This window comes from Notechis scutatus, chromosome 1 (genome assembly GCF_049901735.1).
Source record: "Notechis scutatus isolate UNSWTSFEM ecotype Mainland chromosome 1, rNotScu1.2, whole genome shotgun sequence".
Classification (NCBI taxonomy): Eukaryota; Metazoa; Chordata; class Lepidosauria; order Squamata; family Elapidae; genus Notechis; species Notechis scutatus.
This window is the reverse complement of record NC_142009.1, coordinates 323346708-323475044: the sequence shown is the minus strand read 5'-3', so window position 1 is coordinate 323475044 and position 128337 is coordinate 323346708. Positions and strand designations below refer to the sequence as shown.

Here is a 128337-nt window from a genome sequence, read left to right as displayed (position 1 = left end):
CACCCATTTCCTTGTCTTTGCGTTTCTTTAAAGATGGCTTTAGACAAAGGTGAGGCTAGTTATATTTGATTTTTTTTAAAAAAAAATCTTTTTGGGGGTCTTATTACCACATGATTTTGGGTTCTTTGTGGTTTTCTTGGCTAGAGATGGGAATGTTGCTACTTTGGTTTGTTTAGTTAAAAAGGATCCCTTGGCAATTGTTTTGCTCCTGAAATCTGATCCAGGGAGTATGGATTTTTAGACCAATAAAACACCCTGTTTTTCATTTCAATGTCATGCCAGTTTTTTTTGTTGTTAATTTATTTCCTTGCCCTTAAGATGAGTATCGCATAAGATAAAGGTGACTAAAAATGTCATGCTTACACTAATGTTCAGTGGTGGGATTCAAAAAAATTTACTACCGGTTTGGTGGGTGTGGTTTGGTGGGCGTGGCAGGGGAAGGATACTTCAAAATCTCCATTCCCACCCCACCCCAGGGGAAGGGTACTGAAAGATCCCCATTCCCTCCCCACCCAACTAACCTGCTTTCCAGCTCCGCTCTCCTGCGCAGGACAACAAAAGGAGACCCAGCCGATCCGCAGAGAATAGATGTGGGCGGGGCCAGTCAGAGGTGGTATTTGCAGGTTCTCTGAACTACTCAAAATTTCCACTACCGGATCTCCAGAACTGGTCAGAACCTGCTGAATACCACCTCTGCTCATGTTGGTGTCCAAACTCACAATAGCATCCAACCACAAAATTAGTGCGAAAAGTGACTTGTGAGAAGTGAATGAATCAATCTTGGGAGGAGAGTTAAGACGGCAGATGTTGCCCAAGAAAAAGGAAGTGTTGTGTTTAAAGCTGTTCTGCAGTGAGTGTGTGGACTGGCTTTTGCCACCAAGTTTATTTTGAATGCCCGAGGAGAAATAAGTAGCACAGGGAGATTTTCAAAGAGGAGAAGCCATGGGGCAGATATTCTGGGTAAGTGCCACATAAATGTGGTTTTGAATTTGATTTCATAACTAACTTGTTAGAAAACAATCATTGAAATCCAGAACTGTTCTTAAAGGAAGATTAAGCAAAAAAAAAGGAAGTGAGAGACAAAAACATGTTTTGGGCCATAGATGAGATGGTGGTATTTTATGGCTAGTGCAAAACAACAACAGTGTGGTGCTTTTGAACAGAACTTGAATCTAGGGCTTTTCTGCAATTGCATCCTTCAAATATTTGGTTTTTCTTTTTTTCTTAAATAATTCTGGAAATTTGGAAGCTTCTTCACTTCACTGTGCCTTCTAACAAAGGCGTTATATTACTGGCAGTTCTGGTTACATTTCTAATGAACTGGTACTACTATCTGCATGCTTAAAATGTAAATTACATTAGTTGTATAGCCTGGCTAATGAGCTGCTTCAAAGGTATGCTTCCAGGAAGAGGAGATCCTGAGGCCTTTTCATCTTGCTTGTTCTTTGCTTTATTTGTGTGTAAATAGTTTTAATGTGAGCTGCTAACCAAACATGTTGCATTTGAAGTTGCAAAGGTTGCATAACAGGCGGAAGATAAAAAAAAAAGTCTGCTCAAAATTACTTAATTGCTCTCCCTATGGAAGTTAATTAACTTGGTCTGTTGCAGCAAAGACCTGTTAAATAGGCCAATGTGATATAACAAAGTATTGGCCCAGGACCAAAGAGGCCCAAATTCAAATCCACCCCATCAACTTTGCCATTTTCTACCTTAGCCCAACCTATTTTACAAGGTGGTTGTTGTAGAGAAAAACTGGAGGATGTACACCTCTTTGATCTCCTGGAGAAAAGGCACAATATAAATCTAATACCAGTAGTCCTCAAGTTACAACCGGCCATTTAGTGACCATACAAAATTACAATGGATTATTATCCAAAAGCTACTTATGACCGAGTTTCAAAGTTCTGATGTCTCACACACACCCCTCGTAGTTACATGACCAGAATTTGGACACTTTGCATTTATGGCCATTTGTACTGCCCAGCAGTCATGTGAACGTGAATTGTGACGGCTTTGCTGTAAACTGGCATTTACCTCCAGTTTCTGCCAAAATCAACCCCTAGCGAACAAGGGGTTGACTTAATGATTATGGTGTTCACTTAATAAAGTATAAAAGTACCACCTTATAAAGCCTTAGTGAGGCCATACCTGGAATACTGCATCCAGTTTTCGTCACCGCATTACAAAAAAGATGTTGAGACTTTAGAAAAAGTGCAAAGAAGAGCAACTAAGATGATTAAAGGCCTGGAGACTGAAACATCATGAAGAACGATTGCAGGATTTGTGTTTGGCTAGTCCAGAAAAAAGAAGCACTGGGGGAGAAAGGATAGCAGTATTCCAGTATTTGATAGGCTGCCACAAAGGGAGTTGATTGATTTTCCAAAATACCAGAAGGCAGGACAAGAAACGATGGAAATTAATCACGGAGAATTAAGGAGAAACTTCCTAACAGTGAGAGCAATGAAGCAGTGGAACAGCTTGCCTTCAGATGTTGTAGGGGCTTCATCCCTAGAGGCTTTTAAGAAAAGACTGGACAACCTCTTGTCTGGAATGGTATAGGGCAGTGGTGGCTAACCTTTTTGGGCCCCTGTGCCAAAAATTGTGCGCACGCTTGCACGCTCATGCTCGTGTGCCAGCACCCAGAAGGCAATGCGCGCTTCCCCATACCCCTTACACATGCGCACGCAATCCCAATCCCCACCGCCCCCTTACCTGCACTGCGCCTCACAGCTGATTTTCGGCTGGTTTGAGGTCTTTTTCGGCCTCCCAAAATCTTGAGGAAGGCTTCTGCAGGCTTTGCAGGCCGAAAACTAGCCCTTTTTTCATCACTTCCGGTATTTTCGGAAAAACAGGAAGTGATGAAACGGGGCTAGTTTTCGGCCTGCAGAAGCGTTCCTTTCAGGCCGAAAAAGGCCTCAAAGCAGCTGAAAATCAGCTGTGAGGCACGTGCATGCTGCAGATAATTTTGCCTGCAGCTCGCGTGCCGGCACAAATGGCTCTGCGTGCCACCTGTGGCATGCGTGCCATAGGTTCACCATCACGGGTATAGGGTCTCCTGCTTAAGCAGGGGGTTGGACTAGAAGACCTCAAAGGTCCCTTCCAGTTCTATTCTAATTAATGACCATGACATTTGCTTTACAATTGCCATATCTGCTTAATATCTGCAGTGAAAAAAGTTGTAAAATCGCGTCTGATCACATGGTGACTCACTTGACAAGCATCACAACTTACAGCTGCCAGGCTCAATTACATTCGTAACCTTTAAATGCATATTACCAACCTGCTAATACCGTATGTAAGATCCAGAGGTGGTATTCAGCAGGTTCTGGCCAGTTCTGGAGAACCAGTAGCGGAAATGTTGAGTAGTTTGGAGAACCAGCAAATACCACCTCTGACTGGCCCTGCCTCCATCTGCCTCCCGAGCATCTCTGCCTGCATCTCTGCCTCCCGAGTCCCAGCTGACTGGCTGGGTCTTCTTTTGTTGCCCTGTACAAGAGAACGGAGCTGGAAAGCAGGTTAGTGGGGTAGGGAGGGAATGGGATTTTGCAATATCCTTCCCCCAGGAGTGGGGAGGGAATGGGTATTTTGCAGTATCCTTCCCCTGCCATGCCCACCAAGCCATACCATGCCCACCAAGCCACGCCCACAGAACCAGTAGTAAAAAATGTTGAATCCCACCACTGGTAAGATCCCACAACTTGCTTTGCTATTGTTTTAATTTGAACACAATCCTGTCTGTGACTTTTTTATGTGAAAAAAAGACATTTGTAGCACCTTTTCAACTAATGCATGTTATTAAAAGGCATCAGCTTTTATGAGTTGCAACTGCAATTCATGAAACCTGGTGAATTTTAATAAAACATATTAGTCAAAAAAGTGCTGCCAGGTTCCTGATTTTTCCCCCCACAGTAGACTAAGACAGCCCTCCTCATTTAAAAAAATGATTGCAGAACTTCAGTGGCAGCTGAAAACTGAAGGCAGAGATTGGAGATCTGCTTCCTTCAAGGAAAGGGAACCCTTCTGATAAGCATTGTAAATTTATTTTTAAAATACGGCATTTGTGTATATGTGTGGGCTAAGGATAGTTGAGAGAAACAGAAACTATCCATTGGGTGGCAGTATAACATCCAAAATCAAACAGAATTAAACGGTATAGTGCATCTTGGGCCCTTATTTATTAGCCATTTTTCAGGAACAAGTAAACCAAAAATGCTAGTTTGGAAACTGGAGAATCTGTACCATATCCTACATTGTGAGCTTCCTAGAGTTGTTCAGAATCGAGCAGTGCCAAAATCAAAATTAAAGTACAGTACCATGATATGGTTGCAGATTTAAATAATGCCACCTCTGTGCCTCAGAATTATTGATGGGATGATAATGGATGGTTGTGAGGAGGCACTGGTCATTTTCTTGATTCTGCCTTCCAGGCCAAATGATAAGTCCAAATCAAAACTGCCTTTATTATAGTCCTAGATCAGCCTTCAATGGTAAGCTTTTTTTAAAATGGAAAAATGATTTTCTATGATTTGCTATTATATTCCTGTTACTGCATCCTAAGATGGCATCTAAGATAGCAACAAGTCTGAGGAATTCTGGGAGTTGAAGTCCACACACCTTAAGTGGCCAAGGTTGAGAAACACTGCTCTAGCATGATAACTTTCTGGTAAATCTAACTTCTATTAATGATAGCCTGCTTATTCATAAACATGCTCATAAGCATGTTTGATCTGTCTAGATCTCAAACTGACTGACCCGTAGTTTCCCCAAGTTCTCCTTCTTCCCTCTCTGAAAATGGGGAAGACATTTGGCTGCCCCGTCTCCAGTTATCTGAGATCTCACCAGTTCACCAGTTCTCAGAGGTGATCAAGGATGGTTTTGAAATCACCCCTGCTACTTCCTTTACTACCCTGTGATGTAATCCATCTGGCTCCAGAAGCTGAATTTGTTTATCTTAGCTAAATTATCTCTAACCCTCTCCTAATTTATTCTGAGTAGTCCCACCTCCCACCACTAATATAATCATAACCAGCTCCAGCTCCCTTTCACCTCAGAGAGGAAATAGGTGCAAAATAAGTAGTTCAGCCTTCCCACCATCCTTCTTTACATGTTCACTTCACCCCTTTCTGAACCTAACCCTTTTTTGTTTTCCTTTTATTTCTAGCATACCCAGAAAACCCCTTCTGATAGTTTTTGGTATCTCTTGCAAGCTTCACTTCTTTCTGAACTTCTGCTTTTTCTGAAGTTTCAGTGAAAATAATGGAGTTTAGAGAGTCAGTTTGTCAATATTAAAGTAAAAACAAAAACAAAAATTAAACTGGAGGAAAACCCACAGTTTAAATTAAAGTATAAAAGAAGATAGGGATGAAAACAAGAGTCTGTAGTTGGTTTAAGAGATTTAAACATTAAAAAGGAATTTTGAAATGAGCTGCACCATATAATGGTGTTGGACAATGAAGGCTAAAGTTCTCAGCCTTGGTAGCTGACTGAGATCATTATCATGATCTCCAGGAGTCGTGAATGCTCCAACACTGGAAGTTTTAAAGAAGAGATCAGACAACTATTTGTCTGAAATGGTATAGGTTTCCTGCTTGAGCAGGGGGCTGGACTAGAAGACCTCCAAGGCCCCTTCTAACTCTGCTATTCTGTTCTGTTTATTTGCGAAAATATTCCCATGCAGCTTTAATTCTAAAAAAACAATTCCAAAGTTGGGCTGAGCATGTGCTTAGAGAGGCGCATTGCACCATCATTTCTGAGGTACTGTTTTAATGTGGCTACATTTACACGTAAGTAATGACCACAATTAGGACCGTCACTTCTGTCACTAATTGAAGCAGTCATTAAGTGAGTGGCATCCAATTTTATGACTTGTTAAGCAAATCTGGCTTCCCCCATTGACTGCTTGCCAGAAGCTCCCTGGAAAGGCCATAAACGGCAGTTGTATGATTTCAGGACACAGCAACTGTTGTAAACACAGGCCAGTTGCCAAGTGCCTATATTTTGATCATGTGACTGTGGGGACACTGTGAAGTATGAGAACCGGTTGTCACTTTCTTCAGCAGCATCATAACCTTGAATGGTCATCAATGAGGGGTTGTAAATCGAGGATTACCTGCTGTGCCTTGAAAGTTCGGTGAGAAATGTAGTAAATCCAGAAAACTTGTCATCTCTCTTCTCTGGTCTTCATTAATACAACTTTTTTCTTGATTTTAGAAGAGGCAGAGTCCGTTCTGTGGCATGTTATTTGTGGCAATGAAGAGACTTTATCTTTTTTCCCCCTTATTCAGGAAATAACCATCGCCAGCTACTTATCTCTGAAATGTTGCACTTCCATTCCCCATAACTGTTAAGGATTGTAATGTATTTGATTTACACTCATTAGTCACCCGATTCCAATTTCAGAAATATTGAATATATTTTCCATTTTTGTGTCTGGAAATGGCAGAGATTGACCCTGAGGTTTTGGACTTGAAAATCAGATATTCTGTGGCTGATTTACATCTCTTCCTCCTGAAGTTCACATTGTCATCATTTGGGTTTTGTTTTAGGAATTCTACTTTGAAAGACAAGGTCAACACAGAATGACACTCATGTAGGCAGACACAGAAACATCTCCTGAGTCATTTGATTAACCACGAAACTCTCATCTTTTGGTCCACATGACACCCTAAACCATATGTTAACCACAGAGATTGGATTTGAATGACACACTAAGTTAAAATGTGGTTGTTGAGCTTATGATATCAAGTGTGCTGTGAACAGAACAGAACTATACATTAGAGCAGTGTTCCAATATCTCAGCGGTTGCCACAAAGAAGAGGGAGTCAAGCTATGTGCCACAGTGGCGCAGTGGTTAGAGTACACTACAGCTACTTCTGCTGCCTGCCAGCTGCTTGCAATCTGGCAGTTCAAATCTCACCAGGCTCAAAGTTGACTCAGCTTTCCATCCTTCCAAGATGGGTAAAATGAGGACCCAGATTGTTGGGGGTAATATGCTGACTCTGTAAACCGCTTAGTTTAGCTTAGAGAGGGCTGTAAAGCACTGTAAATTGGTATATAAGTCTAAGTGCTATTGCCATTCTCCAAAGCACCTGAGGGCAGGGCAAGAAGCAATGCATGGAAACTAATCAAGGAGAGAAGCAACCTAAAACTAAGGAGAAATTTCCTGACAGTTCGAACAATTAATCAGTGGAACGACTTGCCTCCAGAAGTTGTGAATGCTCCAACACTGGAAGTTTAAAAAAAGATGTTGGATAACCATTTGTCTGAAGTGGTATAGGGTTTCCTGGCTAAGCAGGGGGTTGGACTAGAAGACCTCCAAGGTCTCTTCCAACTGTGTTATTCTATTCTGTATGAGCCACTGTCTCACAAAAGATAACCACTTCTTATGTCTGATACATTCTAAAATACCTGATTAAATAAAATGGTTATCTTTTAAATACAGCAACAACAATCATCTGCAAGGAAAGTAGATCTCCTTTATGTCAGTCCCCCTCGTCAAAGGCACTGCTTGGCTTGGACAGAAAGCAGGCAGCTGTTGCTGCTGTCAATTGGCCTTGTGCTGGAGCAGATCTGGCTAATTCTCTCCCTGGCTCCCCGCTGCCTTCTCTCAGCTGATGACTTTGACAAAGCCCTTGCTCGCTGCTTCCTCCACTCGCTCTGGGTCGGAGCTCCAGACGAGTTGCCTTTGTCTGTCCTCCACTTTTCCCGGGCAATCCAGACGGAGACGGGTTTCTCCATGGCCGACTCTCTCCTCAATCATTCTTGGCCGTCCTTCTCCAGGAGGTGGATGAAGAGATGGTCCTTCAAGAGAGGTAATGTGGCAAGGGCCCATGTTTGGGGACGGCTGTCACCTAAGGGACAGTGAGGCAGAACGGGCTGACTTGCCTATGGATTCCACAACCCCTGAGAAGCGGTTACCCTGAGGGGAAAGTGGGCCCAATGTAAATATTTGGCTGCGCTCTTCTTCCCAAGTGATTTACACCTGGAGTATATTTGGTTCAGCCATGGCTCTTTGGACATTTGCCTTTTTATGTGTGTGTGTCTACTGTATATGTATAAAGGGGAAGCTCTGCTCTTCGGGGTTGATTTATCCATAGAGGGAGATTGTGGCCTTCCAACAGAGCCTGGCTTAATAAACAGAACAAAAGTCTATTACTTACAGAACCAAACTTTTATAGAGCCTGTGAAATTTTCCGAAAAGTAACAGCTGCTGTTGAGGGTGACTGGGAGGCAGATATTCTCCTTCAGGTATTTACCTATGATTCCATCTACTTGTTTTTACTTTATTTTTCTCTAGGACAGGCATGCCTGTGTATCTCTGACATTTAAACCTCAGATTGGCCACATATATGGGTTTCAAACATAGGATATATTTTTTCCCAGAGCTGTGGTGCTGTTTTATAATTGCTTCCGCCCGCATACACATACATTGGAGCTTCTCCAGACTGTCATTTTGTTTAGTACAAGAGTCACAACCTTTTATGGTTCCTACCAGGGTGTGTGATAGGCAATTGCAGAATATGTTTAACGTCTCTTAGAGCAAACGGTATTCTTTGGGGACAGTCTGCTTTTTGCAATCTTTAGGACTGTGTTCTTCCTGTGTCAAACTGTACATAGATCAATGAGCAAGAGGTGCACCGAGTCTTATATTATTTGGCATGATATATGGTGGGTGTCAAGGAATAATATTCCTGCCTGAGTTCCCATGATAGATGTTCTCTGTGAAGGAAGGTTACCCTTTGAGGTTTTAGCTGACTGGCCGATTCTGATTGGTGTCATTCAAACCCAGATGAAAATTAGAGATTAAGTATCTCTTTCATTCTCTAAACAGAGATGGAAGGCTAGGATGTCCTCATAATAGGTCAGTCACATCTCTCATGTTCTTCTTACTTCTACACCTCCCCAGACATGGATGTGGGGATAAACTGGGTTTAAAGTGTTGTCAAATCACAATTAATGAAATTTTTAAAGTGTTGTCATTGAAAAGATGCCTTTGATATTGGTCAAAATGGCTGTCAACTAGAGTTAGTTGGCTGAGTCATTCGATGTTGGAGTGAAGGCTAAGGTATCTATGATTAGTCGAAGATGGGGTGTAGCATGGTATGAGATTGAGAACTCATTTGACTTTTAAGATATTGTGAATTTTCTTCTAATTCCCCTCTGCCTGCAACCTTGTTCAGTTGAAAAAAAAAAAGACTGTCCTATTTTTTTCCAGTGAGATTGATGACTGAGGGAGGCTTTGAATGTGGACAGTTTAATCCTAGTTTGTTCTGGCAGACTGAAATGAATCTGCACGGCAGACCTCTTGGAAGCTCCACTGTATTGAATAAATGCAGCTATTTGCTTAGGTTCAGTGAATTCTGGTTAAACAGAAAATTGGTCAGTTTAACAAGCAAGTGAAGCGTGTTGTGTTAATGTAGCGTGTATAGATAGCCCTCAAGTTACGACTGGTTGCTTAGCTTGCTTACTGCCAAAAATGGTATTTATGAGGTTTTGAGGTTCCTATGCCCCCCACCCCCGCAGTCATGTGACATTTCAGGTGTTTGGCAACTGGTCCATGATTACAACTGTCTGAAGCTCACGTGTCTGCAATTTAGGACTTTTTGCTGAAATCTGGTGTTTACTTCCAGTTTTCAGCAAAAACCACCCATAGTGAATAATGGGATTTGCTTAATGAGTGCGGTGTTCATTAAATAGCTGCCACAAAAAGACTCCAAAATTGGGTTGTTCACATAGGTGACCTGCTTAACAACCATCATGACTTATGACCATAATAGACAGGCTCTGCTATGGTTGTAAGTTGAGGACTGCCTGTATTTAGAGAAAACCAAAAACAACTATTCAACATCACCGACAATGCTACCGTCCTTCAAAATGATCTTGATTATGTGTCTGAATGGTCAAACAGTTGGCAACTCCAAATCTCGACCAACAAATGCTCTGTCCTACACATTGGTTAAAAAAAAATATCAATACACCAAATACAAGCTAGGCGGATATGACCTAATTGACGACCCTCACTCTTTCAAAGACCTTGTACTTCTCATATCGAACGACCTAAGCGTCAGAGCTCACTGCAACAGCATTGCCAAAAAGGCATTAAGAATTGTAAATCTAATCTTATGAAGCTTCTCCTCTGGTAATAATGATTTGCAAACTAGGACATACATAATCTTTGCTAGACCAATACTTGAATATAGCTCCGCTGTCAGGAATCCGCACTGTGTTTCAGACATTAATACAGTTGAGCAAGTCCAGAAGTACTTTACAAGAAGAGTACTACACTCCTCTGTTCGCAACAGAATACCCTACACCACCAGACTTGAGATTCTAGGCTTAGATAACCTTGAACTATGCCGGCTAAGATTGGACTTAAGCATAGTACCTAAAATCATATGTTACAATGTCTTACCAGTTAATGAATATTTCAGCTTTAACCACAACAACACAAGAGCACACAACAGATATAAACTTAATGTAAGCTACTCCAAACTTGATTGCAGGAACTACGATTTCAGCAACAGAGTAGTCAATGTCTGGAACTCACTACCTGATTCTGTTGTCACATGCTCAAACCCCCACTCCTTTACCCTTAAACTAACCTCTATTGACCTCACCCCATTCCTAAGAGGTCTGTAAGGGGTGTGCATAAGCGTACAATTGTGCCTACTGTCCCTGTTCTATTGTCCCCAATTATTAGTTCCTATTTCATGTATTTTAAACTTACGTTTATTCTTATTTCTATTATATTCTAAGTGTTTGACAAAATAAATATAAATAAATATATATATATTGTCCTACTTTCATCAATGAACCTGCAAGCTTGTGCAGGTATTTAAACAAATGTTTAAGACTGGCACATGAAGATCCCGGGATAGACTAAACATGTATGAGATAAAAGTCTATGGAGATTCTCAGTCATCCAGGTCATGGTTGTCCCAAAGGTGCTTTTTTTTCAAGAGGCAACTGGACTTTCTGGTTGTTTTTTTTGAAGACCTTTCGCTTCTCATCCAAGAAGCTTCTTTAGCTCTAACCCCACCATCCAGTCAGAGCTGAAGAAGCTTCTTGGACGAGAAACAAAACATCTTCAAATAAAAAAATCAGAAAATCCAGTTGCTTCTTGAAAAAAAGCACCTTTGGGACATGTATGAGATAATCTGATTAATCAGGGATTAAACAGCCATCAACGTGTCAGTTGCCTTGGGAAAGAATCTGACTAGGCTGTGTGTTTTTTTAAATCGTCTTCACTTCTTTTAAAAGAAATCTTTAATTAGACAACTGTCTTTTTTTCCTGCATGTACAATGGCTCTGTGTAGCACACAGATGCCAGTATTTTCAAAGCACGGTGAAATGCTCCATTCTACCCTCTTGCCTTTGAGTGTGCTCTCCTATCTTCTCATCACCATAAATAAAGGAGGAGGATGTCTGGCCTCTCCTTCCCCCTCCCCACCCATTCAGTGTTTTGGCAGAGTTTGTCTCTCTCCATGGTACCACCTGGAAATCACTCAGCCACTCTGAAGTAGGGCCAGACAGCCAAAGGGGAACATGCTGGGAGAAAGCGCTTGGCATCCCCATTGCTAGAGGCCTGCATATTGCCTAAAATGGTCTCCCTACGGCCCTCAGTGCTCTCCCCTCACAGAGCCACCTCTTCTGTGCACAACATGTTCCAGAGTTTACAGGGACTGATTTATTGTATTGAGGCTGGATTGTTTGAGGGAAGGTTAGATTTGAGGATAACCGTTAAGAACTCTGGGTGGGCCTAGGACACTCTGGGCAACAATGCTACTGGATCTGTTCCCAGATTGGAGTGTCACTTCAAACATGACCAGTGATGACAAGAAACTGTTATCTGGGTTTGTCTTTTGCAAGCAAGGGAGGAAACCTGGAGCAGCAGCAGCAGCCCTGATCTGAATCTAATTTAAGCTGTTCCCGTCTGACTTCTAGAATGTGTGTGTGGGCAGGCTTCACTCATTTGTCCAGATTTAAGAGCAAGTGCAAAGTTGGAACAAAGCATGAAAACTGTGCACTGCATTTTAGACAACAGCTGTTTGAAGTAAATGCACTGGCAGAGCAGTGAAGCTTTCCAAGACTAAAGCAAGGGTTTTCAAACTTGGCAAGTTTAAGACTTGTGGACTTATATAACTGGAAGATGATTTTATGTTTTTATGTTTTGTCTGTATATGTTAGTCTTAAAAAATAAAAATCTTTTATAAAAAAAAAAAGACTTTTGGACTTCAACTCCCAGAATTCCTGAACTAACAGGGCTGGAGGGGGAATTCTGGGAGTTGAAGTCCACAAGCCTTAAAGCTGTCAAGTTTGAAGACCCCTGACCTAAAGCGTCAAAGTGACTCTTTTAAGTTACCGGTACTTGGAAGGTTAATTTTAAAAAAGTAGAATGTGCCTAGGGTTGAACCTTCTAAAATTGCAAAGATTTGAATATATAAAATAAAGAATACTATAAATCTTTTAGCATACATTCTAGATTTTCACCAGGATGAATGCTTGATTTTAAAAATGTGTTTGGAAGTGCGTGCCCTGGTTTTTAGTAGGAGTTTATCAATAAGTATCAAATTAGTTGTTCAAGGTTCCCAATGTACATGGTAGCAAAACAATGCAACAGACTTGGAATAAGATTTGCTATGGGAAGAAAGTTAATTCCAAAAGAAAATGTAGAAACTACATTTCTACTACATGTCTAGATGAGGAATTGGCACTTCAGAAACAGTATGTAGTTTTTAGTACAGTATGCTAAACAAAAGATCTCATACTGATAAAATCAACATTATCTCAATATTAGAACATTAACTAAGAGCTAATACTAATAATAGCAGATTCTACATTTCATTTCAACAATGAAATGTGGTATCAGAAGGATACTATAGGAAGAGTGAAGGCAAATGCTGTGTTTTTCCTACACCATTGCAGCTATTTCTGTATCCTTCAGCTGGTGGAGAGATAAGTGGCTGCTGCTTCCTCTGGCCCACAGCCTTTTTGTCTTGTAACTGGGTCCTTCTGCTCCTTTCACTCAGGGTCAGACTGCAAGCAAAGCGCAAGAGATTTCCCCAGCAATCACACTGTTCCCACCTCAGGGTATAACAGCCCAAACACTTTGTCTCCATCCTTGATTGCCGAGGATGAGGTCTTCTTTGGCAGCATGGCAGAGGAGAGGGTGAGTACATTATTAACTACTTACTTACTACTAACTAACAGGACAAAATTGAGAGGAAGAAAATAACCCAGGTCTGTGCCATTCTCTGATCAGACTATAAACTACCATAGGTACTTAGGAAGGCGACCTAAGGATCCTTCCACTTATATGTATTTATGGAACCATTTTCTTTTGCAACTACATGGCATTAGAGGAACAACCCTTTCAAGATGGTAATTCCAAAAAGTCCTTAAATTCTCACTTCAGTCAGAACTAGGTTTCTTCCATGAGCTGTACGGATATATATTTTTCTCCTTCTTGATTGGTGAGTGATTTCTCACGCGGTGGAACAATTTTATGGTGCACCTGTTCTTACCGTTTACTGTATGTATCTAAAGCTGCAAAGTATTATTTTCAGCAGTGGAAATTTTGTTTGTGAACTTCTTGATTTGAAACTGTCTCCAGACATTGGGCATATCATTCTAAGAAAAGCTCCAGAATTCAGTGACACATTTCATAGCTAGTGTGCAGAAGGTCACTAATTCATTCAACTGCAGGTTAGAATAAAAATCACTTGAAGAGTTAGTACCACTTTATAATGCCTTGCTGAGACCATACCTGGAATATTGCATCCAGTTTTGGTCACTACAATATAAAAAAAAGATGTTGAGACTCTAAAAAGAGTGCAGAGAAGAGCAGCAAAGATGAATAGGGGACTGGAATGTGAAGAACAGGTGAAGAACAGTTTCGGGAATTGGGTATGTCTAGTTTATTGAAAAAAAGGACTTGGGTTGACATGACATAGCAATGTTCCAACATCTAAGGGGCTGTCACAAAGAAGAAGGGCTCAACCAATTCTCCAAGGCACCTGAAGGCAGGACAAGAAGCAATGGGTGGAAACTAACCAAGGAGAGATCCAATCTAGAACTAAGGAGGAATTTCCTGACAGTTAGAACAATTAATGAGTAGAATGAAGTTGGGAATGCTCCAACAGTGAAGATTTTAAAGAAGAGATTGGACAACCATTTGTCTGAAATGATATGGTTTCCTGCCTGAACAGGGGGCTGGGCTAGAAGATCTCCAAAGTCCCTTCCAAATATTTTATTCTGTTGCCAGCATCTCTAGTAAGAAAGGGAGTTGGATGAAACAATGTGAAAAGACCTGTTCTACATATGCTGATCTGGAGAATCAGAGAAGATAATGCCCAGACAACAAATGGACTGTAGATAAGTCACAACAAAAGTCAGTTTAAAAAGAAGTCTCTAATGAACACCAAGACATTTTTAATATGCAGAAGATTCAAGCATTAAGCCTAAATAACAGGGCTGTGATTTTAGATCAAAAACTTGCCAGAGGTTATATATGTGTGCTTTCTTTAAAGAAATTGACACAACCATCCTCGTATCTTTTTGTATCTTAGGTAATTTTATCTCAATTACTCAGTTTTCAGTCTGTTCAAATACCTTCCTAAATAAGTTTGGAAAAGCTCCATTTAGAAACATTTTCTAAAGCGAGACAAGAATATTATATAAAATCCTCCAGGTTCAAAGAAGAAAAAGCCACATTTGCAGGGGGTGGGATTTGTTTTAAAACTTACCTACTGCTTTCTGGTTGCATGCAATATATTGGTCTGAGCCATGGTTTGCTAATCATGATTTATCAATTAAAGCACAAATAGGTGGATTCACCCATGCTGAATATTAACCACAGCTTGTGAATCAAAACTATAGAGTCTGGTTTTACTAAGCCAAATGTGTACAAATACTTTAGGGTTAGCATGATGAATGAATTCAATCTATGATAACACTAAACTATATTCAAATAGGATCCAGAAAGGCAGAAGCACAACCTATATTGTGCTAGGTATTACACAACTGAAAAATAAATACTATCAGAAGAAAGAATTACCTTTTCTTTTATACAGCTATTGCTTATTATTAAATCTTCTTTGTACAACTCAAGGTAATGTTTCTGTCCCTTATTTCCCCCACCACAGCCAAGGAAGTGGGTTGAGCTGAGAGAGAATGAGCGCCCCAAAGTCACCCACCCAGCTCTCGTGGCTAAGGTGGGACTAGAACTCACAGCCTGCTGGTGATTGGCCCAAAATCACCCAGCCAGCTTTTATGCCTAAGGGAGAACTAGAACTCACCTTCTCCCAGTTTCTAACCCAACAACTTAACTACTAAACTCTCTCTCTGTCTTTCTATGTATCCATCCATGCCTGACCTCCCTTGACATATTTAATTATTTGTTTCTCTCCCTCCCATTGGCAGGAAGATGCTTCTTCTCCAGAACAGGACACACTTCCATGTATTGTTGACAGCAGCACAGAAGATCTGCTCTCTATAGATTCTGCTCTCCAGGGATCAGAGTATTATAAGGACCTGGAATTTGCTGCGCCTACAGAGTCAAATAGTAACATGGGCTTTCAGCTTGATTGGACATCACAGGAAACTCCTGGTTTTTGCTCATCAGCAAAAAAGTCCACAGGTTGTGAGGAGATGCTTGCCAATACTCAGAGTTTGGATACACCGGCCAGTTTTGAAATGGCACATCACTACTTGGAGGAGGTCCATGCTTGTCCATGCAGTTCTGGGGATCAGGGGAGCTTTGTCAAAAGTGAGCAGGAACAGACACTGCATGGTGAGGAAGGCTTTCCAGTTTTGACCAGGTCTATGTCTACCTCACGGCGGCACAGCTGGGAAAGTCTTCAGTCTCCAACAGATGCCCAGCGTAGGTGAGTCTATCCTAGGAATGGGAAAGTTGAAAAAATTAATATTGGAATTGCTTGAGTAAAACTAAACGTTCCACTTCCACCATTCTTTCTTTGGACTTCTCTTTGCTTTTCCACATGCAATAATGAGACGATATGCCTAATTTAAGCAAAAGAATGTGAACGAACTACTTTAAAAAGGTAACAGCCACAAATGTATTCATTTATATTCCTCCTTCAATTTTATAAACAGTTCAAGATCGCAACTACCTATTACTCCTTCCTCCTCCTATTTTTCCCACAACAACCACCCTGTGGAGGTGACTTGTACTGAGAGAGAATGAGTGGCCCAAAGTCATCCAGCTGGCTTTCATGCTTAAGGCGAGACGAGAACTCACAGACTCCTAGTTTACAGTTTGGTGTCTTTAACCATTCAACCAGACTGCCTACTACTGCAAATTTTTAGGCAATTATTCAGGTATGAGGACTATGCTTTATACAGGTTCATAAAATTTTCATACTGTTGCCTCAGCTCTGCTCTGAGTGAGCAAGATTTTCTGGAGTTGCTTTGATCAAGGGAAGCTTATTTTAATTCTGAGCTGCTCTTAAGATGCTATTGCTTTTCAGGTAAAATAGAGTTTCAAATAGCCAATTTAGGATCTATGGATTATAGGAAAATACTTTCAATAAAGTATGTATGCATGTATGCATGCATATATGTATCAGTGGTGGGATTCAAAATTTTTTACTACCAGTTCTGTGGGCGTGGCTTGGTGGGCATGGCAGGGGAAGGATGCTGTAAAATCTCCAGTCAGAGGTGGGGATTTGCCGGTTCTCCGAACTACTCAAAATTTCCGCTACCGGTTCTCCAGAATTGGTCAGAACCTGCTGAATCCCACCTCTGGTATGTATGTATTGTATGAATCCCAGCCAGCTGTATTTCCAAACTCTTTTCAGACTGGAATAAAGGCTTTCATATTCAAAATATTATTTTGAGGGCATAATGATAAAGCAAGATATTTTCTGAAATTATTCTGTGAAATCCTTGATGCTCTCTGAGCTTGGCTGTCTGAAGACTTTTCATTACCCAACTAGGTAACATCATCTGTGCTAGTAAGTGTGGCTTTTGCTCCCCATTTATACACTGTGTGGGTGTCTTTGTGTGAGTGTCATTTTCTCCGTTGTAGTTCTTTGATTACGATATTGTTTTCTGCTTGATTTTTTTTGTCTGGTGTTAATCCCTGCATATCTGGGTGTTGGCTGATGGAGAAGCTGTTTTCTGTCTGTTTCCTTCTTAGCTTTTATACTGCCCCTTTTGAATGGTGTTTAAATGTGGTGTATCTCTATTGATGGTTAATTTGCCTGAATGCCAAGCTTCCAGGAATTCCCTAGCATTTTTGGATTTGGCTTGATGTAGCATGCTAATACTTTCCTAATGGTTGAGTTTTTCCATATGTTATGACATTAAGGGGTTTTAATTGTGTCTTTTGACTTTTAATTGGTGTTCATGGATGTGCTCTGTCACTCTTCTACCTATCTAGCCAACATAATGGCTGTTACATTCTTACACTGGATGTTGTACATGACGTCTGGTTTTTTTTGTGTGTGTGCTATGGTTGTAATACTGTTGGTTCTGATATATTGTTGATATATGGCAGTATTATTCTTTTCATAGCCTAAGTTGGATGTGCTTTACTGGGTTGAATGCTTAGTACTAGACTCAGTTTACATCTATTGGAATAAATCCCCAAGAAGATCTTGTGGAACCCATAATCTGCTTGTTCTTAAATCACCACAAGATCTTGTTCATTTTAATGAGTGGCAAGTGTCTGCAACCTGGTGCTTTCCAAATGTACTTTCATGATCATGTTCCTGCTGGGAGCTGCTGGATTATGTTAAGGGTGATATATATTATATTGCTTGAATGATATGGTCTAACATCACTTATACTTCATTGCTGAACAGAGATCTGAATTTAGTTGCCTGTCTGGAGCGAATAACTTGCAAATATTGGTTTTGAATACAAGAAACATGGAGTTTCAAACTCCCTTAGTCATGTAGCTCAGTGATCCCCAACCTTTTTTATGCCGCGGCCCGGTACCGGCATCAGCTGGGTGCCGCGGCCCGGTACCGGCATCAGCTGGGCGCCGCCATCTTTTTGATGAAAAAGTGCTTCCGGTGAGCTTTCTACCCGGAAAAGCTCACCGGAAGCACTTTTCATCAAAAAGATGGCGGCGCCAGCAACCAGCGGCCCGGTAGGACTTGTTCCGCGGACGGTGCAGTCCCCGGACCGGTGGTTGGGGACCCCTGATGTAGCTCATTGGGTGATAATTATATCAGTCACTCTACCCCTTCTGTTAATTAGACCTAGAATATGAAAAGAATAAAATGTAATAAAAGATACATTTTTTTCTTCCTAGTGTTTTCTCCCAAGTGTGCAGAGTTCACTTTTTTTTCCTGGATTGACCAAGTATTGATGCAAGAAACAGTGTTGTATGCAAACAAAGGACACAAATGTGTTCTGTGGTCATAAACTAACTTAATTTCTGCATAAGGGATTTAGAATATCTCCTAAAGTTATCCAACTATTTTTGTGCCGAAATAACAGTACGGCGGACAAGCTTTATATCACTTCAGTAACAGCTACATGAGGCTATGAAGTTGTTAGTAAGTTGTTAGTGAGGAAATGAACACTGTGGTTTTGCAGAGCTTACTTTACTAAACACACAGATTTTCCAGAAGATTTTCCTTTTAATCTAAGAACTCGTATCTCAAAAGACTTATATTTTGATTTACCTAGCCTACAAAGTTCGTTTGTAAAGCATTTCATTTTATTTGGACCACTTCAGCTTTTGCAAAACTTAATTCTGATTTTCTGAATACCCAAATTCTGGCTAGTATCAGCTACTAAAGTGCCTCTAACAGATATTTGCAGCATGCCTTTCAAAAGGAAAAGGGGCTGTCTAAAAAAATCAAAATTGCTACCACAGCTATAAGAGAAAAAGCTCTCAGGTGATGAATTAGAATATTTTGTTTAATTTGGGGGTGTGCAATTAACACTGGGCATTCCTTTTCAATGACTCAGCTGTAGTGATGTTGTGAGTAGATGTCTCCCTATTTCACTGCCAACTCTGAACAAGCAATATTGATTTTATAGCACAGCCAGAAGAGGGGTTATTTCAAACTCTCTCCTCCTTATAAGGTGCCTGAGGAATTATCTGATCTTGGGCTCTTGGCAAAGCTTTCTGTCATGGGCACTGGACTTCTCCTGTGGCTAGGCAGACTTTATGCCAGGTCTAAAAGTTGGGGGTGGGAGATGGGGGGGAGGCCAATCAAGTTTCGGAGTTGTGCCTCTTGAGCTCCTCCATCAACTCTTAAAAGATGTTCTTTAAGAAAAAAAATAGAAATAACAACATGATCTTATATTACTTGTTAGAAGAACATGCCAAAAACATCAATTCTCAATTGGTGTCCCAACAGCCTGTGTTATTTTTGTGAATATGCTATAAAAGCACTGTAAATAAGTTTGACAGGGAACTTGGCATCTTTACTCAGTTTAAGCAGTCCAAAAGAAGTTTATATACTTATTCTGCATGCAATAATTTTGCTTGAAACTTTAAAGAGTTTTATTTGCAAGCAAGAAGGGTCAGCTAAGGAAGAATATCCCAAAAGTGCATATCAAAAGGCAGCTGGACTTTCTTGGTTTCTTCTTCAAAATATTTTGCTTCTCTTCCATGAAGCTCCTTCAATTCTTCAGTTGCCTTTTAAAATGCACCTTTGGGACAACCATGACCTGGATGATTGAGAATTTCCATAGACATTAAGTATGAATACTTTAATAGGTATGTTAAGCCTTATTGGGTGAGGCAAATGCATTAAATATCAAGGTAATAAACAAAAATATAATCAATTAAAATTAGTTTTCTGTAACCTAATTCACAGCATGCTTGCTTAACTTAACTTACTCCACCAGAACTCTCAGACAGGAGTAAAAGTTTTTTTTTCTTTTCTTTTTATAGCTAATGAATTTTCAAAGTTGTTCAGGATATTACTATAAGGATAATATTACTATAATAATTGAAGAAATACAGCAGGAACCCCCCCCCCAAATAAATTACACTTAATCAAAACATAGCAACATAGAATCTATTTTCCACACTTATTGTAAAAGGGGTTCCTGGAATGCTCAATTGTGCATTTTAAGGCATCAGTACAAAAAAAAAAGAGAAAACCCCTTAAAAATGTCTTAGGTCTGGTAGAGAGTTAAGACTGTTGTGTCCTTGAAATGTTTCTTCTGTTGTGATCCAATTTTATTCCCCATCAGGCTCAGTCTGGATGCATCAGAGCTAGGGAGTGACACAGAAAGGGAGGAAGAAAAGGAGAAGAGTCTCCCTGATTTCTCCCCACCTCTGTCTTGGTCAGGACTAGAAACTTGGAGTGCTAGCAGTGTGATCAAAGTGGAAGATGAGGATTTGTGCCAAAACCTGGGCCTTGTGGAAAAGCCTGGGAATGTGGTAAGTCTTGGTGGTTTCGTTAGCTGCTCTGCATTATGGAGTGGCTATAGCACCCACCTAAGTTGGTGATAAAAGCACGGCCAGATTAGCTGTTTGCTTCAATCAGCTGCTTCAAATGCCTCCCGCCAAAAGCTAATTAACATCATGGCTTGAGGCTTTACCAAAATATATTTATGTGTGTGAGGTAACTCAGACCTGGTAACATAACTATTCAAAGAAGATACTAAAACTTAATGCAGAAAAGGCCCAGGTGTAACCTTCTGCATCTCCAGGTAAGGATTAGTTAGCAAGTAACAAAGGTCCTTGTCTAATATGTCTAATATGCCTGTCTAATATGTAAAAGTGCTGTCGGTGGAAAAGACAATCCAGGCTAAGTAGACTGATGAGCTGATCTGTGAAACAGACAGCAATTTATTTTTGAATTGAGACCTCATTTTCTCCCAGCGTTGGAAAGTTGCAAGGTGGTACAAAATAAAACAGAACAACTAAACCAAACAGAACTAAACCGCCCCAACAACACAATCCAATTAGACCTCAGTATTTTTAACATGAAAGCAAACAATCAACACTGATCCATTTAAAACAATACCCTGAAACAGAACCAAGTGTATATAATTTAAAACTGTGGTTAATCTGGAAGTGTCTGCTGAATATAAATAGGGTGGGACAATCAAACTCCTCTATTAAGTAAAAAGACACGTAAACGTCTTCAAATTTTCACAATTATGAAAAGAGATGATTTCAGAGTTGTGGGTTCGGGTCTCTCAAGGTGTAGAACTTGCAAATGAAAACCGAAGGCAGGATGCCCTGGAGGCTGTGTAGGTCTGGATGGGAAAAACAGGCTTCAATTGAATTTAGCAAGACTGAATGGGCTTTGGGTGTTGAGGATCTTCTGGGTCTGGGTTTCACCCTATTTAGTACTGGAGGGGCCCCAAACAGATCCTGTATGTAATCTGGACGTCCTTCTGGATTTACAATTCAAGGAACAGGTAGCAATCAGGGCCAGGAGGATTTTTGCACAATTTTGCATTGTGCATCACAGTTGTGCCTGTTCCTGGATTGTGAGGCTCTGCTCACAGTTATCATGCCAGCTCCTCCTTCAGAGTCCCTAATAAATATACATCAAGCAAATATTTACATCCCTGAGCATAGAATCAATAAATGGGTGCAAGGTCAGCTGGTCTTCAAAGGCGGCAGGTGAAGTTAACTGGAGAAATCTGGAAGCCCAGAAGACAATTTGGGAGAAAGAATGGGGGGATTTAAAGTGTAAAATAGGTATGTTAAACTTTACAAAGGTTTAACACATCTATTTTTCACTTTTTTAGGCGACAAACTGTGCTGCCAAAAATGATGGTTTGCTGTTAAATCTGAGGTGTGTTCTAATAGGTGCCAAATGGGGGGCTGCCTACTCTTGTACTAAAAGGACAAAGTGAACAGGGTGTCCCAGGGTTCAACGAACACATTAGCATTACATCATCTTAAACAAAGAAGGGGCCAAGGGCTGACTGTTGTGGAGATCATGAGTTAGTCATGTTCACATTCCAAGTTAAGCTCGAGTGAAAGAAGAAAGCCAGTCACTTTTCACAATATGAGCCTGACCATATCTTGACCCACCATTTTCAAGGAGAACATCACAAATCACTTTGAAATTCAGAAACTCATTAATAAAGAAACAGCGGGATTAGATTAAGAAAGTTATTATGAGAAGAGACTGCCAAAGACCAAAAAGAAGAAGAAAACAAACTGGGTATTAGAACAGAGGGTAAAAATTACTAAGTGAACAGCAAAGAAAGACAGTTTTCAAGAAGGTATTTGACCAAAAACATTGAGAAAGCTGTTGGAAGAGGCAAAAAAGTGGTACAGGTAGTCCTCAAGTTACAACCACAATTGAGGCCAAAATTTATGTTGTTAAGTGAAAAATTTGTTAAGTAAGTTTTGCCCCATTTTACAACTTAAATAGGTTTAGCCACACTGTTACTATGTTCTTAATGAAAATATGTTCAGGGTTAAAGAGAGAAGTGCTAATGGGTTGCTCTCTCTCTTTTAGGATAGTGGCAACAGTGGGAAGCGGCTGAGGTCTACTTCTGTCTCATGTTCCTGTGGCAATGTCGCCTCTCAACATGTATCCCAAGGCCTGGAAGTTTCACTTCCAATCTCAGTTGGTTAGTAGCCTTCTTCGATTGCTTAGTTAACAGGTTTTCTGGAAAAGAGAGATGCTATCAGATGCAAAGATATGATGGGAATATTGCTCTTGATGTAACACTTTCCTACAGAGGGACATCTCTTAACCCACAGCTGTCAATTTTAGGAACAGGATCTATGGACTTCTAGAAATGGTTAAGCTAGAGAAATAATTGGAGGGAAGAAGCAAATTTAAAATTGAACACTTTCCATGCATTGTGCAAGATGTAAATTCTTCAGCTAGAAAGTTAGACATGTTTTAAAGTCTTTTATTCTCTCTCTAAAAAAAAGAACAATCAATATGTTCCTAAGATATTACGTATAGTTTTATGTTTGTCTACTGGTAATGCACAAAAATATTAGAAAAATATATTTTAAAGAATGAACTTAGAATATAAATGTTCCTACAAATAGGTCAGGTAGCAGTCACTTGCATTTCATTTCTAATTTATTCAAAAATATTTTACACTACATTTGAGGGCTGCAACCAAGAGAGGAAATGTTTTTATCTGCTTTTGTCTTTGACAATGGGACTATTTTGCTTCCAGCTTTTTTTGGGGAGAGTAGTTAATATGCAGCTATAGTGTGGTTTGACTTTACTTAGTGTGATATTTGAACCTACACATAATAGTTTAATGTTATGTATGAACCAGACAGAGCCCTGTGGTTTATTCAGAGAATAATATTTTAAAAATCCTGGTGCAAACTATGTGGGAAGCTAGAGAACTGAAGAATGATTATAAGGTTCTTTTATATCCCAATCTTTTCAAAATTTCATTTTAGGGATTGTGCCACCTATGTTGGATATGATTCAAAAGGACCATGTAGCCCCAGAACAAGTGTAAGTGGCTGAATGGAAAAAGGATCCTTCTTCCCCTTGAAAATCTACCTCTTCTATCTGTAATCTAAAGAAACCATGTTCATTGTCCTAGCATTTTATCCTCTCCGGGGATATTGAGTTTAAATGATAATTTTCTACTTGAGTTGAATCCTGGGCATTTTTACATGTTTGTTGGACTGACACCTTTTTGTGGGGGGTTAAAGCATTTTGGTAGAAATTAAAAATAGATGAAACATATTCATAGTTGTTTGTTGTAGTTTTGGAGCTCTAGGGGGAAGATAGCATTTGGGAAATGGCAACATTTTAGCAGCATTCCTGCTTGAAGTAGCTCTTTAGCAGAGAGGTAGGGAATTGCTCCTAAAAGTGTATCTGATTTAATTACATTTTCTAACAGGTTAATGGTTCAGGAGGTGCTGAAGGAGCTAGCACAGTATCATAGGTAAGTGTTCAAAATCATCATCCCCAAATGGCACCTAATATTCCCTTACATAATTATTGCCTGGTAGGTCCAGAGTGACTCCTGCAAGTGATAGAATCCCCCTGGAAAAATATAGAAAACATTCAAATTATCTTAATAGAGAGGTAAAGAAAAATAGATTATTCTGGATTTTTTAAAATAACACCATATTTGACTGGGTATCTTTATTTCCAGGCAGTATACTGGAAGACTGGTATTTAAAAGTTTTAGACTCAAGGCAGTTATAGTACAGCATTTTACCAATTCTTCCTTTTAAAAATGCTGTTTGATTAATTAATTATATTTAGGAACTACCATCGCCCTCACAGAGGGACTGGGGTGGTGGTATACAAATAAAACATTAAAAGCATAAAAACAGTATATAAAAAGAGGCAAGGAATAATAAAAATTAATTAAAAAGTGGGGGGAGAGCTTAAAGGGAGTCAAAATTAATGTCACTGTATCATGACAGGAAGTGACATAAGAATAGAAAAATGATGGCAGTTCCTATTATTGGATATCCTCACTGTAATTTAGATCAGCAGTTTGCTGCATCAGTATATTAACTTTTTAGGTTGCTTTTATTGTAATGCCTTTGTTTTTACTGTGTTTCCTTGCCAGTGCTAAACAGGTGTACTCACCTGAAGGTAAAAATGAAACCCAGCAAAACTTGACCTGGTTTGAATTCCTGTCTAATGAGTAAGTTACCTCATCTATGTGCATAATATTACATTTTTGTCTCTAATTCTGCTGTGATACAACAGAAATAAGGTGTAGTGTTGACTATACGGGTAGTCCTTGACTTACAACTGTAATTGAGCCTGGAATTATGATCATAAGGCATTGTGGTCATAAATCAAGGCATATCACGTGATCAGACCCATTTTTTGACAGTTTTTGTGGCGATTATTATGCCAACAATGCAGTCATCAAGTGAATCCATTTTCTTTAATGGGTGTTTTCTGAAAATCGGAAGTAAATGTCAGAAACCAACAAAATGTTGTAAATCAGGGTCACATGACCACAGGGCATTGCAAATAGTCATAAAGGTGAGCTGGCTGCCAAGTTCCCCAAATGCAATTACATGACCATATGGGAGAGGTTGCAGCCATCATAACTTCAAAAACAGGTTGTACGTAGCTCTAGGGAGGTCTGTTGCAATTTCAAATTTAAACAACCAATCATAAATTGAGGATTATTTGTACAATGATAGTGCTTATGGAAATATGGCATCAGTTCTGTATCTTTGCATTTCTTTGGTGTAGGATTAAGAAGATTGTATTGTGGTTAAAGTGCTGAAATAGAAATCAGGAGACTATGAATTCTAGTCCCACCTTAGCCATGAAAGCCAGTTGGATAACTTTGGGCCAGCTACTCTCTCTCGACCCAATCCACTTCATAGGTTTGTTGTGAGGCAGGAGGAAGCAGTATCTCATATGCTCACCACCTTGGGTTATTTATAAACACAATAAAGGTGGGATATGTCAAGCTCAGGATAGAGTTCTGCAGCTCTGCTGGTTGCCTACTTTATACAGGTAGCCCTCAACTTACAACATTTTATTTAGTGACCGTTCAAAGTTACAACAGCACTGAAAAATGTGTCTTATGACCCTTTTTCACAGTTACGACATTTGAAGCATCCCCATGATCACATGATCAAAATTCAGCTGCTTGGCAAACTGGTTCATATTTATGACTGTTGCTATTGTATGTCCCAAGGTCAGTGATCACCTTTTGTGACTTTCTGACAAGCAAAGTCAGTGGGGAAGGCAGAGTCACTTAACAACTGGGTTGCTAACTTATCAACTGCAGTGATTCACTTAACAATTGTGGCAAGAAAGATTGTAAAGTACAGCAAAATTCATTTAACAAATGTCTCACTTAACAACAGAAAGTTTGGGCTCAATTGTGGCCGTCAGTCGAGGACTACCTGTAGTTTTTGGCACCAAGTAAAGACTTATTTTATAAGGCCTTTTTTAAACATGTGTTAGTTTTATACTGGATGAGATATTTAGCACTCCTTATTTATTAATTTGGTTTTCCCTGCTTGTCATTTCTATTGGTTAAAATATAGCATATTTATATTCTGTTAACTATTTTGGAAGCTTTTTGAATGGAAGGCATAGAAATTAAATCATCTAAAACAGATTCCCCGTAGTTAAATTTCTTTATTTCCTTCTTTTCATCCTTCCCTACTTACCTTCAACAGGTGTCAAGAGAGTCCAAGGAATGACAAAAGTGAAAAGGGCACCAAGGTGAAGCGCCGGCTGAGCAATTTGCGCAACCGTGTTACTGGCTCATGGCAGAAGGAGAAGGTGAGAGGGCTGTATATAAACCACTCGACACAATGAAACATACAGTTTTATATCAGAAGTTTATAATGAAGATGTAATGAGAAAGAAGAATTAAACAGGAATTATGTCTCAAAGATAAGAGCACATATTTTCTTTACAGAATGTCTCGGATTCAATCCCCTAACTTGCGTTAGAACGATCAAATAAAAAGCATAGAAAAATCTCCCTGCTGTGGCCCTAGAGAGATCAAAGGAAAAAATACAAATATTCTAAAGGAACCAAAATGGTATTCCAAGAACTGAATTTGAAAGGAATATGTTGTGAATGGACTTTTGATGGTATTTAGTTGTACAAAATCTTGACATTATGGTACTTTCTGTTCTCTTAGGGTAAGAATAAAGATCGGGAGAAGGAGGCTGTGGAGGCAAAGGAACGAACCCAGGCACTGCAGGGGCATGAACTAGCGCTAGGTGCCTTCTCTAGTGGTACCTGTTGCTCTCTCTGTGGCAAAATCCTGCTGAACAAAACAGGGCTACAATGCCTGAGTGAGTAATTCCCTCCTGGTTCACAGTGTGAGACTCTTATCTCCTGGGTAGCTTGGCTTTACATTCTCTACTAAAAGAGTTTATGAGTTCTGCTTTCTTCCTCCCCCACTGACTATCTCAGGTGTCATCCAATCTCTGTACAGGTAGTCCTTGACATATGACAACCATTTATGTTGTTAAGTGAGGCATTTGTTAAGTGAGTTTTGCCCCATTTTATGACCTGGCTTGCCACCACTGTTAAATGAATCACTGCAGTTGATAAGTTAGTTACCTGGATGTGAAGTGAATCTGGTTTCCCGGTTGACTTTGCTTATCAGGTTGCAAAAGGGGATCACATGACCCTGGGACTCTGCAACAGTCATGAGTATGAACCAGTTGCCAAGCATCTAAATTTTGATCACATGATCATGGGGATGCTTCAAAGGTTGTAACTGTGAAAAACAGTCATAAATCATTTTTTTCAGTGCCATTGTAACTTTGAACGGTCACTAAATGAATTGTTGTAAGTCAAGGACTATTTGTACTTAAAGTGGCCTCTTCCTAGTCTGACATTGCTCTGTACTGAAAGCATTTTTAATATTTAGTACACTTTTTTGGTTATGTGCATGCATATGTTTTATTCACTTGCAGGAAAAATTGTACTATATTCACTAACTTTTTAGCCTGTTGACTAAATTTTGATATACTATGCTAAATGCCTTTTCTATTTATAAACTATGCTTCAATTTTAACTGTGGGGTACCATTGAACATTTCCTGAATGATTGGTTATCATTGACAAATAATCACTGGCCCTTTAAATACAATTCTACTGCAGACAAAACATAATAGAATAGAATAGAATAGCTTTATTGACCAAGTGTCATTGGACACACAAGGAATTTGTCTTGGTGTAAATACTCTCAGTATACATAAAGAAAAGGTACATTCGTTAAGAATCAAGAATCATAACGTACAACACTTAATGATAGTCATAGGGTACAATCAACAATCAAATCATACTAGGAAACAGTCAATATAAATTGTAAGGATACAAGCAACAAAGTTACAGTCCTACAATCACAAGTGGGAGGGATGGGTGATAAGGAGTGATGAGAAGATTAATAGTAATAGTAGTGTACACTTTGTAAATAGCTGGACAGTGTTGAGGGAATTATTTGTTTAGCAGAGTGATGGCTTTCGGGGAAAAACTGTCCTTGTGTCTAGTTGTTCTGGTGTGCAGTGCTCTATAGCGTCGTTTTGAGGGAAGGAGTTGAAACAGTTTATGTCCGGGATGTGAGGGGTCTGTAAATATTTTCACAGCCCTCTTTTTGACTCGTGCAGTATACAGGTCCTCGATGGAAGGCAGGTGGGTTGTAATTGTTTTTTCTGCAGTCCTAATTATCCTCTGAAGCAGGGTTGGGTTTCTACCGGTTCTGTCCTCCTCTGTAGAACCAGTAGCTCTGAAGAGCAGCAGACATAGAACCGGTTCTATGTCTGCTGATGTTTTTGCCCACCTGCCCACTCGGGCTCTTACCTGATCTTTATTTCCTGATTTTTCAACTTCAGCTGCCGAACGAGGCACAGCTGCAGTTAAAAAAACAAGAAAAGAGGGCTGTTTCAAAGGCTGCTTCTCGGGGGCTGAAGCGTGCTAATGACGTGCTAATGATGATTTACAGGCACACAGTGGCCAGGGAAGCTCCTAAATCAGTAGTTAGCCTGTAGTATCCCACCCCTGCTCTGAAGTCTGTGTCTGTCCTGTTGGGTTGCAGAACCAAACCAGACAGTTATAGAGGTGCAGATGATAGACTCAATAATTCCTCTGTAGAACTGGATCAGCAGCTCCTTGGGCAATTTGAGCTTTCTGAGTTGGCGCAGAAAGAACATTCTTTGTTGTGCTTTTTTGATGATGTTTTTGATGTTAGGTGCCCATTTTAGGTCATGTGATATAGTAGAACCTAGAAATTTGAAGGTCTCTACTGTTGATACTGTGTTGTCTAGCATTGTAAGAAGTGGTAGTATGGGAGGGTTTCTTCTAAAGTCTACCACCATTTCTACGGTTTTGAGTGTGTTCAGTTCCATATTGTTCCGGTTACACCACGAGGCAAGTTGTATAACCTCCTGTCTGTATGCAGATTCATCGTTGTCTTGAATGAGACCAATCACTGTTGTATCATCAGCAAACTTCAGTATTTTAACAGATGGATCGTTTGAGATGCAGTCATTGGTATATAGGGAGAAGAGAAGTGGAGATAGCACACAGCCTTGGGGGCCCCCTGTGCTGATTGTACAGGTATTGGATGTGATTCTGCCTAGCTTCACCTGCTGCTTCCTGTCTATTAGGAAGCTTATGATCCACTTACAAGTGTGTTCAGGTACTGCTAGTTGGTTCAATTTAATTAGAAGAGTGTATACATACACTATATATATATACATAACAATTATATAATTATAATTATAAAATTATATTATATAAAATGTATATGTATGTATGTATATATATATATATATTTGTTTTCTGAGGTTCTCGCGGGTATTTGTATGCGGATCTTTGGTTATTCGGGTTTTCTCTCGCGTAAGATTGGAAGTATCTAGCAGCGTTTCGATGAAGTCTCATTCATCATCTTCAGGCTTCTGTCTTCAACTCTGTGCTTCAGCACAGAGTTGAAGACAAGCCTGAGGTGATGAATGAGACTTCATCGTCTAACCTACTCTAGATATCTATTCAATCTTAATGGAGAAAACCCAATACACCAAAGATCGATCGATCTATCTATCTATCTATCTATCTATCTATCTATCTATCTATATATATATCTATATATATATATATACACACACACACACACACACACACACACACACACATACACACACACACACACACACACACACACACACACACATATATATATATATATATATATATATATATATATATATATATATATATATATATATATATATATATATATATATATGGATCTTTGGTTATTCGGGTTCTCTCCCGCGTAAGATTCAAAGTATCTAGGCAGCGTTTCGGCGAGGTCCCACTCGCCATCTTCAGGCTGGTGCTTTCGGCTTAGTGCCAGTGCAAGCAGTGTGTGACCGGAGCTGCCATCTCTCTATATATACAAGTGGTGGGGGATGGTGTGCTGGGCTGGTTGGCTGTGCTGCAGCCTCTTGATTGGTTGATGGAGTTGATGTTGGTATAATGGGCTGTGTAATGGCCTTTTGTTGTAGAGATATCCTGGATCTTGTGCTGTCATCTCCTGGGTCGTTAGCCTCTTGTGTTTTAACGGCTTGGGTAATGGGTTGTGTGATGGGCTTGTGAGTTCTTTTGTTGTGGTATCCTGGGTCTTGCGTTGTAATCTCCTGGGTCGTTTGTGTTTTGATCTCTTTTCGATTAGCCTCCTGTGTAGTAACAGCTTGGGTAATGGGTTGTGTGATGACCTTGTGAGATTTATTGCTGTGGTATCCTTGGTCTTGTGCTGTGATATCCTGGGTCATTTGCTGTGTTGTGACTTCTTGAGTTCTTGAGGTGTAATTTCTTGAGTTTTCTGATGTGATGTCCTGAGCGGGTGGCTGTGATGTAGCATTTTGGGTTTTTAATATGGCTTTGAGTTTGGGGTCTGGGTCTGTGTTCGTTTGGCTTGAGTTCGTGGTGGTGCCACATCTTCATGGTGGGGGTCAGTTCGCTTCATGTATGGTTCAGAGGAGTTTGAAGTGGGTAGTGATGCAGCTGCAGTGCGGCTTCTGGTCTGTGGTCGTGTCTCATCTTCTGTGTGGGTGTGAGTCACAAGCCCATCACACAACCCATTACCCAAGCCGTTAAAACACAAGAGGCTAACGACCCAGGAGATGACAGCACAAGATCCAGGATATCTCTACAACAAAAGGCCATTACACAGCCCATTATACCAACATCAACTCCATCAACCAATCAAGAGGCTGCAGCACAGCCAACCAGCCCAGCACACCATCCCCCACCACTTGTATATATAGAGAGATGGCAGCTCCGGTCACACACTGCTTGCACTGGCACTAAGCCGAAAGCACCAGCCTGAAGATGGCGAGTGGGACCTCGCCGAAACGTTGCCTAGATACTTTGAATCTTACGCGGGAGAGAACCCGAATAACCAAAGATCCACATACAAATACCGCGAGAACCTCAGAAAACATATATATATATATATATATATATATATATATATATATATATATATATATATATATATTTGTTTTCTTAAGTTTTCGCGGTACTTCATGTATGGCCTTCGGCTTTGTTCGGGTATTTTCCCACGTCATTGTAGTTGTTCTTTTTAAAGTTGTAGCAACGTTTCAGCAGAATCTCATCTGCCATCATCAGGCTTCTGTATTGTGTCCGTCTGTGAGTTAGACTTTTACAGTGGTTTCAGATTTAAATTAGGGGCAGCCTATTGCTGTGCCAGAATGGTTTTTTCTTCATCCTGATTGGTTGAGAGTCTTGGTCTGTGTTTATTGGTCTTGGAGTTTGCTGTGTTCTGCTTCTAATATCTTCTGTCTGTTTTTTTGGCTCTTTTTGTATCTTGATTGGCTGGCAACATTGTGTTACTTTATTGGAGGCCTTTAGTGCAGCTTGGCTTCGGGTAAATGGACGGCTATCATTAGTTAGGAAGCTGGGTTTCATCTGGGTGCCTGGTTGGGGTGTGTTTGAGCTGGAGGTATCAGGGGGGATCTGTTTGTGCCCAGGTGTTTGCCTGGCTTGGGGTGTGGAGATTTTTTTGTTTGTGAGTGCAGGCTTCCAAATGATTGACAGCCTGGTGGAATCATCTCTTCTGTTCATGCTTTCTGGTCTTTTTTCAATCTCTATGGCTTCTCTGATGATTCTGTGGCTGGGATTTTGGTGCCATCGAAGTTGATTCTATGACCTGTGGCTTCCATGTGTTGGACTAGTGAGGAAGTGTGTTCCAGCTTTTTGACTGCATTTTTGTGTTCATCCAGGCGGGTGCTTATTCTTCTATTGGTCTGTCCAATGTATGTGGCCGGGCATGATGCACAGGGGACTTCGTATATGCCTTGGTTTTCCAGGTCAATTTTGTCTTTGGGCTTTCTGAGGATGGCTGCTATTTTTCTGTCTGTTTTGAAGGCAGTCTTGATGTGGTGTCTGTATAGTATCTTACTAATTTTGTCTGTAGTGCCTCTTATGTAGGGCAGGACAGCTGTTCTATGGGTCTGTTCATCTTCTGGGTCTCTATTATGTCTCAGTGTGTTTTTGTGGATCAAGTTGGTGATTTTGCTTTTGTGGAAGCCGTTGGCTGTCAATATTTTAGTCAGGGTGCATAGTTCAGTCTTAATGTGTGTCTTGTCTGCCAGGCGTTTGGTTCTAGTAATTAGTGTTTTAGCCACGGAGTTTATCTGTGCTGGGTGGTGGTGGGATTGGGCGTTGAGGTAGCGGTTGGTGTGTGTTTTCTTCTGGTATATGGTGTGTCCTAGTGTGCCATCTGTTTTTTTTGTAGATTAGTACATCTAGGAATGGTAGTTGTTTGTTTGTTTCTGTTTCCATGGTGAACTTGATTTTGGGGTGTGCGCTGTTTAGGTGTGTTAGGAAATTGTTTAGGTTTTCTTGTCCATGGGGCCAAATCACGAATGTGTCATCGATGTATCTTAACCATAGTTTGGGTTTGAGGATGGCATTGGCCAGGGCTCTGGATTCGAATTCTTCCATGAACAGGTTTGCAATGACAGGTGACAGTGGTGATCCCATGGGGGCTCCTTCTATTTGTTTGTATCTTTGTCCTTTGTATATGAAATATGTGTTGGTTAAGCAGTGTTCTGTTAGTTCCATGAGGTGTTTAGCTGGTTGGTATTTATTTTTGATGATTTCAAGGGTCTCTTTTATCGGGACTTGAGTGAATAGTGAAACCACGTCAAAACTTACAAGCAGATCTTCTTGCTCCACGTGTAGATCTTTGATCATTTCCAAGAAGTGGTATGAGTTTTGTACACGAGAAGCTGCTGTTTCAGCATGGGGCTGTAGCTCTTTTGCTAGGTGTTTAGCTAGGTTTTGTAGTGGTGCTCCTCTGGAGCTGACTATGGGTCTGAGAGGTATGCCTTCTTTGTGTATTTTTGGGAGGCCGTATAGTTTGGGGCATCTGGAAGATTTCTCTCTGGGTATGATCGTGTGTTGGATCTCTTTGCTTATGTGGCTGGTTATAATTTTCTTCTTGGTTAATTTTTCCAGATATGTGGTTGGGTCTGTGTTTATGGGTTTGTATGTGGAGTCTTGGAGTAGGTCTGTCAATTTTGTTTCATAGTCTTTTCTGTCCATTACTACAGTGGCATTCCCTTTATCTGCTGGGAGGATGATTATGCTGCTGTCTCTTTTCAGGGTTTGTAGCGCTTTAATTTCATTTTGCTGCAAGTTGCTTTTGGGTGGTTTGCTTGTGCATAGGATGTTGGTAACTTGGTGTCTTATTTTATCAGCTTCATCTGTATTTAATTTAGTTAGGCTGGATTCTACTGCACATATGATGGATTCTGTGGGGATTTTTGGGGGTGCTATAGCATAGTTGAATCCTTTGGTTAGGACTTCTGTTTCTGTTTTGGTGAATTCTCTGTTGGAAACATTGTACACTAATTGTTTCAGGTGTTGTTGTGAGTTGTTGGGGGTTTTCTTGTCATGTTCTAATTTATTTAATTTTTTCAAGAGCTTTTCCTGTTTGTAAGTGCTTGCAGATTCAGCTCTCCAAGTTGTGAGTTGTTTTATCTTGTCCCAAAGTAGAGGGTGGATTTTGCTGCTCAATTCCAGGTGTAGTGCTAGCAAATCTTTGTTTAACTGATCTAATTGGAATCTCTTACTGTGGAGCTAGTTCCTTAGTAGAGCCATTTCAGTTCTTTTCAGGATACGTTTAGTGGCTGCTGTGCTTTGATGAAATGTTAATTTGAAGCAGGTTGGTGTAGTATTGTTGTCTCTGCAGCTGCGTAGGAATTGGAGGTCACATAGTATTCCTGCTCTTTTAATTTCCAGTTTCTCGTAGGTTTTGATCTGGCCGCGAGAACCTCAGAAAACAAAAGCAAAATCACCAACTTGATCCACAAAAACACACTGAGACATAATAGAGACCCAGAAGATGAACAGACCCATAGAACAGCTGTCCTGCCCTACATAAGAGGCACTACAGACAAAATTAGTAAGATACTATACAGACACCACATCAAGACTGCCTTCAAAACAGACAGAAAAATAGCAGCCATCCTCAGAAAGCCCAAAGACAAAATTGACCTGGAAAACCAAGGCATATACGAAGTCCCCTGTGCATCATGCCCGGCCACATACATTGGACAGACCAATAGAAGAATAAGCACCCGCCTGGATGAACACAAAAATGCAGTCAAAAAGCTGGAACACACTTCCTCACTAGTCCAACACATGGAAGCCACAGGTCATAGAATCAACTTCAATGGCACCAAAACCCTAGCCACTATAGAAAATCCCAGCCACAGAATCATCAGAGAAGCCATAGAGATTGAAAAAAGACCAGAAAGCATGAACAGAAGAGATGATTCCACCAGGCTGTCAATCATTTGGAAGCCTGCACTCACAAACAAAAAAATCTCCACACCCCAAGCCAGGCAAACACCTGGGCACAAACAGATCCCCCCTGATACCTCCAGCTCAAACACACCCCAACCAGGCACCCAGATGAAACCCAGCTTCCTAACTAATGATAGCCGTCCATTTACCAGAAACCAAGTTGCACTAAAGGCCTCCAATAAAGTAACACAATGTTGCCAGCCAATCAAAATACAAAAAGAGCCAAAAAAACAGACAGAAGATATTAGAAGCAGAACACAGCAAACTCCAAGACCAATAAACACAGACCAAGACTCTCAACCAATCAGGATGAAGAAAAAACCATTCTGGCACAGCAATAGGCTGCCCCTAATTTAAATCTGAAACCACTGTAAAAGTCTAACTCACAGACTAACACTATACAAAAGCCTGATGATGGCAGATGAGATTCTGCCGAAACGTCGCTACAACTTTAAAAGCACAACTACTATGACGTGGGAAAATACCCGAACAAAGCTGAATGCTACATATATATATATACACACACACACACACACACACACACAACAACAACAACTAGTAAAACTTTTTGAATTTATTTTAAATAATGTTCTAGTCAGCTACAATAATGTACCATAGTATTTCCTTTTAATTTTGCTTTGTTTTCTGTTTAGGCTACAAATAATGTAGGCAAGAAAGTTAAACGATAATAATTACATGTAAAATTGCATTCAAATCCGATCTTGAGAAATACTTTTTTCATGAAAATCAGGCAGCAATATCATTAACTATGATTAATAAAAATAATAGATGATTAATATGGTAACAAGGCAGTAGTCTCTTAGTGAATTAGACTAGCATACTGCAATTGCAATAGTATAATTGCCTCAATTACATGAAGCAACAGAATCAACTAAGTCATTTTAAAGATGATCAAGTTTTGATAGAAATTGTGTTCTATTATAGACATGTATATTATCATCTTCAGTTAGGCAAAGTAAATAAATAATGGTTAGTTATGCAGCCCAAAACCAGCAATTTTACATCTATACTTTTACGCATAACTTGTTTTATATTTTATAGTACTACTCCTTGTATTACTTTAAATTTCCTTAAAGGTTCTCATCAGATCCCCACAAAGCCTTTAAGCTCTTTCCCTGTCCCTCTTGGAGAAGTTGCATATCATGCTTTGCTCCCCGAAAATCTCATGTGATGGAAACTGGAGGGCTAAAAAAAAAGATCTGAAAGGAGAAATTAAACCATATGTATATTTTATTTCGTTGTCTCCGCTACCAAAAAAAAAAGCCATGGAAAAATAACTTTCTTCTTCCAAAGGTGCCCGACATAAAAAAAAAACCTAATGACTGGTGGATACTTAAAATCCTTAAAATAAATGTTTAGCCTTTAATGATAAATTACACCGATAAAAAATGTATTATCTTAACCACAAGAAAGACAACCCCCTCCAAGATTAGAGAGACGCGGTTACCAAGGCAACCAGTTTTTGGGCGAGAAGCGTAGGGAATCGCTATCTCGCGAGACCTTGCAGTTGACCTCTTTGGTTTTAGAGTTCGCCTGAAGGGGCGGGGCTGGGAGTTCAGCCAGAAGGCGGGGAGTTTAAAAAGCCTAGTTTTAGAAAGCCTCGCTCGAGATCTCGCGAGATCTTTTAGGCGGAGGCGGAGCCAGCAGGTAACTTTCTACCTTTTTTTATATCGCGGGATTTGGTTTTCTCACGCCGCCCGAGATGTCCTGTAAGGCTCCTCTTCTTGTTTCATCCCAGCAACAACCTCACCGCCTTCACTCTCCCCTTCAAGGCCTGGGACGAAGGGTATGACTGGAGTTGTGTGGAGAATTGGAATCTCGCGGGCTTTAAACAGGTCTCGCGATATGTCTAGCTGATTCTCTGGGGGGGCGGGGCCAAAGAGGAAGCGCCTCAGTGAGGAGGCGAAGCCGAGCCGGGCCTCTTGGGGGAAATAGGAGAAGGACTTTCAACATCTGCTGCCGAGGACAACAATCCTACAGGGTAGGCTGGCCCCAGAGAGGAGGCGAGGTGTCGTTTGATGATGTCAGAGGTCAGTATGAGCCACCCTTAACCCCACTCAACTCTTTGTACTGGGTGAAGGGAGGCTTCTCGCGGAGACCTTGGGAACCTGACACTGCTTCATGTATGTGTATATATATATATGATTTTTGGGTTCCTTCCCACGCTCAGGGACTTCGCCTTCGTGTTTCTCCGTTTTGACTTGAGAGAAAAGGTTGCGTGCACGTATGATGTGGTAGAGGAATATAAAGCAGGTTGTCATTCGGAAGACTTTGTGCAATTGGTTGCTGGACCTCTTTAAAAACAATTGCCTTGAGCCACAACAAATAGACTATAAACCAAGAGCCCATGGTTTTTGCAAGTAAATTAACATTTCCGTTTTAAAAGAGAATATCTGGTGTGAAAATTATTAAAGGAATCGGGAGAATCCCTTCCTGTTGCAGCATCAGAGACAAATTGGCCCAATGGATGGGCAATCTTGATTTGATATAAAATGCCTTTACCAAACTTAACTTTTAAGACTTGTGGACTTTAAATCCCAGAATTATCCAGCAAGCATAGCATAGCTGGCTGGAGAATTCTGGGAGTTGAAGTTTACTAGTTTTAAAGTGGCCAAGTTTGGGGACCTCTGCTTTATATATGTTAAGTGATGGAGTACTTTTTCCAATATAGGACAGCAGCATACTTGAAAAGGTCTTGGGGTTTAAAAAAATGAAATGTTCTTCTCTGAGTGTCACTGTGAGAAGATACTGATCCAATCCTAACAATTTAAGGCTATTCAATTCATTATCTGACTTGTGTAACTAGGTAGGATGGCTCTAACTTCCCAGAGAGTCAGTATAGTTGGAATGACAGTGGGATTCAATAGTCTGATTCAGCTTAGGGAAGTTTTATGTACTATATTTTAAGAGAATTGTCACATTCAGTCATCTTGCATCTCCAGTTAAACAACAAATGGGATTGTGCAGTAGTGTTTTAAAATAGATGTAAATTACCGGTTGTTGTATGAGCCTTGTACAAGAAAATCCCAAAGCACCAGCAGAGTATTTCCCCCCTTATCAATGAAAAGGTCATAGCATGAGCTATTTTTAAAGTCTATTGAAAAATTCCTTCATTCTATGACTGAATAGAATGGAAAAGAAATCACTATAGATTTGGGATCTTAGAAAAAGGGAACTGTACCAATAGAATGGAATATATATTGAATATATATATACACACACACACACACATACAGTGTTGAAGTGTGGTGCTCTTCAGTGCAAGAAAGGAATGGGGCTTGCGCTATAGGAGCTTGCCTTCTCGGTGTTGATGGCAGTGTTGTTTCTGGTAGCTATTTCTGGCCAACACTAAATAATCCCCCTTTCAAGATTTTATTGACTACCATTTTTAATGGCTTCTTATATTTAGTGGCTTTCTAAATGTTTTATTACAATTATTTAAATATTCAGTTTGGATTGCTCATATATTGCCATGAAGGTTTTGGCAGAAGGGAAGTATTAAAATTGTCACAGTAATAATAAACTGAAAAGGAAAGGTGGTGCTGCTATTGGTAGATTGGCCCAAACAACCCACTGAGAAAATATTCAAAAGGTACACAAATACCCATAGCCAGAACATCCATGGTTGTGTTGCCAAAGACCTTTAGTCTGCAGCTGTACTATTACTGTATGTGTATACAAAGCCAACGGCAATTGGTTTCATACTTTTTTGCAGTAAGCATATTCACTAACACCTGAATACCTAAAGATATTTCCCCGTCATCATATCTTTGAAAACAGGCTTTCTGATTTCCTTATGGTAATCATATCTGAAAACTATGTAGAAAGGAAAAGCAGGAATAAGCACTACAAACTCTTATCCTTTGAGCAGATAGCTTGCTTGTAGTTCTCTTGGGTTCTATTAAGGGAGGGAAATATGTCTACGGAGATTCTCAATCATCCAAGTCATGGTTGCCCAAAAGTTGTTTTTCCAAGAGACAACTGGACTTGCTTGATTTTTCCCCCTTGAAAACGTTTTGTTTCTCAGCCAAAAAGCTTCTTGGATGAGAAGCAAAATGTTTCCAAGGGAAAATACCAAGAAAATCCAGTTGCCTTTTTGGAAAAGCACCTTTGGTACAAGAGAGGGAAAGGCTTTCCTGTTGCGAGTTCCACTGGTAGATGTGCAAAAATGTGTTTGCCTAGCCTCTCCCTTTTCCCTACTCATTCAGTAGAAGCTCTTGGAACTTAAACATATACAGCAAGTTTAACAGCTGCTTCCTGTTAGACTCTGCCATAAGAACAAGATGGCACGTGTATATCTTTTGGAAGTCTTGATATCAGTTGATGTACATCAAGGTCTTAAAGATACAAATCCCTTAGTTGAAGTGAGGGTAGAAAAATGGCAGGAAGGGGAAGAGCGTATAGCAGTACAGTAGTCCTTCATTAGCGGCAACAGCACTGAAAAAACTGACTTATGACAATTTTTCACGCAACCATTGCAGCATCCCCATGATCATGTGATCAAAATTCAGGTGCTTGGCAGCTGGCATGTATTTATGACAGTTGCACTGTCCCCGGCCCATGCGATCATTTTGAGACCTTCTGACAAGCAAAGTCAGTGGTAGATTCAGATTCACTTAACAACCATGTTACTAACTTAACAACTGCAATGGTTCACTTAACAACTGTGGCAAGAAAGGTAAAATGGAACAAAGCTTGCTTAACAAATGTCAGCAACAGAAATTTTGGGCTCAATTGTCATAGCTTAGGACCACCTGTATATGAAGACCCAGTTGCAACTGCAGCTGCTAAAATTACTGTGGAAAAACGTGTTATTTTAATTCTGGGATAAAAGTTAAGTGTATTACAAGTAAATAAATCTTGCTGCCATGTTTTTCCTTTTATTCTTCAATCTATTTCTCTCACAATGGGGAAGTCATCTAATCTGCCCTCTGATATTCTGCAGCAATGGTGGAAAGATTCAAACTCCATTCAGGTTTTCTGAGAAAAGACTAAGCCAGATCTTCAGTGATTCCTTTTTGTAACTTGAGAAGCCAGAGAAATGAATCCCTATTTCTGTTTCCCCTCCAAAAAAGGCAACCCCTCTCATATGGCAAAATCAAGGCCAATATTAAACAGAAATATTTAAGATTGCTAAAATGAAAGACCTATGGGATTCCTTTGATACAGCAGATAGCCAGGTACAATGTCTCATAGCAGCAGTTCTCTAGTAACACCTTTCCCTTTTGGGTGATTGACTTGTCTGGTTGCCAATTTCATGAAGTAATAAGTAAGATTGATTGATCTTTTGGTTATAGGGATAGATCTTTGGAACTTGAATTATATGCAGATATGGAATAGCAATAGTCCGAAAGCTGCAGGAAGTCAGCCTGTAAGGAACAGAAGAGAGAGAAATGTGAGGTCATAAGTAATGATAGTTTATGATTCCTTGACTTAGTTTATGAGAGTAAGAAAGGAAATAGAATGGAATTTTTTTAAAAAAATCCTGCAACCAGAATGCTACATTCCTGAAGGTTTTCTTCAGGCTTTGGCACCTTAAAGAAATTTAATCATGACATTTCTTCCACTGGAATTCCATTGTGCAGTAGTTGCACTGAGTAACTGCTCAGTATATCTGAATTATTATTCTGCTAAATATTATCTGGATACAGGGGCAGTGTATATGACCTACCTTTTACTAATACTAGAGAGCATGTCTGTGTATGAATGAATGCTCCTTCTGACCTGTTGGGGAAAGGAATAGTGCATCATTCAGACAGGCATGATATTTTCACAAGATTTAGGAAAACATGGAATCTATCTCAGCAACATTTTACAACAAACATTTCTCTCTTCCCTTGCTTAGGATCCCGCTTCCTGTTTTCTTCAATTCTCTGGGTGAAATTAACAACTTGGGTGAAGAAGCAAGCTGTCTGTTTTCAGTTTTCAGTTCAGGGCAGCAGCACATTAGTACAGTGTAGGTTGTGGAAAATATTTGGTTTTTCATAAAATGGTCCTATTTTGTGAATGGTGTACCCTTTTCTATATATAAGTTCTAAATGTGGATGAAATGGGCTTCAGGAGTCAACAAAAGGAGAATTTATGCATCTTAAGTAGTTTTGATGTCAAACTGCATTCTTGTGGACAGTGTTCTTCCAGAGATGGAGAGAAACTCATGCTAAGTACTTTAAACTATGATCTTCTTGCACAAGGCTTAAGTTATAGTGGTGATTGCATGCTATGTTTGGATCCTGAGCTGTGTTACAGAGTACTGCATGCTATCTCTTGATTATAACTGTCTCTAATTTGTCCTTCCTTCAGTTGAGTTTAATGGAAGGCATTATTTGAATCAGGATTACTGTTGATGGCTGTGAGCTTCCATTGCCTGTCAGCTGCTGGAACTAAACTGTGGTATTGTATCTAATTAAATAAGGTCCTAACCTAGTTAAGGTGTTTAGTACAAGTCAAATTGCTGAAAGGTTCCCCCAAAGAGAAATAGTGAAACGATTACCTGCATTACCATGTAATTGCCTTGAGCAAGAATCAATTAGAGAAGGGGGGAGAGAGACAGACAGAGGACTAATTTAGCATTGGGCATAAGATTTATCGTTTTGTGACACTGTAATTTGTTGTGGGTTTATTTGCAAGGTGAGTCTTATGGGGCAGCTTAAGGATAACTTTTCTAAGATAGCTGGGAAGCTTTTCATATGTAGGCAATGATAAGGTGTTAAAACAGGAATATTGAGTTGGTATGGAGGGAGATATTTTGAAAATTGTCCCTGGGCCTTATTTGTTAAGATAGGTTTAGAGTTTGTTATGGAGGGGTGCCCAGCAGCAGGCTGATTTTCCAAGCCAATGTGATATGGTGATCAAAAATGCTGGGTTAGGATTTGGAGAAGTGTGGGTTCACATCCAACTTCAGCTGTTGTCACTTTTGGTGACTTGGGTCATTCTTTCAGAATGTTATAATAGGTTTGCTGAGGTATGAAAAGAGATCCTAATGTAAGCTGTCTGGAGCTCTCAGATATAAATATATTGAAAAATAATAATAAAGTTTTCCCCTTCTGCTCTCAGGCATCCTGTAAGATTAGATGAGCTGTTATGCACTGGGGTCAGAACATTGAAATCCAGTTACCTGTGACTCATTCAGCCACAAACTTTGCATAGGAAGCTGTGCCACAACTAGACCAGTATTTGAGCTTTAACTTTTGGTTCACCTGGAAATGGAGACATTAGCCCTGGCACACCCTGTTTTTCCCCCAGCATGCCTTTCAGGCAGCGAAGCTTTCATGCCTGTTAATCTCACTTTATAAACATGCCCTCCCAGTGTTTATACAACAGGAATGAGATAGATACCAGGGAAAGCCTGTGTAGAAAATCTCTCTCTCAAAAACAAACAAACACCAAAACATGCTTGTGTAAAGAGCCCGAGGCTGCTCTTTAAGGAGGTTGAGAAAGAAAGGCTATGCAAACACGCAAACAGTCAAATTAGGAGGATCCATGTCTCACTTCACCATCCCACTCAAATAACCAGGATTACTGCATGTCAGGTGAAATAGGAAAGAGATATCTAAAAGTCTTTCTGTTTGATGAGTCTGGTGCTTGATATTTCTCAGATTGAAAGCTTTTTAAGGATTTTTTCTCCTGCATTGTCTTCTCTCTACAAAATAATTTGGCTGAAAAAAAGAGACTGCACCTAATAGCCAGGTTGAACTTTGAGATCTGGTTCTATTTATCATTTATTTACCATCTAAATTTCTAGAGCTGCCCATTTGTCAATAATGCTGGGCAGGTTACAAGGATTAAAAAGAAAAAGAAAAAAATACACTACAGGGAGTCCTTAACTTATGGCCACAATTTAGACCAGAATTTCCATTGCTAAGCAAGGCTGTGATTAAGTGAATGGGAAACTCCCCCCCCCCCCCACAATTTTATGATCTCTTTTGCCATGGTTGTTAAGTGGAATCACAAAGTTATTAAGTGAATCTGGCTTCCACCCTTGACTTTGCTTGTCAGAAGCTAACTGGAAAGATTGCAAGTGGTGATTACACGGCCCTGGACACTGCAACCATAGTAAGAACATGGTGGTTTGCCAGCATCCAAATTTTGATTGTGTGACTGTTGGGATGCTGCAATAATTGGTTATAAGTCCCCCTCCTCCTTTTTTTTAACACCACCAGAAGTTGAATATATTGTTTTTAACCTTCATTTAAAAGAGATTGTGATATGTTGCAATGCTGTTACGTTTCTAACAGAGTGATTTTGTGTTAGTGTATGGGTCCAGCTCATACATAAAGGTAAGATAAGATAAGCAGTTGTTAAAGTTTGAGGAAGTAGGCTAGGGTTTGCTGCAGGTTCAGTTCTGTGGCTTGTTGCTTTGGAGATTGCTTCTGGATTTTGTGCTTGGGATGAAAAAAATATGAAACTTTGATTTTGGTTTTGCTGATGAGATGTTTGTTGTTGTAGAAATGGCTAGTATATATCACTGTGTAAAAGTAAAAAGTTGAAGGTAATGTTATTATCTTCTACTGTTCTAAAGAGTCAGAAGTCAATGCTTTTTTCTTGTTTTTTCCCCCCTCTACTCGACATTTTTTCTTCTTTCCTTTTTCTCTCCCTCAGTTTTCCACTATTTTTTATTTTCCTTTGTATTTTATTTTCTGATAAATCATAAAAATTTTCAAAGACAGCTTTGACTTGCTGTTAGCAGGAGCGGCTAAAGAAACCAAGAATTTTCTGTCCTTTAAAAAATTTAACAGATAATCAGAGTTGGAAGGGACCTTGTAGTCCAAACCCCCCCCCCCCGCCGCCGCCCAAGCGGGAGACCCTACACCATTTCTGACAAATGGCAGTCCAATCTCCTCTTGAAAGTCTCAAGTGATGGCGCTCCCACAACTTCCGAGGGCAAGCTGTTCCATTGGTTGATTGTTCTCACTTTCAGAAAGTTTCTCCTTATTTCCTCCTTGTTCAGTTTCCATCTATTGTTCCTTGTCTGGCCTACAGGTGCTTTAGAAAATAGATTGACCCCTTCCTCTCTGTGGCAGCCCCTCAAAAAAAAAAGTGTTACATCTGAATTTGTTTCTTCATGAGCCCAAAACAAATCCTCAGTTATAATTCTGTTATATTACAAGAACAATTATCCTTTGAACATAAGGCTAAACAAACATAATGCTAAACAAAGTGAATGTGTACATGCTTATTTCCTTAATCCTTGATTAAGGAAGGTTGGGTGGATGTAGTATGACAAGTATTTTTTAAATGCTGCAGAGTTATGGGGGTACTCTTTATGAGATATAAATATGTGTCCCTTTAGAGATCTTAATTTGGTTTTTTTCTAGCTTCTGCTGACAAAAAGAGAGATCCTTAAATATATTTTGGTCCCAATAACCTGTTTTTTAAAAACAGTTGTTAAGTGAATCACTGGAGCTGTTAAGTTAGTAACACAATTGTTAGGTGATTCTGACTTCCCCATTAATTTTGCTTGTCAGAAGATTGCAAAATGATCACCTGACACCCCCCCCACACACACACACACTGCAGTTGTCGTAAATATGAAACAGTTGCCAAGTGATCGAATTTTGAACACGTGACCATGCAGATGCTGCAATGGTTGTAAATGTGAAAAACGGTCACAAGTCACTTTTTTCAGTGCCGTTGTAGCTTTGAACAGTCGCTAAATGAATGGTTATAAGTCAAGGATTACCTGCATTCATTTCAATACACCACGTCTGAAATTATAAACCCTAGCAATAGGCTTTCAGAGGCTTTTCTTGTGGACTGGAATAAACCCAAGGGACAAATTTCAGGTGTGAGTTTGTTTGGGGTTTGGTTTTTTTTTGGTCAAGCTGTTTTGACATGTATGATAAAGTCTCTGCCTTCAAGCGCTGCAGGAGCTGGAAAATTATCAAAAATGTTGGGACTTTGGTTTCAGAATCCCCGTGGCTGCCGTGCAAATTTGCCTTTGAAACAATTCAGAAGGCAGGCAGAACAGAGCTTTGAGACAAGACCGGTTGGTTTCTGCTTTTCAGCATTTCCACTTCCTAGATACTTCAAATACCTTTCAGGGGAGGTCACTCTAGTTATTTTTGTTCCTGGTGTCTCGTTCTGTACTTCTTTCAAGTCATTTTCCTGGCTGGGTCAGAAGTAGAAGCTGAAGGAGAAGTTGTTGGGAAGAGAAGTTGAAGGACCTCTACTCTGGGAGACATTTGAAGACTTAGGTTGCCTGGCAGGCCTTGAGAGGTTGGGCTTCAGCTGCCATTTGGTCTTTCTGTTGCCGCTTCAGCTCTTTACAGGATCTCACCTGTGTGCTCAGCGCTGTAGCACAGTAGAAGTGAACGGTCAGATACGGATCTCAAAGGGTTTCGATGAGGGGCAGAGGACAAGGAAGAATACAGGCAGTCCCCAATGTGTGGCCACAATTGAGCCCAACTTTTCTGTTGTCAAGTGAGAGATTTGTTAAGTCAATTTTGTCCCATTTTACGATCTATCTTATCGTAACTGTGACAAATGGTCATAAGTCACTTTTTTCAGGGCTGTTGCAATTCTGAACAGTCACTAAACAAACTGTGGTAAGTCGAGGACTACCTGTTTAAGTGATATGTGATAAAGTTGGATTTCAGCCCAAAGAGAAGGCAACATAAAATGACTATTTTTGTGAAAAGATTTAAAGGAAGTGTAAGAAAGGTGGTGTCCACAGAGTCCATTCCGGGCAAACCCTGGTATTTCCTTCGGCAGGTGGTGCAGTGTCACCTAATAAGTGCTGTCATTATTGAACTAAAGGGTGGAACAGCAGCGTTACATATTGATAGTTCATGGTGGGGAGGAATGAAGACTTTTTCCATGTCTGTAACCAGGTGCTTTTGCTTACATTGATTCCAGGTGTGTAAATGTCTCGTTGCTTAACGTCTTCGGGGCAAGGAAAATTTTCCTCCAAGCAGAAATCACTAAGAAGCAGCTTTTGATTTTCTCTTATGCTTACACAAAAATGATGATCTCAGCCAGATAAGTTTTTTTTTTTTTAATCAGGTGCTGTACATTTTCCCTCTATTCAAATAGCTCCGGAGTAGAGGAGGCTCTTGAGTTTAGCAGAAATCTTTGCTTCCTGGTGCTGCGGCCCAAACAATTCTTCTAACAAAGCTGAGTCTTAAGTTGTTCACTTCTTAGCCAGTTCAGCCTGTTCGTTGCAAGGACGCGGTGTGCGGTTTCTGGAGTGTGAAAGGGCTGCCGTTTACGGGGCTATATCGTGTGTGAATTATGTAATCTGGTTCGATTTGTCTTGGAAACTGTAGCCTCCGAACTTGACGTCTATTGCAGGAGAGGGCGGGATTCAGCCAGCGTTTGGCAACTGAGCCAAATCCAGAGAAGCAAAAACCAACTTTAACTGTGTTAAAGGCAGTGGTTCCTAACAGGATATGTGTGTATCTGGATCATTCTAGTTCTATATGGATTGGTCTTGAACATCGAGGTTAGGAACTTTGCTTCAAAATTTGTCAATCTGTGGTCCGGAAAAGTCCTTTTATCTGCCCTGCAGACTGGGTATTCAATTGCCGGTTACAGCAGAGTTAGTATTGGGGTGTAATATTGTTCAGACAATGCATAAACTATTTCAGGTGGCCTTTTTCAGTCTTGCCAACCCCACTCCCGCAGCTTCTGCTGCTGCTCCTTGCTGCTCCTTGATCAGCATGTGAAAACTAGGGGAGAGAGCTCACTTGACATCATGCTACAACAGCCAATAGAATTTTGTGATAATTCCAGCCCCTTATAGAGGTTTGAAAAGACACGGTTTGAGTACTGGTGAAGCACCAATTTTACACGGAGGAGATCCTAGTTTTAAACTCTGGTATTTCCAAATAAATTGCTTGACTTAGATTAGGGGCGAACTACAATTAGTGAGAATAAGTTGGAAGGACCCATGGTCTGAATCCAGTCTAGAACAGTTTCATGTGTTTAGAAGAATACTTCAATAGGTAAAATGTGTATTAAAAGAATTCTGCTGACCGCCTTACAGTGTAGTATAGCAATAGAATTTAAGACTTATATACTGCTTTATATAAGTCTTTTATAGCCCTCTCTAAGCGGTGTATATATATTGAAGGAGGGTTTGGGCTAATTGGTTGGAGGGAGATGAGCTTTCCTGACTAGTTACTCTTTAATGATGGGGATGATGTTATCCATTTAGTCGTGCCTGACTCTTGGCAATTCTATGGGCCTGGTCTCTCCACCTCTTCCGATCTTGCACTACTACTTTGAGTTTTTCTACACTCTGGCTGGTGTCAACTTTGATGGTGTACTCTTTAATAGGGCTGTGCAAAGGAACAAAGGTCATTTGGGCACACAGAGTGTTCCTGTGACAGGTGTAACTCTTTAAAGCAAGCTATATCTTCACTTGGGATTGCATGGTTACTTGATCCTAAAAAATGACTATGGGAAAAGATGTCTGAGGATTTGCAACACATTTTAACATGCATATCTGTAAGTGCAGCCCATGGAATCCTCAGCATCCTATTGGTTTGCATGTGCCATATTGGTGTTTTTTTCTGTAGGACCATCATTCTATAATCTTTTAAAGATACTGTTGACCTTAGGGTAATCACATATGAGTGTCAGTGAACATATATGAAAAATGATCTCAATTTTCTTTTTCTTTCCTCTTCAGATTGTGCAGTAAATGTTCACAAAAACTGCAAGAATCTCCTGCCTGAATGTGGCAACAGCAGATTCAAGGTAAATTGTGCCATCTGACTCATACACACACATTTATTTACTTCTGTAGCATTTTTATTTCTTATAGCTCAAAGTGGTTCACAATACAGATAAAAATTAGACAAGCAGCCTAGGTCTATAATTTATATCGAAGTGTTTCATAATGTATAGGCTGCTTTTTTGGATTCTGATACAAACAAGTTCTGATACAGCTGTTATTAACAGAATAACAGAATTCTAGTCCAACCCCTGCTCAGCAGGAGACTCTATACCATTTTAGACAAGTGGTTGTCCAGTCTCTTCTTAAAAACCTCCAGTGATGGAGGACCCACAACTTCTGAAGGCAAGCTGCTGGTTATTCCAATTTGTGTTAAAAGACATAATTGTTTATTTTTAAAGTTAGAGTACAGCATTATCTATCCGAATGTTGTTGTTGTTGAATGTTTGCGAACAGGAGTAAATGACTTGAAATGAGCCAATCAATTAATTTTAGGTAAAGATAAATAATAATTATATTCCATTAATAGCCGAGGGTGGAAGCAGAATTTTTAAAAATGAGTTAATTGTATGACTCCTTCCTGAATCATTCTAAAAAAGAAGTTCTGATTAACAGGATCAAAACAGGCTAATAGTTTATCTTGCTCAGTATTGGTAGATGACCACGAGCATCTTTTAAATTGCTGAGGCAGAGAGGTTCCTTTTCTATCACTTGCTACCAGATTGTTAGTTTTATTTCTCAAAGATATACTGCTAGTGTCCCTGAAGGAAAAAAAAATGGAGAATATTATTGTTCGACCAATTGATGCACAAAACAAAAGAAGAATATTTGATTAAATCTTTTAAAACTTGACTGTACCAGTAGTCCTTGACTTACAACCATTCACTTAGTGACTGTTCAAAATTACAACGGTACTAAAAAAAAGTGACTTATGACCACTTTTCACAATTATGACCATTGTAGCATCCCCTTGGTCACATGATTAAGGTTCTGTCACTTAGCAACTGGTATGTATTTATGACAGTGGCACTGTCCTGGAGTCATGTGATGACCTTCCTCACTGGCTTCTGACAAGCAAAATCATTGGAGAAAACCAAATTTAATGTCTATATGATTCACTTAATTGCAGTGATTTGCTTACGGCAAAAAGTCATAAAATGGGGTGAAACTCAACACCTGCCTTTCTTAGCAGCAAAAATTTTGTGCTCAATTGTGGTCATAAGTCGAAGACCACCTGTACTGGGGAATATTTATTTTCCATTTAGTTAAAACTGGGGAGGGTGAGAGGGTTAGTTGTTTTGTTAAAGAGCGTTTTAAACCTTGAAGCAGGATAGAGAAACTTATGTCCTTCCAGATAATTCTTTTCCTGAACATTGATTCTGCTAGATAAAGTTTATGGCATTAGATTAATATGGCAATTTCATAATTGTACATAATTGTTGAATTATTGGAACTTAGTAGAAGATCTCACAATGTGCAGGTATTTAGAGGGATTTAACAGAGTTTAAATGGATCTGTGAAGAACACAATTTCCAGAAAAGTAGTGCTTTATTTGCAAATTAAAAAATATATATCAAAGACACACCAAACACTTACTTAAAGACCAGTATTCCTTTTATAATTGTCAACCCTTCTAGGTAGACCAGATTAGGAAATCAACCGCCCCCAGTCCCTTCCCCAAAAAACCCAATTTATTGAGATTGGCTGTAATAACAGAATTTTGCAAGATTGATCATCCCCAGATTAAGACGGTCTGATTTACAGACAGTGGGTACTTATGAATGGGCTGCCTATTACTAAACATGGCAGAAGGCCTTCTCCTTCCTTGAGCCGGTGAACTGCTGAAGTCACGCCAGGATTTCACACTGGAGCCCTACGATTGGAATATATGGCCTATTTTCGTGTTTCACAAAAACATTATGCGGCTTCAACATTTCGTTGGCTCGAGGAAGGTGGATGTCACCTGCCTTTTGTAGTATAGGTAGCCCTTGGCTTACAACCATTAATTATTGTTTGAAGTTACAATGGCACTGAAAAAAGTGACTTATGACCATTTTTCACACTTACGACTGTTGCAGCCTTTCCCACAGTCACACAGTCATTCAGACACTTGGCAACAGGCACATATTTATGATGGTTACAATGTTCCAGGTTCATATGATAACTTTTTGCGACCTTCTGACAAGCAAAGTCAATGGGGAAGCCAGATTCGCTTAATAACCTTGTTACTAACTCAATAACCGCAGTGACAAGAAAGGTTGCAAAATGGAGCAAAACTCACTTAACAGATGTCTCGCTTAGCAACAGAAATATTGGGCTCAATTACAGCCATAAGTCAAGGACTATTTGTAATAGTCAATCTGTTTGTAAGTACATGTTCTTACTTACCTACAAATTCAAAGATAAAGGCATATTTAGGAATGGAACTTGTTCTTAATCTGGGGACTGCCTCCTCTATTTTTATACAGGTAGTCCTCCTTTAACCACCATAATTGGGACTGGCAACTCCATAGCTAAGCAATTCGGTCATTAAGCAGAACATCATTTGACCGCAGTGGGCTGGGCTTACAACCTCACTTCCACCATGGTTATTAAGCCAATCACCTGTGGTCAAGAAGTGAGATACCATGTAACCATGATTTACAATTTTACTGCTAGCTTCTCCATTAACTCTGCTTGTTGGAAGCTAGCTGTGGAGTGTTCATATTTCCCTTGCATGACTATGGAGCATGTTGCAATAGGCATAAGTGCAAGGATTGGTTGTAAAGTTACATTTTCAGTGCTGTTGTAACATTGAATAGTGCTGAGCAAAGTAATCATTAAAAGTCCACTCGCATCAGTAAATCACACAAGCCTTTTCCAAATGTTGCTCTGGACTTTAAAACGTTTCTGTCCCTTTCCCCCAGGTAACGATTCTTGCATATTTCCAATCAGGTCACCTTCCTTATTCTTTACAATAATAAGTTTCCATTGGGTAATTGAGAATCTAAGATATAAACATCAAAGTTCCTGTGGATATTTGAAACTCTCATTCAGTCTTCACTGTTCTTTGTTTAAGAGTATTAAGAGTACAGTTAGGTTTTTATTTATATGGCTGTCCTGCTAAATCAGAGTGTTTTAAGTTCAGATGAGGGAGCTGAAAGCTTTGAATTCAGGGAATTGGGGCTTGCTTCAGAGTTGTTGCTCTGTGGAAACTAAACAGTTTTGGCCTGGAGCTGAAGTATATGTGATTCTTCGTGTCTCGTCTCTTTTTCTTATAGCAAAGGGATTCGCAACTCCGGCCCTCAGGCTCCCCCCCTAGTTTACTCCAGAGTGCCAACCCAGGTTTGTATAAAAATTTTTTTTTCTTGTTCTGGTTTTGAATATGGAAGGCTTAGTACTGTGTCTTTGAAAAATACATTATTAAAACCCATAGAGTTTAAGCATTGCGGGGTACAGTTTGTAGAATGCTGCCCAAAAGAGTGGAGCAGCTACTCTGTCCTGCTTGGCAAAAAGTCTAGAATGTTCTTTAGCCAATCTACTGTCCTTGTGCATCTTGATGTTTTTTATTGTGCTGTGAAACTTTTTTAAAACAAAAAGCGGGGTAGGAAGGGAGCAACAACCGCAGAGCAGTGAGAAAATCAATAAGCTGCTGGTTTTTCATTGATTGGTTATTCTGTAACTGTGAAATTGAAGAATATACCTGGATCGTCTGCTTTTATTAAATTGTGCCTGTGGACAGAGCTTATTATATACAGTATTTAGGCCACTATCTTAAATATTCTCCAAAATTAAACTGGCAAAAGAAGCTACGAGAAAAGCAAAGAAGCATCTCCTGAAGATGTGGTGCAAATTGGAAATATGATTTACTTAGGGTCTTAGATTTTATTTCTGTATTACTTTTTAATAAATGCATCCTGCTGAAACCAGTCTTTGCTGTCAGTGCCATCTCTGAGGAGCTTTTGAGAATGTGTGAGAGTCAGGTGGCTTATATACATTTAATAAACTATTATATACAACAACATGAAATCACAGCTGCCATTTCTTTAATTGGTAGTGGCCTTCATTTACACCAGGGGTTTCCAACCTTAGCAACTCTAAGAGTTGTGGACTTCAACTTCCAGAATTCCTCATCTTGGCTAGGGAATTATATGAGTTGAAGCCCACAAGTCTTAAAGTTCCTAAGTCGGTTTGACATCCTGGATTTACATCTGGTTCTTCCCAAGAACCTAGCAAAAAGGAGCCTCGGTGGCGCAGTGGTTAGAGTGCAGTACTGTAAACTACTCTTACTGCAATTTGGCAGATCAAATCCCACCAGGCTCAAGGTTGACTCAGCCTTCTATCCTTCCGAGGTGGGTAAAATAAGGACCCAAATTGTTGGGAGCAATAGGCTGACTCTAAACTGCTTTTTTTGTAAAAAAAAAAAAAACTATCACTATAAAGTGATATATAAGTCTAAGTGCTATTGCTATGTTGTAATTTGTCAACATAATATATATGCTGATTACAGCAGTGTGGCCTCTTGTTATAAACCAGTGGTGGCTAACCTTTTTTGGGCTCCTGTGCCAAAAATTGTGCACGTGCCAGCATGCACAAACTCGCATGCCAGCACTCAGAATGCAATGTGCCCCCCCTCCCCATGCCCCCTGCACATGCAGGGGTATTACAGGAAGTGATGAAACAGGCCTATAATTTGGCCTGAAAAGCCTTGTAGAGGCTTTTTCCAAGCCTCTGGGAGGCTGAAAAAAAGCCTCAAACCAACTGAAAAAAAATAGCTGTGAGGTGCACGCATGCCCAGGGAGGTAAGTGTGGCACACGTGCCATAGGTTCGCCATCACAGTTATAGACAGATGGAAATTTTGTCAATGTGCAGATTTTCTAAGTGCCATCCAAGATTTTGATGTGGAGCCCAGTGTGTTGATAATCACTGGGATCACCACTACCAGTTTATGCCATAATCTTTCAACTTCAATTTGCAGATCTTAATATTTTGTGATCCTCCAGTTCTTTATCTTCTATTTTGCTGTCCTCTGGTATTACCACATCAATTATCCACACTTTCTTATTTTCAACCACAGTTAAATTTGATGCATTGTACACCAAGATTATCAGTTTGTATTGGAAATACAGGTAGACCTCAATGTACAATCATAATTGAGCCCAAAATTTCATTTGTTAAGTGAGTTTTACCACACTATTTGACTTTTCTTGTCACAGTTGTTAAGTGAATCACTGCAGTTGATAAGTTAGTAACCCGTCACAGTTGTTAAGTGCATCTGGCTTCCCCATTGACTTTGCTTGCAACTGTCATAAATATGAACCAGTTGCCAATTGTCTGAATTTTGATCGCATGATCATGGGGATGCTGGAAATATCGTAACTGAAAAATGATCATAAGTTGCATTTTTCAGTGTTGTAACTTTGAACAGTCACTAAATGAACTGTTGTAAGTTGAGGACCAACTGAACCACAATATTTTACCCTGCTCATTTTCGACTACTTTTTCAACTATATGTTCCCATCAATTTTTCGTTACTGGCAAATGGTAATTTTTATAGAAGTTCCAGTGAATCATTTTCGTGACTGGGTTATGTCATTATTTATAGCTGTGCAGTTTTTTTGCAGAAGCTTGTATGGTCTACTCTTTAACCATTTTTCCCTTAATTTTTTTGTAGTAACTGACCATGTCAGCATTCTGTTTGTGTTTTTATTACATTATTTCCACATTTATTTTTTGTTTCCTGTACATTCAATTAGTTCCAATTTTTAACTTGCATCAGTTAAAATACTACAGTTCTTGACTTGACTGTGCATGCTTTTCTTCCTTGACTGTTTGATAATATAATTAATTAAATTTGATATTATTCATTTATATTATGCTTGTTTATAATATATATTTACATATTTATTGAGGATATGTATTCTCACCCGAGAAGTGGGGTGATTAGTATATCAGCAGCAATCCCTTCCTCTCCTTAAGGCCCAATATAATGCACATGGATTTTGACCCAGCTATCCACAAGGCAGTACTTTGTCTCATAGACAATGATTGCTACATTTCCTCCATGTATTGAGTAGGAGACCATACTGGGAGTAGATATATTTGTGCATCTTTCCTGTATGAAGTTACGAAGGGTTGTAGTTTATTGCAGTTAGATATTCTACAAACTCTGGGAGCATTGCTAATATTTTTCTGTTAATATCATATTTTAAATATTTTAGATAAAGCACTTTGGATACCTTCTAATTATGCTATAGTACATACTATTAATATTTCCATATATAAACTGGTATATATGTATGTATGTATGTATTTTCTAACTATTAAATAATAATGTAATAATAATAATGTCTTCCTTTCCAACTCTCTGATGATTTTGATATTTCTTTTTCCTGATTTTCTACCTAGAATCTCCTGTGGTCTTCCTTCCTGAAGGAAGACCACAGGAGATTCTAGGTAGAAAATCAGGAAAAAGAAATATTAGCATGGAGGTGCCTTTCATTTTGCATTAATAATACTTTATATTTTAAGTTTAGGGTACACACTAATTCGTCTGAGCTGCTGTCCTATGTCAACCCATTAGGGCATGACCTAATAATATATAACCTTGAGCAGGGGTGTCAAACTCAATTTCATTGAAGGCCGCATCAGGGTTGTGTTTCACCTCGGGGCTGGGGTGGGCGTGGCCAGCTTGACATCACTTGTGTTGGGAGTGTCTGTGGTGGCCCGAGCGCTCTGCCAGCGAAAACGGGCTCCCAACCTCTATTTCCAGCTGCAATGGCTTCCTACAACCTCTGGCAGCAAAAACAGAACTTGGGAGGGGCGCCTGCGCCCTTTGGGGGGGCTGGGGTAGGCGTGGCCAGCTCAACATCACTTGTGTTGGGGGAGCCTGTGGTGGCCCGAGCGCTCTGCCAGTGAAAATGGGCTCCCAAGCTCCGTTTCCAGCTACGATTGCCTCCTGCAACCCTCTGCCAGTGAAAATGGAGCTTTCGCTGCTTTCACTGGCAGGGCCGGTCCTGTGGGCCAGATCTAAGCACTCAGCGGGCCTTGAGTTTGACACCCCTGATCTTGAGGATGTATAATCTGACCCAAGAAAGTTGGTGTCCAACTTGAGAGCTTTTGGCAAGTATATTTGTTATAATGGGATGGGTGGGTGTTGCCATACTTGTACAGATTAAAAATGGGCTTTTTTTTTTTTAAAGAAATAGTGTTCTTGTGAGAACTTAGGAGGGATGATTGAGGGTTATGTCAGAAGAAGCTTCTTTATCTTACAGATCAGATACAATTTTGGGGTTGGATATTTTTGATGCTTCAGACATTTCTCCCACTGAGGCAAAAACAAAGTGGCTGCCCTTTTACAGCCCCCAGTCTGGGTCTGGTTGAGTTTTGGAAGTTTAAAAAGAGGAGCAAGGGGTGTGTGTGTATGTGGCGTGAATATTTGCTTCAGCCTTTTGGTTGAATATCACAGTGATCTATTATGTGGGAAGAGGGGAGCAGTGATCAATAGTAGTTCTCAGCAGTGTGCAGGTTGTGCTAATTGAATGCAGAGCACAGTTTCTCATATTCCTCAGTCCATTTCGAGGACATTCAAAGGGGGAGAGGAGAGGAGAGGGGAGGAGAGGAGAGGGGGGCTGGAAGCTGGAGAAAGGGAAAAATGTCTCTGCTCCTTGGAAGATCTGAAATAAAGCAGCGTGCCTTTGGGGAATTATTCAGAATTGAAGTATGTCTCCGAGACATAAATCTGGTTCGCGAAGGAGCTCCCAATTCAATCCAGTGATCCAGAAAGGGGGTACTGTACTTTAAGCTGAGGAAGGATGGGAATGAAGGATAGGTTGCAAGAGCGAGTGCTTATGGGCAGCTGATTTCAGCCACTCCTAATGCCCTTTTTGGACCAATGTAGAAGTTTCATTAGGCAATGACTGAATTTGGCTTCTCGCAAAAGCATCTGAACTGCGTGTGAACCCTTAGCTAGCCCCATATATCAAGCTGTATTACCTGGATGTGGCTTCTTAGTGCAAGAGGCAAAGAGGCAATCGGATGTCTTTTGAGACTTGAGCTGCAATCATTCCAATAAACTACATAGTTCCATATTTTTATACGTTCTGAGATACTTTCTGGGAGAATTTTAGCTGTATTTCATCTTCTCTGGCAATTCTTCCTGATATATCCTTCAAATTTTTCACCGTCTATAATCTTTTTCTCTAGTAGTTTGGAAACTACCAGTTTAGTCTAGTTTAGTTCACTTAAGAGGAAAATGACCAAGGGACTGAAAAAGAGAAGAATTTGGAAGAGAGGAGGCAGATGAGGGAGGAATAAAACTTCCTACAGTATGTGCAGGTGTGCGTGCATCTTGTTTGTTTGATTATTTGCTGTGAAACAAGATGGGCAGCTTACAGCATAAAGAAACATTAAAACCATCAAATATGAATATACACACAATCCCCCTGTCTAGTTTTTATTATACTGATGGATGCGTGTTAGGCGTCATAATTTTAGTGAGCTTTGTTAGTGCTAGTTGTGCTGTCTATGGAGATTCTCAGTCATGCAGGACATGGTTATTCTAAAGCAGGGGTGGGCAAACTTTTTGGCTCGGGGGCCTCATTGACTTTTAAAATTTGACAGACGGGCCACCACCTGGTGTCAAAATGCCTGTCATTACAAGTCAAAATCAAATGAATGCAATCATTCACATCAAACCTTAATTCTGTACCAATCTTGGCGGGCGGATTAAAAGACCAACGGGCCGGATGTGGCCCGCGGGCCGTAGTTTGCCCACCCCTGTTCTAAAGCCACTTTCTTTCAAAAGGCAATTGGACTTTCTTCTTTTGCTAGAAGACGTTTTGCTTCTCATCCAAGAAGCTTCTTCAGTTCCGATTGGATGATGGAGAACGGAAGGATTTATATTCTTCACTGCATGACTTGAACTTCATGACTGCAAGGAATATAAACCCTTCCATTCTCCACCATTCGGTCACAACTGAAGAAGCTTCTTGGATGAGAAGCGAAACATGTTCTAGCAAAACAAGAACGTCCAGTTGCCTTTTGAAAGAAAGCACCTTTGAGACTGCTAGTTGTGTTCTGTTTTCGTTCCCTTGTCTATTTTTTGGGGATACAAAAGTAGGGTATAAAATGAACAACTGGTTTTGCAGAGCAGGCAGGGGAAAGTCATCAGCTTGATTATTCCAGCCAAAACTTGCCACGGAATATTTCTGTTGATATTTTGGTGAGCGCCTTGTCAGTCTTCAAGGCACGTTGGTATCAGTGAGGGTATCAGATGGGAGGATAGTAAGATGAGCATATTTTCCTGCCACTAATTCCTGGAAGCCAATAGACCTCCTCCCCATCTTTTAGCCCTTCTGCTTCTGTCTTGGTTTTGCAACCACAACAACAGAAACATCTTGACACAAAGCATGTATTTCTGTGGAAGGCCAAATGGCTACTTTGGTTCTACAGCTTTGCTGGCTGAGGAATTCTGGGACTTGAAGTCCACAAGTCTTAAAGTTGCCAAGGTTGGACACCCCTGTTCTACAGGGTTTGGTGTCTGAGTGTCTTATATATAGATTAAAAATAGTTTGGTGTCTTGTGTCGTTATGTATAGATAAAACAAGGGTTACAGCACACTTTCTGAATGTACAGTAGTGGGAATAATAATGACAAATACTGAGAATTGGCTCATACAAGTTATAATACTAATAAATAATCTTTACATTTCTTTTTTAAAAAAAAATTGGTTCTACAGCAGGGGTGTCCAACCTTGGCAACTTTAAGACTTGTGGACTTCAACTTCAATTCTGGGAGTTGAAGTCCACAAGTCTTAAAGTTGCTAAGGTTGGACACCCCTGTTCTACAGGGTTTGGTGTCTGAGTGTCTTATATATAGATTAAAAATAGTTTGGTGTCTTGTGTCGTATGTATAGATAAAACAAGGGTTACAGCACACTTTCTGAATGTACAGTAGTGGGAATAATAATGACAAATACTGAGAATTGGCTCATACAAGTTATAATACTAATAAATAATCTTTACATTTCTTTTTTTTTTTAAAAGAAATTCTCCAAAATGAATCTGCTTAGAGAATGCATGCCTTGGTCATTAGATCTGATTAATTTATTAGTTTAGGACCCCATGTGCATAGTGTTATATATTGTGGTACTTGAACCAACAAGCAGGTAGGAGAGAAGCAACAACAACTGTGAGCGTGTTTCTGCCGCTTTTTCTGACTCAGATAAATCTTGCTTCTATGCCAATCATTTTCTCTCTTCCGTTGAAAAGTGAGAACAGTTATGTTTCTGTAAATTTTTGATTGGTACGCTTTCTCTCTGTTTGCTAAAAAAGATACTTTGCAATTTCCATGTTCGATTGAGGACACAGTAGGGACTGATTTTCTCCCTTTCTGATCTGCTTGCTGATTGACCAATAACAGTGTTGTGGAGTGACAGCTTTTACATCTCTAGACACGGTGATAATATATATAAAGTGAAGCAGGCACAGGCAATTTTGCAGCCACTTTGTAAACATGGGAAATGTTAACTCCAAGGGCAATGACAGCAGCAAGTCAGTCATGCCAGCTCCCTCAGAGCTGCTGTTCTGTGGCTCATTTTCCAACAAGTGGAATGAAACAGTCTTTCTGGAAAATGTGCGACTGACCTCCAAGATCTTGTCGGCTCTCCAAACTCGCTCAGAGAGCCGAGGGTTGCAAGAAAGCAACCCACAGTTTACTCCCCGATTCCTGAGTACCAACTCTGTCTTTCCTTCCATAGCTACCTCTCTCAAAGAGCACTCCTGCAGGGCCCTCTTGGGCCCGGATGGCAGAACCCCTGGCTTGCCCCAGAACCTCGGCATGACAATTGGGCAGAGGGGAAGTTTGCCGTCTCAGCTAAGCACCACTTCTGCTGGGGCTGTTGGTAAGCTCGGGTGAGTAGGCACTTTGCTGGATACAAATGGCTGCTTTTGGGCATTTTTATCTGGAACCTGGGCTTATCCTGCCTGGGAAGAAATAACTGCTCATCTTTAACGTCTTTCACAGTGCTCCACTTTCTATTTTTCTTCTGGGAAAAAAAGAGAGCTTGGGTCTTACTGCTGGACTCTTTTCTATCAAAACACAAACTCAGGCTTGATGTGTTTACCATGATTTTAATGGAAACTCTGGGTTTATGGAGTGTGGGGGGGAGTATTAGCTTAACGGTAGTGCAATTTCATATTGTAACTTTGCAGCACATGTGCAAATCCATGCCTGAGTGGGCATCCACAGGGGCAGATATACAGGGTTTTTTGTTTTGTTTTTTACATTTTGGCCAAGTGTACAAAATATGAATTTTGTCTGTTCAGTTTGCTGAAGGGAATATGCTATTTTGGATTGAGTATACAGAGTTTTGTTCTAACCAAGTCAGGAAATAACAATGGTTCCCAGTCTTTGGGGGATTCAGTGGAAGAAGTTGGATTATCAAATAATCAGCTTTATAGGCATAGCTACTAGGTCAGAACAGCAACCTGATGAATAGAGAATCAAGAAGGAATTCTAAATTTACCACCAAACAGTAGCCATAAAATTAATTCTTAGTATATTTACATCTCGTCTTTGTTAGATGAGTTTTGAATGGATTTATTTTCCCATAGACATTCTGCATGATAGTTTTATAAATCCTTAATATGCTTTGGGTTTTTAACACCATCAATGTGGAGAGCTTCAATTGCATAAAGTTTTCTGCATGAGGAAGGAAACTGTTTTTAGCCATCAGCACTAGAAAATGATCCATGGCTTTGCTGCTCCTTTTCTAGTTCTTCTGTAATTATCAGACATTTATTGGCAGCTTCCTAAGTGTAGCCCTTCCATGGATTTTTGACTTTTTGAGTTCATTCTTTAATACCTGTGAGTGCTGTCACTATTTTCTCATGCGACTGCAGCAGCACTCTACATTGGCAGTATCCCTATTCTTCCTCGACAATCTCAAGATGCCTTTCCAAACTAAGCACAAGGGTACTTCAGGACTGCTTCTCTTCTTCAGTTGTTCACTGGAAGCATTCATCAGAATAAGAAACATCCTAATAAGAAAATAGCTTGTGCAGTGACTCAGTCATGGGGCAAGAGCTGATCTGGTTCAATGTTTTCCTTTGACTATTCAGACTCACTGGGGGAGAGATGGATGAAGGGGATGGTGGCTTCATGAAACTTAAACCAGCCTCTGAAGATGTTGTCTCACTGGCACCATCAGCCACGGAATCAGTTTTTGTGGAAGGTAAGCAGCTTCTCATGTTAAATCGTATAAAATCAGTCACATCACCTGAAGCTAAAATCACAAGACTGCATCTGATTTACTTTGGCCGTATCATGCGTGTAAATTCATTCACATCAATAAAGAAGATGGGAGTCACACCTGGCAGTCTTGCCCTTAATAACAAAGCCTTTGTATGGCCATACTTGAAATACTGCATCCGGTTTTGGTCACTATAATATAAAAAACAGAGTTGAGACTCTGAAAAGAATGCAGAAAAGTGCAACAAAGATTGGGGAACTGGAGGCTAAAACATAAAAACAGTTGCTGGAATTGGGTGTGTTTGTTTAATGAAAAGAAGGACTAGGGGTCACATGATAGCAGTATTCCAGTATTTGAGGGGCTGTCACAAAGATTTGGGGGTGGGGGGAGAACAGAGCACCAAAAGGCAAGACAAGAAGCAATAGATGGAAACTAATTAAGGAGAGAAGCAACCTAGAATTTCCTGGCAGTTAGAACAATCAATCAATGGAACATCTTGCCTTCAAAAGTCATGAGTGTTCCATCACTGCAGGCTTTCAAGAAGAGACTGGGCAGCCACCTGTCTGAAATGGTGTAGATTCTGCTGCTCCTGCAGGGAATTGGACTAAATGACCTCCAAGGTCCCTTCCAACTCTGTTATTCTGTGTTTGTTGGAGAATGCAGTGATGCTAGGAATGGTTAGTGGAACATTAACAAGGGGCAAGCAAAGAACATGCTGGCTTGATAACATCAAATCTGATGAAAAGTTGAACATACAACAAATGAAAGAAGCTATGCTTGACAGCGTAGCATGGGGAGCACTTGCCTATAAGGTCACCAAGAATCCGATACATCTGAGAGATGAGTCTGGCTCATCTCTCAGACCAGTTTACTACTGGAATGAACAAAGAACTGGTTTGTACAACAGATTGGGTTGCTCTGGTTCTTCCAGAAGTCACCTGATCTCAGAAAAAGCCTGTTGCAAAGTTAGAATAGCAATAGCACTTATACTTACATACCACTTCACAGTGCTTTATAGCCCTCTCTAAGCAGTTCACAGAGTCAGCCTATTGTCCCCAACAATCTCGGTCCTCGTTTTACTGACCTCAGAAGGATGGAAAGCTGAGTGAACTTTAATTTAATGAGCCGTGGTGGTGCAGTGATTAGAATGCAGTACTGCAAGCTACTTCTGCTGACTGCCAGGAGTTCAGCAGTTCAATCGTCACCACCTCAAGGTTGACTCGGCCTTCCATCCTTCCAAGGTGGATAAAAATGAGGACCCACATTGTTGGGGGCAATAGGCTGACTCTGTAAGCTGCTTAGAGAGGGTGGTAAAGCACTGTGAAGCTGTATATAAGTAACTGCTATTGCTAATAACTGGTGAGACCTGAACTCCTGGAATGAGCAGTGAGTTAGTCTGCAATACTGCCTCCTAACCACCATGGCTCTTATCCAGAATACTTCTGGAGTATTTGAAATGCCCGGTTTCTAGGTTAGAACCCTTCATTTTCCACATCTGTAGCAGGGAGTTGAAACTGCAAGATCTGCAAGACAAGTCAAACTAGAAATCCCGTTTTCCAGGGTCATACCCTTGGGTCCATTGCCTATGCCATTCCTTCATTTTCCTTCTTGTCCCAGAGTTCTTAGTGTGAAGAGCATGGCTAATGAACCATACCAATAGTTAGATGTCTATCCAACCCAACGTTTTTGTTTCATGTGGTGGCCACACAGATGCCTTGGCAAAGCACCCCAAAAGCAACTTGAAGACAGCAGAACCACCTTGTTGTTTTTTTTTCCTGCTGGAATCTTGCAGGTGGACCACTGCTGAAGTCAGGCGCTCCAAGTTAACCATGCCAAATCCTTAGCCTTTGAGTTTGAGTTCTTTTTCTCTTCCCTTCTATACAGCTCCTGTGTGCACTTGTGGCTGCCCTCCCTCCAGTGTGTAATGATAAATTCAAAGGTGCATTTTGCAATGTGTGAATATTTTCTAATAGTTAGGGGACTACTACAATTGTAAGTTTTTATAGCAACAAGGTGGTTGTTTTCTCTGAGCTCAAAAGGTTCCTTTTGGTTCTTTTGCTGCATCTTCTCTTCACTTCTCACTATCTACATCTATGAGGGCTATAATGATCATTTATCCATAATACGTCCTGGGCATTGCATTGCGCAGTATACATTTTATAAAATCTTTTTGAGCGTTTGACCCTTCACAAATTAAAAATGATTATGCAGTCCTTTAGATTTCCACTCTGGTTTTATTTTATTTTATAATATGGGAACTTTTCTACAAATGATTAGTAGATAGATACAGAGGTTAGATGAGTGGATTTATGTGAAAATATGGACTACATGGGAAAGAAAAACTTGACTAGTAAATATTTTGATGATTATATAACTGATGTCAATATGGAAGATAGTATTCTTTCTAATAATGATTGATATTATCTTATATATGTTTGTATGAATATGATTATAATGATTGTGATGTTTATAACACTTTGGACACCTAGAAAACACACTATTCAATATAGAAACAGAATTTGTGATACAAAACCATAAAAAAAATCCATTCTGGTGATAATAACTCTGATCTCTTTTTGTTTTTCCTAATAACGGTATTTTGAACGCTTCTCTGAATATATATACCTGCATTCTCATCTGAGCTGTGACTCTTCCCATTCCAGATGTTCAGTTTGCCTCCCTGAGGAATGAACTGGAGACAGACGCTCGGGAGTTTGCTGCCCAGTCTTGGAGTCTGGCAGTAGAGCAGTCATATGTGAAGCAGCAGGAGCGGGATGTTATTAAAAGGCAGGATGTCATATATGGTGAGCTTTTCTGCCTCTTCTCCACCAGACTTAATTGAAAGTATTTACTCTGCTGCTTTCGTTCACATGTATGCAAAATTTTGACCTGAAGGTAGTGCTTGTCTTGAAATTGGGCATAGACTACTGATTGTGGGCCTGGTGTGCTCTCCTTTTTTTGGAAGTCAGCGAGATGGTAAAGAAATGTGTGTTGAGTGGCTGGCTTTCTAGGTGGGTTTGTCTCTGGCCAGTCAGAGAGGCTTGATGTTGATGTCTTCTCCCTTTAGAGTTGATGAGGACAGAGATGCGCCATGTCCGGACTCTGAAGATCATGTTGAAAGTCTACTCCCAAGCCATGCGAGAGGAGCTGCAGTTCAGCAATTCTGATATCCACCGTCTTTTCCCATGCGTGGACGATTTACTGGAGCTTCATAGAGCTTTCCTCTTCCAGCTGAAGGAACGTCGGAAAGAGTCTTTGGAAGAAGGTAGCGAATGCAACTATATCATCCAGAACATTGGGGACATCCTGGTGCAACAGGTGAGTGTTTAGGTGTAGTTTTTGCTTATGGAATTGGAATTGGATAGGCAGGGGTGTGTGTGTCATCCTAAGATGTATAACACTTAGCTAGTTCAGAGGGGGAATTTTGTCTTTTTCAGCAGGCTTCCATCTGGAAAATAGGCAGTGGGCTGTCATGATATTTATGAGGGAAAAAAGCTACAAATCTTAAGTGCATATTAGAGCCACTAGCTTTGCATGTGAACTGTAGTTAGATGTATTCCAAGTGGCATGTCTAGGAAAAAGGCTATTTTTTATCTTTGATTCTTGTCAGCAGAGATAATACTGAGTTAGATGTACTCTCTCTATGCCTCCTAAAATATGATCTCCCTGTTGTGAGAAATTGGCTGTTTTATTACTTGGTTCATCTGCATTTTCTCTCTCAGGACTGTGTCATGCGCTAGCTTAGAAATTACTCAATTCTCAATACCCCATTCTCACCTTTTTTTTTTTTGCCTTTTTAGTTGAGATACATGATATACTGTATGCTGAGCTGTGATGTCTGTTTTTCAGATACCCCAGAGTGTGCTGGGTGCAGCTTGCTTTTCTCCCAAATGTTAGTTGTTCCTGACTGTGCTTTCCTTATTTAGTTTTCAGGAAAAACAGGAAATAAATTGAAGGAGAAATATGGCATTTACTGCAGCAGCCACAGTGATGCTGTGAGCTACTATAAAGAGCTGATGCAGCAAAGCAAGAAGTTCCAAAACTTGATTAAGGTAAAAGACGAGGGATGGTTACAGATGGGAACTGATCTCATTCTGTCATTCTTTTGGTTCTGTTGAAATTTGATATAGCAGTAGCACAATACCTAACTCTGTTCTTAGTGATTTTGGTAGTTTTCAGAAATGTTGCACGCAATGCACAGAGATAGAGGGAAAGAGGCCTTTAGACAGTTCATTGTTTCTTCCTATACAGAGAAAGACCTGATACCATGTGCTTCTGATGTTTTTTGAGGCAAAGTGTTCAAAGGGAACATTTTTAAAAAAGCCGGTCTAGAATAAGGTCATGATAAAACCCCTCCTTTACAGGAAATCCTTTACTTACAGCCATTTCTTTAGCAACCATTCCAAGTTACAATGGTGCTGGAGAAAAAAAAGGTGACTTACAAATGGTACCTTGCACTTAATGACCACGGTCACATCACTAAAATCCGGCTGCTTGGCAACTGGCATGTAGTTACAATGGTTGCAAGTGCTGGGATCACATGAATCCCGATTTGTGACCTTCCCAGCCTGTTTTCAACAAGCAAAATCAATGGGGAAACCAGATTTGCTTAATGACCATATGATTTACTTAACATCCACAGTGATTTGCTTAACAACTGTAGCCAAAAAAAAAGGTTGTAAAATTGGGACGACTCACTTAACAGCCACCTTGCTTCGCCATGGAAACTCTGGTCCCAACTGTGGTTGTACATCAAGGACTACCAATATTATGACCAAGAGAAGTATGTAGGTGCCACATTAGGGATCAAGCTTGACTAAAGGTACTCTACTGTTAATAATAGATGTTTCAACAAAAGTGTAGTTCATGAAAGAGTTGAATGCTGTGCTTATTTCCTCAGTGATTTACTAAGCTTATTGCCATATACACTAGTAAGGGTGCTGGGTTAGAAAGATTTTTGAAATGTGATGCAGCCAGACTTTCTCTCGGAACCAAGAAGACAGGATGTGGAACAAAGAGAAAGAATTATAATGTATCTTTAGAATTCCTTGCACAGAAAACTCTGCAGATTCATTTACTGAAGTGATAGAATGATTTTTCCAGGTTGTGCTAACTGAAAAATGATTGGTTACAGAAAAGGGAGAAAGTTAAGACAAATCGTGAATGCATGATTTCACATACCAAAGAAGAATAAGGAGAGGACAGGTCATTTTGCTTCATTTCTTCTACTTTTTGACGAAAGAAATGAAAGGCGTGGTATTAAATTCACCTGTTAGTAAGTATATTTGGTGGATGTGATATATTTCAGAAAATCAGCAATTCTTCCATTGTGAGACGGCTTGGTGTCCAAGAGTGCAATCTTTTAGTCACCCAGCGCATCATGAAGTATCCTGTCTTGGTGGAGCGCATCATTCAGAACACTGAAGGTAAAAAAACTTGACATATTAAAGGCACTTATTTAGCCACTTTTGACTCCTACCTTTTATCACAGGGGTCAAACTCGATTTCATTGAGGGACACATCAGGGTTGTATTTGACCTCCGGGGTGGGTGTGGCCAGCTTGACATCACTCCTGTCAGGGTCGCCCAAGTGCTCTATCAGCGAAAACAGGTTCCCAAGCTCCGTTTTCAGCTGTGATAGCCTCCTGCAACCCTCTCCCAAGCTCCATTTTCACTAGCAGAGGGTTGCAGGAGGCCATGGCAGCCAAAAATGGAGCTTGGGAACCCGTTTTTGCTGGCAGAAGCACTGGGATCCGGCCCCTGGGCCTTGAGTTTGACACCCCTGCTTTATCAGAAGGGCTCACTAGGCAGCACAATTCACCCCAAGCAACATAGGGAACATGGCAAAACTGTTGTTTAGATGCAGAATTTGACTTTTCAGTATATTTTTTTTTTATTCCTGGGCCCTGGATAGTATTCCTTCCCAAATGCTTTCAGACAGACCCTTCTCATTGGTCAGGTTGCATATCCAGTTATTAAGTGAAACATTTCCCCCCCCCGCTCCTCTTTCGGTAGCATCAAACATCTTCTAGGTGGCTAATATATATAAAAAAACCAAATCCTTAAGCAGGGCCAAACCTAGTAATAAACAAATTCACTAACTTGTATGTAGGCTGATTCTCAACAACTCCAATTGAATCAGGAAAAAGATAATGGGAAAGGTCTTTAGTATTGCTACCAAGAAAACTACAAGGTTCTGGCCATATTTGCTGGACCCCTCCCCAGAACTACTTGTGACCTGTCCTGACAGTTACCCCACCCTTTGTCGCAGGATTGGATTTTGACTCACCAGCCTGCATTTATGGCCATTTATAACATCTTGTGGTCACATGACCACAATTTATGACTTTTTTTCCCCTGGAAACCATTGTTTATTTCTGGATTCCAGCAAAAAAATTCCCACTGGGTACAATGGGTTCACTTAACAACTGTGCTGTTCACTTAATGACCACCACGAAATGGTAATAAAATTGATGGTCTCCCAATTAACAGCTGCCATGACTTTCAACTGTAATTCTAATCTCAGTTATAGTCATGAGGATTAATTCTGTGTTGTTTATTAATACTGTCTGAATGTATGTATGTATGTATACAAATATGTGCAAAACGTAAGTATAATCTAAAACCTATGCTGTTAGTCACTGAAAAGGATCAGCGAAAGGTCATAATTAACAGATTTAGAATGATTTAGGTTGATGGTATTTTATCTCTGGTCTCTAAATGTTTTCTCCTGCAATCAGTTTGGTAATTCTGAGAATGCTACAAAATGCTGGCGCCATTTTTTGTTCTATGGACTAATCCAGATGGCAAAGAGTTAATACGCACTGTAGCTGTCTCACTTCATCTTTGCAGTCACCACAAAGGAGTATGAAGACCTGACCAAAGCATTGTCGCTTATCAAGGATGCCATCACAGCTGTTGACACCAAGGTGAATGAGTCTGAGAAACAGCAGCGCCTTCGGGAAATTGTAACCAAGATGGAACTCAAGTCTTCTGGAAAGTTTAAGAATGGCCTTATCTTCCGGAAGGAGGATATGCTTCAACGGCGCCTCCTACTGGCTGGGATGCTGTACTGGAAAGCTGCTTCAGGGCGTCTAAAAGGTGAATTCTGTGGGGTGTCTGTTCTCCTTTTCAGGTGCTTGCTGCATTACTCAGTAATCAGACACACAGGAGTGTCTATTCCAGGGCTCTCCAAACTTGGCAACTTTAAGACTTGTGGACTTCAACTCCCAGAATTCTGGGAGTTGAAGTCCACAAGTCTTAAAGTTGCCAAGTTTGGAGACCTCTGGTCTATTCTGTATATTGGAAGAAAGAGACTTGTCTCATGCTTGGCTTGCCCAATTAAACTTTTGCAAAATAGCATTTAGTAATTGGCTTCTGTCCCCAAAGATCCTGCCCAGTTGAGAGGGAGGCATTGACTGAAATGATGACTTATTTATTGAATCAGTGTCTTTCTCAGGCACCCAAGGGAAGGACAAAACATTTTCTTCATTTGTGACAAAAATTGACTTCCAACCGTTTCACACTTCAAAGCTGTGTCATGTTAACCCCGTGATATAGGTGCACTTTCTTCTCTTTGGAGTATTAAATTTGGCCTGCTGATCTTAAGCAAGGAACTTCTTGCTCATGTTGTTCTTATCTGCCTTCTGCTCTGATGTGAGTCATCCTGTGAAGCTCAGTCGCTTTTTAAAGTTCTCATTGAGCTTCTTCTCCTTCCCTCCTCCAGAAATGTTTCTCTCTCTCTCTCTTTTTCCTTTCCTTTTTCCTTTTGATTTTCTGCATATCTTTGAGCCCATCTCCACCTGACTGGTTAATCCTGTATCTGAGTAATGTTTCTTTGGCATCATGAAAATCGACAACTCTGAAAATGGGTTTTCTGTTGATATAAGAGATTCAGTTTCCTTGTTAAAAATTCCCCCCCCCCCTTTTATATTTAGGGATGCGTTTAAATTATCTTAGGTATCGTTTTCAACATGACGTTTGAGCGGCAAATAGTGAAATGAATATTTGCTCAGAAAAGCTGATGCAAAGTCAGGTGGACAGATATTCTAATCTAGGAAAACTAGTGTTACGGCTGTAGATGATAGTGGAAATTTGGATTGGTATTTTGGGATGGCCAAACATTGGAGCATCCATAGTCAGTCAATGAAATGATCAGAGTATAAAACTGTACCCCAGAAAGTTTCTTATAGTGTTGTAGGTAAATGTACTAGCGCTGGACTAAAATGACACTATTCTGACTAATCCCCCAAAAGGAAAAATTCAACAGCAAATGACCTTGAATTAGTGCCTAGCTAGCTGTTAGAATGTTTAAAAAATTACTTGTTCTGCTTGAAAGGATTATTTTGTTTTCAACTTCCCTTTTTCCAATAATTTTGGCAGATATTTTGGCTGTTCTGCTGACAGATGTGCTTTTGCTGTTGCAAGAGAAAGACCAGAAATACATGTTTGCATCTTTGGTATGTATTTATCTCTGCTAAGGATAGGCAGCGTGGTATGGAAAACCTGGAACTTTCTGTAGTTTCTGTAATAACAGATAAATCTGAGCTACAGTGAAAAACTCTGGTTTGATTGGGTCTCGGCCAAGAAAATTCTAGGAACCCAGCATGTCTTTGCCTCAGTCCACTAACTACTGGCTTCAGCTTTTGTAACTTCCTGCAGGTTTTTTTAGATATGTTCATTACTACACAAAAGCGCAACTGTTTGAGAGCCGATCAGCAAAATGGCATGCTCTTTATTATCATACAGTTGGAATGAATATTTTAATGTTTTTAAACATGACAGTTGAATTTATTTACTAATACTGAGTTTTATTGGAAAATTTATATTGTCTCTGGTTTCCATTGCATTGCAGTCCTATTTATTTAGTATTTTTTTCATTTATTTAGTATACTTATTTAGTGTATTTTCATTTAATTACTAGTATACATATTTGTTTAGTATATTTTCATTTATTTACTAGCTATTACAATTATAATTAACAAATGTGCAATAAATACCCTTTCATCTGTTAAATCAAAATACTGATTTTAATGCATTTATATGCATTTATAATTTAAGCAAATTAGCAAGTTGGATTCTTCGGTGTGTGTCTGTATGTGTGTGTGTATGCTTGTGTGCCCCTGTGCGCATCTTTCAAACTGATTATACCAAACAAAGGCTTTCCGTGCGGAGGAACTATCAAGAATAACAAAATAATAGAGTTGGGAGGGACCTTGGAGGTCTTCTAGTCCAGCGGTCTCTAACCGCAGAAATTTTGGTGGTCCGCAGAGAAATTATTTGCATTTTTTATATTGCACTAAATACTATTTATCTTTTTAAAAAAATCATATTAGTGGTCCATGGAATTTAAAATTATGAATTTAGTAGTCCCTGAGGTTCGAAAGTTGGCAACCCCTTCAGTCCAATTCCCTGCTCAAGCAGGAGACTTTATACCATTTCAGACACATGGTTGACCAATTTCTTCTTAAAAACCTCCCGTGGTGGAGCACCCACGACTTCTGAAGGCAAGCCATTCCATTGAAGAGACACCCAGCTCTGTCTTCAATGCAATAGTCCTTCAGGATTTCAACAGTAAACACAACCAGCTATTTGACCTGACTTAGTCTCCCTTGCCCAGTATAACCTAGCCAGCAGCAATTATCTGGGCTTTCAGACAGAAAAGGATCTTTCCCAGCTAGGCAGAGATAATCAGAGACAAGCAGGGATCTTTGGGATACTTTTCCTACTTCCTTTCACTCTTTCCAGATTAATCAGATTTACAAGTATAAAGTACTGTGTAAAGAAGAAATACTACAGCTTTTTAGGATTGTCATAGATGGACATGATGATGATGATGATGTATCTTGCATCACAGGACTCAAAGCCACCGGTGATTTCCTTGCAAAAACTGATAGTCCGAGAAGTAGCCAATGAGGAACGAGCCATGTTCTTAATCATTGCTTCCAAGAAAGGACCAGAGATGTATGAGATTCACACCAACTCCAAGGAGGAAAGGAATATCTGGATGACGCAAATTCGCAGGGCAGTGGAAAAGTGAGCATATAAAATATTTTGTTCTGTTTTTCTCTCCTGTATTGAGTTGAGATCAGACTAAGTGGCTTTTCCATACCTGTTATTTTGTCATCATAAGGAAATACAAGTAGTCCTTGGTTGATGATAGTAATTGGGACCAAGAATTTCTGTTGATAAGCAAGGTGGTCGTAAGGCACAACATCCGGTGACAGCATTGCTCAGCAACAACAATCCCAATGCTCCCCATTCCCATCATTAAGTGAGGATCTCTGGTTGTTAATTAAGACCCAGGTGGAAAGCTCTGCAACAGGCATGAAAGCAATAGCAATAGCATTTAGACTTATATATCGCTTTACAGTGCTTTACAGCTCTCTCTAAGCGGTTTACAGAGTCAGCATATTGCCCCCAACAATCTGGGTCCTCATTTTACCTAACCTTGGAAGGATGGAAGGCTGAGTCAACCTTGAGGTGGTGATGATCCAACTGCTGAAATGCTGGCAGTCAGCAGTCAGCAGAAGTAGCCTGCAGTACTACATTCTAACCACTGCACCACCACAGCTCGAAAAGTGCACGGCATAAGCACGGTGGTTGATAGCATGAGTGGCTGTTGCCAGGTGGAGAGGTTGTGCAAATGGCCCACAAGGCATAGTGTGAGGTCAGAGAGGGCTGCTGCTAACCAAGGAAGGGGCAAGGGATTTACTGGAGTGTCTTGTGACCTTCCCTGCCAGCCTTCACATTGACTTTTCTTGTGGGAAGCTGGCAGGGAAGGTTGAGAATAGGATCACATCACCATAGGATGCTGCAGCCATTGTACGTGTGAGTTGATTGCCCAACGCCTAAGTTGCGATCATGGTAATGTAATAAACAGCCAGAACTTTGAGGATTGGTTTTAAGTCTCCTTTTTCAGCACCATCATAACTTCAAATGGTTGCTGAACGAATGGTTTATGAAAAGAGCCTTCTTTCCAGCTAAATATGACATTAGGACTCCTTTCTGACCAGGACTTCAATGGCTTATATTTCTTTGCAGTTCTGATGAAGAGGACAGTGTCCTTGCTGATCCAGAAGAGGAAAAAAAGCAGGCTGAAAGGAGAACTGCAAAACTGAAAGAATTTCAAGGTAAAGGCTCTTGTCTTGCAAAATTGTATATTATAAGAGGGTTGGGTTTGCCTGATTCTGGCGACTTATTCTTTCCTTCCTTGCAAAATGTGCAATCTCACATTTTGCAAGGAAGGAAGAGGAAGACAAGGGAAGTTACTATCAGACCCTTTGGTTGTGAATTGATCTGTAAAAGCATTACAGGTAGTCCTTGACTTACAACTATTCATTTAATGACCGAAGTTCCAACAGGACTGAAGTGATATGACTGGTCCTCACACTTATGATCATCACAGTCCTCCCCCGCCCCCCAGTCACTGGTAAAAATGTGGGCACTTAGCAACCAGCGTATATTTACAATGGATGCCGTGTCAAAGTCACACGATCGGCATTTCTAATCTTCCCAGTTGGCATCCGAGAAGCAATGGGGGAAGCTGCATTCACGTAACTGTGATTTATTTTGATTATTTATTAAATTATGTACCAGCCACCTCACTGTCTGAGGTGACTCTGGGCAGCTTATAATATAATAAATACAGTGATTCTCTTAACGATGGCAAAAAAAAGTCATAAAATCGGACACAACATCTGTTGGTCACAGTTGTGGTTGTAAATCAAGAACTCTCTTTCTCTTTGTCATCTTGCAAACAATGCCTGAAGAATGGGTTGCTGGGCTTGCTGTTGTTGCAGCAGCAGCCATCCAAGCACCATGACGTTGAGTTGTCTCTTCCCTTCTCCCTTCCCCTTCTCCACTCTCTAGAGCGTTTGAACATGAAAGATGATCTGATCGTGCAAAGTCTAAACGAGAAGCAACAGATCTACCAGGAGATGGCAGATATGATTGGTTTTGAGGACCTGGCAGCTGGCTCCCGCTTCCGGTTTATCAACAGAGTGGATTCTCCAGAGACCTTACAGGGGGAGTCCATCCTCAAGCAGGCAGTGATAGAAGGTGGGTGCCCTGGAGGTGAAAGAACAGGGAAGATACTATATGATAGGACCATGTAATATGGGGTAGCCCTTAATGGATGACCATAACGGAGTCCAAAATTTCCGTTGCTAAGCAAAGCAGTTGCAAAATTAATTTCGCCCCACTTTACAATCTTTCTTGCCACAATTGTTAAGTGAATCACTGCAGTTAAGTTAATAACATGGTTGTTAAGTGAATCTGGCTTCCCCATTGATATGCTTGTGATAAGATTGTGAAAGGGGATCACATGCCCGGTATTCAGCATGTACATTGGAGAGCATAATTGTTCACAGCAATAAACGTCTCCTCCTCTTTTCCTACTCAACTGCCTTCTTGGCTGCTGTCTCCTAGTGGAGAGCCTTCAGAACCTGATCTTCACCCAGCTGGCCAGTGCAAGCTCTCATCCTGAAGATTCCAGTGGGTCTGGGTTGCTGAGGCGAGCTGAGACTTTTGGAGGATACGACAGTGCCATGACAGGTCTGTCAAAAGAGGAATGGAGGAAGGAGCCTGAGGAATGAGTGACTTGTGATTACTGCTCCTCCTGCAGACGGAATGTCGTTGTATAGAGATGTTTTAAATCCTGCCTACTTGGCTGAGCCCAGTTTGTACTATTTTAGTCTCTGCAAGAACTCCATCAGTGTTGAATGATCTTGCGGTGGTCTTCCCCCCCCCCCCCCACCCCACCCCAAAAAAATTAACGTTATATGCTGCCCATCTCATTATCCAAAGCAGCACTGCATGGCTTACAATACAATAAAAGCACAAACATAAAACATATACAAAGTGTAGAAACAAATAGAGGGTTTAATTCCTATGGGTCTTGGATTTATTTATGTAATTCAGGGCAAATAAATTAAAAATAGAGGAAAAAAAGAAGAGAGTTTTGGGAATTCTGAATTGTCCTTTATTTTTCAGCTGGCAGCTTCAAGAAGAAAGTCTGTGGTGGAGAGCAGCGGGCGCCAGATCAGCGAGGCACCCCAGGCAATTCACAGCAAGTGCAGCAAGAGCTCGCATCTGCTGGAGAGGAAGGGCTGTGTTTGGTAGGTGGAATTTGCTCTCCAAAATCTCTGTATTTATTTCCTAATCATGTTGGAAATAGTGATGGCTATGGGCTTCTTTTTCCCAGGAGGTTTTTAGCTCAGTTTGAAAAACATCGGGCTATTCCTTCCTCCCCTTTAGCAATTGAAAATCTGGACGGCATATAAGTTGGAATGAAATGAACATATTTATATAACTCTTGTGCACATTGCAGATTTTTATCTTGTGAAAAAGCATCCTTGGTGCTCTCTGAGTTTAGTTGTTTGCTTGCAGATGTTGTATTATCTGACTAGGTAACATCATCAGTGCTAGGGAGTGTGGGATTTGCTTCCTGTTTATATACAGTAAGTTGTACCTACCTACCACGGTTGGTGGGGCTATGTTTTTTTTCTTCTCCTTGGTAGTTCCTTGATCATGGTATTATTTTCTGCTTGATTGTTTGTATGGTGTTAATCTCCTTATTTCATTGTTGGAAAGGATACATTTCACTCTTTGTTTTGTTCTTAGCGTTTTTATTCTCTTTTGAATGGTATGTAAATGTGGTTTATCTCTATGTGCCTGTTGATGGCAGATTTATCTAAATGCCAAGTTTCCAGAAATTCCCTAGCATTTTGGGATTTAGCTTGATCTAAAATGCTTAGTTTTTCAGTTGAAACCACGATTGAGTCTGTCCATGTGTTGTGAGATTAAGGACTTTTCATTGTGTCTTCTGACTGCTATCAATATTCATGAATGCACTCTGCTCGTCTTTTGCTTCTCTGTCTTACATTGTGACTGTTACAGACCTTACATTTGTTGTAGACTCGTTTTTTCTTCTTTGGCTACTGAGTCTTTTGATTTACTTAAAAGATGTTTTTGAGGGCTTTGTCATAAGAAAAAAGGAACAAATGACATTTTGGCCCTGCCCTTTCTGGTGTTACCACCTTATGTCCACCTGTGATCCTCAGAAGAAGGTATTATGTTGCTCCACCTTTCAGAGAATATATATCCCTGATTTAAGGTCTGGAAAGTCTTCCTTCACATCCCCAGTAAGTGTTGTAGTAAGTGAAATTTACTACAATGATTTGGGACAGTCAATACCTTAAAGTATTTCCTGTTTTACAGAATTGTGAAAGAGTAAATATGGTGGGAAGACTTAAGAGCCTTTGGGAGTCTGCTAGTAGGGAATGATATAAGCCCTCCCTTGTAAACCTTTTTTGTCTTAAGTGTTTGGTTGAACGGTGCATTGAATACAAACCCAGTTCCTGTGTTCACATAATGTGCCTGAATAATTAAGTACTGTATATTATGACTTAATGCCCTGATTCTTCTCCTATAGCATACTAAGATAATGGTTGGGTTTCGGTAGGCTGAACCACAGACATGTCAACCCCATTTTAGCTTAGCTTGGTATGTCATGTCAACCCAGCTTCTCAATTTTTTTATCCCGTCAGGTCAATAACACAAGACTGGAACATCATAGCAGCTTGCAACCACTGCTGTGGACTGAATCAGAGGTATTGGTCAATTATTTTCTCCATGATGGTGGAGAGCAGGAGAGCAATGCCCCCCCCTCCCCCACTTCTCCCCAGTTTGAGGGCCGCTTTATTCCAGAGATTGGGCAAAGCCAGGTCAAAAACTAAATTTGATGTCATTTAGTTGCATTATTATTGGGCTGCCCAAAATAATCTAAAAGCATTAAATACCATTAAATTAAATTAAACACAGGTCAATTTCAATTTATTTCATAATTATTCCTTTCAGTACATTAGAAATTACATTAGAAATTATGATTCATGTTCAAGTTCTGGAAGAGTTGTGGGATTCGGAGTATATTTCTGATGTAGATTTTAAAATCATATGCTCAACAAAAGGAGGTATACATTTTTTTTTCTCAGCCATTGATTTGACAGCACATTGGCAGAGCAGTTATGTTTTGCCCAAAGTAGATTTTGAGAAGATGGACAGGGTGGGTGGGAAGAGAGGCTGGGGTTCTGACGGAAAAACCCCTAACCTGATTGGGCCCATTTATGGCCCGCTGGTATATAGAAATAAGTTCTTGGTTCCTGATATTTGGGTGTGCAAACAATTAATCAGTGTCTCTCATGAAGACAGATATTAGGTAACACCTTCCTCTTTGTGTTTTCCCTCAGCTTGTTCAAAGGATACAGACACTCTTGCAGTTGCTGCTTAGTCTCCAGGTAAAGTGCCACTGTCTTTTCCTATCGTCACCCCTCACTTTTTTTTTTTTTTTTTTTTTTTTTTTTTTATGATTTGTGTTGGTGGAGCAAGAAGGACTAGCAAAATAACAAGATGGACAGTGACCTGAATGGAGAAGTCTTGGAGGAGGAAGGGGAAAAAAAGTACCTTTTCCAGTCTAGCATTCATTAGAAAGTCTTAAGATCTACTTAGTGTCCTGTTATGACATGACCATTTAATAAAAAATTCTTTCCATCAGTCTGAAAGGCAAGGGAGAGGCTTAAGATTTTGGTTTATTCCTGGGCTCTTTATTCCTTTACCTTCTTTCTAGGGTTGTCTCCATTAGCTGCCGTTTTGTTTGAAAAAAAGAGTAATGATTACGTTTTTACTTACAAATGTCTGTTACTTGTAAGTCATTTTGAGAGGATTGTTCTGGAGGGAGAATTATAAATAAGTGGGGATAGGAAAAACTTTCTGCTAGAGCAGGGGTGTCAAACTTGATTTCATTGAGGGCCGCATCAGGCTTGTGTTTGACCTCACGGGGCTGGGCGTGGCTGGGGGGGGCGTGGCCAGCTCGACATCACTCATTGAGACTCAGTTCTTGGCCACGACAGCCTCCTGCAGCCCTCTGCCAGCGAAAAGGGAGCTTGGGGAGGCCGCATGCAGCCCTCCTGGACTCCGTTTTCGCTTGCAGAGGCACTGCGGCCCAGTCCTTCGCTGTTCCAGGGTGGGCCCTTAGGCCAGATCTAAGCCTCCCATGGTCCAGATCTGGCCTGTGGGCCTTGGGCTTGATACCCCTGTGCTAGAGCATTAGGGGGACACAATTATGAACATCTTTCTGGGAGCGTTTCCACAGAACCAACCTGCGGGGTTTCCCTTCTCCCAGTTTTTTGATGGGGAAAACTCAGCAGTGCATCTTCCCCTCCACCCCTTCTCAGGCGGTGACAGCCCAGCAGGACAGCTACATTGAGTTTCAGAAGCAGTTCCGGCTGCAATCCACGCGAGGGAATTTGCTGCTGGATCAGGAGAGACAACGCAATTTTGAGAAGCAGCGGGAAGAACTGGCCAATGTGCAGAAATTGCAGAGCCAGTTGAAGACTGAGCAGCAGCGCTGGGAACGAGACTGTGACCGCCAGCGGCGCCAGATGGAGGTGGAGAAGAACCAGTTACAGGAGCGAGAGGAGGAGGCACGGCAGCTGATGGAGCGTCTGAACCAAGAACGGGAGGAGCTGGAACAGCAGCGAGAGGCCTATCAGCATGACTTGGAGAGGCTGCGGGAATCCCAGCGAGCCGTGGAGAAGGAGCGTGAACGTCTGGAACAGCTGCGCAAGCAGAAGAAGCAGCATCTAGTCTCGGGTGCCTTCTCGCCTGAGCCAGGCCAAGTAAGTGCTGGAAGGCCTATTGGAAAGATACAAGTAGTCCTTGACTTACAACCATTCATTTAGAGACCCTTTGAAGTTAAAATAGCAGTGCAAAAAGCGACTTTCACTTACAACCGTTGCAGCATCACTATAGTCACATGATCAAAATTTGGGCAAACGTGGCATATATTTATGAAGGTTACATCCTTGGTTCATATTCAAGAGCCGTGGTGGCGTAGTAATTAGAGTGCAATACCGCAGGCTACTTCTGCTACTGCAGCTGCCAGCAGTTCGGCAATTCAATCCTCACCAGCTCAAGGTTGACTCAGCTTTCCCTCCTTCCAAGGTGGGTAAAATGAGGACCTAGATTGTTGGGGGCGATAGGCTGATTCTGTAAACTGCTTAGAGACGTCTGTAAAGCCCGGCGGTATATAAGACTAAGTGAGCCATATGAGCACCATTTGCAACCTTCAATTGCCATTTGAGCTGACTTAGAAACTGGACTTAGGATAAGAACGGTTGCAGGAATTGGGTATGTCTAATCTAGTGAAAAGAAGGAGTAGGGGTGACATGATGGCAGTGTTCTAACAGCAAAGCCACAAAGAAGAGAGAGGGTCAACCTATTCTCTAAAGCAGGGGTCGCCAACCTTTTCAACCTCAGGGACCACCAAACTCATAATTTTAAATCCCAGGGACCACTAACCGGCTCTGTGGGCATGGCCTAATTTGTGGGTGTGGCTTGGTGGTCATGTGACTGGCTGGGCATGGCCTGTATGTATATAAATATTATAAATATTTATATAAATATTGAATTTTTTATAAAAAGCAACTTTTACCCAAAATCAGGCAAAGCAGGCAGGCAGATTGAGTTGCTCACAGAATCATTCAGTGATCTATCTATCTGCCATCGGCTAGCTCAGTCTGTCACATAAAATTTGCTTGCCGTGAGTCTGCACTGAATAATAGAACCTTCAGTCCTAAGGGAGGTTCAGCTGTGCTTAAAAGCAGAGCCGGAGATCTAAAGACTAGCTAGAAAGTAAGAAACCCAACCATTTCCTGCTTTCTAGCTAATCTAAATCTCCCAGCAGAGTAGAACAGCTGATGGTCAGAAAAAGGAAGCAGGCAAGTTTGCTGGGTAAGGAGTGAGTGGGCGGGGAGGGTTCCGTGGGCCATGTGGAGTGAGTGGGCGAGGAGGGTTCCGTGGGCCATGTGGAGTGGAGTGGGTGGGGAGGGTTTCCATGGGCCATGTGGAGTGAGTGGGCGGGGAGGGTTTCCATGGGCCATGTGGAGTGAGTGGGCGGGGAGGGTTCCCGTGGGCCATGTGGAGTGAGTGGGCGGGAGGGTTCCGTGGGCCATGTGGAGGAGTGGGCGGGAGGGTTCCGTGGGATGGGGGAGTGGGCGGGGAGGGCCATGGGCCATGTGGGTGAGTGGGCGGGAGGGTTTCCATGGGCCATGTGGGTGAGTGGGCGGGAGGGTTCCGTGGGCCATGTGGAGTGAGTGGGCGAGAGGGTTCCGTGGGCCATGTGGAGTGAGGGGCGAGAGGTTCCGTGGGCCATGTGGAGGAGTGGGCGGGGGTTTCCATGGGCCATTGTGTTTCTGCACAGGCTGGATTAATTGCTTTGGGTGGGGGGTGCACTGAGGGTGAGATTCCTCTACGGCCCACCAAAATTTTCTTGGGGCCCACCAGTGGGCCGCAGCCCACCAGTTGGCGACCACTGCTCTAAAGCACCTGAAGGCAAGACAGGAAGCAATGGTTGGAAACAAATCGGAAAGATACTACCTGGTATTAAGGAGAAACTTCCTGACAGTGAGAACAATTAATCAGTGGAACGACTTGCCTCCAGAAATTGTGAGTGCTCTAGATTTAGAATAGAATAACAGAGTTGGAAGGGATCTTGGAGGTCTTCTAGTCCAACCCCCTACTTAGGCAGGAAACCCTGAAATGGGATACAGCCATGGTGGCGAACCTATGTCAGGTGTGCCAGAAGTGGCACGCAGAGCCATTACTGCCGGCACACGAGCACTCACACAGAAAAGGCATATTGCGCATGCGCGTGCACTGCCTGCCCGACAGCTGATTGTTGGGTATCTGGCGCGCATGTGCGGGGGCGTGGCAGGCGCAGGAGACACGCATGCGCAGAAGCATGTGGTGCATGGGGGGGTTCATGCATGCATGTGCAGAAGCACGCAGCGCAAGTCGTGTGAGTTGCGCGTGCATGCGCAGGAGGCATAGGGCCCCCCCCGCACACATTGCCTTCTGGGTGATGGCACACGAGCAGGAGCAGGCAAGCACACATGCAATTATTGGCACGGGAGCCCCAAAAGGTTAGCCACCACGGGTATAGAGTTTCCTGCTTGACCAAGGGGTTAGACTAGAAGCCCCCAGGGTCTGATATTCCGTTCCGTAAAACCTTCCCAGCCGGCTTCTGACAAGAAAAGCTAATGGGGGAAGCTGGATTTGCTTAATGACTGAATGAACACCTGCAGTGATTTGTTTAACAACCATGGCAAAAAAGATTGTAAAATCAGGCCCAATTCACTTAACAGCCAGTTTGTTTAGCAGTAGAAATTCTGGTCCCAATTGTGGTCGGAAGTCGAGGACTACCTGTATAAGGAAGCTGCCTTTATGAAAAGTAAGCCTGAGAATTGGCAAGCTGCTCCCACTCCCACTTCTTTCCTCTTTTGCTTTCAAGAACCTGTCCTTAGAAGTTTGATTCCTCTAGAGGTGAATGACCAATATCTTCCACTTTCCCCAGGCGCACGCCCTGAGCCACTCCGTCAGCTTCAATGGCGAAAGTATGGAAGGAACCATGCTGCCTACCAAGCCAGGTGGGCGAGGCAGCATCTCTGGGACAGAATACCTGGAGCGAGGAGAATTGGTGCGAAAGGACAGTGCAGCATTGGAGGGAGGCCGCCCCATTCTGGTCCTGAAGAATGAGGTGCCCATCCACTTGCTGAGTACCACCAACCAGAGCCAGAAACAGGCAGCTGTGCAGCAGCAGATCCCCACCAAGCTGGCCATTTTGACTAAGGGCAGCAAGGAAAAAGCTGGAAAGGCTGTCAAGGTGACCTCCCACAGGACTGAAAGTTCAAGTAAGTTGCTGAGAACCCTCAGACCAGGGATAGGCTAGGAGCCAGGACAGAAACTGATGGTACTGAAACTGATGGTACTGAACAGTGGGTGGGATTAAAAAAAAATACTACCAGATCTGTGGGCGTGGCTTGGTGGGCATGGCAGGGGAAGGTTACTGCAAAATCTCCATTCCCTCCCCACCCCACTTTACCTGCTTTCCAGCTCCATTCTCCTGTGCAGGGCAACAAATATTACACTAATAACTAGAGCATACAAAACATTTGCTAGACCAATACTCGAATACAGCTCATCAGTCTGGAACCCACATTACGTATCTGATATTAGCACAGTTGAGAAAGTCCAGAAATATTTCACAAGAAGAGTTCTCCACTCCTCTACTCGTTGCAGAATACCTTATGCCACCAGACTCGAAATTCTAGACCTAGAAAACCTTGAATTACGCCGCCTTCGGTCCGATCTAAGTATAGTATATAAAATCATACATTGCAATGTCCTACCTGTCAATTAATACTTCAGCTTCAACCATAACAACACAAGAGCAAACAATAGATACAAACTCAAAGTAAACCGCACCAAACTTGATTACAGAAAATACAACTTCAGCAACAGAGTGGTCAATGTCTGGAACACTCTACCTGACTCTGTGGTTTCTTCCCCAAACCCCAAAAACTTTAACCTTAGACTGTCTACTATTGACCTCACCCCTTTCCTAAGAGGTCTGTAGGGGGCGTGCATAAGCGCACCAATCGTGCCTACCGTCCCTGTCCTATTGTTTCTTTTATTTTTCTTATATGTATCCATGTATTCATAACTATGTTTTTACTTGTACCTATTATCTTGTAAGCAATTGAGGAAAAAAAAAAGACCCAGCCAATCAGCTGGGACTCAATGGGAGGCAGAGAATAGATATGGGTGGAGCCAGTCAGAGGTGGTATTTGCCGGTTCTCCGAACTACTCAAAATTTCCGCTACCGGTTCTCCAGAACTGGTCAGAACCTGCTGAATACCACCTCTGGTACTGAAATCTAGATGGGAGTTCTGAATGGTAGTGTTTCATTTGTGGAATTTCCTCAACATCTTCTATAGCCTTCCTCAGCCATTTACCCTCCTCTTGTGCTAGAACTTCAATCCCCAACTTTATATGCATGGAGGGGAATTCTAGGAATTGTCAAATGAGGAAAATGTACTTTACTAGCTCATTTAAAATGTTTCTGCCTTTGTTATACTGAGAACTGTAGCAGAATGTATGTTATGGGTGGATAGACAGTTTCTTGTGGCAAAAATGTGTTCCTCTTTTGAATCTTGTGTTTTGTGCCAATTTTGTGGGCGAGTCTGAGGTGACTGGGAACGGCCCAGATTTCTTCCACACAAACTAGAGATTATGCCACCATGTTCCTTGAGACTGCTGAAAGTTTAAAATATTATGGTCCGTAGTTGCAAAACTGATGTCTGCAATAAACCATGGTTTCATCCTGACCAGTTTGTTGAATGTTACAGTTACAGAGCTCTTAATATCATCATCAAAAGTAGGACATACAAATAATAATGGCCAAGTTCAGATCATGATCCACTAACCCAAACCAAAGTAATCAGACTCTGCCTTAATACCTTTTATGGATCTCTCTCAACGTATTTATTAAAATTAGTTGTTGCTGACAAAGAAGCCTTATTTAGTTAACCGGGCTATGATTTAATGCCTGGTGATTCCTTTACTATCATAGATCAGCTGAGTTTTTCCTCTTTTCATTTCTATTTCAAACATTAGGTGATATGAGGCCATTCCCAATTTCCAAGATAGTTACCAAGGAAGAATCTCAGTCTCGAAACAGACGTTCTGCAAGCCCCGTCTTTCTGCATAGCCAGAATGTTGCCTTCCTTCCAGGTAAAATACACTTGACAGGCATAGCTGGGGTAGCTGATCTAGTACTATGCTGCGTAGTGACCTTTTCCTCTTCCCTTTTTTCCCCCTGACAGAACTGGCTGGTGCTGCTGAGAGCAGCCACCTGGAAGCGCCATCTACCTCTGTTGGTCCCATGAAGCCCAACAGCATTCACGTCCTTCCACCTGCTCTGGATGACGCTAGCAAAGATGATGTTATTTTTTTCTGATCAACACCAAGGTCTGCTTTCTTTGCCCAAATGGGTGTTGGATGGTCTGCCTTGCCCCAGCTGCATAATCTGAAGGCAGAGCTGCAAGATTTTCCCTGGAAAAGGATTCAAAATGAAGATTTCATTTGGGGGCTTCATGTTACAATCTTGGCTTTGCTTACATCGTTCCTTGGGCTAGAACATTGTTCTGGCTTTCTTTGAGTTCCAAGGCAAGCTTTTACAATAAAAGCTTCACATTCAACCATAAGGTGGCCCTTGGACTCTGTGTAGGACCAAACAAAGATGTTGATGGTCTTAGGGACTCTATGGAGGGAATCTGAGGGAACTAGATTAGGCCCTGCCTGGTTGCAAAGCACCTCATCTCCCCTGAAGACTCATTTTTCTTCCTCCTCTCCTCCCAATTGTGGGGAAATCCTCCAGTGCAAATTGAGTCCTGGATTTTTGTTCCTGCTGAAGACCCTTGCTGCAGTACCTAGCCCCACACAACAGCAGGCTCAATTTTCCAGACCCTTTCCAGATAGTTTGGATGGAGTGTGAGGGGGAAAGTGGGTGGGAAATGCAGGTCAGAATTACATCGAATGCCAAGTTGTTTCTGGTTGATTGTTCAAATGAAGGAAATGAAGAAATTCTTAACTTAATAACTGATCAAGATGTTTTGAGTGGAGCTTCATTCTCGCCAAAAGATGTCATTCCCTGTGGGAACGTCCATTGTCTCTCTTCTGTGTCTGTTCCTCAGGTCACAAAACTACTGGAGTTGCAAGCTGCTGAAGTTTTAACTTTCCCCAAATTTACACTCTGCACGTTGTATTTGTGTCCTGGCATCACAAGTGCTTGTTTGAAAGTGAGTTATGGAAAAGTCTGATTTCTTCCACCTTGTTGCACGTGAATAGTGTCTCGAGGTGAAACTCTTGTACTCTGGGTCTTGTTTTATTGTGAGGCCTGTACGTGTTCTTTTGACTGTATGGAGACCTTGGTTTCCTTTTAGAGCCATTAGGAAGTTTGGAGGTCAGAAGAGAGACTGGCTTTGAAAGCAGAGCCTATGAACAGTCCATGCATGGCAGAAACCATGGTGCCGTTCACTTTAATATGAACCCCGCTTCCTATCTTAGGAAACCATCATCCAGACTCTGATGATGAGGTCATGAAGATTACAGTAGGCAGCCATGAAAGAAAATGGGTTTTTTAAAATTAGCTTTTAAGCTCTTTGTGTAAGATCTACCAGCTGCATCACAAAAAAATCGTTTAAGTAATTTTATTGTACTTAACAATGTTTGTGAATTGCATTCTGACTGACCATTTGTGCCATGCTTATCAGTGTTTTCTGATATATATGGATGGTGTGAGACGAATCCAAGCACTTTAGAACATGGATGGCATTTTTATTTCCTTTTCTGTCTTACTGATGAACAAAAAAGTTTCTCTGTAGTAAGAAGTGGCTATATAACTTTATTGAGAAGTCCTCTGCCTCTAGTGGCTTAAGTCTGAAAAGCTCATTTTGCGCTTTACTTCTCTGTGTGAATACATCAGCCTGAAGCTTCTTCAACAGATTTTTAACTTTCTCTTTAGACAAAATCCTAGTAACTTTGTACATAGATCCTCTCTTAGTGGTTATTACATAGCAATCATTCTATGTAACTCTCCTTTTTAATTATTTGTAAAGTTGATGGTTTTCAGTGTTTAATATTTTTTTTGTCAAATTTGTGCACTACTGTAATGATCAAATGGGATCCTGTCACAACAAATTATGGCTATTTTTTAAGCAATGATTGCAACTGTTGCTCTACTATAGGATAATTGTGGAATCTCAGATACAACTGAAACCTGAACCTGTTTGAGTCAATCCATGAAACCATAAATCGAACCTTAAAATATTTCTTTTGAAGTATTATCTTTGTTTGAAATTGCATTTGATGTGATTACTTGTGTTGGTGGTTGCCAAAACAAAGCAAACTATGGTCTCCCTCAAATCAGATACTTAGTGAATTATAATTCTGATAGATAACACAGATCTTTGTTGAATCCTTTCTGTAGGGCTCTTGTCTGAGAGAGGGTTTCAAGACTTAGCAAGCAAGCTAAGCTCCCATGTTGGAGATCAGATGTGGATGAAAGCCAAATAAACTGGTGCAAAAGGAGCGAATCATGAAAGATGTTCTATGGTGTGAAAACATAATTATGTCCAAAAGTGGCAATGTCTCCACTGCATTGTGAATTGGGCAGCTACTCTTTAATGCCCTGAGATTTCTCTGCAGTGGAATTTGAGTTTATTTGCTTGCTTTTTTGGTGTCTTCTAGCCAGTGTTGATTCCTGCCAACTGCCTGTCTTAGTCCCTGCAGTTTTCTTGGCAAGGTTTTTCAGCAGTGGTTTGCCACTGCCTCCAACCTAGATCTGACAGTGTGACTGGCCCAGCTGGCTTTGGGCCTAGTGTAGGACTAGAACTCATGGTTTAGTTTCTAGCCTGATGCCTGAACCACTACGCCAAACTGGCTCTCTGAAATTGAATGTAGCTATGAGTGAACAGGATTTCATACTCCAAGTAAACATTTGATGAAAAGACAAGTGTTCAGAGCTATATCAAAAGAGCCAATCAGCTAAGGAAAAATGTGAGATTGTATCTTTTATTATCAGTCCTAATTGTTTTACATTAAAATACTGTACATAGAGCAAGACTGTATTCTTCACATAAAAAACATAGCCAAATTATTTAATTGGCAGGGCAGCCATTTGTCCCTTAAGGTAGCTAACAACAGGTTGAAATTACAACATACTGTTAAAAAGCTACATATAACGGGTCCTTGAGGATATGACTACCTCCCCCTTCCCACGGTCACATGATTACATTTTGGGCGCAAGGCAGTTGGCTTGCATTTATGACTGACTGTAGCATCCTGTGACCATGTGACCACAATTTGTGATGTTTTCACCAGTTTCTGGGTTTTCTTTTCTTGCCAATTTCCAGCAAAAAATGCCCATTTAGAAGAACAGATTTGCTTAGCCACCATGTAATTCATTTAGCAATCAGTGACTCACTCTACAATCATTGTAAAAACAATTGTAAAATCAAGTCTGGTCATGTGGTGCTTTGACTTATGATAACAGTGACATGACTGAAATTCCAGGCTCCAATGTGGTTGTAACTCAAGGACTACCTATACAGAGAGTGAAGTAGGCAAACTAAACACTATAAGCTCTCGCAAATAGATCCTCCAGGAAAGTGCCTATGAGTTATATAAAAGCAGCACCATGTTTTAATAGTAGAACCTAATCCCAATCTAGCCTCCACCATAATAGGAATTACTGTCCCCCATTTCAACAGAGATTATGCAACCCTTCATGAATTGCTGTGATGGCCCCTTTTCTCCACTCAATTCAGCACTGTGAAGCTGCTGTTCAAACTGTTCCACAACTGGCCCCTGCATAGTTTTGATAGATCCCAATGAAGGAAGAAATACTTCCCATGAGGCCCACAAACCATGGAGAAAACTTTCCAGCCCAGAGAATTCCTGGAGGCAACCAGTGGATGGCATTGGCAAGGTCAGCCAGGTTGCTGATGATGGTCAAGGCTTGTATGTGCATTTCAGCCCTTGTTTTCTGATAGAAGTCTCTGCAAACCAGACATGGAGGAGAAAAATAACATTTGCTGAGATTTGTTGCTATCAGACCTGGAGGGAGAAAACTAATGGTTTATCTTTGTCCTGAAATAAGTTTTTACTCTTGGCAACAACTGAAGCATTCAAGAAGAAATCCTCACGTGGAAATAGAATGCCCCAAGGAGCTAAAGTTCTACTTTTGTTCCAAACAGAATAATAAATGTGTGCTAACTGGACTATTGATTTGTTACCATAAAAGATCAGCACAATCCAACAACATAGCTTGGTTTATTAACTAAGTTTTGGAGAGCAGATACTAAGGAAGGATAGATCAATGGGTGGATGGATGAGAGGGAAGAAAGAAAGGAAAGGAAAGAGGAAAAGAACAAGGACAATTTAATACAAATTCCCTTAACCTTCTGGATTGACTCTTAACTTTTCTGGAAAGTGTTCAGATGTGTGCCTATATGCCAAATAGAATTTATCCCTGTTAATTGGCGAGAAAAAAAAATTGCTTACGAGGCAAGGAGTCGTACCTGGATTCTGTATGCTGCTTTCTTCTTAGGAGTAATAAAATTCGGAGAGATCTGGAATGAGAATGTAAAGACAAAAGTTTAGCTGCAGCCCATATATCTGGAGCAGAAAGAGTTCCCTGTCCTTAATAATACTTGAATTCTGTGATACTAGACAGCCTTCTTGATACTCCAGATATATGGAAAGAGGAAAGCGTGAGGACTTGCTCAATCGGAATCTGAGTCCCAATTATTCAAGCACTTTGGGGATCTAGATTCCAGGCAGTCTCTCTCTTCTCCCACCCCCTCCTCTACTTCTTACCGTGCAATCCCCAGCAGCAGAGAAAAGCCCCAGAGAGTCGTACTGAGTGTCCACCACCTACTTGAGTTGGCATGGATAATTTCAGCATCGGCAGCCCAGGCCACATGCTCACAGGGGTAATAAAGCTGGTCAGCTACGTTGTTGAAGATGGAAAGCCAGCGCATTGCTGTATCCTTCTCCTGCAATAGGATAGTAAGCAAGTGTAAGTGTTGATTTCTCCATTCCATCTTCTCCTTTCTTCTTCTGGACCAAAGACCAGTCACCAAACCAGAAATGTGCATTACACTTTGGCATTCAGATGAAATATTACTAGTATACAAGCATCCTAAACTAGATCTGAGATTTGATCAGTATTACCTTAAGTAGTACTGACTTGCAAAACATTGTAAAATGGAGCTTCTTGGCGTTGTGAGTTTGAGAATGCCTATATATTTTAATAGTAATTTTATTACAATTAAAAAGATGAAAAACTAATGCAAACTAAAAAGAAAAAATAATACAATAAAGAAAATATATATAGTAAAGAAAAGGCATATAAAGAAATGACTTCCCCCTTCATCATAACTATAAACAATGTTTGTAACTTATCACCCCTTGAAAAAAAGACAAATGTGATCTTCTGATATTTCTTGTCTCTTATCTACAAACAAATTCTTAAAATCTCTTTATTCAGTCCTGATCAGTAAAGGTCCATTAAGGGTTACCAGAAATGATAATGTATCTATTTTAATCTTGATCAAATTAACCAAGTTTATTTTCCTTCCCTTTAAACAATCTTGATCTTCAATCCCTTCAAATAATATTTCATTTTTCTTTTGTCCCTTTTCACAAAATTCTTCAAAGCTTTAACAATTCTCATTGTAAACCCATTATAGAAAAGTTATTCAGGCCACTCTTTCGGTTTATTTATACACCCCCTTTAATTTTTAAGATATTAGCTGGTTTCATTGGTATATCCAGTGTCACATCTTTTTCCATATCATTCTTGCAGCCTATCTATTAAAAAATAGACTAATTCTTGTCAGAAAACTTCCACTCCTTGAAGGCAGAAATTGCCTGTTGTCCACCAGATTATAAGGGATTAAATAAAGTGCTGTTTTTTATAACGTTGTCCGAACATCTAAATGGAACCACTTACTTCAAGCTGCACTTCTTTTTCTATCTAAAAATTCCTCCCTTCATCTCCAGTATTTTCAATCATCTCAAATAGCCTTTTTCATTCAGTATTTCATACAAAGCCTGGAACATACATAGAAGAAACTCTGTAGCCTAAACTGTAAAACAGTAGAACTCTTGTTAAATTTGTTACTAAATTGAGAGATGGTTGGATTCAGTTCGATTAAGTTATATTGCTCTCCAATGTTCCTTACAACTTGTAGCAAGGTCTTTGTAACTGAAATGCTTTGCAAGTCTCACATACAGTATTCCTGTATTTCCATGAAGATCCTTGTAACTGAAATGCTTTGCAAGTCTCACATACAGTATTCCTGTATTTCCATGAAGTGATGATGAGAACCAACAGCTGCAGATAACAGGAAAGTCAGCAGGGAAAGGCCATACAGTAGTATGCATCCTTTGCTCTAAATGACAACTTAGTGACATGTGATTTCATGTAAACAACACAGCCCTATTTTAGTAAACTACAAGCTTAATCTGATATAGATAGATGGAGAAAGAGGGAGGGAGGGAGAGAGCTGTAAGCTGTCATATTCTATATTTTGAATAACAGACAGAAAATGCTGCAAAAATATGAGTATTGTGATAAGGAACATCTAGATTTTTGTTTTCCATTGTTCACCAACAGTATATTCAGAGGCATATTTTTTCAAAAAATGTTAACCATACCGTATATCTGGGAATGGGTTTTGCTTATTGTTGCTTGCATTCTTATCTTTCTTGTGTTAGGAGACCCTGGACCAGGATAAGATTTGACTTTTGTGTGTGTGTGTGTGTGTGCAAATGCCCCTATTAACATTCAAAGCTTTCCACTTTGTGGACAGCATCCACTTTCTGGGATGTCTTACCTTGTTCCCCAGTCCATACTGGCAGCTATAGGAAAGCATGGCTAGGTCATCAAAAAGCCGTAGAACTGTTCGACAGTGACTCAGTTGTGCTGAGACAGCCAGGAGGCCTTGGCCAAGGGATGGTTCTCCAGGTTGTCTTCTGGCCACCAAAATCCCTCCAGCCAGTTGACAGCCATAGCAGATGGTGCGTATCTTATGTGGGCAGATTTATTGTATAAAGCATTAGTACTGTTTGCTAATTATATTTTTATTAACCAGCCACGTATCCTCAGACTATTAAAGTTTGGAGAACAGGACAAAATTAAAAGGTGTTCTGTAGGCCATATTTTTTTCATATCCTCTTATTATTGGTAAATAACTTTACAAATATCTTTAAACTGAGAGGGATACTTTCAAAGATAGCTTTTTTCTCCCCACTCACATTATTTTTTTAAAAAAATTAATTGGCTCCTGTTTCACCAAAATGTTATAGATGACTGAAAAATATATTTCAACTTTTAGCTTACTCAATTTTAGAGGAACATAATATGGTAAAATCTATTCTTTTCATGTATGTGAAGGATTTAATCATAATTTGGAGAACAAGGGATTGTGCTATATTTGATGCTAGATTTGAGCGCCTCTGCGAAAGATCCTTTGGGAGGGGGGCTGACCGATATGATATCCTTAGAACCTCAAAATATATGTAACTAGGTACTAAAACTCTTGTAACCTTTAACTGGGTAAAACAGTGCATCATAGAGCAACAATTTTTGAACCAAGTTACCTTTAATGGGCTAATTTACACAAAGTGTCCACAATCTGGGACTTACGACTCTTGTGAAATTAAAATTTGTCAAATGGCATATAATATTTTATAACATAAAATGATTGTGACAGTTTATGATAATACAAAACATCACAAAACATTTCCTATGCTGACGTGTGTGCTATGTTCAACATAGGCTTCTTTGAATATCTCCCTGAATTTTTAAGAACTTTTCAAGTACATTCAAAGTTCTGACATTGTTGAAGGCACTGAGGAATCTGGTAAGGAAATATTTCTGAAATGATAATCCAAAGGCTCACATGGGTTGTCTGATCCCAACTGTAGTGGCCAGGGATCTGTTAAGTACCTATAGGGTGCATAAATTAGAAGTGGAAGACAAGGCAGCATATAAAAATAAAATAAAATTGCTAGAAATGTAATTATTTGTTAGCGCCTTTTATTATCACATTTCATGCTTTCTACTTGTTTTGTGCACTACATTTTGTGTGTACATATATGAATTTTAAATACATGAGAAACATATTTATAGTTTACAGATCCAATGTTAAACAAAGAGATAAGCATACTATGCAGCAAACACTATGATCTCAAAATGTGCTTTCCTCCCTTCTTCCTTTGAGATCTTTCTTTCTCTCCCTCTCTTTCTCTCCCTCCCTCTGGGAGCAATCCAAATTATAAAACAACATGTAGAGTTCCCAGTTCTTCAAGATCCTGGAGTCACAATTCAGCCTTTCTCTATATGGTACCTCTCAGGTCCAGGAAACCATAAACCTTGGTTTGCTTGCAGACGTTTTGTTACTCAAACTAGGTAACATCAGCACTGATTAATGTTACCTAGTATGAATAATGAAACTGCAAAAAAACAGGCAAGCTCAGAGGACACCAAGGACCCTTCATTTCAAACTTCTCCTCCTTTATTGGGACCACAAACCTTAATTCCTCAGCTTTGCCTTGCTGGCTGAGATATTCTTGGAGTTGAAGTCCACAAGACCAGGGGTCTCCAACCTTGGCAATTTGAAGACTTGTGGACTTCAACTCCCAGAATTCCTCAGCCAGCAAAGCTGGCTGGGGAATTCTGGGAATTGAAGTCCTCCAGGCTTAAAATTGCCATGGTTGGAAACCCCTGCACAAGTCTTAAAGTTGCCAAGGTTGGACACCCCTGAGCTAGAGGATGCCCTAGCTGTGGGAAGCAAAAGGAGAGCGGACGTCCAAGGGAAAGTTCCCAAACTCACAACGGGCAATACGTGTGTGTGTGTGTGTGTGTGGCGGGAGTGGGGGGGAGACTACAGCTCTCAGGATCCACCGCCAAAGTTGGACATCCCGGCTCCTGCTTGCTCTGCTTTTTAAATCCCCTGGGCGACCCGAGGGGAATCCCATTGAACAGAAAGTACCCTGTAACCGCCCACATTTGGCCCTCTTAGCCCCCCGAAAAAACCACCCTTCGCTCTTCCATCCTCCTCTCACCACTCGGTCTCTGCCCCGGTAGGTTTCCAACTCGGAGACCAGACCACTGAAGGGGGGCACCGCCGCCATAGCAACACTTCCGGGTAGGCCTCTGATCGTCCAATCCGCGTCATCGGGAGGAGAGTCGGGAGGGAAAGAACTACAAGTTCCAGGAACCCGCGCGAGCCGTTGGCGGGAGGTTTGCCGTTCGTTGTAGGCCGCCTGGTGTTTTCGGAGGGGAACGGAGGTAAGTGATCTTATGTGGTTGGAGAAGGAATGAAGGTGGTTATAAGAAGAAAGAGTGTGTATATATATATGTGTGTGTATATGTGTTTTCTATATATTTTATATTCTTTACATTTCTAATAAAGTAGAATAGTTGTACCTCAGGGTTGATATAAGGTAACTTGTGGCCATCTTTTCCACACCATGCTGCATCCCTCATGGTTATGTGATCAGAATTCAGACACTTGGCAAGTGGCATGCCCTGGCAAAATTCACTTAGAAATTTCTTGCTAAGAAATGTTGGGCTTAGTTGTGATTGTATATCGAGGGCCACCTGTAATTTCTTCTCTAGGGAAAAAAATGATGGAAAGACATAGCAAGCTCTATATAATTTATTTATTTATTTATTTATTTATTTATTTATTTGATTTGCCAATTGTTTACAAGATAATAAGTATAAGCGTATACATAGTTGTGAATACATGAAATGGGTACATATAAGAAAAATAAAAGAATAAGAGAAACAATAGGACAGGGACGGTAGGCACGTTGGTGCGCTTATGCACGCCCCCTACAGACCTCTTAGGAAGGGGGTGAGGTCAATAGTAGATAATATAATAATATAATATAATAATATAATAATATAATAGTAGTAATGATGTTTACAGCATGAAAAGGGAGATGTGAAGAAGGGGGAAACGGTATTTTTTTAGGAAATAAAAGATGGAAGGAATGGGTTTGTGGATGCAGGAAGATTCAGAAAGGGGTTGTGGAAAAACAACGTTTGGAAGGAATGAATGTTAAAAGAGATGCAATAAATGAGTAGGGGAAACAATATACAATAAGGGAATTAAAAGCACAAGATGAACAAGTCACAACAGAGGCACTGCTTATAACAGCTGTTGTTTCAGCCTTCTGGTTATTGCAGAAAGGATAGACCAAAAACAAGCTGGTCTAAACAGATTAGATTACAATCAGTCTTGTATCTTCCACAATAAACAGTTGTCTACCAAGTACCTGGTGATGTAAAAGTGGCTTTAAAATGCTACTTTTGTGTTGACGATCTCCCATTGTGAAATTCCTGGTTTTATTTAATAAGATGCCTAGCATTATAATAAAAGTGGCAGAAATAATTTTCTTAATAAAGCTTTCTATACTTTAGAATATGTATTGATTATGAGGAAAAAAACCAGTTTCAAGTGTCTTTGTACTAAATAATGTTATCTTATAAACTATGTTGATATGAGACTATTTAAGATTAATACACTTTGGCTTAAGTTCCAGAAATGCTTCCATATTATCATTTTATATAATAAGTCTTGATGAAAAAAATAACATACTGCATGAGGTAGGTACAGAAATGGATCACGCTGAAGAAAAAACATTGTTGTAAAAGTATCCAGAAGAAGGGAAAAAGAAAAGTCTAAATCATGGCTGAAAAATAGCAAGATCTACTGCAGTTTTTCTTTTTAAAGCTTCAGCTGAAAGAAAATTGAAATCATTTCATGTACAACCTTTTGGGTAGACAATTTTGATTTAAGACAGCATTCCCAGAAAGAAGAATAACCAGAAAAAATAGTTATAAACAAATATTCTGCATAATTGTCAGCACATCTTCCCATCCTAAGAAGGCCAACTGTAGCTGAAACAAATTCTGGAATTTTCACCATTAATAAATGTGCATTTAATATATTGGTTGGCCATTTTATATATACCTATTGTATCTATACACATATACATGTACTGGTAATCCTTGACTAATCCTTGACAATTGAGCCCAACATTTCTGTGCTAAACAAGGCAATTGTTAAGTGAGTTTTGCCCTATTTTACTCCTTTTAGTGGCACAGTTGTTAAGTGAATGACTGCTGTTGTTATGTTAATATCCCGGTTTTTAAGTGAATCTGGCTTTCCCATTGACTTTACTTAGTAGATCAAAAGGTGATCACAGGGTACACTCCTGGTACACTGCTAGCATCATAAACAGGAGTCAATTGCCAGTTTGAATTTTGATCAAGTAATCACGGGAATGCTACAACAGTCGTAAATGTAAAAAATGGTCATCAGTCATTTTTTCAGTGCCTTTATAACTTTGAATTGTCACTAAATTAATTGTGTAATTTGAGTACGGTAGTACCTGTATATGCATACACAAACACACACTGAGACCCTAACCCGTATATGTATATAAGTGTGTGTATATTGAAATGACCCACTCCTGATTTTTTATAGATCTATCCCTATTCCAATGGGCACTTGAACTTTCTACCAGTCTTGCTGGTAACTCTATTCATATCCAGGTTGATTCTGGTATCACGGGGTGATTTAGGATTTTGATGGGATTGCTTCTGAGTGGCATGTTTCTGTAAGCTGTCCCAGACAAACTTTGGAGATGAAGCAGCTGGTGGAGGAATTTGAAATGTGAACCTTATTGAATTTGTCAAATAATTCATATCTAAGCTTGCTAGTTTAGGTATCCATGTAATTAACTTTTTTTCCTCATTCACTTGTGTCCGGTTCTCTGGGACTGCCTGGACACATCCCTGCAATTTTCTTGGCGATGCTTTTCAGAAGTAGTTTTCCACTGCCTCTTTCCTAGGCTTAGCTAAGGCAGCACTAGAGCTCACAGTCTCCTGGTTTCCAGTCTGAAGCCTTAACCACTACACCAGTGGTTCCCAACCTTTTTTTCGCCCCGCACCCCTAAAGAAATTTCACTCGAACCTCGCACCCCCTGAAAATAAAAATGCCAACATATAGCCAATATCCTATTATTTACCTGGACTTTTCTCGCACCCCCTGGAATATGCGAGCACCCCAGGTTGGGAACCCCTGCACTACACCAACCTGGCTCTCACAGTTAACATAGAAAAGATAGCCATAATTAATTGATTTGATATGCTGCCCAACTCCTGGAAGTAAGCATATGAAGGGCCAAAAGGATGTCTGGTATGAGTGGTTTAGAAATAAAAATAAAATGGCAATTAGGAAAAGAATGAGGGAATATGTAAATACGTAAATATGTCATAGAGAAGATTGATGTGTAAGGATAAAAGATACTGATTTATAGCAAGAGTAAGATATAATGGTAATGGAATAAGTAACTACATATATTGAAAAATGTAAGGAGATGTAAAAGATGTCTTGATGTTGATAATGTATAAAGTTTTATGTTTTTAAAATTTGAAAACTTAATAAAATTTATTTTTAAAAAAACAAAAGTTGTAAAAAAAGATCCAAAAGTCTTTTTAACGGCACAGAAAACCATAAGAATCCTGTTAGATCATTTTGTATCTCACAGTAGTCAGCCAGACAGCTAACGCTGTTCTGTATTTTGAGAAAATGAACTGAAAGCAATAAAAATTCCTCTAAAGTACCAGTTGAGGGCAGTAGAACTACACATCACCAGTACTGTCTTATGATAATGTAGCAATATGTATTTGGCTATTTTTTTAAAATAATCCTAAGGTTGTAAAAAAAAACATGCTTCCTACATAAAACAATAAACTTGGAAAACTGGAGTGTGGAAAGGGCAATGAGCAGCAACTAACTGACCTTTTCGTCACAAATCTTCATGATATGCCATGCTTTTTTATCCATTCCAGCCAAACAAATGTTTCCATGAAGAACAAGGCTTTTTTTCTGCACTTGCACAAATGTTTTTTTACTGCATTTCTTTTAATAATTTACTTGCAATATAGTAAGTGCATCTCCCAAGTGTATAATAGCTATTGGTCTCAAACTGTAGGTTTAAGCAGAAGGGCTCAGCTTATTGAATTATGTTGAAGGGATATAGTTATATAGTTATTACAAATTAGTCTGAGTTCAGGGGTGTCAAAACTGGATTCCTTGGAGAACCGGATCAGCATGTAGTTGTCCTCTGCAGGATGGCCAGTGTGTGTGGAGATGGGACAGCCAGCCTCCTGCAGCACCTTCCCCATGCCCCATTTTTGCTAGCAGAGGCACAGTGGGCTGGTCTTTTGCTATTTCCAGGCTGGCCCCATGGGCCAGATTCGGCCCATGGGCTTTGAATTTGACAGCCCTGTTTTAGGGAACTGAGAGCCGTCATACAAAAGGGCATCTCCCTTAGAATACCCCCAGAAAGAGCCTATCTTTGTTTTGGGGAGAAGGGACCAATTACCAGATAGCCTAACTCAGAAGATAAATCTCCAGGTGTGGTACCAAGGAACATCTGGGTTTGCACAATTTGCTACTTCCCACATGCTCAGTTCCTCCCAGACACCCAGCCTATAGCAATCCAGCAGTACTCTGTCAAGTGAGAAGCCTGGGTTGGCATCAAGGCCCAGATAGAACTTTTTCTGAAAACCGGACTTCTCGTTTATACCAGTCATATTGGTCAGCACCAATTTTTCCTGTCCCTAACCCTGACAGGACTTGAAGATTTGTCCATGATCTTTGAGAAGTCAATTTCCGGATCCGCCCACTGCATCCTGTGGTGGCAAATCCATATACTTTGTTGTCCACACTCTAGTGACCAGAACTGGTACATTGTCATAGATTTAAAAGATGCTTTCAATGGGAGGACCCATCCAATGGCTCCAAGTGTCAGCTAACTTGGCCTCGGCTGCCACAGGGCTATCGTAAGCCCAACAGCCTTTGCTGCAGCCCTTGCTCAGGACATAAAGACTTTGATACCCAACATACTTCCCTCTTGCAATATGTGGATGACCTGTAAATAGCTGGCAGAAGTCAAAAAGATGTTGAAGCAACTTCAATAGCTGTCCTCCACCATTTAGCCAACAAGGGTTATACTGTGTCAAGAAATAAAGTCCAATGGGCCTCTCAGGAAGTGCAATATCTGGACTTTGTTCTGTGCCATGGCCGCTGTTTGCTTCATGAGAGCTGTCTACAGCAGTGATCCCCAACCTTTTTGACGCCGCGGCCCGGTACCGGCATCAGATGGGCGCCGTGGCCCGGTACCGGCATCAGCTGGGCGCCGCCCGTCTTTTTTGATGAAAAAGTGCTTCCGGTGACCTCACCGGAAGCCGTTTTCATCAAAAAGATTTGGTGAGCTTTTCCGGTAGAAATGGCTTTCTACCCAGAAAAGCTCACGAGCTGGCCGCATTTTTTTGATAAGCGTGCTTCGTGAGCTTTCTACCGGAAAAGCTCACCGGAAGCACTTTTTCATCAAAAAAAGATGGCGGCGCCCAGCAAGCCAGCGGCCCGGTAGGAGTTGTTCCGCGGACCGGTGGTTGGGGACCCCTGGTTTACAGGCCATCTCGGCACTGCCTGTGCCAACTAATGTTAAACAGCTGAAAACCTTTCTGGGTATCACTGGCTATGCACGACTATGAATTCTGATGTACTCTGTTATTGCTAAACCCCTTTATCAGTTAACCCAAAAAGACATGGCCTTGGAACAGACAAGGGAACATCAGAAAGCATGGCAGGACTTGAAAGATGCATTGTTAGGCCATGCCTCTGCCTTGGCATTGCCTGACCAGATGCAAGGCTTTGAACTCTTTGTCACTGAAATGAAGGGTTGTGCCTGCCTGTCTCTGGTCTGTTGCTGCCACAGCATCCTAATCCAGGAGAGACATAAAATAAATTTTTTTTTTCCCCATCTAATTTCAAAACTTTGTGGCTTTTCTCCGCCTTTCCCCTTTCTTTCTTCCCCCACCAAATCTTCCTACCCCCTTCTTCTAGCCTCTGCCTTGCTGGCATCCCTTCTCTGTTGTGTTCCCTTTTTCTTTTGTTTACTATCATTATATTTATTTTGCATCTTATTTTTCTCTTTCTTGAATGTTTTTTTAGATCTTAAGTCCTTCATTTTCCTCGCTTTCTTCCTTCCTTCTTTCTTAGTTAAATTTTGGGATTCATTAAAGATGGCGTCTTCTTCTTCTTGTTGTTGTTCTTCTGCCTCCATCTGTTGTATTGTTTGTTGATAGTTAACCAGCGCCATTTCTAAAAAAAGGAAGGCTTTTTCCATACCATCTTTACCGTCTGTTTTTGTTTGCTCATATTCTTCCCTCAGTTCCTCAAAAGAAAAAGCCATTATAGAACTTTTCTTTTCTTTTCTTTTTTCCCTCTTTCTTCTTACACCAACCAAGATATTTCAAAAAAAAAAAAACAACAATCCCAAAATCCTCAATCAATCCAAACCAAGACAAAATTCTCCCTTTCTCTTCCAGGGGTAGTATCAGACAAAAGAAAAAAATCCAAATATGTATTTTAAAGCCTTATTGGAATTATATTTCTGTCTTCAAATCCTTAAGGCATCTCCTCCAACAAAATCAAACCAGATGAATATATTTTTTGTCCTCTCCCTTCCGACTTATCCCATAAAGCTAGTTTTACCTGAAAAAAACAGGTTTCTCAATATCCACTTATTAATTCCGTCGGGAGGGAGAATAAAGTTTCCTTTCAGCACCTCAAAATTGCCGCTTATTTTCTCTTGTGGAAAGAATCATCCAAAAAGCCATCATTTCCAGGAATTATATTAAATGTATCTTAGAGTCCTGGATCAACCAAGAAAACTTTCACTCTCAAAAGCTTTCTCCTCTTCCTCCTGCGCATACTTGCCCAGCTGCCGGCTTCTTTGTGGCGGCCATTGCGGACCGCCGCTGCACCGTCTTGGGAAAAGGGGGTTCTGCCGGCCGGGGAGGGGGTCTGCAACACCCCCAAACCCCTCTCCGGATCCCCTATCTTCAGCTACCCCTGCAGGGTAGCCTAGCTCCAGACCCGTCCGGATCGGAGCACCAAAGCGGCTAGCGCGGCAGGATCGCTCAGAGTCGCAAATCCCTGCCGCCTGAAGCCGACAAACCGGAAGTCCCCAGACATAAAATAATTTTGAGGGCTCCCCTAAATGCCTATATGCCCCATTCAGTTCAAACCCTACTTGAACAGAAGCTCCCTGCATGGGCCACTTCATGTCAAATCTCTAAGTATGCAAGCCAGATTTTAGAAACAGACTGTTCAACTTCACAGATGTGATAGGTTGAACCCAGCTACCCTCTTACCTTGCCCCTCTGAGGAAGGCCATAGGCATGACTATTTGACTGTCTTACAATCCATGGTGGGCATTCATGTCAACCTGACAACTGAACCCCTTGAGGGCCCCAAATTCCAACTCTGGACCGATGGATCATCTTTTGTTAAGGATGGGAAAAGATACACTGGTTTGGCTGTAGTTTCCAATAATGGGCCTCCTTCTGCGGCAACTCCATCCCATTGGTCCACTCAAGCGGTGGAACTGCTGGTCCTGATTGAAGCATGTCACCTGTTGGAAGGACTGTCTATCAACATTTATACTGACAGTCGCTATGTCTTTTTAGCTGCACACACCCATGCAGCTGTGTGGAAAACTCATGGATTTACTGAGGCTGAGGGAAAATGTTTAAAAATGAAGCCTTTACTAGAAGAGCACGTAAAGGCCATTAGGAAACCATCTGAATTAACTATTTTTAGAATAGAATTAGATTAGATTAGATTAGATTAGAATAGAATAGAATAGAATAGAATAGAATAGAATAGATTTCTTTATTGGTCAAGTGTGATTGGACACACAAGGAATTTGTCTTCGTTCAAATACTCTCAGTATACATAAAGAAAAGATACATTAGTTAAGAATCAGGAATCATAACGTACAACACTTAATGATAGTCATAGGGTACAATCAACAATCAAATCATACTAGGAAACAGTCAATATAAATTGTAAGGATACAAGCGACAAAGATACAGTCATACAGTCACAAGTGGGAGGGAATGGGTGATAAGGAGTGATGAGAAGATTAACAGTAATAGTAGTGCAGATTTTGTAATTGTTGAACAGTGTTGAGGGAATTATTTGTTTAGCAGAGTGATAGCTTTTGGGAAAAAACTGTTCTTGTGTCTAGTTGTTTTGGTGTGCAGTGCTCTATAACGTCATTTTTAGGGAAGGAGTTGAAACAGTTTATGTCCGGGATGTGAGGGGTCTAAATATTTCCACAGCCCTCTTTTTGACTCGTGCAGTATACAGGTCCTCGATTGAAGGCAGGTGAGTAGTAATTGTTTTTTCTGCAGTCTTAATTATCCTCTGAAGTCTGTGTCTGTCCTGTTGGGTTGCAGAACCAAAAAAGACAGTTATAGAGGAGCAGATGATAGACTCAATAATTCCTCTGTAGAACTGTATCAGCAGCTCCTTAGGCCCGACAAACCGCTGAATTGGGCCCTGCCATCCGTTCAGAAAAAAACAACCTGGTCTTCTCCCCTGTGACCCCATCCGGGACCTGCCTGCCTTATATGATGAAAGGGACAAATTATAGATCCCGAAGGCAAATAGTGTGATGGTGGATTGTCCAGAACAGAGTTCAACTACCCCAGCAGATGGTGTGGAAACTTGTTCAAAGGACTCATCAAATGTCTCATAGTGGTCCCTGTCCACTCCAGAGGTGGCTAACATTCCAATATTGCAATCCCAACTTGCGAAGCCTCTGCAGGACTGTTGTTTCCCAATGTGACCTCCTCCAGAGTAACAACCCCTGAGGAGGCAGTCCAGTTCCTCTTGGCCATCTCCAAACTGCCGGATATCTGGGGGAGGCTTGGCAAGTGGACTTCACCAAACTCTCCAAGAGGGGAGCCAAATTCAACCTACTTGTGTTTGTAGATTTATTCACCAGGTGGCCAGAAGCTATCCCAATCCAAAAAGTGAAAGGTGGTGAATGCCTTAATTGAACCAATCATTCTGAGATTCAGGGTCCCCAAAAGTCTCGAGTCTGACAATGGAAGGCATTTTATCTCACAAGTTACTCAGGATGTTAGTAACATCCTGGGCATTCCTTGGCATCTCCACTCTAGTTACAGGCCCCAGGCCTCAGCGAAAGTGGAATGCATGAACCAAACTTTAAAAACACAGCTATCCAAACTTTGTCAGGAAACCCAACTCCCATGGCTGAAAATGTTACCATAACCTTAGCCAGAATTAGGGCCCTGGCCTCAGGAAAATTGGGACTGTCATCCTTTGAAATGATGTATGGGAGGCCCTTTGTTTCAACTACCCTGCAGGAATCCTGCAAAGGGGAAAGATATATTTTCCAATATTTGCATAATCTGGTGCAGGTTTTGTCTTCTATCTCTAAACAGGTCCTATCCACTCTACCTCTGGCTGCTGATGCACCACCACTGGCTGAACCAGGCCAGTGGGTAAGAATTAAAGAACTGTCTCCTGCTTGCACCGAACCCAGGTACTCCATATCTCGCCAGGTACTCCTAAGCATTCCAACGGCCGTGAAGGTGGAATATTTCAAAGCGTGGGTTCACAGATCCAGGGTCAAGCACGTTTGTGAGCCCTCTGAATGGTGACAACCCAGCAGCTAGACAGACTCAAGCTGAAACCTCACCGCACTACAGCTTCCCCTGCTGACCTGTTTTCCTAAATGGACTAGATACACATTGAATACGCTTGGTTTGCTGTATTTGTTGTGTTTTCTCTTTTCTTGATTTCCTGCTGCTGGTTTCCCCACAAGTTCCTGGGACAAGGAAGAGATGGCACCCACCTTTACTTTAGCTCAACAACTTGTCTTAACGTTTTTCATCCTAGGGACTTCTACACCCAAAGCTGAAGTCTCCCGATCTCAGTGTGAGCAATGTTTGGTCACTACCCGCCGTGGAAACAAGGTCACAAAGACCTTCGTCTATCATTCCCACTACAATTGTAAAGAGCAAACCACATCCTGTGTCCACAACACCACCACTTATGAGATTTGTCCCAATAATGGAAGCCCCATATGCTTCAACCCCCAAGGGTCACAGTTCGTCATGGACATTGAGATCACTGGATATCAAGGCCATAAGAAACCTGGTATCTATTTGGGAAGGAATCGTAGTACTTCCCAATCCCCAGAAGCCCAAATTGGTTTTGATACTTGTTATGCTATCGCACAGGGACAAGGAGGGGGAGGGGTCTTGTGTGGTCCTGTAGATTGGCAACAAGTACATATATCACACTTGTTCACCCCCACTTCTGGCACCTTTGGTGATGTCTCCACCTCAGTTGGGTATACATACATACATACACCCAAAATTCTACCCCAAGGTCAGGACCACCTCTTGGTAATTGCAATGATGGTCCAAACTGGTTCAACATTTCTAGAAGGGTTGCTGCAGCAAACTCTCAAAACTTTTAAGTGTAACCCGTTGTGTCTCCTTTTCAATGCACCTCCTCCAGGTGCACTGAAAGTGGGAATTGGGATAGATGGTATGGGGACAGACCCCTATGGTCAGATTGAAATCAAAATCACAAAAACAGTACATCAATCTCAGTGATTTACTGTGTTCCATTCATTTTATGAAGAAATGGAAACAAAAATAGACATTCCCTCGGTAACAAAAAATCTTTTTATAGATTTAGCTGAGAGAATTGTGTCCTCCCTCAATGTAACCAACTGCTATGTTTGTGGAGGAACCAATATGGGAGAACAGTGGCCATGGGAGTCTAGGGAAGTAAACCTGACCACCCTATACCAAACGAACCTCACCTGGTTCTCTGTGGACCGGCCCCATGAGTGGAATCTGAAAACCTCCATCATCGGTAGCACTTGCTTTCAAAGGACTAGCTCACAGCTTTTTACAATCCCCTTGGGGGACTTGGTCTGCCAAAATGTATTAGCAACCAATGACAGATTCCTTGGGTGCTCCCTCCCCATCCTTCGGTAGCCCTTCCTTTCCTGACAGCCCTGCTTGTCTCAAAGCAGTTTGGCCTGAGCTGGTGCCTAATGGACTTGGTGTCAACTCAAAATATTTCTATGGTCTTTTTAGAGTTGCCAACAGAAAGGGAGGGGGAAGCAGTGCAGCAGTTTGCAAAACCGAAACTGCATTCCATAAATGTTTTCAAAGATAGTAACTAGGTGACTGAAGTTTCTGCCACACAAAATTCTAACTGGAGAGCATGATGACTCTTAGCTATGGATGTGTCCCACTAGAGAATATGAATTACGATACACCCAGGGGTGGGGGGGAAAACCAGGGTCAGGGGTGACAAAGAATTATATGTCTCAGAGTTGGCTACACCCAGGCAGTGCCGGCATGTTAACTCCCAATAAATCCTTTAAGTTTTTTGGGGGGGGGAACCACACGTGCTCATGCTCCATCTCCCGTCCCATATGGTCTAGTGGTTAGGATTCCTGGTTTTCACCCAGGCAGTGCCTGCATGTTAACTCCCAATAAATCCTTTTTAAGTTTTGGAAGTTTGGCTGGAGACTCATGATTTAAATGGAGGGGACTGCCGGCATCCTGACACTTGGTGGATTTAAAATCTCACAGGAACCAATCAAGGCACCCAAGAGAGTGAGGCTGACCTGGATTTGCAGGGCGGGAGACATTAATGTATTACTTAATGCCCTGCATCACAGGCCTTAAGAGGCATACAAAGGCATGAGCCCCGCATCCTATTCCCACCATTGTCAACCAGATAGGCTGATAAATCCACACTCTGCTTTGTGTGGCTCAGAAGCAGGTATTGAAAGGCAAATGTCTCTAAAGATGCTAGGCAGCCATTATGACTAGTAACCAGTGATATATACTTATTTCAACTTATATAGCTGCTAATTTCAAATACATGATTGTGGAGCTGATAGCAATTAGAAATACAGTAACAAAATTGTATACACATAGAGTGTATATTCCATGAGTTTGAAATCATATTTATATTTACATATATTACTTCATCTCCTTTGAGATTTCTAGATTCAAACTCCATCATTTTTCCATGAACTAAGTTCTGAATCTCTTGTAAACTCCATTCTTATCGAATAGAGGACTTTGTTTGAACAGAGGAAAAGCACTCTCTATCATGTCTCAAAGGTCCATGGGAAGAACCACAGCACACACATCAGGTAAGAAAGAGCACAACAACATAGCAGCGACCAGTCTTCAGTCCAAAGCCTTGGTACACAGTGGGTGGGAACATCAAAGTCCCTTGCAAAGTCAGCACTGGAAGCTTCAGCCACCCAACGCACTTTATAGGCTAACCACACCCATACCCTCATGCTGTCTGGTCACACCCCAGTCACCCAACATCCGATACCAGCCTTCCCTGTTGTCTAGCAATCGTGGTTCGTTTTCCCCCTTTCTGGAGCTATGTTCCGTCTGCATCGTTAGCAGCAACAGGAGTCTAGTTCTGTCCATTCAAGCAGCCAACTAACGAGTGATCAGCCGGCTGGCCCAGCCCAGCCCAGTCACCCCAGACTTCCCACAACAGCTGCAGCATCTTTTCCTCCCAACCGGAGGCTTGGCCCAAAAGCCATCAGCTGTTGAGCTGCCAGCGGTGAAGCGCAGCATCCGGAAGTCCTGCTGCTGCAGCCGCGGTCACACCCAACTGTCCCGTGGCTCCCTCAACTTTGTATGGCTGCCTGGTTCGTGTTTGGGCCCCACGCACCCCCAGGTGTGGCGAGCGCCAGATCGGGACTTGGCATCATGCTTAAGTGAAATCTTCACAGTTTTAACCAAGCTTGAGCACAGAAATATGAAATTTTGTACTATTTTTTACCTAAGAATTTCATGTATATGTTCTCTAGTTTTTGTTCCGGTTGTTGAAGGGAAGGCCATATCTATTTACTGTCAACAAATTAAAGATTTAGTGGAGGCAGGGGAGAGCCGGAGATTAAAATCAGATGGGGTATTATCTGGGAGCAAGGGGCAGAAAGAGAAATGTAAATAAGGCAAGTAAACAAATAAGTTCATTCATACATAGAACTTATTGAACTTTATCTTGTACCAAACCATAATGTCAGGCCTGAGAAGATTGCAGAAGCAGAACAGACATATTTTAACTGAGGTCTCCCGGGTTAAAACCTGTCCCTCTATTTAAAGAATAGCGTTTGGTTTACCTTTTGTAGCTTTCTACATAATATAGCAAAAAGGCCATGTAGTCTCCCACCTCAGTATTAAATATTAGAAGTGCTGCTACAGAGCAAAAAAATCTGTTTGTTCCCCTTCTTATCCAGCCGTTAGCAACCTTCTTCTGGGTTCTTTTTAACACATTATACTAGATTCTGCTTCAGCACACTCTTCTCCAATGTAAACTTGTCTCTTGTGTGTATTTTGGTTTACAATTTGTATATTATGGCTTGGTGGGTGCTGATTGATTTACACCCGGTTTAGGACTTTCTGGGTTTTGTTTGTCCCCTCTAAGGCAGACATGTCAAACTCAACTCACTCCTCCACCAGGGAACAGCTCAGTAGCAGCATCTTCCCAAAACAACACCTGCAGGAGTCATTTGTAAAACCGGAAAGCCATTTCAACACTAGCAGCCTCACATTGGGGACTCCATCTCCCTCCTATCACAACAGCTCCCTTATAACCCAGAACATCCAGACTCACAGCATCCTACTGAACCTCCAGAGTGGATATGTAGAGCACTCACAACTGCTTGCCTCACATAGCACCTGGGACTTTGAGCTTTCCGTGCAGTCTCCTACTTATATATGCACCATCTGCCGTGAGGAAGACCTGCATGCCTATACTTTAAACCCCCCAAAAATGTCCAAATGGAAAGTGGAGTTTGAAAATGGGTGTTTTCAAAAAAGGTGGGAGGCAGAGTACCTGTTTGCTGACATTGAAGATTAGGCCGTGTGCCTTGTTTGCAGAACTAATGTGGCTGTACTTGAAGAATATAACATGAGATGGCACTAGGAGATGAAACATTAGGACAAGTATAAAAGTACTTGGACATACAGCAGAAGCTAAAGGAGTTGGAAGAGTTTAAAAAGGTCTGATGTCAGGGCAGCATATGTTCAGAAAAGCAAAATCCCAAAGTGAAGCTGCTATGAAAGCTAGTTTTATAGCGGCAGAAGAGATAGCTAAATCAGCCTGGCCATTTACAGAGGGGAAGTTTTTGAAGTGCTGTATATGCAAAGTTTTGCGTCCAGACCAAAACAAAGCACTTTTGAATATAAGCCTAAGCAGAAATACTGTTGCTAATCGAATATGTGAGCTTGGCACTGATTTCCAAGTACAGTTGATTGAAAAGGGAAAATATTTCATTGCATATTCCCTTGCTGTGGATGAGAGCACTGACATTACTGGCATGGCACAGCTGACAATCTTCACCCGTGGAATGGACTCAAGTTTTTATGCATTACAGAGAAACTTTTGGATATGAAATCAAGGTATGGAACTACCACAGGAAAAGACATATTTGAAGCTGTATCTAAATGGTTAAATGACATGAAACTACCCTGGAACAAACTGTGGAGAAAAGAGTGGATTAGTGGGAAGGATATGAGAGAAGATGAAGAGTGAGAATTGCACTGGTGAGCTGACAGCATATCACTGCATCATACATCAGAAAACACTTTGTGGCAAAGCCCTGAAGATGGAACATGTAATGAGCACTGTAACACAGACAGTTAACTTTATAAGAGCCAAAGGTTTAAATCACCGTCAATTTAAGTCTTTTCTGGAGGAAATACATTCTGAACTTGGTGGTCTGCCCTATCTCACAGAGGTGCGATAACTAGGTCGAGAAAAAGTACCCAATAGATTTTTCAAGTTCCATAAAGTAATCTGTCAGTTCATGGAAAGTAAAAAAAAAAACCTCTACAGTACTGAGGGATGAAATGTGACTATGTGAGTTAGCTTTTCTGTGCGACATAACTAAGCATCTCACTGCGCTAAGCCTTCAGCTTCAGGGACAGGACCGTGTGATCACAGATACCGTGATGCTCACATAATAAGGCCGGGCCTTATTTTTTTGACACATGATATTATTTTGATTAAAATCGGAATTCCGATTTTTTGGGGAATCGCCCAGGCAGAGCCCGGGCGGGCGGGTGGCGCGAGCGGTGCAGTGGAGCCAGGGGGCGACTGGCGCAGCAGTGGCGGGCGGGTGGCGCGGCGAGCCCAGCGGCAGCGTGGCGCTGGCGGTGATGGGCGGAGGCGGGTGGGCGGTGCGCGCGGGCGGTGGGGTCTCTAGCCGGCCCGATTTTTTTTTTTTCAGAGGGAATATCATGCCTGCATAAGCCAAGTCCTCCACCGCTGTGTTCTCAGATGCTCATTTTGCCAATAAACTGAGCACACATGGAGTTTACATGTCGCTTTGTTAACTTCAAAGCACAGAAATTCAATTTTGGACTGCTCACTAATCCATTTGCAGTTGACTTGGAGAAAGCACTGTAAACACCCAGGTGGAGCTGATAGAACTCCAATGTAACAGCACACTTAAGGCAAAGTATGATTCTGTAGGGCCCACAGTTCACAGTTCACCAGGTTCATCCCTAAAGTGATGCCTCAACTCCGCCTATGCTGCTCGAATGCTCAGTATATTTGGTAGTGCACACTTGTGTGAGCAAGTTTTCTCTGTGATGAAGATGAGCAAAAGCGCACACAGAAGTCTTCTCACTGATGCATACCTCCACTCTATCCTGAGAGTTTCCACAGCTCAGAACCTAACCTCAAAGATGAATGAACTTCTAGGCAAGAAAAGATGCCAAACATCTGGCTCAGACAAAATGGCATGTATGAGAGAGGACTAAATAGCTTACTGTATATGCCGGCGTATAAGACGACCCGTCGTATAAGACGACCCCCAACATTTCCACTCAAAATATAGTTTGTTATATACTCGCCCCTCTTCCGCACGCCTTCCACTTTTGCACTTTTTTTTTTTTTTTGAGGCACTTTTGTCTACCATGGAAAGCGAATCCCGTGAAGCTGAAAGGAGCAGCCAGCCTTCTCCCAGCTCCCAAGGAAGCAGGCTCGCACCGCCGGGCTCCGCTGAGGTATCCAAATCATGCTGGGGCTTCCTATTGGTGGAGGCCGTATTGTTGGAGAAACACGGTATATATGATGCCGTGAAAGCGTTTCAAGTTAAGCTGCAACTGTGGGAGACTCAGATACAGCAAGGAAACTTGAGTTACTTTCCTTGTTGCCAAACAATCATAAGCCAAGTCTCCACCGCTGTGTTCTCGGGTGCTCATTTTGCCAATAAACTGAGCACACATGGAGTTTACATGTCGCTTTGTTAACTTCAAAGCACAGAAATTCAATTTTGGACTGCTCACTAATCCATTCGCAGTTGACTTGGAGAAAGCACCTGTAAACACCCAGGTGGAGCTGATAGAACTCCAATGTAACAGCACACTTAAGGCAAAGTATGATTCTGTAGGGCCCACAGTTCACAGGTCACCAGGTTCATCCCTAAAGTGCTGCCTCTACTCCACCTATGCTGCTCAAATGCTCAGTATATTTGGTAGTACACACTTGTGTGAGCAAGTTTTCTCTGTGATGAAGATGAGCAAAAGCGCACACAGAAGTCTTCTCACTGATGCATACCTCCACTCTATCCTGAGAGTTTCCACAGCTCAGAACCTAACCTCAAAGATGAATGAACTTCTAGGCAAGAAAAGATGCCAAACATCTGGCTCAGACAAAATGGCATGTATGAGAGAGGACTAAATAGCTTATGTTTTTTCTTTGTTTTAAATTTGTTTTTGCAGATTTATTTGAGATATTTGTTCATATTTGAAATGTTAATTCTGTTTGGCCCATGTCTTAGACATAATGCCCTCCTGAACTAATATGATACATAGTCTTACATGCAACTGACCCTTTGAGGGCAATCATAATGCTGATGCGGCCCTCAATGAAATTGAGTTTGACACACACACCCCAACCTAAAATGTACATTTTTGCATGAGTAAAGATGAAGATCCAAAATCCTAGCCGGGTATTGTAATATTTGTTCATGAATCTCTTCTTGAAGAAAATCTTTTTATTAGGAAAGCACCATAATTCTGATACCTGTTGCCTTGGTGAATTATGTATATTCTGCCTTCCTGAAAGAAGGAAGAGCCTTTTAAAAATGTTAATGTGTATATGCAGTTCAATTTTTCATGGTTTAGTTGGTCATGCAGAAACACCACATTCTAAATACCACACTGAGTTTTCATGTCTCTTGATTCTCATGCATATGTATGTCACTCAAAGATATGAAATTGTCTCTCGATGGTATCATTGGGTTAGCTGATTTAGCATGGTCTATCACCAGCTGACAAGGCTTTCTGGTAGATAGAGGACTTTGTCTTTCTTCTTGATCCGAGGACCTAGGAAACTGAATTTGACTTTTTTTCTTCAGGCTTAATACATATCTCAGCACTGGCTTATAGCCTTTCCCCTTCTGCATATGAATTACATAAAATGCTTGCATATTGTTTAGCCTTCCTATGATAGAATTGCTAGAGAGGCAAACAATCTTACTTTTGTCTTTGAAAAGAAAGCAGAGTAGATTAAGCTGTAAATTACACTGTGGGAAATACAGCCCAAAAGGACAGTGCCAGAAATGTCAGAAAACAATGCCAAGAGACTCAAGCCAGTCATTCCCCCTTTAAGAAAACTAAGAAGCACCAGCTGAAAGGAAAACTCAGAACAGTCGACAACAAGAAACTCAGAGAGCTGACAACAGAAACACAAGTAGAGCCATTAAGATAAGGGGAATCAAGCTAAAAATAAATTCCCCAAGGTAAACCAAAACTCCCTTTTTCTTGTCCCTGACATGATTAAACCCCAAGAACAGGAAAAATAAAAGACCTGGAACCAAGATTAACCCACTAAAACAGGAAAATAAAACCTAAGGCAATCAGAAACACATCAAAACCCATCAAGCTGCAAGAGCTTCAAAGGGGAATTAAACATAAAAGGCTCAGAATCACACTCCCAATTTGGTTGCAAGCCAGGAACACTCGAGCTGTGTCACTTTTTGCTTCTTGCCTTCCTACATTAAAAGAATTCCACTTTCTGGCAGCTGGCTTCTGCATCCATTTCTTCTCAGCATCTGTGGTGTGTCTCAGCTGGGTATAAACCGGGAAAATTTCTTCCAACAATACATTGTACGTACAAACAAGAATGCAAACAATGCCATAAAACAGCCTTGGAGACTGATCAAATCCCAATAGAAATAATCAAAATAGTTGCTCGAATCAAATTGATTTTCTGGATTTAGATGTGTCAATTATACAAAAGAAGTTTGCTATTGCTGATTCCTGGCCATCTTTAGAAAGAGTTGTTACTTAGAGTGTTATTTATTTGGGCACTATGCTTTGTTGGTAGAGCACTAGACTAGGACAACCAAGAATTAAACCTTTCCATTCCCATGAAGCAAGTTTAATTACAGCTTATAAACTGACCTATGACAATATAATTGTTTTTCTTATGGGAAGCAGCATATTCACTGATTAAATTTTGACAATATTATTACTGCTGAGCTGCATCTGTTCTAGTAGGATGGCTACTACACACTGAGAGGTTAAATATTCTTTAGACATTGATGCACAAAAGGTTGGAGACTAGATATGCGTAAGCTCAGAACAGGGAGGAGGAAGTCAGTATTTATTCAGTAATAGATCATATAGGTGATGCAATTATCTACTTTATCAGGTAAACTGGGTCTTTGTATAAGCGTTTTCTGCTTCATGCAGAAATTCCTAAATCAGAGGTTTTACTTCGCTCTTCCAAGAATCCCAGGCCTGTCCTATGTTCCTGTCTCTTATATAACAAGATCTGTGTCAGCAGCAGTCGGTCATTCATGTGTCTCTTCTCCCTTTTCCCTTTTTTGGGCAAAGCAGAATGCAGCTCGGACATTAGGAAACTAGTTTGACTGATCGATTGTTACTATCTTTGGAACGAAATTAGGACATAGCCTGCATTACCTCACCTTCCAGCCCTTTCAACTCTAAACAGGATCAAACCAGCAAACAATGTTGGGAGTAAGAAAATATTAATGAACGTGAAATTAGATAACTCTGAATTTGTGGATAATTTTCTGTGCCCTTTATGAAGCCTGAATTTATATCCAGACGAGTATTTGCTTTGTATTTCTTTTTGCTTGTTTTTTTTTAAATGAGGAAATAATATATAGGGACTTATTCAGAAGAAGCAGCGTGATTCAAAGACGTGATTAACCTTATAGTTCATAAGAGATTTTAAATAATTTGTTCCAGTTTTCTAATTTGTGAGTTACCGACTTGTAATGAAAATGCATTCACCACTAACAATATTTGTGCCTCAATGTATTTTAAAAATTAGACCCCATCTTTATACCTTGTTGGAAGGCCCCACCTCCCCAGATTAAAATATTCTTTATTCTTAATATTAAAAAGAGGCAGGATAGAATATTGCCCCCAAAGGAGAAATGGAGAAAAATCTTAACAAAAGCCGAAAGCAGCCCCAGTCTTCCTGCCATAGAAAACCAACCTCAAACAGAAGCTTGAAGAGGCTGGTCTTTTGGAATGAAGATTTTCTATCCATTCAGAAAGACTGGGCCAATCTATTAATAAACAAAACACCTTCAGCCACAAGCTCCCACAGAAGACTGGAGCTGATGGAGTTAAAATAGTAGAAAAACAAAGACTCCTACAATCTACATTCCCCCACCCAAATTCTAAGGACATGACAGGACATTTAGGACGTAATAGGATTTTACTCACCACCATTAGAATAGCAAAAGACACAAGGCTTGCACAGCCCCCTGGAGCATATCAATCACAAAAATCCAGAACCCTATAAAAATCCATCCACTCACCCAGCCAATTGGACAACCACCCTAGAAATATGCTGCTGTCACTAAAATTTCTGGAAAATCAAACAGAGACCTTTCCTTGCAGTAAGCCTCCATTTTATTTCCAGCATCTTTCTCCCAACTTGGAACCAGACTGGATTTTTATTTCAACAGCCTCTCTCTAATAAATACAGTCCCTTGAAATAGATTTAATAGTTTTAAGTTTGTGAATTAGAAGCATCCTTACAACCAAATGTCGCTAAATCCAACAAGGTTAGGATAAGTATATTTAGAACTACCTGCATAGGGCAAAGAATGAGCAAATTCAGGAATGAAGTGTTTGTTAGACAATACTGTGGAGATTCCAATAATTGAACATGGAGCTTTTTATAAATAAAGCAGGTGCTTTACCACCATCCTATCTGCTTTTGTCTTCTATCTGCCAGTTGCCAAAAGCTTCAATTGGAATTTAAATTTAATTTAATTGGAATTCAAAGCACATTCTGGACTTAGAAGTAGCCAATCAGCCATGAAACTTTTGAATTGGCTAGGTGAGAATCTCTGACTGGATTCAAACATTCTGCTAAGCCAAAGGTGTCAAACTCAATTTCACTGAGGGCTGCATTGTGTTTGACTTTGGGAGGGCTGGGGTGGGCATGGCCAGCTTCAAGTCACTTGTGTCAGGGGCACCTGTGATGGCCTGAGCACTCTGCCAGCAAAAATGGGCTCCCAAGCTCCATTTTTGGCTGTGATGGCCTCACAACCCTCTGCCAGTGAAAATGGAGCTCAGGAGGGCCACAGACAGCCCCGTGATCTAAGCACCCCGTGGACCGGATCTGGGCCCCAGGCCTTGTGTTTGACACCCCTGTGCTAAGCCATACTACAGTGTGGTTTGTTCAAGTACGAATTACTGCCTAAATACAGCTGTTGCAATGTGTAACTATGACTTAGTGTAGGTGTGAATAAGATTTTTGAAGGACTAAGGATCACAAGGTAGATGGCCTGATCATGAATGTGAGTGGATCTGAATTGGAGGGCCACAGGGGAAGAATTCTGAGTTTTAAATGTGAGATTCCTGTTTCTGAGTGTACAACTTTTATGAATTTCTAACCTCAAAGTGATGCACATATATGGCAATTTTCAGTAAATATGACTGAAGGGACTCCAAAGATTGCAAAATTAAGCTCTCAAACCAGACAGTGATCTGCTTGGTTTAACAGATTTAACAGATAATCAGAGTTGGAAGGGACCTTGTAGGTCATCTAGTCCAACCCCTCGCCCAAGCGGGAGACCCTACACCATTTCTGACAAATGGCAGTCCAATCTCTTCTTGAAAGTCTCAACTGATGGAGCTCCCACAACTTCCAAGGGCAAGCTGTTCCATTGGTTGATTTTTCTCACTGTCAGAAAGTTTCTCCTTATTTCCAGGTTAAATCTCTCCTTGTTCAGTTTCCATCCATTATTCCTTGTCTGGCCTACAGGCGCTTTAGAAAATAGCTTGACCCCTTCATCCCTGTGGCAGCCCCTCAAATATTGGAAGACCACTATCATGTCTCCCCTGCTCCTTCTCTTTACTAGACTAGCCAAGCCCAGTTCCTGCAACTGTTCATTGTATGTTTTAGCCTTCAGTCCCCTAATCATCCTGATTGCTCTTCTCTGTACTTTTTCTAGAGTCTCAACATCTTTTTTATAATGTGGTGAACAAAACTGGATGCAGTACTCTAGGTGTGGTCTTACTAAAGTTTTATAGAGTGGTATTAGTACTTCCCTTGATCTTGATTGTATCCCTCTGTTAATACAACTTAGCATTGCATTAGCTTTTTTGGCTGTTGCTGCACACTGCTGGCTCATATTTAGCTGGTTGTCCACTAAGACTCCAAGATCCCTCTCACAGTTACTGCTATTGAGCCTGGTTTCACCCAGTCTATATGTGTACTTTTGGTTTTTCTTGCCTAAGTATAGGACTTTACTTTTCTCTACATTGAGTTTCATTTTGTTAGATAGGGCCCAGTATTCAAGAGCCATCTGGATCTTAAGCCTATCTTCTTGGGTTTTAGCTATTCCTGCTAGCTTAGTATCATCTGCAAATTTGATAAGTTCCCCTTCTATTCCTTCATCTAAGTCGTTAATGAAGATATTGAAGAGTACTGAGCCTAAGACGGAACCTTGTGGCATCCCACTGCTTACTTCCCTCCATGTAGACTTAGACCCATTAAGGACTACTCGTTGAGTACGGTTTGCCAGCCAGTTGCGAGTCCATCTAGTGGTGGTGCTATCTATTCCACTTTTTTCTAGCTTACTAAGAAGTAGGTTGTGGTCTACTTTGTCGAATGCCTTGCTGAAATCTAAATATATTATGTCCACAGTATTTTGCTGGTCTACTACTTTAGTCACTGTGTTGAAGAATGAAATAAGATTGGTTTGGCATGATCTGTTCTTAAGAAACCCATGCTGACTGCTAGTTATTACTTGTTTCTAGATGTTGGCAGATCTGTTTTTTTATTATCTTTTCCAGTATCTTCCCAGATATTGATGTTAGGCTGATTGGCCAATAGTTTCCTGGGTCTGTTTTTTTCCCCTTTTTTGAAGATGGGAACCACATCAGCTCTTTTCTGGTAGTTCCCCAGTGCTCCAGGATTTTTGAAAGATATGGTGCAGTGGTTCTGAGATGACCTCTGCCAGCTCCTTTAAAACTCTGGGATGTAATCCATCAGGCCCCGGTGATTTGTTTTCATCAAAATCAGACAGGTGTTCTCTTACTATTTTTTTGCTTATTTTAACTTTTATTTCTGGTCTGTCTTTTACAGTTATGTTTTTGGTGGGTTGAGCTATAGTTTCTTTTTGCGTGAAGACGGATGCAAAGAATGAGTTAAGCAGTTCTGCTTTCTCTCTGTTGCCTGTTACTTCCTTGCCGTCTTCTCTCTTTAGTGGACCGACTGTTTCCTTGATTTTTTTCTTGTTATTTATATGTTGGAAGAAACTTTTTTTTAATTATCTTTGACTTTTGTTGCAAGTGTTTGTTCGTTCTGAGCTTAGCTTGATGTGTGAATTGCTCAATAGTTCATGTTTGTCAAGGTGTGAATTCAGTCAAACTTTCCCTCTTCTGCCTACTCTATTTTTATGGCTACTGTCAGGATCAAAAACAGGGAGGATTAATTGTGTATCTTGCCATCTATATGCTGAAAGAAAAATGGCATTTTGAAAATTACTACAAGTAAAATGTGATACTGCATCTCCATTGAGAGACAGGTTGCTATTATTGCCAACAATTTATATCAGCTTTTCATTCCAAAGGAAAAAAGGGGAAGTGAAATCAATATAAAGAAAATGAACACATTTCATATGTTGTTTCAGACAATAATGGCAATAAACCAGGGGGGAACCCAGCTAAGTAAACCAAGGGGCACTTTCCAGTTCCAGAGCAAAAAGAAAATGTGGCCACAATCCCATGATTTTTTTTTTCCTGGAAGAAGTAATCTCACTGGTTTGTGAGATTCCTACATGTAGAATGGAATTGCGCAGGTAATGCCAGATTGGAGACATAATTGAAATAGTTGAGCAGATTCCACCGCATCTTAAGTTTTGCTGCAAAGCTGGCACAGTGGGAACCAGAAATTTCTGGCAAGAGCTTGCTTGGAGTTCCACTGCCGCTTTGGAGAATATTTAAGGGTGCCTAGGGAAGTGAGGCTGCTGGAGTACGATTGTAAATTGTCTTCAACAGCTACAGCCAAGACTTCAAAAGTGCCAAGCCTAATTGAAAAGAAACAATCGACCCTGTCCTCTTAGGGAGAAGAAGGCCAAACATATTTTTGGATACACTGAAATTGTATTGGTGAGACATTTTGGAAGAGAGAGGGAAGGAAAGGGTAAAACAGCTAAGCTTGCAATTTATACCCAATCCAGCTGGGGGGAAAAAGTTGTTTTGTTTGCTCATTCTGAGAATTCGGCTGTACTTTGGGAGATGGCTTTGCATATCTGGGACCTCACAGCAGCTTGTCAGCACCAGCCAAGACCGGTTCCAGCAATATGTTGGGCCAAGAGTAGACAAATTCCATTGGTCAGAGGGTTGTCTTGCCTTTTTGAATAGCTGCAGCCACAGCTTTCTGCTGTTTTATTTTATTTTTTTGTCACTTCACTATCTCAAAAGTTATTTTCCAAAATAGCCTTATACTAAATGAAGCCGAAATCAGTTTGGTGGTTGAATGCATATTTTGCATGTAGAAGCCATGATTTCTGACATTTAGTCTCCGTTTATACTATTCAAAATATCCAGTTCATGATTTTCCCTTGTCTTTATACCGGTTCAGACTGGGAGAAGAGACCAGAGGAAAAGTCATGCCTAATCAGATCAAAGCCATCTCTGTTCCTTTCTACAGCTTTTCACAGTGAACAGCCAGATGCTTTGTCTGAAGCTGCCCCCCACTTCAAAAGCCAGTAACTAGCATGCTGCCTCCATAACCGAGAGATCGCTTATCTCCATGCTTTTCTGCCTGTCTAGTGGGATCAAGCAGGAGGGTGACCTCTATCCATTAAACAACATCATCATGCAAGGCCCAAGAGGCACAGTGCCTCCACTGTGATATCCCCCTCTGAAAATCCATGTGGTCTCCACGCTGACGATGCTCTGTGAATTACTCAAAATCTGCTTATTTCCCCAAAGTGTTCAGTTAAGCTGGTTGTGTAGGTCCATCTAACTAAGGCAAGAGTGTCAAATTCAAGGCCGGCAGGCTGAATTCGGGGGGCCAACTGATACAGTTCTACAGAAGAATTATTGAGTCTGTCATCTGCTCCTCTATAACTGTCTGCTTTGGTTCTGCAACCCAACAGGACAGACACAGACTTCAGAGGGTAATTAGGACTGCAGAAAAAACAATTACTACTCACCTGCCTTCAATCGAGGACCTGTATACTGCACGAGTCAAAAAGAGGGCTGTGAAAATATTTAGACCCCTCACATCCCGGACATAAACTGTTTCAACTCCTTCCCTAAAAACGACGCTATAGAGCACTGCACACCAGAACAACTAGACACAAGGACAGTTTTTTCCCAAACGCCATCACTTGGCTAAACAAATAATTCCCTCAACACTGTCCAACTATTTACAAAGTCTGCACTACTATTACTGTTAATCTTCTCATCACTCCTTATCACCCATTCCCTCCCATTTGTGACTGTATGACTGTAACTTTGTCGCTTGTATCCTTATGATTTATATTGACTGTTTCCTAGTATGATTTGATTGTTGATTGTACCCTATGACTGTCATTAAGTGTTGTACATTATGATTCTTGATTCTTAAAGAATGTATCTTTTCTTTATGTATACTGAGAGCATTTGCACCAAGACAAATTCCTTGTGTGTCCAATCACACTTGGCCAATAAAGTATTCTATTCTATTCTATTCTATTCTATTCTATTCTATTCTATTCTATTCTATTCTATTCTATTCTATTCTATTCTATTCTATTCTATTCTATTCTATTCTATTCTATTCCAACCTGGAAACAGCGAAGGACTGGCCTGCGCAGCCCTCCCAAGCTCCATTTGCGCCGGCAGAGGGTTTCAGGAGACCATCGCAGTCGAAAACAGAGCTTGGCAGCCTGTTTTCACTGATAGAGCGCTTGGGCCACCACAGGCGCCCCCAACACGAGTGACTTGAGGTGGCCACACCCACCCTGGCAACGCCTACCTCAGCCTCCCAAGGTCAAACACAACCCTCAATGAAATCAAATTTGATAACCCTAGCCTAAGGTTTAATTTAAAATTGGATGTTTGTCTGCTTGGTCATGGGTTTTTCTTTTTTCTTTTAATTTGTAAGCCACCTAGAGTTACCAAGAACTGAGTTCCCCAACCTTTTTGTATTGGTGGCCCACAGGGGGTAGAGGGGCTGGCGCCTTTACGCATGCATGCGCACGAGTGCACTAGACTGTGAACACTCGTGGCAATGCTAATGTGAGCGCATGCTAGACAGCCACTCATGTGGCCTGGTGGCTAACAGACCATGGCTGGTAGTGGGCTGGAGCCCATAGGTTGGGACCCCTGATCAAAAAGTCAGGCAACATTGAAATTTAAACAAATAAATACCAATTATATGAACTATCATGAATCGTTCCAAATATACCAGGATGTCTCCTTTTGAAGATTGTTTTGCTTTGACAAGCAGGAACATATTGAAATGTTGCTTTCATTAAGCACTGTGAATCAGTACAAGGGCAAAATACCACCAATGAGTATGCCATTATTAGTCTTTCTATATTCAACAACTCTGATGTCTCTTCTTCCCTTACGTAATTTTAGACTATGTTGGAGAAGATCAGAGTTTCTCCATTGCTTTTGAGTGCTAAGATCAAAGATAACAATTTCCCCTTGTAGTTGAGATTTCAATCCATTTCTCCTTGGCTTCAAGACTGAACAAGGGTTCAATGAGCAATGTTTTTGGATTTTGTCTCTGTACTCTTAATATTGTGTCTACTTATACTTTGAATAGATACATAAAATCAACATTATCTCTACATAGATAACTTGTTAAGAAAACATCTGCTACCTGAGTTCCATTTGAGACCTTTCTTTACACAGTATCTAAAAGCTCTTATATGATACTCAAGGATTCAATTTGCCTGAATCACAAACATTGGTTGAGATAATTCATAATGTAATTTAGCACAGAATGTGACCCCTGTTAATTTGGCTTTATTTAACAAATCATAGTCCAGCAAATTGGCTCAGTGTGAAGTAATCGTCTCTCAGCCATTGTGTTATTGATTATAATTATTCATCAGGAAGACACATAACTTGAGCAATATTTATATACCAAGATTTTGTTGCACAGCGATCCATTTTAGGTGCTACCACACTACTCCTAGTGACTGGCATCTTTATCTCTCATCACCATAATTCCCAGCCTTTCCAAGAACATTTCAGTCATCTTCTTGATCTTATCCATTCCCTTTACCCATTATTCCTCCCTTCTATTTTCCTCAACCTTGCCAAACACTTTTGTTTTTTCTAATGCAGTATCCTTTTGCATCATATGGCCAAACTCTGTCAGTTTTTGCTTGCTGATAATCTCAAGGAAGCAGTCATTCTTTTCTGGACTGATTAGTTGGTAGTCACTCAATGATAATTAGTCAGTGGAACAACTTGAATGCTCCAACACTGGAAATTTTTAAGAAGAGCTTGGATAACCATTTGTCTGAAGTGGTGTAGGGTTTCCTGCCTAAGCAGGGGGTTGGACTAGAAGACCTCCAAGGTCCCTTCCAACTCTGTTATTCTATTCTATTCTATTCTATTCTATTCTATTCTATTCTATTCTACAATCCCAGGAATGTCTCCAAGTTCTTTGATTTTTAGACATTTTGAGTTACTATATAAATGATACTGAATGGTTCTTGTTCCATCCAAATTTTCAGCCTGGCTGTGGTTATTAGGGTAATAGGAAATGTAAAGAGAAGCAGAGGAAAACACTATTGGGGACAGCCTATTCTTCCTTCCTTCCTTCAAGATAACAAGGGTTCCCCATCTCAGTCTTATTCCAACCTTGCCTAACCTGATGATCTTCAAATGTGACTTACCTCTCAATCAGCATGGTCAATGGCTGTCATGAGGACTGTGGGTTGGACAAGGATGACTTACTCCTCTGTGCTTCAGGTTAGACAAGAATGCCTTATTCTATTAAAATAGAAATAATGGCACGTTATCTTTGCTCCATCTTGTATGCTGTGATTTAAATCTCGGCTTGAACATTTCTTCACTTGAAGCCTGTGTGAGAATTGAACTAGGACCTGCTTTGCATATGGTCTACAATGACCTTAACATGTTTTTCCCCTCTCAGGATAGAGAGGAAGTTGTACATTTTGCAAAGGAGAAGAACGCAGATGAATATGCTAAAGGTTTTTCTGTACTCAGGGATGGGATCACTCATTGATGGTCCATGTCTTATCAGCGCAGCAACACCAGACTTTTGGGAGAGGCCTGGGCTTATGACCAGGGGCTCCTGCCAGAGCTATGAATATGGCCCAGCCCGTCTTCATGCTGGCAAGTTTATTATAAAGATCTGCAAACCTCAAAGGCTGAACTGCAACCTGTCATAGCAAAAGAGATAAGAAAACATTTGTATCTATTTGGGAAAGGCATGAAATTTCTCTTCCTGAACAGGGAAGTTTAAATTGTGCTTTTGTTCCCTTTGGGAGCAATCAAGAGGGAACAATAACAATCACATCCTGCCTTTCAGTTAAGGGACGTAGGCCAAGATACAAGTCTTTTTTTTCCTAATCAGGGGCAACAAGGTTGCCTAAAACCAAAATCAACAGGTAAAAAATATGCCTTTTTTATATTTTCACATTGAATACATGTTTCACATCAGTTATATTCCTGGAGACTGTTCTGGGCTGCTGTTTGTTTCTTGGAAATTCCCAGAGCCTTTGCTCAATTAGTTGCAATAACCCTGGAAAGGCCTGGAAACTCCAAACTTATCCCACTCTCCCCAGTGCTAATGTTCCAACCCATACACTGATTTATGCTTCTGTTTTCCATACTTAAAACCACCCACGTGTAGGCAAAAGGCAGAGTGACTCATCAGCAAAGCACATAGCCAAGAGAGTTGGAATAATTCATTATTATGCCAGCAGCTCTTTCTTTCACCACAGCTGGGTTTCAGTCAATTTTGCTACCAGTCCGCTCCCTCTCTCTCCCATTCCTCATTGTTTAGAATAGAATAACAGAGTTGGAAGGGACCTTGGAGGTCTTCTAGTCCAACCCCCTGCCTAGGCAGGAAACCCTACACCACTTCAGACAAGTGGTTGTCCAACATCTTTTTCTTTTTTTCTTTTTAATAAATTTTCATACATAAACATTTTTGAATAACAGTGCATTGACAGAGCATTATTTACCAATGTTGGAGCATTCACAACTTCTGGAGGCAAGTTGTTCCACTGAATAATTGTTCTAACTGTTAGGAAATTTCTCCTTAGTTCTAAGTTGCTTCTTGACTTGATTAGTTTCCATCCACCGCTACTTGTCCTGCCCTGAGGTGCTTTGGAGAACAGCTTGACTGCCTCTTCTTTGTGGCAGCCCGTGAGACAATGGAAGACTGCTATCATGTCACCCCTAGTCCTTCTTTTTATCAAATTAGATATACCCAGTTCCTGCAACCGTTCTCATATGTTTTAGCCTCCAGTCCCCTAGTCATCTTTGTTGCTCTTCTCTGCACTCTTTCCTGGGGAAATAGCCGTTAAACTAATGAAAGCCATGCCTAAGTCCAAAGAAGTTGTTGCCTACCTGCTCGGACCTGGAGCAAGAAAAAGGATGGAGAGGAAAGGAGCGGGGAATAATAAAACATATGAGAGGGAGCAAACTTGATTTAAAAAGCTTGACAGAAGAAGCCCCCATGAATTGACATCCAGGAGGAATGTCAGCTACAAATCTAAACGAGCTATTCCTTGTATATTTAAACTAATGTTGAGGCGTGGGGGAAATTTGTAAGCACACTTTTTAAAACCGCATTAAAGTACACATTTACATTTAACATTGTAACAAATGTAACCTAACATTCTGGGTTTGATATTTCAGCGAAATAATGACAAACGTTTAGAATGGATCCTCCAATGCTCTCTCTTCCTCTGAGAACAGGAGTTCTGGTGGAATGCAGCAAAGAAAATGCACAATGCTTCCCAACGAAAAAGTTAAAATATTGCACAATGATTGAAACTCAAATACTGTATATACTCATGGATAAACCCATGTGTCAGCGACCATTTGTTGGTGGTCGTTCAGTGGCACTCATTTGTTGGTGGTCGTTCAGTGGCACTGAACGAGGAGACTTATGGCTGCTCCTTGAAGTTGCACCTCTTGCATTTGAAGCACTTGGCAACTGGGTGGTAATTGTGACAGTTGTAGCATGCTGTGGTCATGTGATCACTACCTGTGACCTTCGCTGCAGGTTTCCGACAAGCAAAGTCACCGGGGAAGCCAGCGGGAGATTGCAAATGGCATATCAGATGACTTTGTACCTAATGTACTGCATGTGCAGGATTTGCCTAACGACTGCAACTAGAATAGCCGCTGTAAGTTTGTGTGATTACATAATGTGATTTATGACTATCACTTAGCAATGGAGTTCCTGGCCTTAGTTGTTCTTATTAAGGAAAGACTATCTGTACTCATAGATAAACCCATCTGTGAATAAGCCAAACTTGATATTTTTAAGTGCATTTTGGCAGTTAAAATGCTCAGCTTTTTCAGAAATATATGGTACATGGTTTTTTTTAAGTTTCCTGGAATCTCAAAGACTGACTTTTTATGGGATATTGTCAAAGACTAGGGTCTACCTTGATAATTTTTTTTGGGGGGGGGGGATGCCACAGGAAATCGTAGTCTTCCAAATGCCATGAGCCTTTTTTTTTTTTTTTTGCTTCATCAGGCTGATGCAGAAGTTTTTCACTCTGGCATCTGCAGAGATACATAAAAGATGACAAATTGTTTGTTCCTTATGTGAACTTACAAAAGATTTTTAGAAGAGGATGGCCAGTCAAGAGGTCATCAAGCTCTTCGGATACAAGAGAATGTATTGCAGAGAACACAATTGGCCTGGGACATACTGTATGCCCTGGGATGTTGGAATGCACAGCCTGACACACGGATACTGGGTTCATTCCACAGTTGTTACCAGATTCATCCTGTTTGATATCTTTACAAAATGTAAAGAGAGCTTTGTGCATTATTCCTCATGCCCTTCCTTGTAGCATTTAAATATATATTTTTAACAAGGGCATACTGCACCGTACATTGCTGGCTCATGCTTAATCTGTAGACTACCAAGATATCTTGATTTTTCTCATGGATACTATTACTAAGCCAAGTATTGCCTATCTTGAATCTGTACATCTGTTTCTCACCCCTCTTTATCTTTGTGTAGAAAAGATATTTATCATCGGTGAACAACATTTTATTGGATAGGGCTAATGCTCAAGTCTGTTAAGATCCTTTTGAAACTTGAGCCTGTCTTCCAGAATACTAACAGTTTCACGCACACACACTCCGCTTTCTTCCACCAACAGGTTTCATAAGCATTCTTTCTATTCTCTCATCTAAATAGCATATTTAGATGAGGGAAATCTAAGTTGTGACCTTCACTGCAGGCTTCTGATAAGCAAAGTCAATGGGGAAGCCAGCAGGAAGTTGCCAATGGTGATCACGTGACCTTGTGCTTAATGAATTTGCAGGATTTGCCTGACCGCAACTGGAATTGCTGCTATAAGTTTGTGTAGTCACATGTCATGCTTTGTGACTGCATCACTTAATAATGAAGTTCCTGGTCCTAATTGTTCCTGTTAACCCAGGAATACTTGGGCACATGAATAAGCCCATCTGCAGATAATAGTAGTTGAACAGTAAGAGATCCAAGACTGAACCTTGAGGTATCTCACTGCATACTTGCCTCCAGGTATATATAGACCCAGGAAGGACCATACATTAGGTTCGGTTGTCCAGCCAACTGTAAATCCATCTGGTAGTGAATTCATGCATTCCATATTGTTCCAATTTATCAAGAAGGAGGTTGTGTTCGACTTTATTAAACACTTTGCTCAAATAGAATACTGTATGGTGAAAATGTATGTATTTTTTTTCCAGAATTTTTTGTTTCACAAACAAAAGTTTCCTGCTTGCATATGTTAGTTCATTTTATTTGCTTACAAGGTGCATATCGCTTCTATTTCATTGTACAGATATTCCTCAACTTATGACCACAATTGAGCCCAAATTTTATGTTGTTAAATGAGAATTTGTTAAGTGAGTTTTGCCCCATTTTATGACCTTTCTTGCCACAGTTGTTAAGTGAATCACTGCAGTTGATCAGTTAGTAACCTGATTGTTAAGTGAATCTGGCTTCCCCATTGAATTTGCTTGTCAGAAGGTCGCAAAAGGAGATCACATGGCCACAGGACACAGCAATAGTCATAAGTAGGAATCTGTTGTAACTTTGAATGGTCACTAAATGAACCATTGTAAGTTAAGGACTACCTGTACTATCATCTCTCAAGGAGTCTGCGGCCTCACTGTTTTTGTATAGTGTATCCATCATGCTGTTCTATGCCAGGGTAATAGCAATAGCACTAGCGCTTATATACCACTTCATAGTGCTTTCCAGTTCTCTCTACATGGTTTATAGAGCCAGCCTATTGCCCCCAACAATCTGGGTCCTCGGAAGGACGGAAGGCTGAGTCAACCTTGAACCTGGTGAGATTCGAACTGCCAAATTGCAGGTAGCCGGCAATCAGCGGAAGTAGCCTGCAGTACTGCACTTTAACCACTGTGCCACCAGGGCTCTTTTTACAGCATTATGTGAAGTACAGAAAGGAAATACATAATAAACAATTTAAGGCACTCATAATATAAGGAAGGAAATACACCGAAATCTCAGTCAAATGGACCCCCATTTAGCAGATGCAAGAGACCAAATTAATGTCCTGATATTCCCAACCCGAAACGTCATTCATCCAAACTAGTCCAGACAAGGCAGTCTTCAATTTACAAACATTCGTTTAGTAACCGTTTGAATTTATAACACCACTGAAAAAAGTGACTAAGGAGTGTTTTTCACACTTATGACCATTGCAGCATCCCCATGATGAAGTGATCCAAATTCAGGCACTTGGCAACCGGCATGTATTTATGACCATTGGTAATCTTCCATTTCCAATTAAGCAAAGTCAATGGAGGAAGCCAGATTCACTTAACAGCTGTGTGATTTGTTTAACGACTGTGGCAAAAAAGATGGTAAAATGGAGCACAAACTCACTTTACAACTGTCCTGAGCCACAGATGTTTTGGGCTCAGCTGTGGTCGTAAGTCGAGGACTTTCTCTACTGGCTGCCAGCCGGCTTGTTGGTGCCTGTTGAAAGGCTGGTGCTAATCTATAAAGCTTTACAAAGCTTATCTCTGAGTTATCTGCAGATGGCATTCTCCCACTGGAATAGACCTGGTTGGTTCCATTTCCTGAGAGAATAGTAATAGCATTTAGACTTATATACCACTTTAGTGCTTTATAGCCCTCTCAAAGCGGTTTACAGAGTCAGCCTATTGGCCCCAACAATCTGGGTCCTCATTTTACCCACCTCGGAAGGATGGAAGGCTGAGTCAAACTTGAGCCTGATGGGATTCGATCTGCCAAATTGCAGTAGGAGTAGCTTGCAGTACTGCACTCTAACCACTGCGCCATTGAGGCTCCTTAGAAACTACTAACAGTCCTCAGCTTTTTATGGGTGAGGGGAATTAAGGCTTTTTACAGCTGCAGATCTCCCTGCAGTGGAGATCTAGTGGGATTCATCCACCTTTACATTTGGGAGCTGCTCAAACGAGATCTTTTCTGGAGGCCATTTGGACCTTCATGTCATCGTGGTTTCATTGCTCAATTGTGGTCTTAAGTTGAGGACTACCCGTACTTTTATGCCATTGTTAAGTACATCACCTACATCAGGGTGTCAAACTCGTGGCCCGCAAGCCAGATGCATCACATGCTAGCCACGCCTGTGCCCAATTTAGTAAAGGGGGAAAAAGTCGTGATACATCCACATGACGCCGTCATGATGTCATGAGTTTGACACTCCTGACTTACATGATAAGACTATGCAAATTGTTATGAAATCTATGAATTGATGGTACCTCTTGTATTTCTAGATTGATTTTGTTATTATTGGCCACGGTTCTGTGAAATTTTGTGTGCATTGAATTGTCCCATGGCAAGTTGGCTGTGGTGACTTGGCCACGGCGATTTGGCCCTTAACAAACTTCATGAAAGGGCTTTGTTATTATTCCATTTTCCAACACATTGGTCTTTTAAAGACATTAATTTTAGATCCAGGTCCTCGGTGACATTATGAAATACAAAGATGACATACAAAGGTACCTTACCCCAACCCACATACCTCTATGACCACAAGCATTCTGTATATATTTATCCATATACATATTAAACAATCAAGAGGCCAAAAAGAGACAGATGTCTCACTCCCCACTCAATTCTTCACTAAGCATTTCATTATTACTCATGCTTTATTTCCATCATACACCACTTGTCACTTTCAGCAACCAATCTTCAGTTCCACTTTCACTCTTTTTTCTTCTGTTTCTTATCTTCCAGCTCTGTTTTTGACAAAATCCATTCTTGTTCTTCATTTAGAACCTCTTATCACCATTCTTCACTTATAATCTCAATAGTAAATCAATTATGTTTTTAGTTTCAAGTATACTTATGTTTGAAACAAACATAATTTTTCTAAGGGGCTACTCACTAAGCATTCATTCATTTCATTCATTCTGGGGTCTTTAGTACTGGAACTACAATGCTCCAGACTGCTACTCCTCATGAAGAAACTAAAAAATAGGAGTCTCCAATGTATTTAGAGTGCTGGGAGAGAATGCCATTATCATAGCTCAAATGTGGTTTGATGCTTTTAAAAAGGACACAGGATCTGCATACTTCCTTTCTTAAATCACCTTTGGGATATTATTTTGAATATTTAAAAATATGATGGGGTTTGGCCACTAAAGTAAACTAGAACAAAATAAAAATCATAATTAAAAGAGATTTACTAGTGGAGTAAAATGCTTTAACATTGAACATATTATAAGATATTTGGGAACAATCAAACCAGACATGAATTTAGGAATGCCTGCCATTAGTCTGCTGAGTCTGGTTTGAAAGTGGATCTAAAAATGATGTTTTATTGAAAGGAAGTGCTACACTGAGTATACAAATGAAACTGGTTGATGTCTTACCAAACCAAAATAATGGCTTTGATAACTTCCTTATATTAGATTAATAGAAGAGCTATTGGCATTGCGATGAATTTTGTGAGAATAAAAAGGAAGAAAAATGAGAAGAAATCAAGTTCCAGGACTTTATTTGAGGAGTTTAAGGAAGAAGATTGTTACAAATAAAGGAGTATAAAAAGAACAAGATTGTTTAATTTAAAGAAATATAAAGTTGATCTATTTCATCAAGGTTAAAATAGATATGTTGTTATCTCTGTAACCTTTAATGCCCTTCTGCTGACCAGGACTGAACAATGTGGCTTTAAATATTTGTTGATAGATAAGAGATGGGAGAGGGGAAGAAAAAAACATTTGCTGTATTTTAAGAATCATTAAAGGTCTTATATATAGCAATAGCACTTAGACTTATATACCCCTTTTTTAGTGCTTTCCAGCCCTCTCTAAGCGGTTTTACAGAGTCAGCATCTTGCCCCCAATAATCTGGGTCCTCATTTTACCCACCTCAGAAGGATGGAAGGCTGAGTCAACCTTGAGCTTGGTGGGATTTGAACTGCCAAATTGCAGGCAGCCAATAGTCAGGAAAAGTGGCCTGCAGTACTGCCTTCTAACCACTGAGCCACCAAGGCTCTCATGTTTTTTAGTTTGTATTAGTTCTTAATGTTTTAATTATGATGCTGAATAAAATTACTATATCATAAGATGAAGCCACTCAAATCTTCAAATCTTCCTTAGATTCACAGGCCTTCCTTCCTTCCTTCCTTCCTTCCTTCCTTCCTCTCTCTTTTGCAGGGGTGTCAAACTCAAGGCCCGCGAGCCGAATCCGGCCCTCAGGGTGCTTAGAACTGGCCCATGGGGCCGCCCTGGAAACAGTGAAGATTGGCCCCTGGTGCCTCTGCCAGCGAAAATGGAGCTCGGGAAGGCCCTCCTCAGCTCCATTTTCACTGGCAGAGGGTTGCAGGAGGCCGTCGCAGCTGGAAACAGCTCAGGAACTCGTTTTCGCTGGCAGGGCGCTTGGGCCACCACAGGCACCCCCGACACAAGTGAGGTCAAACTGACAATGGCCAACCCGGCCCCCTGAGGTCAAACACAACCTGATGCGGCCCTCAATGAAATCGAGTTTCACACCCCTGCTCTTCTGCCATGCATAATAACCAGACTGTAGAAAAATGCATACTTGAGGAAAATGCATACATTCCATTTCTAAAATGAGGGAACATGTTTGCACTTTCTGAAATAATCAGTTGGATTGTCTATTATGCTTATAAACCATTAAACCTAGGCGAAGTGATAAATATCTAAGAGGAGGCCTAAGCGAAGACCTGTCTACATAATCCCCCAAGGTGTGTCTTCAGGAGGACATCACGATGGCTCAACCTTCAGAAAAATATATTTTACATAAATAGGAAAGTGAAGATACCAACTGTTGCTCATGTTCCCTGAAATAACCTTTCTGCAGCATGCTTTATTTAGCTTTCGTCAGAGCCACTAACATATAAACCAAGAATATTTTTATTTGTTTTTCTGTATCTGTTATCTAACCACTGAAGCCAAACTTTACACATAACAGCCTCCAGTATGTTTTTCACCAACATTTCAAGAGACAAAACCACAGTGTCAGCTCTATATGCATTCACAGGTATTTACACATTGGCTCCTCCTTTGAGCTTATCTGCAGAAATACGGGCATGTTTGCTGATCAACACACATTCTCCTCTGTTGATTTGGCCTGGTCTGTTTTTAGAAGTTTGCACTTTCAACATATTTTGCTCATCCAGTTAAAAGCTGACAGAACGTCAGCATCGAGTTTAAAAAAAAGAGATTTCAGTAAGTTGAAAGCAACCCAACCAGGTGCTTGATAGTGCTCAATTGTTAAGAAGGGCTTTTGAAAAACTTTAAACAGCAAGGCTTTAATTCTAGAACGTATAATTTTGACATGCATTATTATTGGGACAGAAAACAATCATTTAGGGAAAACAATTAAAAGTATACATTTTAAAGCATGTACAATGCTTCTCATATATTAAGAAATGTTTTTAATATTTTCTTCATACAAAATTGTGTCTTACAGCAAATGAACAATACATTAAAATACAGGTAGTCCTTGACTTACAACAGTTCATTTAGTAACCATTCAAAGTTACAATGGCACCAAAAAAAGTGACATGATCATTTTTCACCCTTAACAACCATGGCAGCATCCTCATGGTTACATGATCAAAATTCAGACGCTTGGCAACTGACTCATTTTTATGACAGTTGCAGTTTCTCAGGGTCATCTGATCCCCTTTTGCGACCTTCTGACAAGCAAAGTCAATGAGGAAGCCAGATTCACTTAACAACGGTGTTGTTTTTAACCACTGCAATGATTCACTTAACAACTTTGGCAAGAAAGGTTGTAAAATAGAACAAAACTCACTTAACAGTCTCAGCACCAGGAATTTTGGGTTCAATTGTGGTCATACATTGAGGACTACCTGTAGTTTGGGACCAATGATCACGACTGAAATGTTGAGAGTACGTTATGGATGTTCATATATAATGTCAAAAGGGATAAACTTAGGTTATTTCAAAATAGTGGTCATAATGGACATAGCTCATCATAAAATATTTATCAGAATGCAATTCCCTCCCAATGATTCTAGCTCCCATAATCTTCTCAGATAACAGATAATAACAAATAATCAGAGTTGGAAGGGACCTTGTAGGTCATCTAGTCCAACCCCCCACCCAAGCAGGGGACCCTACATCATTTCTGATAGATGGCAATCCAATCTCTTCTTGAAGGTCTCAACTGATAGCATTCCCACAACTTCTGAGGGCAAGCTGTTCCATTGGTTGATTGTTCTCACTGTCAGAAAATTTCTCCTTATTTCCAGGTTGAATCTCTCCTTGTTCAGTTTCCATCCATTATTCCTCGTCTGGCCTTTGGGTGCTTTAGAAAATAGCTTCACCTCTTCTTCTCTATGGCAGCCCCTCAAATATTCCCTCCTCCCCACTGCTTCTTATGTTTTCTAAGTTGCACATAACAGAATGCATTTTTACCAAGGAAAAATAACTTCTATTGTTGGTGTTGTTTTTTTTTAAATTAAGGGGGTAATGTCCTAATTTAATGCTAATACATAGAGAAAGAATGTTGGAATTATTTGATTGCAAGCTGCATATGATTCAGCCATGTGATGTGAGTGCTCAAAGGGCCAAAGCAATTCAACAATGACAATCTATTCTGCATTGGTTATCTCTAATCTCAATATTGCGTCCGATTCTCAGCCAGGCTTTAAAAAAAATTCAGACAAAGAGGTTCAAAGAAAGGCAACGGGGTGATCAGTATATAAGCAGAAATTAGTGAAAAATTAAAGGCACTGAGACTCCTTAGCTTTGAGGAAAGAAATACTGCTGGGGGTGGGTAGGATATGATAGCAAGTATCAAAGAGGATAAAGACCTGATAGTTATTCCAAAGTACAGCAATAAAAATAATAATTAAGTTGCAGGAAAGAAAATTTTGGTTGAACATTTTTAAAATATATATATAAAACCAGTTCAGCAGTGGAACCAATCTGGGACGGTGTTTGATGTTTCCTTCCATTGGATGTGCTCAAAGTCTGAATAGGCATCTGCCAGGAAGGTTTTATTGGATTTCTCTCTTAAATGAGTTAGAGTTAATATTCCAGTTCTAATTTAGGATTGTTTGGGATAATGGCAATTTTAACCTCTGTAATCTTGAATAACAAAGAGAACAAAGTATGTTTTAGGTCAAGAGTCACATTTAGTCTTTCGGCATGAAGGGCCATATGCCAGGTGGCAGGACAAAAATATACATTTTAATACAATTCACACTGAACGCTTTCAGGGACTGCAATGGATGTTGGTTTCCGAGCTGTACCTATATAAGATAACCAATATTTTATGTGAAAAATTCTAATAACAGAACACTGGTAGGGCACTCGCTCAACAGCTGTATCCCTAGCCCAGAGGTGGTATTCAGCAGGTTCTGACCAGTCCTGGAGAACCGGTAGCGGAAATTTTGAGTAGTTTGGAGAATCGGCAAATACCACCTCTGACTGGGGATTTTACAGTATCCTTCCCCTGCCACACCCACCAAGCCACACCTACAGAACCGGTAGTAAAAAAAATTGAATCCCACCACTGCCCTAACTTCTTCTCC

The 128337-nt window shown here is 40.8% G+C and overlaps 2 protein-coding genes and 2 long non-coding RNA genes across 6 annotated transcripts; 2 read left to right on the top strand and 2 right to left on the bottom strand.

Moving 5' to 3' along the window:
- The first annotated feature begins 7720 nt into the window (after positions 1-7720).
- Positions 7721-82902, top strand: ARHGEF18 (Rho/Rac guanine nucleotide exchange factor 18). The gene is made up of 31 exons (XM_087952537.1): positions 7721-7811; positions 13029-13168; positions 15421-15884; positions 20185-20374; positions 22422-22536; positions 23339-23396; positions 23791-23835; positions 24475-24552; positions 26063-26168; positions 26536-26692; positions 46899-46966; positions 50204-50267; positions 57683-57836; positions 59046-59158; positions 61840-61980; positions 62244-62494; positions 63103-63228; positions 64485-64602; positions 66028-66276; positions 67558-67634; positions 69032-69210; positions 70219-70307; positions 71047-71235; positions 71605-71730; positions 72169-72293; positions 73725-73787; positions 74424-74471; positions 75408-75851; positions 78587-78923; positions 80689-80805; positions 80898-82902. Exons 1-31 carry the CDS (start codon positions 7736-7738, stop codon positions 81029-81031), a joined length of 4641 nt encoding a protein of 1546 aa, XP_087808663.1. The 5' UTR covers positions 7721-7735; the 3' UTR covers positions 81032-82902.
- On the bottom strand, positions 39135-41953 carry LOC148133511 (uncharacterized). The gene is made up of 3 exons (XR_015747421.1): positions 41756-41953; positions 39939-39991; positions 39135-39636 (listed from the first exon to the last, which is right to left on the bottom strand). It is a non-coding gene; the product is annotated as an uncharacterized LOC148133511 (long non-coding RNA).
- Positions 82903-83630: 728 nt separating the features above from the next.
- PEX11G (peroxisomal biogenesis factor 11 gamma) lies at positions 83631-89857 on the bottom strand. 3 transcript variants are annotated; one of them, XM_026670811.2, is made up of 5 exons: positions 89710-89857; positions 87477-87668; positions 85453-85631; positions 85155-85205; positions 83631-84632 (listed from the first exon to the last, which is right to left on the bottom strand). In XM_026670811.2, exons 1-5 carry the CDS (start codon positions 89776-89778, stop codon positions 84419-84421), a joined length of 705 nt encoding a protein of 234 aa, XP_026526596.2. In that variant the 5' UTR covers positions 89779-89857; the 3' UTR covers positions 83631-84418. The 3 variants fall into 3 exon arrangements, with proteins under 3 accessions (XP_026526596.2, XP_087808665.1, XP_087808664.1); XM_087952539.1 differs by having other exon boundaries at positions 83631-84690; positions 89710-89825; XM_087952538.1 differs by having other exon boundaries at positions 89684-89788.
- Positions 86577-87134, top strand: LOC148133510 (uncharacterized). The gene is made up of 2 exons (XR_015746929.1): positions 86577-86835; positions 86896-87134. It is a non-coding gene; the product is annotated as an uncharacterized LOC148133510 (long non-coding RNA).
- Positions 89858-128337: the final 38480 nt, after the last annotated feature.

Excerpts from the sequence above, each read along its gene's own strand:
- ARHGEF18 (XM_087952537.1), top strand. The coding sequence starts at position 7,736 with ATGGCCGACTCTCTCCTCAATCATTCTTGGCCGTCCTTCTCCAGGAGG. Across the intron at positions 66,277-67,557 it reads TGCTTCAGGGCGTCTAAAAG|ATATTTTGGCTGTTCTGCTG; the intron begins GTGAATTCTGTG and ends TAATTTTGGCAG. Across the intron at positions 67,635-69,031 it reads AATACATGTTTGCATCTTTG|GACTCAAAGCCACCGGTGAT; the intron begins GTATGTATTTAT and ends CTTGCATCACAG.
- PEX11G (XM_026670811.2), bottom strand. The coding sequence starts at position 89,778 with ATGGCGGCGGTGCCCCCCTTCAGTGGTCTGGTCTCCGAGTTGGAAACC. Across the intron at positions 85,206-85,452 it reads CTGCTGCTGGGGATTGCACG|ATCTCTCCGAATTTTATTAC; the intron begins GTAAGAAGTAGA and ends TTCTCATTCCAG. Across the intron at positions 84,633-85,154 it reads AAGCAGCATACAGAATCCAG|AGACTTCTATCAGAAAACAA; the intron begins GTACGACTCCTT and ends TCTGGTTTGCAG.